Source organism: Gymnoscopelus microlampas (assembly GCF_963454915.1).
Source record: "Gymnoscopelus microlampas genome assembly, chromosome: 19".
Taxonomy (NCBI): Eukaryota; Metazoa; Chordata; class Actinopteri; order Myctophiformes; family Myctophidae; genus Gymnoscopelus; species Gymnoscopelus microlampas.
The window spans coordinates 26,138,164-26,253,163 of NC_139956.1; the positions used below are offsets into that span (position 1 = coordinate 26,138,164).

A 115,000-nucleotide genomic window follows, 5' to 3' on the forward strand; every position below is an offset into this window, starting at 1 on the left:
TTGTAGCCTACTTTCAGGCTGTGTACCCCCAAAATAATCATATTTGAACTGGGGACCCCAGTAATGTAAGAGTTGAGGCATTACATTTTGTTTAAATATTGTGAAAAATAAAAAAAGTATTACATTGTCACTTCAGTGTCATCTGGGGACGCCCCAAAATCATGTGGGGAGGTCCCGACCCACAGGTTGAGAGCCACTGGCCTACTGTACAATAAGTTTCAATTCATGATTCACGTTGTTTCATTGTCATAGACTGATATAACATTACGGAAAACACTTTGGATTATTCTGGCTTCTCAGCAAAAATATGATCACTATGGCTAAAACCTTTCTGTTATAATTTATCTACAATGTGATGTGACCTCAAATCAAAAGAGCTTTGCAACATGTGTAACCTCATTATATATTTATGTGCAACCGTACAACTTAACCCTATCACTACTCTTCTTTTGAGAGATTGAAAGGACATGTGATAGTACTTACAGTATTTCAAGCTACTAGAGAAGAGAAAATCTGAAATGTATTTTCTTTACTGTTCGTTCCCTTTGATGTTACAATCAGAAATTACTTTTCTTTACCGCACGTTTTCTGTGATGTTGACTGACATCATCCGTTCCTGCCTCGGCATCGCAGAAGAGATGCGTTCGTTCAGAATTTAAGCCAGATGTACCGTATGACTTGTGTAATGTTGAAGAACTTCCTTTTATCTCTGTCCATATTCCATATTTCACAGAAAATATAATTCCTTGTGTATGTTAATTTCATTTTCTCATAAGAGCCATGCTAATCAAATAAAACTAGATTGTATTTTAACGAACGTGTTTCTTCTTCTTCTTCTCATTGTAAAGACATTGTATATTATCTTTCTGATCCTTAAGCACATAACATGCTTTATGGGTTCCTGCCTCTCTCTCTCTCTCTACCTGATTAGCGATGATTTATTTTCGAAAAATCCAAATTACATCAAAAAATAACAAAATCTGTTATTACATCTGCTGCTATTTTAACTAAATCATCCCACTGCTATTTTTAGCCACACATCTTACAGTATGTATGTATATATATCATGCACCTTATTGTTGCTGTCCGGCAGAAACCTCTCCATATTTCAAATAGTTTTAGAGAGAGAGACAGAAAGAGAGAGCCAGAGACAGACAGACAGACAGACAGACAGACAAGAAGACAAAGTATTTCACTCGGACATAATACAATCTAGGGATGTGTCTATGAAATTAGAACTGAAATAATGGACTTTACGGTTTTACAAATTGTTATATTTAATTCAACTATACACACTAGCCTTTAGGAGACTAGATAAATCTAATAAAAGCAAATCACTGTTGGCAATAACGTCTTGTGACAGATATCTCAGAATTACAGTGAAAAGCATATCTCTTTGGATTAAATCAACTGCTTTAGTAAACTTTATTATCATCAATCTTATTAATCTTATTATTATTATTAGCAAACTATTTCAGCAGGGTCCAGATAAAAGACAGGTGATAACATTTAGAAAATAAATAAACAAAAGGTCATATATAAAACCTACAATTATTCACAAAAGCAATAGAAAAAACTACTGCTAGCATGCTGATCAATGTGAAATATGGAGCAGCTGTCATCACAATATATGTATCTCAAATTTGTTGTCCCACCACTTCCTCCTCCTCCTCCTCCTCCTGCCATCTCCTCTTGACCCAGATTCCACGTTTGCCTGCGGAGGAGCCATGTGATCCCGCCGGTGACCCATCAAGCATGCCTCAGAATGCACAAGGAATGGGCGCAGCCCTGGGACATGAAAGGTGCCAACCACCAAGAGCTAAAACTAGCTTCCAAGTAAATACCTCTCTTGTGTTATAAGGAGGGTTGGTTGTCTGGGGAATCATAAGGGCTTGTCACTCACAAGAGATTCACATCCAAGAGACACACGAAGGTGTGTAGAGGACTAAAGTTTAACAAGACCACACTACGGGTGTTTGCAGAGGGGTAGGAGCCGCATGCAACAACTGACCTCCATACAATGGACTGCTATTGGCCATACAGTACATGTATCGTTCAGCTTGATCATTCATCGTTCAGTCATCCACGTTACATGTGAGAGACGTGAGTGATCTGGATTCTTCTACCATTCCAGGCAGGAGGCATATACAGTATCTGTCGGCCTCTGCTCAGGGAGGGAACAAGAGAGTTAGATCCTTTTTTTGTGAGAGATTTTTTGTGCAGTAAAAGAAGCAGATATTATGGCTGCAACTGTAAACCGTTCCCAAAAGGAGTGGATTGAATGGAGGGAGAGGATGGAGATAGACAAGAGGAGGAAATCGAGACAGAAACTGAGACGGAAATACACAAAACCCTGGAATGAGAGGGATGTGATTGGGGATGCGAAGGAGGAGGAGGAAGGTGATGAGGAGGTGAAAGAGGAAGAGGAGAAATCAGGGAAAACAACGAGGGAAAAGGAGGACGGCAGAGGAAACCATGCAAGTCGTCAACCTACTCATCAGGAGCAATTAGGGGTTCAGTGTCTTGCTCAAGGACACTTTGACACTAACACAGGGGCAGCCTGGGGATCGAACCAGGAACCGTCCGTTTCCCAAGCGGCCGCTCTACCTCCTGAGCCACTGCCGCCCCCAGGGAAAAGGACGGAGGAAGAGGAGGATCTCAGAGGAGACCATGCAAGGCACCAACCTGCTCAGAGGGAGCAATTAGAGGTTAGAGGTCTTGCTGAAGGACACTTCGACACTGACACAGGGGCAACCCGGGGATCAAACTGGGAACCTTCCATTTCCCAAGCGCCTGCTCGACCTCCTGGGCCACTGCCATCCCCAAGGGAAAGGAAGGAGGAAGAGGAGGCTCAGGATGGAGGTCAGGAAGCGAAGGTGGAAGAGGAGGAATCACAGAATGAGAACAAGGAAGAAGAAGCTGAGGAAGAAGGCAATGAGAAGGCGAAAGAGGAAGATGAGGAATCAGGAACAAAGGAGGTAGAGGAGGAGGAGAAGAAGGGTGGAAGTGAGGAGGTGAAAGAGGAAGGTCAGGAAGCGAAAGAGGAAGATGAGGAATCAGGAAAAAAGGAGGTAGAGGAAGAGAAGAAGGGTGGAAGTGAGGAGGTGAATGTGGAAGATGAGGAATCAGGAAAAAAGGAGGTAGAGGAGGAGGAGAAGGAGGGTGGAGGTGAGGAGGCGAAAGAGGAAGAGAAAAGGGAAGATGTAAAGGAGGTGAAGGAGAAAGATGGAGGAAAGGAGGCGAACGACGAAGGGGAAGAGTTAGGGAAAAGGGAGAAGAAAGAGGAGGAGAAGGAGGGTGAAGGTGAGCAGGCAAGCGAGGAGGAGGAGAAATCAGGGAACGAGAACAAGCAAGAGGAAGGTGAGGAGGTGAAAGAGGAAAAGAAAATTATAACACATGACTATGAGGGACTACAGCATACCGAACATGGACGTGAGGAAGAGGCGGCTCCGCAAAAGCGAAACGACACTGAAGAAAACCCTTCCATGGGTTCTGATTATGCCGATGATTCGGAGGAACTGCAGCTTGAACAGCAGAGAGAAGTAACGATGGAAAAGGAAGAGCTAAATGTTGAAAAACGAAATGAAGACGCCCGAGTAATGAGTGATCTCAACGAGCCGGATCTATCCCAAGATGATCAAGAACAAGGAGCAAGGAGCCAAAGGGAATTAGGGAGTCAAATAGCCGTTGAAACACAATGCAGAGAGCTTCGGAGCAATGGAAATAGCACCACAGGATCTCTGGCACCTCAGCAGGTGGATCGAGAGAGATGTGAAGAAGAACTCAAAGACAAAGTGGATGAATTAACAGTCAATGAGAACATAGATTCGCACCCTTTGAGTTATGAAAATAGCATCCCAGGAGGTCAGAGAGTTGTATTATTAATATTATTATTATTATTCATTATTATTATTATTACATATTGTACATAGTGTGCTAATTATCTTGAGGGTTGACGTGGAGGGTGTGATTTGATGCACTCTCTGTGAGAATATGTTAATCTTTTTCTTTTTCTTTTTTAGAATATGTTAATCTTGAACAGAACACATTGCAGTCTTTGCAAGATCAGTTTTATCATGGTACACAATGAGCATACTGTTGGAAGTTCCTCTGACTTAGATTAAAAAACATGATACTGCTTAGATTTATTATTTTGTCTTTATTGTCATATAACTATTCATACATTCACCTGACATCATGGAAATCATGGAAAAAAGGTATACTGTATAACTTGATTGTACATTACATGGGTTGAGGTTATACAAGCATTATTACACAAGAAGACCAGGTGGACCAAAAATATGGAAAGAAATGGCTTAGACTAGACAGGGTTAATGTGTCTATCTATACAGGGAAGAGGAAAAAGGCGGTGTGTCCATTAAGGTTATAAACACTAGTGTTTTCCACAACTCCACGGACACTTGTCTTGCCGAAACGTGCAGCTGTTATGGATGGAATCCGCTGAAGGGTACTGTAATTAGTCATCGTTGAAACTGGAGACTGGAAACTGGTGGAAGCATTCTTCATCAGCATGGCTCCTGTAAGGGGAGAGTCCTTTTCTCGAGCCAGATTGTTCACTCACAATTTTCAAATTCTTCCGTCATACAGTCTGTGCAACGGAAACGCTGTAAATGATTCGGGAATGAAGTGGATGCCACCCCCCTTCCCACTTCCGTTTCGTCTTTACAGTCATGCAAATTTGTCCTAACGTACTGTAAATCAAATGAATAGAAGCATATATAGCTGGCTGCTTAGCCGAAATTAAAATTCGAAAATATTTTGTAACGATAATGTTAAAATGTGTTTTCGAGAACGGAAATGACAAACATGACAACTTCCTGTTATCAGCTTTCAGGAGGTGTAGTTCCAGACTATGTCATTCAGAAATTGTGGAATAGTTGTCTGGCTACGCGAGACTATAGGTGAGTGTCAGTGGTGGACAATGTACACAACCACACTAGCCTACTTGAGTCAAACTAATTTATTATAGTCCTAGACAAAAGAGTGGAAGGGATATAATAAAGGACTGTCATGACAGCATTATGGCTATATGGACAGAAACCTGTGGACAGTGAACACATGCTATCTGTCATTTGTCATCACAAACAGTACAAACATGACATTACAAGTTTATAGCTTAACCACCCGTCCTAAACCCTATACTTGGTTGACCGGAGTACCTCAGGGCTCTATATCTTTACAACGCAAACTTCTGTTATTTTTGCGAAAGTTGTGGTAAACACTTCAACCCCATATGGGTAACCAGAGTCCCTCAGTGTATTTTCTGTTTTCTGTCGATAGCAGATTGACAAGCTCAAAATGTGACGCGCCCTGTCGCATTGTGACAGGACATTGTGACAATACCGGTGCTGTGGTTTAAGTGGTTAAAGTCCAATTCATAGTCCAGGCGTACACGGACCGGCAGGGGCAGGCTGGAAACAAAAGCCTGTGAATTTAAACTACAGCCCTCATATATTTGTTATCCTACTATCCTACTATAATTCTAGTAACCTCTGTGCGTGCGTTTGTAGTGGTGGTGGTGAAGCTACCCGGTTCTCCTCACTGGCTGGACCAATTGCTCTGATTTTGCACACAGCCATTGACCATTACCATCTGAACACAACTGTGAAGCCCGTTTCTCAATTTAATCAAATCCCAGCTTCTTATTAGCGTTTTTGTGTCAAAGAATGTCGTCCCATAGCTGCGGCTGCCCAGCTATGGGACAAACTGCCTCCCGGGTTGCCAGATCATGTGCGCATATCCCCCCACGGATGCGCTGCGCCGACCGGGTATGGTCTAGTGTATATAAATATGATAAAGCCAAAGCACATCAACCATCACAGAAATACATTTAAAGGCCCAGTGTGCCAATCTAGGGACCAGAGCCCTACCTTCTTTTGGGCAGTCATACAGTACTGTATTACATTGTAATGTGACCTTACATCTAGTAACATTTACAGTACAACACATGTGTGCCGTTTTCTAGATACAGGGGGTGGGTCAACTCACCCACTGAGCCATCTTACCCTCTTTTTCCCTACTTTTTAAGAATAGGATCTAGGCCTGCTGTTGAAGCTAGCACATGAAAATAGGTCATGTAATCTAGTTGTGTTGGGATATACAGTACTGCACAGTGTACTGTATGTGTGATTTTTAAAATTGTAGTGTTTGTTAAAACTATGCTGAACAAGCTCAGTCTAGGGATATACTATATTATATCTAGTTTTCAATTCAACTTTGGTTCCACCCCCAGTCACCAGGTGGAGCCAATGACTAATTTGTGTGTACAGTCTAAATCACATTTGGTGAAGATGTTCTATGGGGATCAAAAGGTTTCAAATAAACCTTTTGCACAGAGCATTAAAAGTAAGAGTTTCAAGCAGGGGTCATCATCATGTCTGTACATGGACACACGTGTCTGTGTCCTTAGAACATGTTTTATTTAGAAAAAATGAAATAAAGAAAAAAAAATGTTTTCTTTCATTATAACGTAGAAACATCTTTCCTAAATACTCACAATCTAATCTTTTAAGAATTTGTTAGTGACTTGTAAAGTGTGGGGACTCGGGATGACATGGTAATTAATATTTCACACAACATTTATGGTATTGTGGTACCCATAGGCCTACATGATTGTATCAGGTGAGGACTGCAGGTGCAGGCTGGAAAAGAGCAACAACAGATGTCATGTTGAGATGGCGCTGTTTGCTACCAAGACAAAGGAGGGCAGAACTGCAAAAGTAAAGCTGAGTTTCATCAAGTGTTTCAAAGTGTCCAATATTAACTATAACAACTATAAATATAGCTGCAAACAGCAATACGGGGGCCAAGGAATTTGATAGGCAATATGCAAAACGCAATAGCCTACGCGCAATAAGCCATAAAAACAGAATAGATTGAACGTGAGGTTTGCAGTTATGGACTGTCAAGATGGAGAGTGCTTTTCTGCACTAGAGCATCATAATTTAGCGCTGCTTCAGACCACTGCAGTAAATGTGGGCACAGCATGATTATTATGGGTCCAAGCTGCAAAGCTGATGAAACCGTAGTATCTGTATGCTAAATGTAAATGGAACTCAGAAACCATAACCATAGCTACAGTTCCCAGACTTTGCATATACTGTAGGTTGGAAATCTATAACAAAAGGTACACAGATTGTTCAGATGGGGTGGTATAACACATTTAGACCTCTAACATTTGAACCGTGTGTCCCACCCTAGCTGTCAAAATCTGTCTTTTGTCTTGTTTTTTCAGTAATCCTCTCACAAATGTTGAGCAATGTTTGGGGTGGTGTAACCATTACCACATGCAATTGATCCCACAAAGAATGAAAATTTTATAATATTTTATTAAAACACCAATTACCCCTATATCCATCAGGGATGTGGATGTGACACTCTAGGCAGGCAAATGAGTATGTTCAGCATCAGACTCATCCTGCCTCTGTATAACAAGCCGTACAGGAGGTCCTACTTCCCTCAGCCATCCCTGGACTAACTATCAACAACACTGTGAAGTGAACATGTTTAAACTTCTAATTTGTCTATACTTAGATTTTCTGCAGTTGTATAATAGTCCAAGCGTTTCGGGCCATATTTTGAAGGAATCGTGCACTTTACGATACAAGCATGAAATTTGGCACACAGTTAGAGCATGCCATAAGGAACATTTTTGGCTATAGGGCCATCGCAGATTTGTCCTGTGGTAACCATGGCAGCCATTTTCCAAAATGGCCTCCATCTGCTGTTATTTTACCAATAACTCAGGTGCTAGACCACCTAGGATCTTGATTCTGGTGACTAATCCTACATTTTCAAGGATGAGGAATACAGTGGTACTATTTAGAATTGTCTTGTGGTAACCATGGCAGCCATCTTTCAAAATGGCCACCACCTGCTGTCATTTTACCAATGACTCAGGTGCTAGACCACCTAGGATCTTGATTCTGGTGACTAATCCTACATTTTCAAGGATGAGGAATACAGTGGTACTATTCACAACATGCTAGTAACTACCTAACTAACTACAGTACATGAGGAGGCTGATACTCGTGTCATATTACACCTAGAAGATGCTGTGAAGAAAGGGTATAGCAAGGTGACAATACGCACAGTAGACACGGATGTGCTAGTCCTGGCAGTAACGTCAGCCCAACGCCTCCACTTGACTGAGCTGTGGGTTGCTTTTGGAACTGGGAAAAGTTTCCGTAACTTAGCAGCTCATGAGATGGCAAGGGCATTAGGCCCAGATCGATGCTTAGCCTTACCCATGTTCGATGCCTTTACTGGATGTGACACAGTGTCATCTTTTGGAGGCAGAGGCAAGAAGACGGCATGGGAGACCTGGAAAACCTATGGTGACGTCACACGTGCCTTCAGTTCCTTAGCTGCCATCCCAGACAAAATAGATGACTGGATGGAGCCTCTGGAGCGTTTTGTGGTATTGCTCTATGACCGCACTAGCGGCCAGGCATCAGTGATTCAGGCACGGAAGCAGCTATTCACCCAGAAGGGCAGAACAATTGATGGACTCCCCCCAACACGAGCTGCACTGATTCAACATACAAAGAGGGCAGCCTACCAAGCTGGCCATTGTTGGGGACAGGCGATGGTTGCAGCCCCTGAACTCCCATCCCCAGGTGAATGGGGGTGGAAGAGGAAGGAGACAGGTGAATACAAATAATTTAATCCACTTCTTTACACTTGTAAACCTGTGATCTGACAATAAAGCTGATTCTAATTTTGACAGGAGGATGGGAAGTGCACTGGACCACACAGAAGCGAGCCTGGCCTTTCGGGAACTCCTCCGCTGTGGTTGCAAAAAGGGATGCAGTGGACAATGCAGATGTGTTAAGGCAGCACTTCAGTGTACTGCCCTTTGCTACTGTGGTGGACTGTGCAACTAACATTGTGTAGATTATCTGGCTTTATTGAATAGACCCCTTAACAGACGACGTCACACTGATAAGAACCAGTCTGCGCGGAACCAGTATGTGCGCAATGAAACCCATTCTATCAGGTCTCGCTAGGACGCGCCTCACTAGCCAACACACAAGAGGGGGTTGGGGTGTGCTGAAATCAGCGCACCCCAAAACAACAGGTTGAGAATTGATTGCGTGAAACAATCACCTGTGCGTCCAGTCTCAATGTTGGTAAACAAATAATTGGTCTATATGCCATTAGGCTATGACTCATGAGTACTCTGCCTTTGTTGTGTCTTATAGTCCATTGAAAATAATTATGCAATACTACTACTAATAAAATAAACAGTGAAGTACTGCATTCTTGACTCTCACGTGTCAGTTTGAAAACATCTACTGTACTACATCATTACATATTTTGATGGGTTTATTATTATTTAATTAACTGAATGCCAGATATATGCAGTTAGGTAGTAGAATGTTGTAAATAGTACCGCTGTATTCCTCATCCTTGAAAATGTACGATTAGTCACCAGAATCAAGATCCTAGGTGGTCTAGCACCTGAGTTATTGGTAAAATAACAGCAGGTGGAGGCCATTTGGGAAAATGGCTGCCATGGTTACCACAGGACAAATCTGCGATGGCCCTATAGCCAAAAATGTTCCTTATGGCATGCTCTAACTGTGTGCCAAATTTCATGCTTGTATCGTAAAGTGCACGATTCTGGCCCGAAACGCCTGGACTATAAAGCCGTTGTGTAAAAGCAAAGCTAACAAATAGATTAGATTATATATTTTTCTTTGATGGTAAACATGTCTTTGTTGCCTCGAATATGATTTTCCTGATTCCTCATCTCATATTTCGCCTCCTCACTTCCAACCTTCTTCTCCTCCTCCTCTACCTCCTTTGTTCCTGATTCCTCATCTTCCTCTCCATCATACTGTATCTACTGTATTTTTTCCCCTTGGCCTGTTCTTAACTGCTGGTCTTATCTTATCTTATCTTAGCTATCACTTCATCTTCACGCTCCGTTTAATACTCCAAATAAAAGTAAATAAGGAATCGGATAGACAAGGATTACCTGACAAAGGTTGGCGGAGAACAAAGAACAACAAGTCCAAATGTGTTAACTTTATTGAATTATTTATTGATTTAGATTAAAACAGAAGAGACAACACCTGGGCTATATGTTTAACACTGTATATTAAGGTTGGGTTTGTAATGCATTATATAAGCGCATGTATAATGCATTATAATGTTCTTATAAGGCATTATAACACTCACTATAAATGGTTATAATCATGTATGACTTTGTTTATGACTATATTGTGTATTATAAGTGCTGGTGATGATGCATTATAACACATTATAAATGTGATTGTAATGCCTTATAGAGCCTTGACCTTTAAGTAAAGTGTTACCTGGTCCACTGAGCTTATAATGCATTATGACCAGCACTTATAATGCTTCAAAAAACTTGTAAGTTGTTATGCATGATAATAACCTTTATAACGAGTGTGTTGTAGATCCGACATTAATATACAGTCTTACTGACAGGTTGTGATTAATTAATCTTCAATAAGCTGATAGATTGACAATCAAATAGATTGTCAGCTGTTAGAAGAAGAAGAGAATGGAGGTCTGCTGCACAGCTGACACCTCATGCAGTGCACTTCATGATGGCACCATCGGTGGACACACCATAAATAGTACCAAGATCATATGCGACTTGTCTCATGGTCTTGCACAAGGGAACCACTTGCCAACTGCTTCCATAGGGATTTCCTTCGGTAATGCCAATTCTGTTAGGATACAAGCTTTATTTATAAACCACCATTCATGAAATAGTTCAAAGTCCTTTACAACACAAAATAAACTGTCTTTTTTTTATGGTATACCACATATTAACATTAACACACAATATAAGGTAAGATGCTATAATAAATAGAAATGTGAAGAACTAAATAAACACAAAGTGAAGAAGGATAGAATAATTAAAACCCCATGCTGTTTTCCACAAATGAAATGTTGAGACTAAGAGTAAAACTATTTAGTTTTTGCTTACCTTTCGAGAACTTTACCGCTCGATACCCCGAAGACTCTGCCTTCGCTCCCCACATGAACCACTTGGAATGCTCCTCCTCCAATGATTCTCCAGCTTGTGAATGTGCACGTTGCAGACTTAAGCTATATAAAAACACCAATAACATTAGTAGGCATGATATTTCCTTTAATTGCTAATTTGTTAACCCAGAAATCTTACCCCATTGAAGATGACTTGGCCTCTTCTGGTTATTCCCCAGCATCCCAATGGGCCACAGCTGAGGTAGTACATAGTAGTAACTGACACACAGAGGGTACTTATTAGTTACCTTTACTCAGTTACATTTACTTCAGTCATTTTATGAATAAGTTGTACTTATAAGAGTAGTTCTGTTCAATCATTTGTGAAGAACAAAATGTTACTTTTACTTCTTTACATTTGGCCAAAATGTAAAAAAGTAAAAGTAAAAATGTTCTAATTATTTGGCTACATTTCACATTAAATGCACATTCTGTTTGTTTCATTTGCTCAAAGAGACAGCGAATTATGTTTATTTCTTTTGGACGAGCGTTTGTAATTTAAGACATTTTAATTTAGACATTTCAATTACATTCTGATTATTTAAACAATACATCAGGTCATATGAAGTCACTAAGTACTTGAGTAGTCTTTTCACTATACTTTTTCACACTTACTCAAGTAATTATTTGGATGACTACTTCTACTCGAGTAAAAGTAACAATAATTTTACTTGAGTACATTTTTTAGCTACTCCACCCACCTCTGCTCTGACCATACCCTTTTACGGTTAGGGTATTTGTGTATTCACTCCGAAAACAATAGACGTGGTTGGCTCCATGGCGAATTCCAACAATGAAACCGTCACCTCCAGCATCCACCCGGTCGAACATACCTAAAGGCAGGGACAAAAAAACATGAAGATATTGTAAGTACGGTATCGCAATAGTGGTGTCAATATGGAGGGTGAGGTCAGGTTCTGTGTGAGCTCCGCAACACGTGTTTGTGTCTGGATTTTGGTCCGCCAGTTCTTGGATTATGACAAATTGGATGTCAATGTACAGTATGCCTTTATATGGGCATGGACACCAGCCAATCCGACTTCAGGTCCCTCAGATCATCGGTGACACACACACACACACACACACACACACACACACACACACACACACACACACACACACACACACACACACACACACACACACACACACAATCAAGATGTAGAAAGAAGGAGCTGCAATATTCTAGTTTACCTGCAAATCCTACCCAGCTGCCACCTACGAATTTGTAGTAGTGTTTGTCTATAATATTAGTGCCCCATATCCCTTCTTTTCCCACTGAGATATGCTTCAGGTTTGGCAGTTTGGCAGTCCGGTCCAGGATGAGCCACTCAGAAAATAGGCTTGACCTCCTTTGTCTACAGCAACCACTTCTCCCAGGCCGGCATCAACCTGCACTGCGTTGTTCAGCTGTGGGCCCTCGGTGCATGTCCAACCTGGAGGAAGAATGTTCATCATCATCATAATCTTTATCATTAGATGAGAAATCCGAGCCCAACCTTTTAACTTTAGCATTATTCAAAAATCTAAGATTGAAAAGCATATTGACAGGAGATATAGAGTGGACTGGAGGTCAGTGACTTACCCTGACAGAGAGCAAGGTGAGTCAGCACCAGCAAGACGACAGCAATAGCCCTCATGATGTTTCAGTTGCTCTGCCTTCCTGCCTCTCTTCTCCAGGAACTGCTGTCTCTCCAGATTGATGTGGCCCTTTATATCATAGTCTTGAACCACCAAAATGAACACCCATCCAACCAGCTTGACAAGGGCTTTGACATAAGTTATATGATCTACTGTATGTTGAAAGATCAAATCGCACAAAGTTAAAAATATAATAATTAGCATATACTATTTTTACTTTGTTTCCTCATTTCGTACTTTGTCAAATCCCTTGTCAAACTGGTTGGATGGGTGTTAATTTTGATGTTGTACGGGTCCAAAATATTGGACTCGCTCCGAAAAGGATCTGAGGATAATTGGACCCGGTCTGAACGGACCTAAGGAAAATTGGACTTATCTGAAATAGACCTGAGGATGATTAGAATTTATTAGACGCATACTGGACCTGAAGCACATTTATGCTCATTTCACTGTGGCATTGAGACAAACTGTCTGTGGAAAATGTCTATGGGATTTTGAATTGGAAAATACTGTGAAAAAACAAATCATATGTTTTATGGTCATGAATCACCAGGACCCTGGATGGCTTGATTCTAGGCTTAAAATAATTGATATGAATATTTTTGGAAACCTCTATGGGAAAAATGCATTGACTTTTTTTCAGTGGAACCAGAAAATGGCTGCCACTGCTATGCCCTATATAGCTTAACCTAAGCCCTAACGATTCATGAGGGACAGCTGGGATAGGGGAGGAACAGCCAGATCAATCACAGGTGAGTGACAGCCATAGACCACAACAGCAAGGCAGTGTAGACCGCATACTGTAACAGCGACAATATGTGGTTAGCCTAAAATATCAAATAAGCTACATAACGCCACCATTTAGTTTTCACAGTTCAATATTGGAGGTCAGGGTGCTGTTTATAATATTATATTCATTGGCTCATGGGAGCTTCATGCTTTCACGTACAAACTTATCTTCAACCGGGATTTTTTATAATGGTCCATAGATTTTTAATTTAAAAACATTTCAGTATGATTTTCTTTCGATATTGTTCCAAGGTTTGTGTGTAGAAGGTTTCGTGCAGATTGCTCAAAAATCACAGGAGGAGATTTTAAATGTTTTTCATACAGTAATTCAAAATGGTGGGAGAGGTCATAGGTCAAAGTCACAAATTTGTTCCTCATAAGGAGACACATATGTGAATTGAAGTTTCATGACTAGGTCAAATGGTTCATGAGCTATGCCTGTTCAAAGTTAACATTTTTCAATTGATTGCTAAAGCGCCACCCTTTGGCCTCTTCCATATTGGTGAGTGTCGTAAAAAATGACTGCAAGGTTATGCCGGAACTGCAAAAAGTGGCGGAATAATAATAATAAAATCAACAGAAACAAAACGGTGCCTACGCACTGACGTGCTTGGCCCCTAACAATAGGGGGGTACAGCACTACGTGCTTGGCCCCCTAACAACACTCCACAGCTATGGAAACCCTTGATCCACAGCCTGGGATTCCGCAATCACTATCAGACCTCCAACCTAAAAGTTTTCTCACCTCTGATCAAAGTTAGGAGCCCTTGCACAAACTAGTGTGACACTGCATTCCTTTAAATCCTGTCATGCCCTTCATTAATCACTCATCATGTATCTTACATTACACCTACGCAAGGTCTAAGACTTTCTCATCAACACAGAATATCTGTTCACCATAATGGAAACCACAACTACAGACAACACACCCACACTCACCTTTGAAGCTAAGTGGCCCTTTTGCTCATGTAATGTTTGATGGAGGCACTGGCTGTACTGATAAGACCCAATTATTGAAATCCAAAACATACAATAAACTTAGACCATGCTGTGTTTATTGTCACCTGCCAGGATACAGTGGATGACTTTGCAGTCTCCAGGTTTTCTTCAGAATATGTAACCAAATTTTGGGCATGTCATTTTAGGCAAAAAACAAAAAAAAAACAAATTAGAACATTTCTAAACATTGTAGATCAACAAGCTCACAACAATGTGGTGTAATGCGTTGTGAGCTTGTAAGTCAGCTGCATTCCTTTAGATTCTGTCATGCCCTTCATTAATCACTCATCATGTATCTTACATTACACCTACGCATGGTCTAAGACTTTCTCATCAACACAGAACAACAACAATGTCGTGAGGTAATGCGTTGTGAGCTTGTAAGTCAGCTTTTTTCAAAATAATTTAGATTGTTTTGTGGTTCGATCAGTGTTTAAGCAGAAATACTATCATTTACAAAGCACATTGGCATAGACATTATGGCACATTAGGAGTCCATTAGTACACATTTTGGGCTAGGCCTATGTATTTCTGGTAATATTATTGACCACTTATTTGACCGGACCCCTTGTTGCAAGCCTTCCTTTCTTAACTCTTTCATTAGAAAAAAAGTCCAAGTCACTTGTCCCTGGTATAATCCACAGGTAGGTCCAAGGAAGAGACCAGCCTGACGACAGGTGAAAGCTGTTCAGGAACCTGGTGGTGCTGCCTCCTGATAGAACTGGCCTAAATTGGCCCAAATGATGTAATAAATAAGCTGAAACCAGGAAATAGAGAGATCAATCTGAAAGAAGCTATTGGCCAGCACAAGTTCACTGCCCACGTAAGTGCCCTCTGCAGTGAGTGGTGACCGGCTATGCACAGAAAAGATCAGCTCATGACCATACTCAAGAAACTGCCCAACCAGGAGAGGAGAGGACTGATGACTTTGGCAATGCTGATCAGCAACCACGTACTACTACCAGTGATGGTTATCCCCTGTAAACTAAGAAGGTAACTCTCGTGGATGGAATGGCAGTGGTACAGGGAATTGAAAAGCCATCATGGATCATGTGCCCAGTAGGCTGACCACTTCACAGCCACACTGGACAGCAAGTCCAAAGAGTATAGGGAGATCAATGTAGTGTATGACCTCTTCAATCTCCCATCTTTACTGAAGGACGTCACACGGAAGAGATTCCAGTGTGGCGACACACCATTAACTGTCTATAGAGGATATGCACATGCTTAAAGTGAATGGCACATCGAGTGGCAAAGCGAGTGGCAAAGCAACATGCAAAGTGAGTTTAACATTGTTTAATGTTGTTTAATGCAATCAGATATGACTTTTCTGTTTGGATGCATGGGCTGTCAAGGCCAGAAAGTATTTTTTTGACACTCAGTAGGCATTCCTGCATAACTTCCGGGTTTGATGATGATGTCACACGCATATCCTCTATCTCGCCAGAGGGCCACACGCAAGAGATTACAGGGTGGCAAGCTTCCCACCCTGTAATTATAAACTTAATCTCTGTAATGTACCATTATGGGAAACTTTCAGCAAAACAGTTCCTGTCTAACAGGATGATCAAAATGAGCTGACTGTCTATCTCGCCATGGAGGCCACACAGAAGAAATTCCAGAGTGGCAAGCCTACAACTACTTAGCATAACAAAGACGACACACCGTTGGGGAAAGTTTCATCAAAACAGTTCCTGTCAAACAGTATCGAAGATGTGTATCTCACCAAGAAAGACCTATACCCTTTCAAGGGAAAGCCACAGTTATCATAGTCACATCAAGGCAGGATATCCACTCAAACTACTGTATATGGATGTACAAAATCTTCATAGCTCTCACTAGTGGTAGTGCGCCTTGCCGAACTATGTGGCCCATAGGGCAGTAGCGTGAGTCAGCTTGATGTACAAGTACATCCTCCAGCCATGATGTACAAGTACAATTAACCCTGACCTCCCAATGTCCAGGTGGACACTCTATCCACAAGGCCACTGAGCTGGTAGCTCGCACGAAAAGGCTGGATAATCCTGACCTGCATAGCGTGGATGCTGTCTGAAGACTTGCTCGCTAATCTTGTTGTTTTAAAGTGTCACCGTTTTAATTAAGTCTTTATTATTGTGTTTATACTATTTATTTACACATTATTAACACAAATCATGGAAATGTAACCTTTAATTGTTTTCCAAAAATAGCAGATCTATCTATTTTTTGCATATATTGTAGGCAGGGCATAAAGATCAGTTTACGTGTATTTACTTGTGTGCTTGATCATAGCATAATCTATTTGTATATTGATAGATACTCTCCAAAATCAAGATCGGCATTGGACCCAAATATCTGGCTTTGGTCAGGCTCTAACATGTAGGCCTACTTGGAAAATACCCCCAACAAGTTGTTGTTGCGATTTGCCATTTATCTGTATTATTGTAACTCCATCCAAGCACAGATAGACACAAGTGGTTTCCTTGCTACTGATTTCTTGAAGGTGACTTCAAATCCCTCCAATCCACCATGAAAACTAGACAATAAACATAAAATAAGCATGTTACAAAAACATAAGTTCAAATCATGCACAGCATGTAAAATAGACATTTACCAGAGTAAAATACAGACAGTACAAACAAACAAACAAACAAATACCTCGTTGGCTGCATGCTACACATAATGGGAGTAGTCTTCAGGTCCTTATAACCCTTTCTTATACTTTAGACAGTACAGTAACCTTTCTTATAACTTTAAGTTTAGACAGTCTTTTTTGTGACCAACACAAACGGAGCCTCTGCAGTGGCTGCTTGTTGCTTGCTGCTTCTTAATTGCTTAATGCAGAAGTCCTGCGTGAACCCCATTCAGATGAGAGCGTACCAACGAGACACATAACGTGACTTTGACACTTCAAAATAAAAGTATTACAATAACTTCACAAAAGACATGAAATAATGTATACATACACATTAACTTAAATACAGCATTATAATGAACTTGGTCTTAGAGAAATGACAAATTATTGTATAACTTATAAATGATGACAGCAGTTACAATTATACTGTACTTCACAATGTTCAAATTAGTGCCACCAGTTCACTTTACTGTCACCACTGCAGACAGTTGACTGTGTAATTTATGCCAGCGCATAATCTAGGCAGCCTTGCAAAATAATTGTGTGAATAAAACAAATGCACCTGTGGGTGCAAACCCAGCTTGCACCAACATCTCTTGTTCTCAATTGTGACCTTGTCCTTTAACCTTTTTGAAAGTACTGGTGAAATAAAAAACAAAATAGATTACCTTGAGAACAATGGAAAGACAGCTGGATACAGAAAAATTCTAATGACTAAAAACCAAAACTAAAACTAATGGGGAGGATAACTGAACATCAAAAACTCCCGAGGAAAGGTAATCAAGTTGACAGGCAAAAGGTCAAAATTCACAAATTAAGTGACACCATTAAATGATTTTGTGAAGTAAGAGTCATATCAAACCAAGCAGTGAATCGAGAAAGAATTGTAGATGTCTCAAGAGTGGAAATGAGGCTAAGAACATTGCGAGATGGAACAAGACATTCTGCAGATGGAGCATTTTCTACAGTATCTGGTCTAAATTTGGCATAGCATTTTTTTTTACTTTACATATTGAGGGCACATTTGCATCCTCCCACCAGTCAGCTAAACTCAGCATCCCCAAAAGTAACCTTTTGATGTTATGTACAGGATTGTACTTTCCCTACCAACCTGTGAACCGCAGGAATTATGTGGATATGACAGAATTTTCATTGTTCACTATCGAAACATCATGGATCAGGATATAGTACTGTGAGGAAAGTAATGATGGATGGGAGGTTATTCTTCTCCAGTTACACTCTTCTATATGAATTCTACATTTATTAAACATGGTTTAATCCAGTGGTTCTCAAAGTGGAGTCCGGGGAACCCCAGGGTTCCTTGACGGGGTTCCAGGGGTCCCCAGCTAAATGATTGATAGTTAGGAACCAAATCAGGACCAAACTTTTCTATGCACACTGCCAGTAGGCCACAGAAGTACCGCCACAAATTGTCTTTTTTATATATGATACTTTTATACTTTATACTGAAATATTTAACGTAAATCTGATAATGGATTGTCAATGGGGCTTGATTGTGCTGAAACCTTGCCCAAATTTTGAGTCATTACGTCATAGATGACTGACATCACAGGCTGTTCACATCATGAAGTCCAGGATCCACAATGGAGCCAAGACATTTCTATGGGAATCATCCACATAATTTCAAGTTGTCCCGAGAGTACTGCTCAGTGGCTACTTTATAGCTCTGTCAGTGATTGCTCTTTAGGTTACCATGAAGATGTGTTTTGCAGGGGCAGATGGGATTATATGTGGACTAGTTGTATTCTTTGTATCTTGTACCTACTACCATTGTGTTCCGTTTATGTATAAAAACAAAAATAGTTATATATATTTTTTTCCCTCCTAAATGCATGTGAGAAACTGCTATTTAAACCACATTAAAAAGCACCTGTGAAGGGGGAAAAAGACATTCTTGAAAGGTTAAGTAAAACATCTATTCAGCGAAGTGCAAAAAAACTGGAGGGAAAAAAAATTACCATCTCTAATATGAGATCTCTGAGATTAGATTGAACGGTTCCAATCACCAGTTCCTCTGGGTAGGGGTGGAGAGTCTTCCCGAGCTGGGATTGTTTGGGGTGGTTACATTTGCCACTTTAGTCACCATATTCAATTTCTAACATTTTCAGTTTCATTTGATTTGTTGAATAAACTCTGGCCAAGGTAACCATCTCAAATAGCAGAAGGCACTTATTTTGAATGACTGGGCTGTACTGTTACATATACTGTAGGACTTAACAACAGGACATCACAAAAAAGAGCTACAGTATTTATTTACTTCTGATCGTGCTGATTTGAAACCTGTTTTTGTGTGTGTACTTCCTGTCCCTGAGGTCATACACACAAATTATTCTTCGCTGTTAGCAGCTGGTCTTGTCTGCTATCTTCCAGTCCTGTCATCTTCACTCATCCAAACAGCAATAGCAGTACGATACAGACAATGTTCACTGCCATCAAGGGTGCTCTCATGACTCGGACTGAGCGGATAAGGTTCATGAGTTGAACTCCGTTGCCTGGTTCATCACCAAATCCTCCAACACTTTGGTCCACACCCCAGCTAACTTTACTTAGAAACCTCTCTTCATGCAAAACAGCAACAGCGTTTACACACAAAATGAATGCCTGAATAAGTGCATACAACGTAAAAGCCATGATGTGCCTCGCCAACAGGAAAATGGATAATCTGACCTTGATCTCACTGCGTCCGGTTTTAAGCTGAGCAGTTGTGACACCCTTTTCATGACTATGATGTCACTATGAAACAGCCATGCCCAAATATGCAGTTCGGTCATGCCCAATAGCGAGGTCCATGATGTCAGACTGGCCTCTAATTACCTGGATTAGCAATGTCGACACCCATAGCAACCTGACATCAACCGATATATGGAGTCATTTGTTCCACCACTTTAGCCATGGTAACCATACAGATGATACAAGAATACAGAATTTTTAAAAAGTGCTCCTCGGAGCACAGGTCTCCGCCAGGTCAGGTAGGTTATTGTGGCCTCCTGGTGGCGCCGTGTTGATCACATGACTATAGAGATACTGTTTACCGATTTGCATGACGTTTGGCTAAAATCTGTAGGAGTAATGTAAAAAAATGGGTTTTGCAGAAATTGTCCTCCAGGTGGCCCATGTGAAAAATGTTGGGCAGAGGTTCTGCTGTGGCATCCAGGGAGTGTGTGTGTGCAGTTTCACAGTGACCGGGCCAACGGTGGCGGAGATTAGCTGGTAACAGACAGACAGACGGACGGACGGACGGACGGACGGACGGACGGACACGTGGACACGTGGACAGGGACGAAAACATACTCTCTCGCCATGCCTTTCGGCCTGGCGGAGACAATTAAGATAAACAGTGCTGGGCAGTGGGCAGGCTATTTTAAACATTTGAGCTAGCTAGGCAACTTGTTACCTTTTGGTAACAAGTTCATAGGACTAGGGGGAAGTGGCATATATCGTATAATCACTAAACAAGGTACTAGAAGAAAGGGCATGGGGTCATCAAAAACCTGCAGTGTTCATCTTGCAATCTGCCTAATGCTAATGGTTTATGAGATATCTTGGATGCAAAGTTGCCATTTTTGCCTGTGGTGGCACTAGAGGCAAGGACATGGAGAAAATGGTAAGGGTCCTGCATGGATGTAGGCACTAAGTTTCATAACGCATTGAATAAAGCGTTCTTCTATTGATTAATTTAATTCAAGAGTAGTCTATTTCCTTATTGCTAAATCCGATTGCAATGTATCATTTGATCAGACCCATTGCAAAGTGGAAGCGGTGATGGTAGGCTATGATCCAGTGAAAGTGAAAGGATCGATCGTGCCACCTTAAAATATACACACATTTCCGACTTTATAAACTCACAGATTTGCGAGATTATTCTCGCGAAACCATAGGACTGCCAGGTGGCTAAGATGGGTATTAAATGTGGCATAATGGAAGTATTCCGTATTTGGCATTTCAATAATTGAGTCTTATCAGTTAGTGCTTCCATCGCACATTACATGAGCAAAGGGCCATTTAGGTGCAGAGGTGAGTGGGTGTCATATGGTTATTGTAGAGATTGCTGGCTTTTCAGAAGACGGTGTTACTCGAGGTCAGGAGGAGATCAAGTTCTACCAGTTCTACCTTACCAATCCAAAACTATTTTTTTGGATTAGTATGGTACAGTAGCTTCGATAGTTGTGGTGTCTTTCCATTACGGTGATATCTTCATGAGAAATCTTCTATCATGATGAGAAAGTCTTAGACCTTCCATAGTTGTGATGTAAGATATGTGGAACAATGGAAAAAGGAAGGTCAGAGTAAAAACATCACACCTGTATGTACATGATGAGTGATTAGATGATGATAAAGGGCATGACAGGATTTAAAAGAATGCAGTGTCACAACTACTTTCGTGCAAGTTTGAATCAGAGGTGAGCAAATGTATAAGCTGGAGGTCTGATGTTGATTGTGGACCCCAGGCTGTGGATCCAAGGATTACGATTGTGGAGTGTTATTAGTTATATATTATTTTTGGACACTTTCTCTCAACTGTGAACATCTTTTTCAACAAGCCTTACTTGTCCAATTTTGCCCTCCTTTGCTTTTGTAGCAAATGGATCCTTCTGAACAGATCTGTTTTTGATCTTCTCCTACAGTATACTTTAATTGTCTGACCACACCACATATGAATCCATTGTCTTAAAAAAAGGAAAGGATTTAATCACATTTAGCTATTTTCATGGAATTAAGGTAGCAATTATCAAACATGATGCAATCATGTACTGTACAGTACCACAATACCACAAATCTTCTGCAACATATTAATGAGCATGTCATCCCGACACTTTACGAGTCACCAGAATTATTCAAACCAATTTGAATTCAAAGATTAGATTGTGATTGTATTTAATATGTTTTTACATTATCGTTATTATTATCATGAAAAGATATATATAGACTATATTTTCTATTCTTTCAAAATAAATCAAATTAAATAAAATAGGCCACGGACACGTTTGACCGTGTACAGACATGTTGTTGACCCCTGTACTGAATTAATGAGATGTTTTTGAGATTTTTTTTTTGTTTTTTTGTTAAAAAGGTTAAAGTACTATATTCTTTTTTTTTTAAATATATGTTCTAATCATTGCTACAGAGCGTTTGTTTGAATTAATTTCAATCCTGAAAAGTAACAGTTTTGGACATATGAGGTTCCCATCAGGAAATTATGCATTTCCTGATACACAGGGGATGCCCCATCATTCTCCCTGCAGGACTTTGTTGTCAGGTGACAGGTTTGGCTACCTATATATATAGGCCTACCCTTAATATGATACCTATTACATCCTCTGTCTTATTAGAGTAACCACTGCAACCAAACAGGTGCATAAAGGACATCCTGATGATGGCAAAGACATGCATCCCCATCCTGGTCCTCTTGAGCTGGACAACTCTGCTGTCTGTTGCAGACTCTTGCGACAATGCAAAAGAAATACAGGAACTGCGTGCTGAACTGAATTCACTGAAGGCGGCCGGTAAGTTAAGCGTTACGCCTTGATACAAATAATGAAATACATTCTATGAATAGACAAATGGCAAATCTAAACTAGAAAAAGTGCTCCTCGGAGCACAGGTCTCAGCCAGGTCCGTTATGTCAGGCACATTATTGTGGCCTCCTGGTGGCGCTATAATAGGCCAATGTGAAAAGGTGGCTTTTATTCTTAGGTCGTTCACGGCAATCGGACAGTGCATTCATGATTTGAGGTATTTTGTTCCAAAAATGTGTTTTGCTAAATTAGACCTGCTGGTTGCGCTATAACTGGCCAATGTGAAAAAGGGTGGCATTTCTTCCTTGGCCTAGTGGGAATGTGTTGTTTTTCACGGAAATCGCAAGCTGCGTTCATGATTTGAGGCATTTTGTTCAAAACGGACCAATCCTGCAAATTTTGGAAGCGAACCTTAGCCAATGAGGATCGAATATGGGGAATCGGACAGATCCATGTTGATCACATGACTATAGAGATACTGTGTACTGTACCGATTTGCATGACGTTTGGATAAAATCTGTAGGAGTAAAAAAAAATGGGGTTTGCACAAATGTGGCGCTATAACAGGCCCATGTGAAAAAAATGAGGCAGAGGTTCTGAATTGGCATCCAGGAAGTGTGTGTGCACAGTTTCGGAGCGACCGGGCCAACGGTGCCAGAGATTTGGTGGTAACACACAGACAGGACACACACACACACACACACACACACACACACACACACACACACACACACACACACACACACACACACACACACACACACACACACACACACACACACACACACACACACACACACACGGACGGCAAAAACATACTCTCTCGCCATGCCTTCGGCCTGGCGGAGACAATTATTTGGATTATTTAATCTCTGTTACAACTGATTAATGAATACCCAGTGGTGGACAAAGTACTTAACCCCAGCACTTGAGTCAAGTATAGTATATTCCTGGTCAAATATTACTCTACTACAAGTAAAAGTTGCTCAAAATTTTGTACTTAAGTTAAAGTACTGGATTACTTTCTAAAAAAAAACTCAAGTATTCAAAAGTAAAAACTTTAGATGTTCCAGAAATGTTCTAAACATATCAATAATAGTGCAAATAGCAGATCTACAAGCTATGGTAACAACGTGTTGCATCGCGACGTGTTGTGAGCTCGTAGATCTGCTATATTTCATTATATTTCAAATAAAGCATAAGTGGTTAATTAGTATTAATTAAAGCATAAGTGGTTAAAAGGATTTTTTCCCGTTCCTAGAAAGGGAGTCAAAAGTACAATATTTGTCTCTGAAATGTAGTGGAGTGAAAGTCATTCAAAAAAAGTATCCAAAAATTGAAATACTCAAGTATAGTACTCAAGTAAATGTACTTGTCTGACTACCACTGTGAAATAATGTCAAATGTCAAAGTAAATGGATTGAAATGATAAGAAATAATGCTTTCTCCTGTTCTCCCTCTCTTTTGTCCTCAGTTGGTTCAAAAGTGGGCTTTTCTGCATCGTTTGGAACAAAGGCTGGTGTACATAATGGACCTTCTGGATCCACAACCATTGTGTTCAAGAATGTCTTCATCAACACTGGCAATGCTTACAGCACTACCACAGGTACTGACACGATCATGACATTTTACCTGAGGATTAATTGTCTTACAAATAATGATGACGTTTTTAGACAATAAATGTGTGCTGCTGAGTGTGTGTAATAATTCAATTTTGCTGGTGTCTACAGGTATCTTCACTGCTCCACTGAAGGGAGCGTACCAGTTCACCTTCACCACGTTCGGCTACACCTCTTCTTTCACCTCTGGGGCCATCCTGGTGAAGAATGGGGTCCTTCAAGTCAGCACTTATGAATTCAAGAATAACGATAGCAACGACAGCACCAGTAACACAGTGATTCTGCCACTTATTGCTGGAGACAGGGTGAATATAATCCGTTGGTTACACGGTCGGGTGTATGACAACTCGAACCACCACACTACTTTCAGTGGCTTCCTTCTCTACCCGCTGTAGAGAACCACTGTACTATCGACCAGTGGTTCTCAAGTTGGGGGTCCTTCGTGGGGGGGTTTCAGGGGGTCTCCAGCTAAATTTATACAGCATCCAAATCAACAAGTTGTGTTGCAAAGCGTTGTGAGCTTTGAAAATGTTTTAAAATGAAAAATAATAATTAACGTGCAGTACCACACAAACAAACAAAACATTTGAGAGTCCTAGGGTTCCCAAGAAGGCCAATGAAAAAAATACATTTGAGGAGTGAGAGCAGTGTACAAAGCAAAATAATTGTAATGCCATCAACCGTCTATTTTTACAACGTTTGTTTAGGCAAACGAACATACAAATTAATTAAAATCGTACTACTACTTGGCAGAGATTTTTACGTTGAAAGCATTGAAACATTTTAACAACACAAATCTTGTATGGGGGTCCCGGCACAAAATATTTTGAGATGGGGGTCCGTGGCAAGGGGGTCCTTGAAATGAAAAGGTTTGAGAATCACTGCTATAGACAGTTTATCACAGTTGATGTGTAGTAGTAATAGTAGTAGTAGTAAGTAGTAAGTAGTAATTGCAGATAAAACACACGCAGTGGGTGAAATAATTATTTTGTTGGCGCTTCATTGTTTTGTAGTATTCCGTGAGAAGAGAGAGGACAGAGGTAGAGTGAAAGCAAAGGGAAAGGCATAGAAAACAGGTTAAATAGAACACATAAAGATATATATACACATAGCCTTTGTGAAAGAAGGTAGCCTATACATAATATTCAGAACATTTAACATCATACTGTATGTAAGTGTGCACGTTATTTTAGAAACATTAGCATCATATGCAGGTGTGTGCGTAATGTACCAAACTTTTGCCTTTCTTTTATAATTGGACTTTATTGACCTTGCCTACAGTATATTGAATGTATCCTGTAGTTTCTCTGTTGCCACCATATATGCAAATGTCTTGGTTGTTTGGGTCTTATCAAAGTACATATTCTGGTGCATTCTCCTTAAAATAAATAATCCACTGTGTGCATTTAAGTTGTGGCCTACCTTCCATCAAGTACACCACAGCACAATCACAGTACATAGAATGCAGCATTACGACATAAAAAAACATAAGAATAAGAGGGAAACCAGCAAATATAAACGAAAGAATATAGCCAGCTCAAGAGGAAGATGGTGAAGAAGACAAACATACTGTAAGTATACTTTCAGAAGATGGGGAGGTAACCGGAAAAAAAACTAAACAAAACATAATTTGGTTGTTCACACTGAGATAAGAATTTACAATACAAGTAATGAGGGAGTATCACTGTTTAATACAAAATGACTAAAGTACTATATTCTGATAGTAATCATTGCTACAGAGCGTTTGTTTGGTCACAGGGGTCGCTCCAGCTCTTAAGTAAACAAAATATAGTACATCTTCAGGTAGGTGACAACATTTAAGCCAATCAGGAGAGAGCACTGAAAATGCATTTTCTGTTTATTGACGAGCTGGAGAGACATGGGAGACTCCTTTTACTGAACAAACACTCTATAGCAATGAGTACTATCAGAATATAGAGCTATTGAACACTTATTTTAACGAAAGTAAATCACTTACCCTACCTTTAATTCGTGTCCAACATTGATGCAGGTTCCAAAATGACATGATCGCTGTCCATGGTGCTGATCATGCACTCTGCCCCTTGCCTGGCTTTAACTTGTTCCACCACTGTGGCCATGGTAACCATACAGATGATACAAGAATACAGAATTAAATTAAGATGAACAGTGCTAGGCAGGCTATTTTAAACATTTGAGCTAGCTAGGCAACTTGTTACCTTTTGGATCTAGTCTCCTCTCCTGTCCAGAGTGCAATGATGCATGTGGTTGTGTCCACATGGATCAACATATCTCTGATGTTCCTATACACTTGGAACGAATAAGTCAAGGTAGATCAGGACAAAAAAAAAAACTATTTTATTTGCAGGTAGTACATGCAAGAGTTGTTGATAACACCAGGGTGGGTCTTTTGAGCTTATCAAGGTCTTCAGGGTAACCCCTGTGGATAAACTGCTCACTTCCTTTTCAAAATTCTCCAATTTGCTGCACAACTGATACACGGACTTGACTGAAGGCCAAGATCTGTTTTAGTGAAGCTGGCATGCAAGAGGCTATTTTTAGGCTCGACATAGAGACAGAAGTGGGGCTACCGGTTTAGAATCTCAGGCCGCTTTGAAAACTAACCCCCTTTAATGTTGTTATGGAAAAAAGACAAGAAAAAAAACCTTTTGAATAACCAGTTTGCAATTTGTTGAACTCATCTGAACTTTCATGAACTCATGGTAGTATGCTTTCTAAGTTTGTCATAGTAAATAGATTTTTGACTGGATGTTTGTGTTTGCTCTGTCAAGTAAAACACCACAGTTACTAAGATACTCATAACAGGCAATTCAGTCTCTGTACAATTAAGTATTGTGCTTAGTTATGCTTTCAACAAAGTAATTATATATATTTGAATTGTGCCCCTGTCTTCAATTATTAAGCATACATAATAACATTAAATATGAACCTTTTTGTGTTAAAAATGTTTTTTAAAAACAATTAATAAAACAAAAATGTTTAGCGTGTTGTATTATCACACAATTTAATATAATTTAGTATTTCTAAAAATAGCTCTACAACATAGTGCACAGTGAAGATAAGTAAATAACAAGTCTTTAAAAGTAATGAAGGTATCAATAAAATGAACTGTGTTGGTACTGGAATCCATACTTAATTTAATGGTGTACATGTATGTATGTGTAATAATCTTGCAAGAGTTCTACTCTCTGTGCCCTTGAAAATACAAATAAAAAACATCATCAATGTGATGATTGTAGAAAGAGGATGTTAGAAATTGGATTGTTGTGAATGTATTACAGTTGACACAATCTGAGGCAAATAGCACGGTGACGTGACACCACGGATTTGCAAAAAGACATGCACTCTTTTAAATGTTGAAATCATTTTTAGAGAGCTCCAGGTTAGCCATCTCAGACAGAGTTTAGTAAGACCTGTTTTGTCTTCACTTCAAGGAAACATTCTTTAGTAGACTGGTGACATCTAGTGTTAATAACATATATTGTCTGCGCACAGGATAAATGGAAAACCAGGTTAAAATGTAGATGATTAATGGAGCATCAAAGTCAGACATGTGCTCAGTCAGAACCTACAGTATACAGTATATAAAATCCATAAACATGTATTTTATTCATACTTTACTGAAAAGAAAAGTCCCACTGAAAAAACATTATCTTTTCTACCAGGGAGTCCTAGACCAGACATCAAAAGGCAAAATGTTTCACTTAAAATGTCTCACACTTGCAAAAGTAAAATATATGCATTGAATGTTAGGGCTGTTAACATTTGCATGTTAAAGCGCATAATCTGGTGCATTGTTCTTTAAATAAATAATCCATTGTGAATTTATGTTGCTGATTGCTTTAGCAACAGTCGTATATACAGGCTGCAGCATTTAGACGGATACAAATGTAAAGATGAAAGAGTAAACATGCCTATTTTATTTTTTTTCCAAAAGGAGCAGAACTGATCAATTGTTTCAGCTGCATGCAGCTTTGTAGCAGCTAAGCTGCTACAATATAAAGCTGCTGCAGCTTTATATGCAAACTGCATCACATCTACAGTATATAGTTATGTTTGGTTGATAGACATTGTGTTATTTAAAATCCATGAAACTTTCATTGAACCACCACACTAGCCTGAATATTAAAACTAACCAGAATATGTGACTGCAGCGATTTAGACAAAATCACAATGTTTTATCAAATACCTCAATATTGATATTGTCACAATAATATCCTTTTATTTTTCAAAATGTTACAAAAATAGCTAAAATAGCTGATCTACAAGCTCACAATGCATCGCAATTATGACCAGGTAAAGATGCTATTTCACGATTTTACAATATCTAGTCTTATATCATGATCGATACAATATCGATAATAATGTAGTCATTGTCTGAGGTGCTTGGGCAAAGTAAGCAGGCAGGCCCGAATGTCAGTAATGGCTCCAGGCATCCTGCCCAAGATATCCCACCTTTGTGTACTGGCATCATACCGATGGACCAGTCCGGACTCAGAATAGTCTTCCTGGGAGTAACCTCCCAGTATGTAGATCCTCCCTTCCAGGACGGCTGATGCTGCACCGACATGGGGCACAGGCATAGATGTGAGAGAGGTCCATGTGTCGCTCACTGGGTCGTACACCTCGCAGGCCCGTTGGTCAGTATAAAACTCTCTCAGGTTACACGCGCCGCCTGCCACATACAGGCGTCCCTGCAGAGCCTCCATGCAATGTTGGGCACGGTTCTGGGCCATGTCCGCCAGGTAGGTGGTTCCTCTCTCTGGGTGGTAGAGGAACATGGAGACCAGACAGACGTACTTGCAGTTGAACCCCCCCGAGATGAAGATCTCTCCGTCTAGGACCGCCACAGCATGTCCACTCAGGGCCTGGTCCAGCGGTTTTACATAGCTGAAATCCAAAATCAGAACCAATGTATTTGTATTCCTGTACCATTAGCTGTGCAGGAGTTAATCTGGGTAGAATAGAATAGACTTTATTTTCCATTTGCATGAATGCATAGAAAATCTTGGAGCTCAGCTCCCAGAGTCAGCATTTAAACAAGGGTAACAGTTGCGAAGAAAGTTGCATGCTGGGACATCATATAAGCATTGTGCAGAGACAACACGACCCCACATTTGATGCAACAGTACAATGCAGAATGATACAATACTATACATATACATTCAGCGTCTATTTCAAAATTGCTCCCCAGCAGGTCACATTTTTGGTAAAAGAGAGCCAACAGAGTCTTAAAGTCCTTATGAAAACCACTGTGATATCTAAAGATTCAAACTCTGTCCAATTCCTATCACAACTAGACATACAGTATGTGAGACCAGTGTGTGATGTTTAGTTTAGATGTTTGTTGGTCTTACCTCCAGCTGTCAGAGTCAGGGTTGTAGACCTCCACACTGTCTAAGTTGGTGTTGATCTCCTTGTCTCCTCCGATAGCATAAAGACGCTCGCCTCGCACTACCACAGGAAAGTTACTTCTGAAGTCCTGCATGTCAGCCAGCCTCTTCCAGCTGTCCTGCATTGGATCGTATCTAAGCGTGTGTGTGCGTGTGCGTGTGCGTGTGCGTGTGTGTGTGTGTGTGAGGGGGGAAATGAAAAAGAATATTAGAAAAAGTATATTAGCCAACCTCTTCCAGCTCCATGCACACATTATCTAACATGTGTGAGCACACATTCAGGTGTGGCCTATTATGTTCATATACTGTGTGAAAAATAAGATGAAGGGGCCTATATTTTGGTGCTGGCATATTGGTGTGTGGTGTGCAGTGGATGAGTGAATCCAGCTGGGTTTTCAATTAATTTAGATAGGATCATAGGACTAGGGGGGAGTGGCATACATTAATCACTAAACAAGTTACTAGATGAAAGAGCATGGGGTCACCAAAAATCTGCAGTGTTCATCTTGCAAACTGCTAATGCTAATGGTTTATGAGATCTTGGATGCAAAATTGGCATTTTGGCCTGTGGGTGGCACTAGAGGCAAGTATATGGACACTCAAACATAATTGGGTTCTTCCTGCTTGGATCTGTGCACTAAGTTTCATCAATATATTGTATGCCAGTAGAAAGGGCCTAAGGGTGGCACCAGAGGAAAGGCCAATGGGTCACCAACATTACTAGAGATCATCTTCCACAGAACATAAATACAACTGACAAGTTTCATGGAAATAATTTTATTAGATTTGATTATTATCTTGTGGGTAAAGGTCATTTTGGCCTAAGGGTGGCACTACAGAAAAGGCCATGGGGTCACCAAAATGAACTGGCTTCATCCTCTGTGTGGAGCATGAAGGTGCAAAGCAAATTCATGACAAAACAGCCAATGTTTTTTTGGATATATTATTTTGTAACGGATATACGGACCAACCAATTGACCAACCAACGGACCAACATTGCCATCCTTGCAGCCTCTTAAAAAGTAGGAACAAAAGCAGGTAGAAATGTGTGACGGAAAAACATAGAATTTATATGACTTTATATGACGTATGTACAATGTTTTTCACCTGTAGGCAGATTTCATGATGTCATTCTTTGTGTAGAAGTGACAGCCGCCGACCACATACAGCTGTCCATTCATCACTCCCACCCCGTGCCTAAACCTTGGCTTGTCTGGCATCACTCCCAGCTTCCTCCATTCAACCTGTTTTACGAACCCTGTGCCGCTGCGCACAGAGTTGACATGCCACAGCTCCCCGTCCAGTATACGCTGGCCCACATCTGGGTTCAGTTGGTCTCCCCCGACCACAACCAGGGAGTCTTTAGGCCGTCGAACCCGGCCCCGGTCCAGGCCCTCGGTGAAGCCAAAATAGAACTCTTTCGTTGCTGAGCCGTAGAGTTCCACCTCTTCGTTCCCTTTGCACTCCATGCGCAGGTCGACGGCCCGGACCTCCTTGAACTCACGGAATGTCATGAGGGGGAATCGGACGCCGCTCATCAGTTCACCAGCCAGGCTGAGCCTCCCTTCTGGGTCGGCCTCAACCCAGGATACTATGGCCCGGAACACAGGCAGCTCCGAGGACACACACAGGCCGTCGTGGGAGACGAAGTGCAGAAGCTTCTCGGGAGGCAGGTCCTGGAACTTCGGCACGGCTGACACCTCGCGGAAGTTCCGTAGGACGAAGTCGTCTGCCTCCTCTAGGAGCTCGGTCATCCCGTAGGCCTTGGCAAACGACGCCACGTCCAGGCAGGATGTGGCGTCCATTTCTCTCCACAGAAAGTCGAGGCAGAGCGAGAGAGCCGACTGGAACTGGAGCTGCAGCGCGGTGCAGGTGATCTCGAAGACACAACCCCAGCTGAGCGGTAGGGTGCCGCTGTAGGAGCAGTCGATCAGAGCCCCAAGGTCTGAAGCTGGCAGGAAGGGGAGGTTCACACAGGGCTGATTGGACTCCCTCATCCCGCTGGTGAACATTCCTCTGAAGAAGTCACTGCTAGCAGCCAGGATAACTCTATGAACTGACAATAGACAAGAGTCAAACCAAATGTCAATTACCGTAACTGATATATTCTACAAAGGTCATGATGTCTCATCTGTGGGTCTGTCTGGACAATATGCATATACTATACACAGTATGGACTGGACATGCCCGATGACAGCGCAAATCTGCATTGCGCGCAAAAGAGAGGGAGGGAGGGATAGAGGTAGGGGGGGGGGGGGGGAGGGGGAGAAAGGCAGAGAGAGAGCCTATTTCAACCATGCAATAATACTGTTCTGAAACCTGAACATGCTGACATGCCACTTCGAGTCAAATTGAAGCAGTAGGATATGTGTTAAAATACCTGATTAAAAGTGATTTGTTATCGATATTATTGTCATGATGATAACAAATAATTATTGTTAGAACTACTTTGTATATACATTATTATTACATGGATAATCTAATAAAACTTCTGTATCTGCACACCTAAAAAGCTACATTGTGTCTGTCTGTGTCCGTACCAAGAAAGGACGCCTCATCTGCCTCCAAAATGACATCACAGGCCACCTTCTCCATCCACATGTCTCTGATACACAGCAGACTGATCCTCATCTGCTCCTCAGCGGAGATCTTCCTCTTCTCTTTCCTCTGTCCTCCGCTCTCCTCCGTCTTCCCCTCCTCGGTGCACAGGTCCAGAACTCTGGGAACACCCAGGCTGTCTGCGGCGGTCAGAGTGTTTGCGTGCAAGGCTGCTATGGCCCCGGTGTACGCAAACTCCAGAACCCCCGTCAGTCCCACAGAATCCACCTCAGGACCCAGAACCACAGCCCACCTCTGAGACTCAACGTCCACATCAACATATCTTCTTTCTGCACTTCTCTCCATCTGTGCAGCCCTCTCCTCCACTCTTTCCCTGACGAGGGAGCTGACTGCAGCCAGAACAGGGGAGTGCACATGGAAGCTCTTCCCGTCCGAGGTTCTCAGGGTCAGGTCCGTGAGGAGGGAGGCGTCCCTGAACTCCCTCAAAGCCTCAAACACCTCTTTGGGATAGGTTTGGCTGTTGTATGTGCGGACCTTTTCATCATGGTTACCATCAGATGTTTTCCATCTCTCCTTCATCATCAGTCCCATTTTGGTGTCATTGTAAGCCTTGATCCACCGCAGCTCGCAGTCCACCCGTGCCAAGCCCTCGCCCCCCTCTTTGATCACTCTTTTCCTCCTCTCCTTCTCTCTCCTCCAGGTCTCTTCAAATTCCTGCGGGAGCTGCTGTGTGAATTCCATGTCAGTGGCTAAACTTGCTTTTCTCTAATAATGATGACAAAAAATAAACAAGCTTTATCTTTTACTCAGCATTGTCTTATTTTTGTTGATCCACTGCCTGATTCCCGAAGGCTTTTCAACTCTTCTCTGCTCATTAATTCCAGAATCTCACTCTATCAGTCTGGTTCTTCTGCAGACTGTCAACTCTTCTGTACAGGGCTGCCTGTGTATGAAAACAACTCGTTATTTATAACTACTGGGGTCATGGGAGTTTCAGTTTCAAAACAGTCATGTGGGCCTTCTCCAACAGTCACAGGGACCCTCCCCACTCTGTTTGAAGCACCCTTCATTAACCACTTAAACCCCAGCATCCGTATTCTGGGGAAAACGTCAGCAGAAAATAGCAGATCTACAAGTGCACAACGCATCGATTGCAAAGATATTTAATGTAGAGCACAAGCATAAAAGTAACTAGTATAGAGCCCTGAGGGACTCCGGTCAACCAAGTATAGGATTTAAGTGGTTAAAGTATAGTACAAATAAAGTGGCAAGCTTCGGGACAAACATCCTTTTCTCTGGCAGAAACTCGTAACTTTTCGTACCATGGTTCCGTATCAGCATCTTTCAACATGCAGCATTTGTTGGCATGACCCTAATAGAATATGCAACTGCAATTTGTAACAGTTGTATATAGTCATACATAAATTGTCTTTGTCTAGATATTCTTCTTTAAGTTTTATTGATGATTAGTGTCCAGACTGGGAGGTTCAATCCCAGGCCAAGTCATATACCCAAGACTATGAAAATGATACCCAATGCCTCTGCTTGGCACTCAGTATTTCCCATTTTCAATACTTTTATTTCTACTCCATTACATCTCAGAGGCAAATATTGTACTTTGACTCCACTTGTCCACTACAAATATTTGATAGCTTTAGTTACTAGTTATTGCAATTTTTCCACCACTGATTGGGGGTTAATCCCTCCGAAATGCTAGCGTCATGTACAGGGGGAGAGAGGGGGGGGGGGTGTACTTGTACTTGTAGCCTACATCAAGCTGCCTCAGTCACGCTACAGAAATTGGAGATACAGTAGGCTCCTGACCTATGATCCACATGACTCGGGGACCGTTGAGGTAGATTTAGCCTACATTCCTTATAGTAATTTGACTTTGTAATGATAATAATGCAACAGGATAACATTGTTGAAGAATGTCCAAATTGCAACATGATTTAAATAGGCCTACATATCAACAGGATGAAATATCCAAGATGCCTTTAAGGTAGTAAAATAAAAATGGTTCTGTTATTCTGTTTCCCCGGAGGGCAGAGGTCAGGTAAACCAACCTAGTATGTCAAGGATTCTTGTGTAACAAGACAGCCTGTTGTCTATGAATAGAACGCATCAGTGATCATTCATTTCTGTACAAACATACATGAATTAATATTTTGCCCCTGACATTTTTTGTGTTTCCCTTTTGGCACCTAAGTTTGTGATCGGAAGTATAGTTTAGATAATGCTGGTCATGTCATGAATTGGTGTAAAACAAGCAGAGGTTGTGAACATCCTTGTCTCCGGAGATATGAAGATATGAATGATACACAAAGGGATAGCAAACTTTTTATTTCTCATTCTTTGCGTAGAAGCTATATATTTCTCCATTGAATATAATTATACAACTTCCGGAAGTTCCTCCGACCACACCCTCTTTCACAGAAGACATGATACAATTCTGCATACATAAATAATATCACACATTTTAAACGTAGACTTAAAGGGATATTTCACTTTCAAATAAAATAAACATAAAAAACATGTATGATAATTTGAATAATCACGGCCCCCTCACACATTAGAATGTCCTTCTAAAGGGGGCCGTGATTCTTCCATTACTTTTTTTTTAATGTTTATTTTATTTGAAAGTGAAATGTCCCTTTATAGGTTATTAATACTACTGTAATTTATTTAAATTAAATCAAATCAAACCAAAACAACGTCACATCTTGTCCACCATTTTTTTAAATAAGTTCAGAAGATTCTGTGTTTGTTTTGTAACTTGCTGTTGTTGCTCTTCTTCTTTCCCTAAAAATCCATCAGCCCTATGGCCAGCTGTCTTCTTTTTTATTTTATTGGCAGGCAGGGGCCGGGGCCCGGGGGGCATTTTATGTGAAGATGTTGAGGCTACTACTGAATGTGTTTGGGAGGGAAACAGGATCTGATGGGCGGTCATTGGGGCTAGAATCTGAAATTCCAGAAGGACCTGGCAGCACATTATGGAGGGGTTTGACATGCATGGGCCAACGAGGGTGTAAGCCATCTGTAACTCGTCCTCCTCCCCCTGCATGGTCGGTTCCAGGCCCAGTGAGAGAGCTTCTTAGTTCCTAGTACTGCAAATGCTAGACCAGTGGTTCTCAAACTTTTTCATGTCAAGGACCCCCACAAAATTATATGTATTTGGCCGCGGACCCCCATCTCAAAAGCATTGTTCCAGGGACGCCCAGAACCAAAGATTTGAGTAAAAAATGTTCGCTTTAAAAATCAATATATATATTCACATTTGCACACATTTTCAAGATTTTTCAAAAAAAAAAATATTTCGGCCATTCGAAAATAGCAGATCTACAAGCTCACAATCCTGCATAATGAGTACTTTTAGTTTTGGTACTTTAAGTACATTTTGATGCCAATTCTTTTGCACTTTTACTCAAGTAAATTTTTAATTCCGGACTTTCACGTGTAACAGAGTATTTCTACATTGCAGAATTGATACTTTTACTTAAGTAAGAAATGTTAGTACTTTTTCCACAAGCTGGTAGGGTGAGGGTATGGGTCTGCATGGGTCCTGGTCTCATAATAAATCCTCTTAAACACTATATTGTTGCTGTCGGACAGAAACCTTGTGCAGTATGTCACAACGACACACAATGAACACAAGGGCTAGTGTAGCTGATCTTAAACCACCAAACCTAAAAAACAAGGTAGGTAGAAGCTCATTCCAATACACAGGGGGGGAGGAGTGGAACAAAATCCCACATGAAATTAAATTTGCCCGGTCATTGAACAGTTTTAAAAAGCTGTTGAAAATTTGGCTGATGGGCAAGTTAGAATAGAGTCTAACTTGCAGACCAACCAGGCCCCTAGTTGGTCTGTTATCAGTTAGACACTATGTTGGTATTATTTATGTTGGGATCACAATGGAATTAAGTCATTTGACTTGTTGTGCCATCCTGATAACTCTGTACTATGCACCTCTGTGAATTGTATCATGAATTTATCAAATAAATTAAATCAAATAAAAAAACTCACATCGCTTCACAACATGCGTTGTGAGCTTGTAGATCTGCTGTGAAACCGAATATTCACCTATGGTCGCCTATATTGCTAGGGTTCATGTTGCTAACCGGCACATGAAATAGTGCTGAACTTTAATGACTGAATGAATGCAAGAGTGCCGGCCAAACCAATATACCTTATTGATTTATTAACAGTTGAATTAAAATAACTGTGACACATATTTGATACATTTCATAACACAAACTCAATAATCATATCATAATCAAAGGCACGAGATCAAGGTGTTCTTGTACAGAATGTCAGTTGTATAGCAATAAAAACACATTTGTGTACATTTTTTATCACATACTGAGCCTTTATTTGTCAGGGCTGATGAAGGGTGATAAAGTTGCATTGAGCAGTTGCCATACCTTCACTTGGGATGATACGGCCGCTGTCCAATCAGTTCAACCTAAAGACAGCCCTTGCTTGTAAGTAACTCAGTCTGATAATAATAAGAAAAGATACACCTTGTCCTTCATTGATCCCCAGAGGGAAATTCAGGTATCATAGCAGCAGCAGAAGTAAGATACGCCAACACCAGGCCAAAGGAGGCTAAACTTGTGCAACTGCAAAGACCGATGTCCAGGCTATTATCTATACACATTACTATGATAATGTATACTGTAATTTCTGGGATCAAGAGGTTATGGATAAAATATCTTTCAGCACATTAACCCAGAGTGAGAATCGATACACAGTACAGAGGTCATACATTAGAACAATTCTGAGCACCTGAAATGACCAAAAGTGAATCAAGATCAAATGCAGAAATATATCTATTTTTGTAAACATACCTTTTCTATGAATCTTTAAGACGAAAGAAGGAAAAGTGTAGTGTAGTATTAGATCTTAAATTTCAAAGTCTGAGACAATAACCTGCCAAATTAAAGAGGCCATAGATTGTTAATAGTGAAGACTTGTGCTGGTCTACTTCTGAATACTGTGAACTGGGGTAATCTTCTACTTGAAAGTGATGCAATATTCTGGGTAGGCCTGGTCATCATGGAAGATGACAAACATGGAGGGGTTCTGTAGCTGGTCTACCAGACTGTCAAAGCAGTCGGAGGGGTCAGAGGGCGAGCGGGGAGGCGGGGCCTTCATTGTGCTCTTCCCGGCGGTGTAGCGTCCCGTCAGGATGCGGGCCACGTACAACCGCTTCAGACCAGAGCTGTCGACCGGAGAAAATCTACCTGCTGAGTATTTGGCATTCACTGCAAAGTAAACGCCCTTTCCATACATTGCACCTATGAGAGAAGTACAGAAAAGCAATCGCATGAGAGAGCGGAAGGGGAGAGACAGAAAGAGAGAGAGAGAGAGAGAGAATGAAGAGAATGAGAGACAGAAGGTGGGGGAGGGAGAGATAGAGGGATGTTTGACAGTCAAAAGAACCACTGTGGCATCATGTTTTTCAAATCAAACATAATGAGCTCTGATAACAAACGCATACTGTACATACAGTAAATATTTAACCCATTAAAACCGTGTCATTTTAGCTATATAGCACATTGGTTGGCTATTCAAAAATAGCAGATATACAAGCTCATACCGTGCCGCGCTATGAGCTTGTATATCTGCTAATTTAGAAAGATTATGAACATTTGTGACAAATCTTTGAATTTATATATTTTTAAAGCAAACATTTTTTACTCAAATCTTTGCTTCTGGGGGTGCCTGGAACAAAATCTTTTGAGATGCGGGTCCAGGGCTAAATAAATACATCTACTTTTGTGGGTCTTTGACATGAAAACATTTGAGCACCACTGCTATAGCGACATACGTTTTTCAGAAAACTGTTAGGTTTTAGAAGACATTTGTAGAATCTCAGGTCTTAGTGGGTTAAAATCAAACATACAGTATGAGCTCTGATAACAAATGCCTACATACAGTAAATATCTAAAGGCTGCGGCAACAGCATTATTTACCGTGCTCTCCCGCAAGGCCCCTGTCAAATTTGTTTCTTTCGATACAGTCACATGCTTCAGCCGATGTTCCATGGTACAGCATTCTCTCCCTAACCTCTTTCTCGCCGTTCTTGGACAGGATTCGCTGCATGCACAACGCATAGGCCTGCCACTGGAAGAAGTTCTGCACGCGCTCAATCTGAGAACAGGACAACAACACAGATGTACAGAACTACCCTTGACTTGTCTTATCTTCATCTCTTCCTCTCCTTATTCACTTCTTCGGTGTGAGTGTGTTACAGAGAAGTGGCAGATAAGTTGGAGGGGGGGGGGTCAGACTCGTACTATTGATTAGTCTGTCCTTTAAAATCAGTTAAAAGGTCATGGTCAACAGTTTGCCTCAAGTTCTCCCCATGGCTTTCAGTGTGTGTGTGTGTGTGTGTGTGTGTGTGTGTGTGTGTGTGTGTGTGTGTGTGTGTGTGTGTGTGTGTGTGTGTGCGTGCGTGCGTGCGTGCGTGCGTGCGTGCGTGCGTGCGTGCGTGCGTGCGTGCGTGCGTGCGTGCGTGCGTGCGTGCGTGCGTGCGTGTGCAAGCATAGGCGGCGGGTAATGAAGGCTAGGGTAGGCTAAGCCTTCCCAAATGTTATCCTGGACATTTTTTGAAATTGAGCAAATTATATATAATAAATGTGCGCAGCATTATTTAGGCTACTATATATTGTGTGTGCTGTCGCTGCAGCCCCCTGGTCAATATCTAACCCTAACCCTAACCCTAAAACCGAAATAAAGTAACCAAAAAGTAACTTTATCCGCGGTAAACCCGAAAAAAATCGCGCGCGCGGGAGGAGGACACATGCACGCGTGTCCCGTATCAGCCTTCCCAAATGTCGGGCTCACCCGCCGCCTATGTGTGCAAGTATATATAACAATAAGTGGTAGATGCCAGCATATATTTACACATCGTCAATGATGTGACAAACTCTGGTCTGGTGTGTGTGTGTGTGTGTGTGTGTGTGTGTGTGTGTGTGTGTGTGTGTGTGTGTGTGTGTGTGTGTGTGTGTGTGCGTGCGTGCGTGCGTGCGTCATTTACTTTCTGAATGGTGTAATTAGCTGTCTTCAGGAAGCCCTGTGCCAAGTCTTGGTACTCTTGTGAGCTGGGTAGCAGCTCCACCTTAAAGGTCTGTCCTGCTGCCATAGGTTTCCAGTATGGTGGTAACTCTGCAAGATGATGATGACACATTTAGCACTAGTGGTACCAAATTCATCCTTAATCTTTAATGTTAATATTAAATAACTGATGTGGCTGTAATTGAAACCCTTGAGTCATTTGTAAAGGGTTAGGGTTAGCACAGTGAGTCTAAGAGATTTTGGTTTTGGTCAATCACTTTTTAACAACAAACGCATACAGTATACTGTAGAGAATCGTGTGTTTGTTTTGTTTGTTGTCTTTTTTGTCTCCGCCAGGAGACTATGTTTTCGTTCTCGTCCTTCCGTGTGTCAACCAAGCTAACATTGGTCAAGCTTCACGTGACACGTGATGAAATAGAGTCTATAAATAGGTGTGTCACTTCAAAAAATCATTTATATTTTTGGAAGTGACACACCTATCCATCAGCCAAGCTAACATTGGTCAAGTGACACGTGACAATATGTAATATTGACAGGATTAATGGAGAGTATCTTTTCCTCGCCGTCCGCCTCTGTATGTGTCCGTCTGAGAACACCCAACATTGGTCAAGCTTCACGTGACATCACAATATGTAATATAAATAGGTAAGACAGGATCAATCAGGAACAGTACTTTCCAGTACAAATTACCCGACCGTGCGTGTGTGTCCGTCTGAGAACCTAACCACCTAACATTGGTCAAGTTTCACGTGACATCACAATATGTAATATAAATAGCTTAGACAGGATTAATCAGGAACAGTACTGGCGGAGACCTGTGCTCCGAGGAGCACATTTTCTAGTTTCCTTTCTTTTTGAGCAAGGGGCTTAAGGGAACATGGTACAATCAGTCTATTTTAGGCACGTTTTTCATGAATCAATAGATGAATGAAGAAGATCAAACCAAAACAGCACCATACTGTACCTGAAGTCTCAGTTCTTTTCACTTTGTAGGTGAGGCCCGTAAGCAAGTCGGCGGCTTCCTTATTCCTTAGGTTTACTTTCACTGTGGTCCCATATGGTCCCTCTACGTCGACGAACATGTCTCTCTTCTCCTGGTAGCTATGTTCCAGTTGGTAGTTAGCCTGCAGGCTGAGCTCCTGCCAGACGCTGTTACTTCCCAGCATGGACCACTGAATCTTAAAGGCCACCATGGCCTCTTCCCTCTCCAGGACCTCTCCCTGCAGGGCTCTCTTCAGAGCTTTGTCCACCAGCTCGTTGACGCTCAACACGTCCTCTTTCAGGCCACTCAGCACGTAGACGCCCTCGCTCCCTGACCGAGCTCCAGCACCGGTCCCGCCCACGGCGCCCCCTCCATCCCCGGCTCTGCCGCTGTTCGCTCGTCTCAGTTCCAGGCTCACCCCAAGGTTTCTGGCTTTGGCCTGAACGGCCTCCAGCTCCATGCCGTTGAGCCGGGAGAATTCGCCGGCCGGCACCTCTCGCTCTGTGAGCTGCTGCAGCAGGACACCCTCCACGTCTCCTTGTACGGACGTCCCCAGGTTGCCGGACGAAGGGCCGACCACACACAGCACCGCCCGCTGCGGTTTCCAGGGGCCGACCGGGACCGGAGGAGTTGAAGGAGGGGAGTCAGGGCCTTGGATGGTGGCTGATCCACGCAGGTTTTTAAGTACTTTAAGTGCTTTTTCTACAGGTTAATAAAAGATTGATTAAGAAATAGAGAGAGAAAAAGAACACAGCTAATCAGGTGACATGTGGTGCCTCCTTCAGCACAGGTTTATTTGAAAAGACTAACCAAAAATAGCCCCTGGAGAAAACATTGATTTCCGACCAAAATTCAAACATCCAAGGTTTGTATACTGTAGGCCTACCACACAAATATGTTTACCCAACATCAACCCAGTTATTGAAATTGCTAACATTTTAATGACTTCCTAGAAAATGTTAACAAACGTGCAATCTAAAAGTAGACAATTACAGTAAAATGGTCTAGGTTTATGTATGATAATTATGTCCAACACTGTGAATAGATAATGGCATATATTGAACGCCAGTATGGTCCTTTAAGGTGAGCCAATGTCTGGCTCTGTTAACACACCTTTCAGGGTGAGGCTCGGGGCGATTTGTCCAAAGCGATTTTCCAGTTCTGATCTACAAGAACATACAGAAAAGGTTGTTGGAGTTATACTGTACTGTATATTATGTACATTTTCATTATGGATAAAAAGATGAGACTGTTAACTGAGGTTGCAGGAGTTATTGCTGCTATGATCATATCTAGAAACCTCTGATGAGGACATTATAAAAAACTTAACTAAATGAATGCCAAGCATCGTAAAAACAATGCTTGGCAGAACTTGTTCCAAACCACTGCATACAGTAACATGAAATACGATCTACTGGGTATACAGCCAGGTACTCAAATAATATTCACTGGTGGTCAGTGACTAATCCTGAACTCTGTTTGTTCTGTACTTCCATTTGTTTTTTATGGGAAAAAGATAATGTTCTGACCTAAAGGCCTGGAAGACAGGCTGCTGTAGTATGACGATGCGGATAAGTGACAGAACATTTGGGTTCAAGTTCCTCACAGCCGTGGCCATGCCATCTAGCATGGCTTTGCAAGCAGTAGCAAAGTCCATATTTGCTGCACCTGGCGTATGTAAAATGAAAAGACACATGAATACAGAAAACAGACAATATTATACACCTGCTATATGGCTATATTACTGTATGTACAGTAAGCTAAAACGGTTTCAAACTGACTAAATTGTGTTTTATAATGTTATGTCGCCCTCTGGTGGCTGTTTTCAGAGTTGACTACACTGAAAATTGTAATATAATTGAACAAGAGTCCATCTCTGTGAGTCTCCTTAAATAGACATGTTATTAATTAAAAATAAGGAAGGATTAATCTGAAGATTCTTTATTTTTGTATTAAGTACTACTCTATTTTGCAAAATACATTAAAATGTCCAGAATATTGCAAGCTGCACTGTTTTTCAACAGTGTCCTGTTATGGTAAGGTTTACCTATTGATACTATATTGATATTGTGATATAAGACTATGGGTGCTTTCGGAAATGCGCACCGGGAGCGCACTCGCCTATTAGTTTGTATTGGCCAGTGCTATATTTCAGAACGCACCCTAGATATATTCTGGGATTTTGGATATCATAATATTGTGATATGACATAAGTGTTGCCTTTTCCTGCTTTTGATCCCTATTTTATACTTTACTTTAACTAAAATAGTGAAAATAGTCGATCTACAAGCTGCAACAAATCAAATTGCGACACATTGTGAGCTTGTAGATCAGCAATTATTATTATTATTTTTTCAAAAATGTAAAAGAAAATTTTTATATTGTCACAATATGATATTATCGTCACAATATCGATATCGAGGTATTTGGTGAAAAGTATTGTGATTTGATTTCGTCTATATTGCCCAGGCCTACCATTATGGGTCAATTTTTATATTTTCAGGATTTTACTCTATACACAATCTCACAATAGTGCACAAGCAAGCACACACGCACACGCACACATACCAGTATTGATGGCCGGGAAGGACACTGAGCGGTAGCCTTTACTCTCACATGTCTTCAGTATCTTCCCACAAGTCTTGTGTATCCTCTGAGGCTCACACATGAAACTAGCATGAATGATGCTCTTACACCTCAGCAAACCAGGTCCAGTAGACCACATGTGGTCAGCTGGAACGCCCACTAACACAAATATAAAATGTAACATACATTTTTTTTTGTCTGGGGTGGACAGAAAAAGCATAAAAATGTCTACGATATACAAACTAATCAATCATCTATATAGCAATAAATCATCTCTCCTGCATTGTTACAAGTCCAATTTTCAGGCACACCTTGTGTCAGTTCAGCTTGGACGCTGGGCCCTGCAGCAGTCACAATGGCTTTGGCTACACCTGTGGAAAGAACCAGGGTTGCTCCATAAGATACAGCTAAAAATATATATGACCTGATGATTTTAGAATCAGGCCTTGACCAGATAGATATCACAGAACCAAACCCATACTGGCTTTTCATTGAGACTGATGTGAAGGAATTATGGTGGATTTACACTTTATATTATGCAATTATGTTGTTCACCTTTAGCCTTATGATATGTTCTAACCATATCAATATTATAGAGTCAGGATGTTATGGCACAGGCCTGGTATTTATTGTTCTGGGTACAGCTTATTCCTGTAACATAAGCAGCTACACTCTTCTCCCTCTCATGTATTAAACCAACACTTCAGCAAAGTGTCTCAGACTCAGTTTGGCTGAACTATTACTGACTAATACGGAATTTCTCCACTCTGATAACCAGGGATGTGCAAGCCTGGTCAATTTGTGAATTTGTTTCAGTCTCCAAATTACATTTTTATATTTCAAATTTGAAATATTCTTTTATTTCAACGACTACACATGTTGTACTGTATAAGTCAGGGATCTTGAAAGTTTTTCAGGCCAAGAACCTCTTAGCTGAGAGAGATGAAGCAGGGACCCCCACTGCATCATTGTATAAAATTGTGTTGCAGATTAAACTTTTTCATAGATTTCATAGATTCATAGACTTGTTTGACTGCACTATCATCAGTGTACTGTATGTTGGATTCATGTTAATGTTTATTTTTTAACATTTAACCACTTAAACCATCAATACTTAGTAAACTTTCACTCTGTACTTGGTCTGCTCTTTTTTCCCTCTACAACAAACCGATCTACAAGCTCACAACGCCTCCCAGCACGAGGCGTTGTGAGCTTGTTATTGTTATGCTTGCTATTTTTGGCTAAAGTTCTCCTCAGAATAGGGATGCTAGGGTGTTCGAGTGGTTAATGTAAAAAACAATTATCCTATCACACAAAGATTTGGCGGCCCCCCTGTAGTAACTCTGAGGGCCCCCTAGGGGTCCCGGATCCCATGATGAAGATCCCTGGTATAATTAATGTTCTGTCACACTGCATGTGTTAGTACCTGATTGAGGTGGGTTGGAGAAGTCAGTTGTGTTGATGATGACATCAGAGGTCTCATGAATGATGTCACCACAGACCAGCTGAAGTTTGACCACGCCCAGCATGGATGTGACCTCATGCTGGGTCAAGGAGACATGACGATAAAAGGAAGCTAAAAGAGAGATAGGATAGGAATCATGCCAACTGTTACATTACCTAGAACATATGTTTTACATTTAACATCAGCAATAAGATTAACTGTATTGTTCCCTGGAGGATAATTGTGTCATTGTAGCTATGGAATTCAGGAAGTAGATAAATATGGATAAATATTAAACGTGAACTAAAAGCTAGATAATTATCCCGGATAAATATCATATAAGTACAAATGTAGAAATCAAGGTGGTCCAGATTGTTATCAAATCAAGCTCTGCCAGTGTACAGACTAATTGACAGTATATTGTACTTAATGGTCACACAACTCTTTCCTCAGGTGTCACTTGAAAGATTTTTTTCCTACTGATTACATGATTGTACTGCTTTTGAATCCTTTTAGTCTCAGCTGTAAAACTGTACCTTTGTTTTTTGTCAAGTAACACTTGTTGAAAGGGTAATACGGCCAAATATCAATGAGCCGTAAGCGTATACCCACCCTTATCTGGTTGAGCATCGTTTGTGAAGCCTCTGAGATGCAGAGCCCCCTGAGCAGCCTGCAGAGCCTGAAGTCAATTCAAATCAAACAGAGGCAAGAATGTTATCCTACAGTAGCAGAAATACCACACTGTAACTGGTTAAATAAATAATAAAATAAAATTTACATTTTCTTTTATAGTGATAGTCCTACAACCAAGAGGGGGTTATTTGCCAGGTACAAACAGCGACAACCTCAATATAAAGTAGCACCCCATTTATTCCTAATTTATTACTCCCTCTTCCTGCATACCAAACACAGACTGTTTTTAACATCCAGAATATTGATAGTGTTATATTCGAGGCCCTTTTAAATGCAATCAGACAGCTTTACTGTGGCACTTTGGACTTTATACTTTCTGAGATACAATTTACAGTATCTCATGAAGTATGTTAATGGTTAGAACGTTTAATTACTGTGTGTGACAGATACTTCAGGGCTATTATTCGTATTTCTGTAATCTTTGCTAGAGTACTGTAAACTGCATTGATTTGCAATAATTTAATAATACGTTTCTATGTGCTTTTATGCATGTATCGATCATCTGGACATATTACTTTGCCAAATTTCCCATGGGGTTCTGCAGATAAACTAGTACTAATGTACAACCAAACCCCTTCCCCTAACCAAACCCCTACCACTAACCAAACCCCTACTGTTAACCAAAACCCTACTACTAGCCAAATGCCTACCGCTAACCAGATCCCAACTTAAATCTCAAGTAACATTACATTGCTATTACATGAATTTGCTCACCTTTGCAGATTCTTTGTCATGGGGGTGGATTACAATGCGGGCCAAACATGGTGTTCTACTGGCCCGGTTCTGTTCATGATTGCGGATTTCTTCTAAGACAACTTTGGCAGCCATGTGATGAGGGAAACGCAGGACAGCGCCTGTTCCCAACACAGGGAAAGCCACGGAGACGAAGCCTTTGCTCTCACAGGATGCCAGAATACTGCGGGTGCCCTGCCTCAGAGCCTGGTTTATGCAGGTTAGTTCAGAAGTGATATTGGGTCAAAGTTTGTTTATTGGAAATATTTAAGACTTCCAGAGACATGCATGTATTCACACACGTTCTTATCCCTGCCATCCACACGCAATGACGCACGCACGCATACACACACACACACACACACACACACACACACACACACACACACACACACACACACACACACACACACACACACACACACACACACACACACACACACACACACACATGCAAATCCCACACTCTGACCTGAATTGCTGTTCCGTGTGGGTTGTTATCCCATGGACATAGATTGAGGAAGTACACCCCCTTACAGGGAAGCCCAGGCAACCCCTCCACCAAAACCATGTCACCAGGAAGCGTAGCTCCCCCAGCCTCTCTGTGGAACTGTGCAGTCAGCTGAGGTCCGACAACACGGGACAACGCGTTCCCCACGCGGGTGGAGACAGGATCATGGCTGACCATGGGTGAGACCATAGCATCCACCTAGAAAAATAGTACAGAAGTCAAAAAGGGGGGGGGGGGGGGGGGTGATCCATCCACCTATTTTTATTCAATGCAATATTAGAGTACTGAGAATGCTTTGTGATAAACGGTTGTGGCTTACAGTTGTGCTGCACTGGCCCAACTTCAGGCAGAAATATTGTATCTCTCAATGCAACAAGTTCAATCTCACAATATGAACTTCAACTATCTGCTATTTGTAGATCTACTATATGCGCTATTTTTGAAAAAATAAGGGATGCCCAAAATAGGGATGCCAGGCTGAGTGGTCAAGTCTTTCTGTTGGTTTTATAAATATTTAATTAAATAATAACTCCACTGTCTACATTAGAACAAGTTTTATTTTCCATTTCCAGAAAAGTAACAGTTTTGGATAAACAAGTTTTATGTTGCAAAACACGAATATGTTGCATGTACAGTATCTTTCTATGCATTTCTCAGTGAAGCACATTGAGTTTACCTGTGTGACTTGACTCTCACCTGCTGTGTTTCGATGATTCCCTGAATGATCTCCACCTGGACACAGCTGACATCACCACCCATTGTGGCCCTGCTTGCTTCGTTTGGGGCAGTAGCATCAGTGAGACCCCTCTGGAACCCATGAGCACCTTGTCCCACATCCCGCCGACGGAGAAGCCTGTCACAGGCATCCCGGAAGACCCTGGCTACCTCCCCTCTGTTATCAATCAGGATGACTTTATTCAGGGAATGCTTCTGACACGCAAAGTCTCGCACGGCAGTCACAATGGCCTCTGCACACACCTTAATAGGGACCCCAAATATATTGGAGCTGATACAGGGTAAAGCTATCGACTCGAGCTCCATTGTTACTGCTAAATTCAGAGCTGCCGTGACAGTTTTTTCCAATAAGACCTTCTCCATTCCATCTACTCTTCCTGCTCTAGGTCCGACAGCATGAAACAGGACCTTACAATGCAGGTTTCCTCCTTCGGTCACCACCACATTGCCAGTAGCAATTTGACCATACTGCTTTACTAGATTTCTGCTTTCTTTCTGGACTTGGGGACCTCCTGCACGGCTGAGTGCTGCAGCAACACCCCCACCATGGTCCAGGTCCTCATTGGCAGCGTTAACCAGGGCATCAGCCCGCACTTTGGTGATGTCGCCCTGGCAGACCAGTATCTGCAGCCCCCCAAGTTGGTAACTTGCAAGTGCTGTGCCTCCTTGTCCTGCATCTGAAACCAAGTCCTTCTGAAGCTGTATAAGGCAACAGTGAGAGCAGCCAACATTTTGCAGCGTCTCTCTCCCTGGAGGGCTTTGTAAGTAACGCAGTGCCCCCGGAAGGTCAATGTTAACCATCTCTCGAGCCAGGGAGTCCAGAAGTGGACCCAGCCTATTCCTAACATGGGTTACTTGACTGGATGGACCTGCCAGCACTACGCTGGGGCTGAATGATGAGGGTAAAGGGTGGATTGTCACACCTGAATGGTCAAAGCCATTCAGCTGCAGCAATTTAGGTAAGCAGTCGGCTATTTCTGTGAACGGGAGAACAACGCTTCCCTCTACACTGGACAGGTCCAGAATGAACTGTCCGATCACTTCATTCAGCTCGTCAACCTCTTTGGCGTGACCTAGAAGGTAAACAATACTGCCTGAGCCAAACCTGTGCGCAACCCTGCATCTTCCATGGTTCAACTCATTGAGCCTGTACTCAAGTTTTGCCCTGAGCTCAGAAGGCACAGCAGAGCAGTTCGGAACTTCAACTTTTACCTCCTTGAACTCGCTTTGCAATGCCCTCTCTATGTCATCCAGTTTACCAGAAGACAGGCTAAAAAGTCGTAGTTCTGTGTCACCTAACTCAATTTCCACCTCACCACCGACCCCTAACAAGTCTCTAAGCTCCCCAGGACCTCCATATGCTTTTCTGAGAAGGTTCAAGAGATGAAGGCTCACCTCAGCCACCACCTTCTCCAGTACCCGATCCTCCTTCTTGGAGATCAACTCTACAGCTTTGCGAACCTCCCCTACAGAGCCTTCCAAAACTAACTGTCCCTCACCTCCCGGTTTGACCGTCACACCAGGAACAAACCCTTTCAGGCCACATTCTATTTCATCCCAGAGGAGTCTGAGTTTGGCTACACCCAGTCGGCAGGTGGAGGTCTGCTTCTGACTGACCGCTGACCCTTGACGTCTGACCTGCGAGTCCTCAAGGTCCCTAAGCCTGGCTTGAACCTCGGAACACTCCCCGACAACAACAGCCACTCCAACCTGGCTGTACACCCTGACGTTATCTGTTGTTGGCTGACTACAAGACTGAAGGAGAAGCTTGACTTTGTGTGTGTCCATCTCAAAGTGACAGACGTAATGTTCTTTAACCCGGTCAAAGACTCTCTCCAACTCAGCCCTCCAGTGTTTGACCTCCTCCACGCCCAGGCTGGTCTGGGATGACCTCCTGACCGAAACACTACCTGGTTCTGTTTGGAGCTGTGCACAACACCCTATAGAGGAGAGTTCATCTTCTAGCTTTTTCAAGGGCCTGGGGCAGTCCTTGAGGTACCGGACAAGGTATGGCTCAAGGTGTATTTCATGAGAGAGGTGGGGACTCTGTGGTAAAGAAAACACATGGTTATTATTATTATTATTATTATTATTATTATTATTATTATTATTATTATTATTATTTTACAAATAGTGGTTAACACTTTCAGTGTTTGTGAAGTCAATTGGACCAGTGGTTCTCCAGAACCAACCTCATCTGATTGACTTCACGCTTGGAAGGTGTATTGCTGAGGCCCCAAAGAAGTGCCTTGTTGAGTGTGAAGTTGATCAAATGAGCAGACCTGTCCACTATGAACGGCTGTGCAAACAGTGATCATGCCCAGAGCGGGAAAATGCCTGAAGCTTGCACAGCCATTGAATGCCTCACCTCTACTGAAGTAGCAAACAGTCTAAGGGTCGGGCTGGAGGCAGTGGATGTGGTGGGTGACAGGGTGGAAGGACCAGGGCTGGAGGCAGTGGATGTGGTGGGCGACAGAGTGGAGGGAACGGGGCTGCTTTGGACAGTGAATGCCAGAGGCCCGTCAGGTAAGTCCACTACATGCTGAGGCTTTTGCAAAACCCTCTCTTGATCTGAGAAGAGATGAGGGGAGAGGTATTAGCTACCATCTGCAACAGTGGTTCTCAAAACCCTTTCATGTCAAGGACCCTCGAATTGATATGTATTAGGCAGAGGACCCCCATCGGAAAAGATTTTGTGCAAGGGACACCAAGATTTGTGTAAAAGAATATACAGTATATACATTTATATATATATATATATATATATATATATATATATATATATATATATATATATATATATATATATATATATATATATATATACCACTTGTTTGTACTGTCTTTCTCTCTCAAAAAGAGAAAGAGAAACAGACTTAAACTGCTATGTCATCTTCAAATGTGAAAGTGAAACTATTGCTAGACAACGTTTAAATTATCTGAAAATATCTACTATATTTTGTAGGACACCATCTACGTTTATTCATCATTTTTGTGACATCGTTCATAAACACACAGGACTAACAAGCTGCTATTGCAGTAGCTTAGCCCTGAGACATACTGTCATATTTTATAAGACAGTCATGGATGATCTTCAAAATAGTGCTTGCACTTTCTCCTTTTTGGCCCATACATCTACATAAGCGTTCAAATTTCAAATATAAATTGCTGACCCCATGGCTACAGATGTTACAATACTGTACGTGCCCTCAGAAGTACCAGTATTGTTCAATAAAAAGCATTTTAATCTGATCGGTGGCCATTTTCTTCGTATTTTCTCATTATGCTTTCAACTACGTGACCCTATCGGCTGGGAGGAGTACTGCATTCTGATACATTATAACTCTATGAGAAAATGGCCACCAATCGGATTAAAATGCTTTTTATTGAACAATACGGAGGATACGGGTACTTCTGAGGGCCCGAACATAAGTGTAAAATCCGTGACCATGGGGTAAGCACTTTATATTTGAAATCTGAACGTTTATGTAGGTGTACGGACCAAAAAGGGAGAAAGTACAAACACTACGTTGAAGTTCATCCATGACTGTCATATCATATGATATATGATAGTCATGTATTCAGGGCTACAATTATAGTAATTGCACAGATTTACTTTCACTTTCTCTTATTACACAACAGCCAACGATCCAGACAAATTCAACAACTGAATCTGTCTGTATTACGTCGTGTTGTTCTATACGAGCATTTGGTTCTGTTTTGTTCCATTTAACTCACCTGTTTTATCTCTAAACTCAATCTTATAAAGTGTATCAGAGACGGTCCGTAGCTGTCCGCAATCCCCTCCGCCGGATCTGCGGCGGATTTGGAAGTACTTTTCTATTCTCTTCTTCTGTTCTGTGTCCAGGCTGCGACACTCGAAGAACACCGCATGTGTGTGTGGGTCGCCCATGGTCTATAGACCGTAGATTAAAATATTTTTATTACTCAATATTACTCTATTAAGTTTGCGGCCAGAAGGACGCAGGTTCTAGACACTGTAGCCTTCAGCTCCCTCACTGTATTTAGCGACGCCTCTCTCCAGTCCTCGATTCCACTGGTTCTCAACCTGTGGGTCGGGATCCCCACATGATTGGAGGAGGGGGTTCCCAGAATGACAGTGAATTGACAATTGAAGGACTTTTGAGACCTTTTTAATACTCCTCCAAACAAACAAAAAAGAAAGAAAAGAAAAAGACCATTACATCAAAAGTAGGCCTAATCAACAACTATTAAAAAAACTGATTGGCAAAATTGTCTAATAATATAAGACAGAGGCAAAACTTGTGAAAATAGCCGATCTACAACGCCTCGCTTTAGCTTGTAGATCGGCTATTATCACAATATGTATCTGTGGAACCGAGTCAAACTAAATTTAACAACTCAACTCCTACAGTGCTTGTCAGGGTGGGGGGGTCCCTCCCACTCCTCTCCTCCTCCTCTGGCATGGATGGATGGATGGATGGATGGATGATTTTATTTTGTACATAGTTTTCAGTTATGTATTTGTATAAGAAGAAAGATTATAGCCACATTTATAGGGAGTGTTTCTGAGTTGGAAATAGGCTAGCCTATATGTCTTTTAATTTTGTGTATTGTGTTTGTTTGTTTCAGGACAATGGACCCATTTCACAGAGGTATAGGGCCTACTCTGTATCACAGGATAAAGACAGAATACAATTTCATTACAGATTTTCTGAATTGCTAGAATGTTAAACGCCATTCTCTGAACAAAATGCTCAGTGGCCTAAACCATGGTTCTTAAAGTGGGGTCTGGGGACCCCCATGGGTCCTTGAGGTGTTCATCAGGGTCCCCAGAAAAATGAGGAACAGTTTACACATTTTAAGCCCTTTCATATTTGGGCAATTTTCCCAAATAAATTAAAACTCTAGACAAATCTTATTTGGTGGGGGCCCCTGGTATAAACACCCATATAGAATGGGGACATTTGGATGTAATTCCTTTCCATTGAATGGGGTGATTCATACATCGGCTGAATATTGTCATTTGGGGGTCCGCGGCCAAATAGGCTACATATGAATTTGGGGTTCCTTGACATGAAAATGTTTGAGAAACTTGGCCTAACCAATTTGGTCAATCAATCACTCGATTGCTAAAACCTTAAACAAGTTAAGGTAGCCAGCCTGTTAGTCACAGCAGAGAAAACATAGTGCAGCGGCTAACTGCAGAATATAGCAAGAATCGTTCACTTTGTGATGCAAGCATGACATTTGGTACATCTACTCTTCAAATCCCACTCTTTTCAAAAATACCGCTGGCCACGCAAAATTCCAAAATGGCGGCCCACAAATCCAAGATGTCCGTCCAAAAGCTAGGTTTTTCCTTTATAACTCGAAATGTATTGATTTTAAGTACCATAAATGTATTAAAGGTGAATATAAATGTGGGCATTGCGGATATTTTGGTACCAAGTACATGTCTGTATCTATTACGGTTCTTGAGATACAGCATATAGGTACTTTTACAGACTCGGGAGAGCAATACATTTGTAACACTGATTGTTGTTAAGTGAATATGGCAAAATGAAAATGTTATTTTCATAACCTGTTTTTAGTAGGGCTGTAACATAAAATTCTAAATCAAAAACTAAAAAACTTAACAACTCTTAACAACTATGAAACTTTCTTTTTGGCGTGCACATGTTTTTGGTCTATGTGTTCAAATGGGGCCATTGCAGTACAGAATTTAGACATTGATAAAATCTTACAAATGCAATAGAGTGAATGTCAGCACACAACCAGGGCACACTGGTGACATCACTGCTGTGTAACTCAGCATGGGGTTCAGTGTCGGCTGATCTAGATATACTAATGTTTTATTAGCCTTGTAGTTGTAGTATAGTTTAGTTTAGTGTCCCAAATGCTGTCTGACTGCCCCATATCCATTAGCTAGTAAACCATAGTTGGTAGTTAGTAGATATAGTTAGATAGCCGCACCTGAATCGAAAGGGTGTGCCAGCGCGGGAGAGCCGAGCCAAGGGTAACGGGGCTTAAGTTACCCGGATGGTGTACAGATCACACGGGACTTAAATGGCATTGGAAGAATGATCGGGCTAGGTGTAGGTTAACCGATAATAACTGAACCTAGTTGTAAGGCACTGGAAGACAATCCATCCTTCTTCTATGAGCCAATCAAGAAAAACAAAGCTGACTTCTTCAGACAGGATTCCTCTTCTGCTGAACCCTCAAAGCAGAAGCTTCTCAAGGAGGACTGTCAGCTGTTCTCAAAGCTTTTCATCTCCTGTCAGAGCCGAGTGTGTGACCTGCATGAGTTCTTTCAGCATGAGAACCAGTCCTTTCCTGCTGCGTTGAGCAAAGGTGGAAGACTGTACTCTTGCCAGAAGTCTCAGCTGACTTCTATCCTTGAGACTTATGTCCCACCAGTTGACAAAGAACCTGAGGCAGATGTTCTCATTGTAGATGGGTCAGCTTTGGTCCATGCCCTGCCACCAAAAATATCCAAGACATTTGAGGACTATGCAGCTCTTGACTTCCTACCAGTGATATACATGTACAGCAGCAAGTACACAATGACACATGCCATCTAACTGGCATAACTTCCTGAGGCACAAGTTGTATCACTTTCTTGCCGACAAGGTTGCACAAATGTTCGTTCCAAATATTGTGATTGTGACCTGCTGTCCTCAGCACTCATGAAACTGGTCTTGATGGACTGGATAAATGCTCTCATGAGGAAGCTGATAGCTGCATCTTTGTGCACGCCAAACATGCTGCAGAACATGGTAGCCAATCCATCCTGATCAAGGCAAATGACACAGATGTTCTCATCTTAGCACTAAGTGTCTTCGCTGCTCTTCAAGAGGCTGGACTACAGCAGATGTGGGTTGCATTTGGACAAGGTCAGAGCCTGCGCTGGATCAGTGTGCATGACCTATTTCATTTTGTTGGCCAGGAGAAGGTCAAAGGCATGCTATTCTTTCATGCCTTTACAGGATGTGACACTGTGTCAGCCTTCCGCAACAAAGGCAAGAAAACTGCTTGGCAGACATGGGACATATGCCCAGAGGTCTCGCCTGTATTCTCCAAACTGGGTATTTACCCTCCCACAGTGGAGGATTGTGACCTACAGATTCTGGAGAGGTTTGTCATCCTAATGTATGACAGATCCAGCACAGCTGCTACTGTGGATGAGGCCAGGTTTGACATGTTTGCCAGAAAGCAGAGGCCTTATGAGTCAATCCCACCAACCAGAGCAGCTTTGCTCCAACACACCAGGCGTGCTGCCTACCAGGCTGGTTGTGTGTGGGCCCAGGCAACCCAGTGTCAGCCACGAGCAGAGGACCCTGCACACTGGGGATGGCAGAAGGTTGGTGAGGAATGGCAGGTCTTCTGGACAGCCAACTCTCCAATAGCCAAGACGTGCAAACAGCTTACCAAATGTGGCTGTAAATGTGGCTGTCGTGGCAGGTGCAAGTGCTATAAACTGGGTCTCATGTGTACAGCTCTGTGCAGTTGCAACTGTGAGGTGTAACTCAAACCTCTTTTTTATGCTCTCCCGATTCCGTAAAAGAACCTTCAAGCTGTATCTCAAGAACCGCAATAATATAGACATGCACTAGGTACCAAAATATCCACTTTTATCAACGTCTAAATTCTGTACTGCAATGGCCCCATTGGATTCATAGACCAAAAAACATATGCACGCCAAAAAAAAGTATCATAGTTGCTAAGATATGATTACTTCAAGTTAACGGCAGCCATCTTGGACGCCATCTTGGATTTAGAATTGTATGTTATAACCCTACTGAAAATAACAGGTTATGAAAATAACACCAAATATCACCATATTCACTTATTAACAATCAATGTTACACATTTCTTACTCTCCTGAGTCTGTAAAAGTACCTATATGCTGTATCTCAAGAACCGTAATAGATACAGACATGTACTTAGTACCAAAATATCCGCAATGCCCACATTTATATTCAACTTTAATACATTTATGGTGCTTAAAATCAATACATTTCGAGTTATAAAGGAAAAACCTAACTTTTGGACAGACATCTTGGATTTGTGGGCCGCCATTTTGGAATTTTGCGTGGCCAGCGGTATTTTTGAAAAGAGTGGGGTTTGAAGAGTAAATGTACCAAATTTCATGCTTGCATCACAAAGTGAACGATTTTTCTCTTAGCAGCTCCACTAACAGGCTTAGCTGCTGAAAAAACAGCTTCAGTTCATCAGCTGAGGCTGAGCTGCAACCTGTTAAAGTTTAACACAGACATCTTTTGAAAAATCCCTCTAGGTGTCAGTGTTTGCTCAATTAATATTGCACATTGCAGCTTTGCACATAACTGCACCAGCCCACTGTACTACTATAAACACAAATTAATCATTGCATTTAGGTCACTTTGTCTTGTTTTGTTTTTAACACTTAACTACTGAACAGTTTTTCATTGTTGACACTAAAGTTTACACCTGAGAATCTCATCCATTCTTTTAGCAAAAATCTAAACACATTCTAACTCTAAATATAAACAAACAATTGACATTGTGGGAGTCCCTGGCCGGCATGGAAGCAATTCTGTAACCCTTTGTGCAGACAAGTAGCTTATTCAAGGGCTGTCAACACTGAACAGAATTTCAGGATTTTTGTTTGTTTGAGCATGTGCAATGTAAGATCATGCTGGAAATTTAAATTGAGCACATCATGTGATTGAAATGAAAATGTGAGTGTTGTTTGTAATGTTTCTGTGGAAAACAATTAAAACTTACAATTTGTTTAGCAAAATGTTTAGATGGCTGTGTTTGAGATTTATATACAATATTTACAGTGTCAGCCGGCCTTCAACAGTGGGTATTTGGACAATATATGTAGTCTATCCACAGTGATTATATAAATTAATATATTTTATTTGTATTTATTTTTAACAAATTTAGAACAGATTAACTTATTACAAAAGGCAAGGTCTCTATTAGGAAAGGGGAGATAGGGCAAAAAAGAAAACTGATAGACCAGTTGTAAAGTAACTTTATATACTGTATCATGATAATAGACAGACCTTAATTATAGCTTTTAGAAATCGTTAGCCTCATAGCATAATTGCCTAACTCATATTTTTAAGGTTTTCAGGAGAGACAAAACCAAACATAAATCACTTTCTGCCTAAGTCACCTGATGACTTAAGGCAATTTTGGAATGTAACAAGCAATCTGATAGGCTGAGGACATAGGCAATAAGGCACAATGATGGAGCAGTGTAAGGACATTAGAGCTAGCCAAAAATGGCAATTTGACCAAAAAGTGAGTTTTGGAAATTATGGCAATTATGCTATGAGGCTAACGAAATCAATATTGTGGCTACAAATTAGGATTTTGCATATGAAAACAATTTTCTGATCTTAAAGGTAGGGTAAGTGGTTTTCTTTGGTTAAAATAAGTGTTAGATAGCTCTATATTCTGATAGTACTCATTGCTATAGAGTGTTTGTTCAGTAAAAGGAGTCTCCAGCTCTTTATAAAACACAAAATAATTTTTTGTTTCAGTTTCAGTTTCATTTCCAATTTTATCCAATCAGGATTAGAGAACTCAATCAGGATATAGATTAACAAGTGAAATTGGAAGTGATGACACTAAGAAATGAGCAGGCAAAATTGGAACTGGAACACTATAAAAATTAAGCTTAAAAATGGGTACTTTCTCCTGATTGGCTGCGATTTTGACACCTACCGGAAAATGTATTTTCTGTTTATTAAAGAGCTGGAGAGACGGGGAGACTCCTGTTACTGAACAAACACTCTATAGCAATGATTACTATCAGAATATAGTGCTTTAACCTTTTAACAAAATACTTTTTGTTTTAACCAAAAAATATCACTTACCCTACCTTTAATAGAAAAAGAATGTTATCCCAGAATTATTATTATTATTATTATTATTATTATTATTACCCTTATTATTATTATTATTATTATCCGTAATAATGATGATAATGATAATGATAATGATGATAATAATAATACACTTGTGTAGCAGGGAGGATACAATATACTGTAAGAACATGAAAACATGTCAAAACAAAAGCAAACAGAAAATAAATATATAAAATCATACCCTCTGACATCCATCCCTCAAAGCTCTTGTGACTGTGGGTTTATACCCAACATTCCCACAGCACAACAATGAATCATTTACTGTATATAACTACTTTCTCACACAGATGAAATTGAGTTTCTCGTCGTGATGCAGGCTGACCCAGGACTGGTTCCCCCCACGCTCCACAGCTGTAGCCATCCCACACGACCCCGTCCCATTCCCCGGGGCCCAGTTTCGGTAGCAGGAGTCCTGGTTGCTGAGCCAGAACCAGAAGTCCAGAGGGCAGGAGTAGTGCATGCCCAGCCACACGTAGGGGGTGCCGGCCATCTTGGCTCGTTGCCGGACCCAGTCCTGTTCGTTAGCATTGTGGACGGAGACAAGGTCATGATGCTCCTCTCTGCAGTAATTCATGGCATTGAACCAGGTCATATTCTTTTTGATTAGGATCAGGTTATCTGCAGGGAAAGACAACAAGATGTACACAATTTAGCTATTAAATGTGTTTTGGTCCCATTTTGTGTATATGCCTCTAGGTAAAAAAAAAGGTCTCATAATTGATGAATGTGTCCCTATGCCCATATAGAGCGTGCCAATTCCTGAAAGGGGCGTCAACAAGTGCCTTTTGGTAGCAGCGGACATCTTTGAGGGGTAAAAACCAGGTTGACTTAACATTGCCCAATGCCACGCCCAATGCCAACGCCCCCCGTGGTGACGACGCGTTGGCACGCTCTATATGGTATATATCGCTCAGATCAGCGGTTCACAACGCACAACTGCCTATCCGACAGACTTCATGCCGGGCACCGAACTCCCTCCGTAATGCATGTGCCCCGTTTGAAGTCAATCAATCGGACGGTTCTCGAGATATGCAAAGGGAAGATACACACACGCATGTAGCCCTGAAACATGACTGTCATAAGCGTCATGTGAACCATGGCTAGCACGCATGCAGATATTTGTGGAATTTATAGAAGGCTATAGTATATAGCGAATAGGACACATGCCCACATCTCCTTACACTTCAAAGTGCTTTATAATCTAGCTTTTTTTTTTATCTACTTTCTTCTGTTGTTATTCCATAATTGTGTTGTTGTTGTTGTTGTTGTTGTTGTTGTTGTTGTTGTTGTTGTTGTTGTTGTTGTTGTTGTTGTTGTTGTTATTGTTGCAACAATGTTGTGCAGCCAAATCCCAAAAATGTGACTTTTGAATGACATGAACCAAATGGACCTGTAAGAGTCCATTTGGTTCCACTTGTAATCTCTTGGGAGTTAAATCAACACTGAGGATTCTACTGTGTTGAAAAAACGTTTGCTTCTCATGTACATGTGCGTATCCATCTTGCCGCCTACCAGGTCTGCTCTTGCAGGTGAAGGGTAGAGTTTTGTCGCAGCCCTCGTCATGCCACTCGCCACTCGCCGCGATCATCACACAGTTCTCATCATTAGGCCCCTGCTGCGGCTGATTGGCTTCCCAGTTGTTATAGACCTCAAGACAACATAAATGTTTTAAGAATGTATGTTGTTGTTGTTTTTTTTCCCAATGCTAATTACCAGTTCCCCCCATGTGTATATAGTCCCTTGTCACTGCTGACCCCTGTAGTTGGTCATAACATATTTTTATAAAACAGTAGACAATCATGTGTCCTCCTCTGATACACATGCAGTCACCAGCCACTTCTTTTCACGCATGCAGAGGTACACATTTCACTCCCAGTTCCACGCTCTGCTTAACAGGCGCCCTGACCAACCTGTGACCTGTCGCTAGTGCAGCGTCATAGAACACCCTCCCCACCTGGCTTCCCATCCGCAAACACGGCAATTGTGTTAGTTGGAACGAACCCCAGTTAACATGGTGATTCGTAGGAACTTTACCCCCTGCCCCTAGAATTAGCCTACTGTATGGGCTTTTTTGTGTTTTTTTGTTGCATATACTGTATGTTTCAGTTGAGATCATGCAGGAAACAGAGATAAAGAAACACAAAGTGTGTTACAGTTGCATTTTCGATATATTGCGCAGCCCTAGAGTGTGATAGAAACCAAGAGAGAAAGAGAGAGAAAGAAGATGACATGAAGGTCATGATCCTGTCACAATAGCACAACACAGGAAGCCCTGTCCTGAAACTTTATGAAGTCATGGAGACAACTGCAAGGCCATAATAACTCACCAGAGAGCTTCCATCTGTCCAGTTGAACTGGCTCTCTTCATCATTGTCATTCAGTCCTATCCACTGATAGGTCGGATCATTGGCTAGCACACACACGCACGCACGCACGCACGCACGCACGCACACACACACACACACACACACACACACACACACACACACACACACACACACACACACACACACACACACACACACACACACACACACGCATGCATGAACACCCGCACGCACACAGCAGATGTTTAGCATATGTCTCAGTGATTATGACAGATAAATTGGTACTGGGCTGCTCTAAAAGGTCTAATGTGAGCCGTACATGCCTGCCTCTCTTGGCTTAAAAATTGATAATAGGTTGGCTTTTAATACACTTACAGTAAAACAGTAAAACTCCTGTTTTTATACATAAACAGATTGTTTATAGTAATACTATGCATGATCATTACATATACACTAGATGTTCCAGTAATGGGCAGCTTGAATTACCTGGTCCAAAAACCAACGCTTTAGGGAGATCTTTTATTTTTAGATCATTGACTCTTTGGAATAACCTGCCTTGAAACCTCTGCTGCATTTACAGTAAATAAACTTTTAAAAATAATCTTAAATGTATTTAACACCGTAAAGTATTTTACAGGTGAGACAGGTGAGACACGCACGCACGCACACACGCACGCACGCGCAGGCAGGCAGGCAGGCAGGCAGGCAGCCAGGCAGGCAGGCAGGCACACACACACACACACACACACACACACACACACACAAACACACACACACACACACACACACACAGGTGTACTTACATTTTTTCCACAAAAGTTCGACCAAATTCTGTTCCTCCTGTGAGTTGATGCTGACCAGGTGAGCGTTGAGATCCTGGCAGTGTTGTTCAGCATCAGACCAGTTCTGTTTATCAGCAAAGTGGCGAAAGCAACTACCATTGAACTGCAGCCAGCCATCAAGACAGCCGTGTAGCTCTACACACACAGGCGTGCGCACACACGCATGGACACACACGCACGCACGCACGCACGCACGCACGCACGCACGCACGCACACACACACACACACACACACACACACACACACACACACACACACACACATGCATAGGGCTTAAGTGGACATAATTCATGATGTAGCGTACTTTTTTCTCTTCTTCTACTTCAGTACAGTACTCAAGTAAATATACTTTACTGTCCACCACTGCTCATTTGGGACTGTTACAGTACTATGAAAAATCTGATGAATAACTTTATGTTATTTTTGTTGTGTAAACTCACCACTGTAGCAGAAGAATGGTAGCTTCTCACTGCAGTTCCTAGTGTTCCATTTGCCCTCATCGGTCAAATTTGTCACAGCACAGATTCTTTTCTGTCCTGAATGTTCCTTGAATTTTGTCTGCCAGTGTTTGAATGAAGTATTACTGCCATCAGACCACTCCCATGGGTCACTGAAGACAGTGAGACCGATTGTAGCTCCACCTGGTAGCCCTTCAAGCTTATCCTTTAACGTTGTTCTAATTTCTTCGTTCTCTGCTTCATTTTTTGGACTGGCCAGGAGGCCTTTGGTTTTTTTTTTGCAGTGGTTCTGAGCAAATGTCCAATTTCTTTCCTGCTCAATAAGAACGAATCCTGTGTGGTGAAGAATAAAATAGTTTTACTGTTTCATGTGCAGCCAGCCTGTGTAACTTGTATGATAAGAATTCTTACTAGCAATAGCTTGTAGACTAATGATCTGTACCCAAATCATTCATATTGATGAAGCTATTTAGGATCAAATTTGCTGGTTTTGAATGAAACAAAGTATTGGCTTTCACATTTGTACATTTGTTACCCAGTTCAGATGAGATACAGAGTTCTTTATCTTATGGTGTCATGACAGTGGAGAACAGATTTGAACCGCACCGGATAGATACCGTATGGACTACTATGTGTACATTTGTAGATATATTGTTTTTTTTATTGATCGATTTTTCTCTCTTCCCCTTGCTCCCCCTGCCCTGATGTATTACTCTTACCAGTTTGGGTTTGGCAGATGAAAAAATAATTAGCATTGCAACTGACATCGACCCAGGTGCCGTCTTTCATCACCACGCAATTTTCATTTCCACCAAAATTGTTTGGTTCACCATTGCTCCATTGTGCCTCAGTTTCATTCAATAAAGTACCATTAAGCATTGGCCAGTGCCACAGACGTTTTTCTCTCTTCTCCAGCCCAATCCAGGCGTGTCCATTATCAACACTGTCTACAAACAGAAGAAGCAACAGCTTCACATCCTCCATGTCGTTTATGGTGGCCAGGTCGGTGCCAGCTCTCTCTCTGCAGTAGCTCTGGGCGTCAGACCAGTTCTTTCTCTGATCAACAAAATCGTATACACGTGGTTGACATGTGGAGGAGTTACACTGCCCTGGAAAGAGAGGACCATAGGCAGAGAGAGAGAGAGAGAGAGAGAGAGAGAGAGAGATGTGTATGTGAGTAGGGTTGGGATCCGGAACCGGATCCAATATTTGGAACCGTTTCTGGAACCGTTTTTTATCACACTGTCAGAGCTGGTATGTGGACTTCATGTCTGCTATACAATAACAATACCAGTGGTATTTTCAAGGACCACCATAACTCTGAGAGTGTATAAATGGAACCAAACGGACCCATAAGGGTCCGTTTGGTTCCATTTGTACACTCTCATAGTTACAGACATGTAAGGTTTCATTTGGAACCCCCTATAGGAATCGTTCAAGGGAACCGTTAAGGAATCAGACCGTTAGTAAGAGGGAATCGTTAAGGAACCGGAATCGTTAAAATCCTAACCCTATTATGTGACAGGGTGTTTATTCCTTTTGTTTGTTTTGGCACACAATAGAATAGAACAGATAAGAATTGTATGGTAAGACACTTACCCATCAGAATGATAAGAAATAGACACCGATGCATATTGGCTGTGTCAAATGAAACTCTGAATATACTGTATATACGGACACCAGTATGCAGCAATGACTTGTGGAAATGTTCTGTGTAAGAAAGAAGTGTTAATTAAAAGTAATCACCCCTTCTCACGTACGCATATACTGCACGGGCGCGTGGACACACACGCATGCACGCACGCACACACACGTACACATGTACACACACGTACACATAAAGACACATATACATGCGTGTTTTTAAGCAGGGCTGGACAGGTGTGTGCTGAAGATAGACATTAAACAGTAATTAATGTTAAACGTCATTAATAAGTGTCATTATTATGTTATCATTTTTAAGGGGAAGTAATGCATCTTTCAAAATGTGTTTTCACAAGTGTGTTATACTGTACTGTACACAACACATCCTCAAAAAACATCTCCTTTCCAAATGTACACTGTATCTGTTATAGACAGCAATAACTAACACTATACTGTACATACTATCTGTTATAGATGGCAAACACTAGCCATTAACTGTAGATGAATAATGAACATAAACGTCTCATACCTTTTACTGTATATAGATAGCAATACCAATGTCAAATATTGTACATACCTGTTATAGATACATAATTAACACTATACTCAACTGTACATACCTGTTATACAGTGTAGATACATAACAACAGCTATAATATACATACATACCTGTTATAGATACATAATTAACACAATACTGTACATACTTGTTGTAGATAGCAATAACTAACACTATACTGTACATATACCTGTTATAGATGAATGATTAACGGTAACGGTACACTGTACATACATACCTGTTATAGATAACTATAACTACTCAAGTAGATACAACTGTAGAACTTGTTTCCAAAACCCTATGTACATACTGTATGCTATTATAGACAATAACTTCCCAAGTAGATTGTTCAACTCTAAACCAAAGAGGAGGCAGTCTGCAAAACAGTTACGTTTTTGTCAATTGTCATATATATATATATATATATATATATATATATATATATATATATATATATATATATATATATATATATATATATATATATATATAAAACATATATAGTAATAAATACAGTGTATTGATCATGAGTGCCATATATTGTAATGTCATTAAATTATATAAACAACAACTCACTGCTCTACGGTATGTGATTCTCCCTCTGTCCTCGGTCCTACTAGAACTGGCGATGTAGACCTGTCCTATATAATGTGCACTGTGCATAAACAGTGTCATTTTACAGCCATGCAAATGTGAACATTTCAACATTCAAATGCAGTGCAATATTAGCCTGCTTTTCAGATGTTTATCTTCCCAATGAGTGCCTTTATTGTGACACATTTTCTTTTATCTTTCATAAACAATTATGGCAGAGTCTGATCCTTGTACTGTGCCTTTTAAGCCAAGGATATCCCTGCACACAATACCTAAGCATAAGCAATTGCAATGTCCATCTTTGTCTAAAGCAACTATCCAGTTTGAAAAACTCAAACCATGTTGCATGTGTGAGAATCACTTAACTGTTGATTGTTTACTTTCATAGGCAGAAATGTGTCTATCAATCCAAAATTCTGTCCACAAATGAATAGAGAATATAACCCTATAGTCTCAGTATTTAGTCTAGTAGTCTAAAATACACTGCTCAAAAAAATAAAGGGAACACTTTGATCCCTTAATTCTTTTGAGTTTTTTCGTTAGCAGTATGTACACAGTTCATGAAAAAAACTCAAAAGAATTAAGGGATCAAAGTGTTCCCTTTATTTTTGGAGCAGTATATTAACTCCAAAGGCAAATCATGTTAATTTAAATGGCAAATACAGTATATTTCAGTTGTATTGGAGGGTAGTGTGTGTTGGCTGTATTTTCAGCTGACATGCTGATATTCCGTTAGGTGGTGCTGAAGTTGTGACTTCATCACCACTAGTTTCTTGTGATCCTTCACCTGAAGTTCTTGACGTGATCCTCCACCCCTGAGAGTGAGACAGAATACGACAGAGCCATGTTGTATGTACCCGCCTGGACTGACGTACCCCAGTTCACCTCTGTGGGGTCAAACACATAAAGAGACATAGATGTTTTTTTCCCCAGATACATTACATTACATTACAGTCATTTAGCAGACGCTTTTATCCAAAGCGACTTACAATAAGTGTATTCAACATAGGTAGGGAACGAAAACTACCAATCACCAGAAGTCTTAAGTGCATTTCCTGCAAAAAACAAGCAACCAAGAGTATACCTAGCACTAAGGTAAAAGTGCAATATATCAGCTACCTACTTTCTTAAACAGATGAGACAAAATAGCAAAATCAAATGAGCACGAGCTCAGACAAATAAGTGTATCGACTAAACAAGATCCAGTAAAACAATACAAAACTAAAACAAGAGTTCGTACAACTAGTTAACAACAAGTAGGCCAGGCAAAGAGGAAGGGTAGTGTTTCCTGAAGAGGTGGGTTTTCAGCCTGCGGCGAAAGATGGGCAGTGACTCTGCAGATAGTATCAGTAATTTCACACACAAAGGTCAGAACGTTCAGAGTTTCTATAATTATTTACACCTTGAAAAACAACTATGCCACTTTGGCACCTAGAACTGTCATATTCTGTTGATGCTTCTGACTGATACTGACAGTTTTTTCATACAAACTACCAGTTTCTACAATCCTTAAATTGCTGTGCATCCCATTCTTACAGAGGTTATCGACTTATTTCTCTATTGCTATGTGGACACTTTGGGTTGGCCATAGCTGAGTGGTTAGTGAGCCCGCCTAGGGAGCCAGAGGCCCTAATTGCCCCAGGTTCGATTCCAGGCCAGGCCAGCATATGTGTCAATGAAATGAAATTTGTCCCCGAGCAAGACTCTTAACCCCTACATGCTCACAGGTTCTCATTGGAAACAAGACCGCAAGGACTTTCATGAACGACCTGTTAAAAGGAATTATCCTTATACTCCTTCCAGACCCCAGTGCCTGGTTTTAACTTGGCCCCCGAACCAACGCCCAGCCCTGGTGGATTGTGTTGGCTCCTTCACCAAGAACTTAAGCCTGATGATCTGTGGACACATACTCACGGGCAGGTGTGTGATAGTCTGTCTCTCTTCAAAAACATAAAGAAATCCAAAAAGGCGAAATATTGTTCAAAGATGGTGGTGGACCAATCAAATGCAATGCAAGCAGATGTATGGTTGTTTTGCCGCTGGTACGCACTCATAGAAGCGCCCATATTTACAAGATGGTTGTTTCTTGTGTGTTGTGTTGTTTATTAATTGGAAGATAGATGGATATGTCCAAGTCTATATAGAATTACTTAATTATTTAGTAGAACCATTAAAGTCACTGTACCATATTGTTTTTCCTTGGATGGTATGCAGACAGCCAGGCACTTGAGCTCAGACACCCTGTGAATGGCTGAGATGGGGAAGGGAGCGCTCGTTTTGTGATAACCAACTCCATCCACTATAGCTTGCCTACTCGGCGGTGCGCTTGTCGACATGCATGCTCATTTGCTACTCAACGTGGGCACCTGGTTTGTTGTTAAACCTTGCACATACAGTTTGCAGGACTTTGAGTGAACCAAAACAGGACATCAAGTGAACCAAAATGAGCCCTCTTTTCTGAATGCCATCCTAGGAAAAAGTCTGTAGAAATATTACTGCATGAAGAAATCTCTGTTGATTGATATGTCTCTGCTCCCCCTCCCCTCGTTTAGGATCAGGAAGGACAGATTCTGTCCTAAACAAGAGGAAGGTACGCTCGTTTTACACACCCTTCGCTAGCGACTGTCTCAGGAGCGGAGCTCGACATTTGCTTCAGGTATTAGCCCAGTAAGAAGAGGGGTCATGATGCATGATATCTGTGCTCTATGTTTTGTGTTTTTAGATTCCTTGTGTCTGATGATGTGTGTAATGTCCATTATTCTGTCATTTGTTATTTATTCTAGGCTTCTGGTCTTGGAAAGCTGAGGCCCAACACTCTGGTTCTGGGCTTTAAGACCAACTGGAGAGAATGTTCTCCTGAGAGCCTGGATGACTACATCAAGACCATATAGTGAGTACATAGATACAGTTATTAATGCTAAAATGACAAAAACAACCACAATGACCAGATTCATCACAGGTGATAGTTATGGTACTCACCATTGTATTTTATATTACAAGGTTGGATGGCTCTCCTTGGCAGAGAGACGAGAACTGCATTGGCATCTGTTCTTATATAAAGCCATACTTGGAGATTGTCCTAGCTACATCTCATCATTTTTGGAATGGGCCCCCGCTGGACCCTATCACACCCGTTCAAGTAGTTTTCTCACATTTAAGGTGCCCAAGGTCAACTCTGAATTTGGTAGATCTGCTTTTAGCTTCTGTGGTCCTACCACATGGAATGACCTGCAGACTACATTGAAATTAACCACTCTAGTACCCTTCAGTCGTTTTAGAACTCTGGTGACCAAACAGGTCACCACAATGTGTAATTGTTTTTAGAACTCTGAAAAATGCTGTCTTGATTTATTTTTGTAACTTTTTATATCTCACATGTACTGGATGCCTTTTTCTTTTCCAATTCCCAGATGTAATGTATTTTTAAACTGTGATGTTGTTGAATTTGCACTGTATTGTATTACTCGACGACACTGCAAATGAGTTTAATTACTCAGTGTAATTTCGAGAATAAATAAATCTTGAATGAATGAAATTTAAACCAGTGGTTCTCAAATATTTTCATGTCATGGACCATGAATTATGAATTAATTTGTATTTGTCCCTAAAGCCCATCTGAAGATGTTTTGTGCCATGGAGCCCCGTACGTACCAGATTTGTAAAGAATGTTTTAAAAACTGGCTGCTTATTTCTCTCACAACATCTGGTAACACTGCCTTAATAGTGAAAATAGCAGATCTACTGTACAAGCGGGACAACGTGTCACATTGCACTGCATTGCAGAGGTTGTAGATCAGCTGTTTTCTCTGTCTGGCACTATCGTACAACAAAGTATAAAATAGGGCTTAAGCCTGAAGTTCTTAAGTTCCTTCCATCTCAATGTAAAGCATCCTTGGGTCTCTTGAAAGGAGCTATATAAAGCGTTGCTGTTATTTTTATTATTACGATCATTATCATTATTAAGTGGTTAAATGTCTCTGTGTTAGATCCATTTGCAGTACAGTATGCAAACAATTCTACTGTCTATGCAAAGTACTGTTGTAGGCTACATCAACATACCCTGCCTTCCGTGTCATAAGTCACTCCTAAAGTAGACATGGCCTGAAAATAGCCTTTAAAGAATACAATCCATAGTATAATAATGCAGACATCGTAGAGTTCCAGTATGACAGTGTCTGACATTTGAGGAGCGTGGGATAGCTTTTGTCTTATAGAGTACAGAAGTCCTGACGTCACTTGTTCATCCCTTGGTTCGTAAAGTAATTTCTCTATGGAGAATAACATTGGGTCATCTTAGAATCGTCTCTAAGAATTGTGGTCCAAAAATAAACAAACTGTCTCTGCGATATTGTCAGGGAGGAGGTTCTGTATCGTTTATGATAGTCAGTCACTTATATTTGATACAGTCTGTTTCTGGCGAAAATTTAACTAATTCGGCGGAAGTAACATTATCGTTTTCTCACCGTCAGTTGATGCTTCATCTTGCTACCATAATTGACGGCCACAGTCATGGAGTGTACACGAGTGTATGTGCTCAATTGCCAAGCAGACACATGGCCCAACTAACTCCACATTTTCCCCCAAAATTCCTCAATATTCTGCCTGTGACACCAGCTGCTTCGCATCCCATCACTGTACTTGCAGGATGTACAATTAATATCAAACGCATTATGCTCCAATACTTATGCAAATCACTTCGCCAACACAAAATTCACGTCCGGGTGTTTCTTTTCACCAGCCAATCACCTTTCACGTTGCCACGTCCGTTGCCACGTCGCGCTGACGTACGCTAAACAAGCGCTGCCGTGCGCACAATGCAAACGAGCCCAAAGGCGCGCAAAAATAAGCCGACCATTGCTTACACACAAAGTCAGACCTGGCAACGCAGCCTACGCCAATCATGTGTGAGAGATCTACAAGCTATGGGGCAGAGACGCCACCGTATCTTAGCAACAACTACAGCGCTCACTCTCATTGGTCGTGTCACGCTAAGAGCAGTCTCCAGACAATGGCATCGCAGACAGCTTGCTGTTACTGCTGTAGCCATCACAGGCAGTTGCAGCACGACGGACAGGGCGCTGTGATAGCTGCCATGTCGCTAACGCTAACGTGGTTGTCATGCCTGCAGCGGCTGTGCAATCACTTTGTCAACAATGCACGTTCATGTGGTGAATGTCAATATTGCTGCTCAGTTCGTCCATTGTAGATGGTGTATGTTTGTGTGTGTCTTCTGGAGAACTATGTAGCTCCACAGCAACTACATTAACTAACGTAATGGCAGGACCGCCCCGTGCAACGCATGTTAGGCTGCGTTATGGTCATGTAGTAATTTCAGATAATTTCGCTCCGATTAGAGCAGTGCTTATCAACCCTTTCACGCCGCCCCCCCCCCCCCCAAATACATGTACTTGATCTGGGACCCCCCCATTCTGTTTGACTCCGTTCCACAAGTAAATATTGTGAAAATAGCCGATCTACAAGCTCGAAACGCCTCACGTTGAGAGGCTTTGTAAGCTGAGTGTTTGTGTTGGAGCGCCTCAGTGCGGCTGCAGAGTTCATGTGCAACCTCTTCCAGAGAGACACAGAGACACTAGAAACTCTGCTGGGGAAAAAAAACACTGCTGGGCATTGACTTTCATATGGACATTGATCTACACACTGCAGGTATATCTGCTACACACACAACATCCAACTACACACTGCAGGTATGATGCAGCGTTTGCATTACAGCCAGCATGCCAGCGTAGTTCCCATATGGTTTCAAGGTGGGCTAAACCATATGGACCCCATGTCAGCAATGTCAGCGGCATCCACTTCAGTCCCAACTGCGATGCCCATGCAGGCTATACGTAGCTTCTACCTGGCCCTTAGGTGGGCCCCAACTAGCCATGTTTATGTGGGACCAAGGCGGGTCCTAACTGGGTTTGCCCATGCAGGCTTTAACTGGGTTCTACCTGGGCCCTAGGTGTACCCTAACCAACCACAGTGCAGTGCCCATCGCTCCAATTGTTGTGACGTCAGGGCTCTCAATACTGCACATTGGTGGAGGAGGAGGGGCCGCAGGGCGACCGCACACATCGCTGAACCAATGGTAGCCCACGGATGTTTCCTCTGGGGATTTACAATCTGCCCCTCTATGCCACATATCATCCGCACTACAGGGTCTTCACTGACCCTCATGACGCTACGGCACTTATATGAGTTGCCAAGTGGCCGCGGGCGCAACGTGGGCGTGGCCGCGGGCTAGACGCGAGCCCCCGCGTAGCGGGGGCGAGCTTCTAGTATCCATAAGAGTCAAACCGCCGGGATAATTTGTTTATTTTTGGAACACAGTTCTTATTTGACGCGATATTAAAGACGTCTATGGGGATTAATATGGGGATAAAAGAGTGTTGGCTACGCCTTGTTCTATTACCCTGCCTGGATCTAGTTTAGAGATATCAGATAGAGATATTTGGATTTTCGGTTCTGACAACAACCACTGGACCGACCAAATTCTTACTTTGTAGCCTACAAACACCATCGGGTCCCCAGCAATACACACCAAGTTTGAATTAGATCGGTCAGACACACACGCACGCACGCACGCACGCACGCACGCACGCACACACACACACACACACACACACACACACACACACACACACAGAAGCAGGTTGATCCTTGTGTATAATTTCCCTACTTTGTTATTCAAATATGTATTTGCATAAAGCACAGTTGAGTTCAGTACCCCTACAAACCTTGTAGGCCATCAACTAACACCTTTAGGGTTAATCAATAACCCCTTATAATATAACACGTCATTGCATTCCCCATATGTGGAATAAAATGACATGTTCAGTTTTTAAATGAAACTTGAAATATGTATTGCAAAAATGGTTGTTTTTATTTTTTTAGTGGTGATGGGCCTCTTCATTTCTTAATTTTCGTTTCAAATCTTTTTATTGTGAAGCACAGGGTAATATTATACATTTCTGTTCATACATATGGATTGCTAAAAAAACAAAAACCAACAGATATACACAAAATAGACGGGTAACATGAAAAGAATACTGTTGGTTCCAATTCTTAAGTTCAGTGAAAGCCCAAAAAACAAGTAAGCTTGACTCCAAAAAAATCACACCTTGATGGCTTTTAACTTTTTAGTGATAGTAGTAGTTAGTAGCAATTGCAGTAATGTCATGTATCTCTTTCTTCAAGCCTTGCTGCTTTCCATACTTTGAGGTCCCCAGAGATGTTGGCCCCAGACAGGATACCGATAGCAGAGGGGAAGAAGACGGCAAACACCTGGAAGAAGCTGCCTTCATCTCCTCTCCAGTCTGGCAACAGATTAGACATGAAGATCTCACCTGTAGAAGTCCATGACAATCTACCGAGTTATGTTAATACAGTATTTAAAGCATGACACTGTATGACACTGTATAAAATATATAATATAGACTAAGCTGCTGTTTGAAAATCCACTACAGCAAGTGGACTTGGGGTAGTGTGTGCAATACGCCCAAAGTTTGTTTATCGTATGCTATGTAATTAATGTATTACTCTTACGTGGTTAGTTTTTATAGTATTTCTTCGATTGCATTCATGAGCTGGATGTAACATACGTTATTTAATGGAACAAAGCCTAAACCTAAATAATCTCTTACAAGGCCATCAGTAAAAGCCACTTGTCTCTGTAGCTACAATCCACCTTCAAGACTCACTCATCAAAACATTCATTCACTTTCTGTAAATGAGTGTGTTGTATCTCATACAGTATGTGATATTTGTCACAGTGACTGAGCATTGATCAGAGAGAGGTCATTAGGTCACAATGCAGTCACTAGCCTGGCTGGGACGGGATTCAGGAGGTCACATACACAGTGACACAGACTCGGTTCACACTACAGAAGGCGCTCTCCTCCCCAACCTATTCCTGTATCCTAGGAATTTAATGCCACTAAAAGACTGCCTTCCAGTATATTCGACAACAGCAACACACAGCTCACTTCTGACACTGTGCTGTTGTTGGTTAGAGTAGAAGTCATGATTTAGAACAGAACAACCCTAAAATATATACTTAGTTGACCGGGATCCACCAGGGGTCTATAGGTCCAGTAATTTCCCTCTACACCTATCTCTTTTCCAAAATTAGCCGATCTACAAGCTCACAGCGCGTCACGTTGTGAGCTTTTAGATCTGCTATTTTTGCTGAATGTTCGCCCTGCAATAGGAAGTTGACCGTTATAGGGTTTAAGTCGTTAGAACAGAAAACTTGCAGTAGCCTGAGTTCCCAGGAAGTAGAATTGAGACCAACTGGGCTCTGTGCTGATTTGGCTATGGCATACAAGAAATACTAATACTTATTTGTGTGCAGTGCAGTTAAAGGAGTTACAGAGAGATTACATTTTCATATGCAAATATGTTGCTCGAGAAAAAAAGCGGGATGAATGCTGCCTTTCAGTGCATGCTAATACAGATAGAAGTGTACAGGTACTGTAGGTTACAGGTGAACCGTCATAAGGTTGTGTGAGACAGAGTGAGACAGAACACAATAAGACACCTAACTTTCTGGCGGAAGGTAAGGATTCTAGGCAATGAACATGACATATAGTCTATCAAAACATTATTAAAATAGATTTTATATTTTTTCTTTAACTTTTTTGTTTTCAATCACAGGAAGCCATGCATCCCAACTTAAGTGCCATAGGATATATTACTTTTGGGACAAATGGAATTAAATTTTTTCTGTGTTGATAAAAAACATATTGAGATTTACATTGAGTTCACTTTGGTAAAAGTGATTTGCACTTTCATGCCAATGTTCACTTAAGCACTTAAGAGTAGCTGCCAAAGTTTTACATGGGTCGATATTTTATTTCCATGTGTGGCTAGATATTTAATGATCTGTAGATATTAATTTGTTTTTCTTTATTTGGTTTGATTTATCTTTTTTGTATTCACACTACTGCAGATTATTTTTATTTAATGTGGTATACAGTGCGAGCCTGTCAATTGAGCCTTTCTGTTATTTACTTAAAGGTAGGGTAAGTGATATTTTCTGGTATATCATTTTTTTTTTGTGTTTTTGTTAAAAAGGTACTATATTCTGATAGTAATCATTGAGTGTTTGTTCGGTCACAGGGGTCTCTCCAGCTCTTTAGTAAACAGAATATGGATAGTACATTTTCAGGTATAGGTGACACAATTTAAGCCAATCAGGAGAGAGCACTGAAAATGCATTTTCTGTTATAAAGAGCTGGAGAGACATGAGAGACTCCTTTTACTGAACAAACACTCTATAGCAATGAGTACTATCAGAATATAGAGCTATTTAGTCCTTGGGCCAGACGAGATATCGCTACCACTAAGTTGGCAAAACCTTACCTATACTAAATTGTTTTTTGGGCCAATATAAGTAAATAAAAATATGATAGACTTTCCATAGGAGCAGCTTTTTATATTTTTTGACATGTTGTTATTTTTCTCTATAGGCGGATTTTCATTCATAGCCAACAACATATTAAAAGTTATATAACACACTTTTTGGACATCACACTGCTCCTTTTTTTATAAATTAAACAAACCTGTGTCCAATTAAAGTAGTTGATGAAGTGGGTGTGGCCTATTTGGTGGTGGAGCAGTTTTTTCAGGAATCAAAGCTGAAGTAGTAGAGGCCCTAGGAGGGGTCCACGCGCGACTGCTTATTCTTTTTTCTAGTTTTGATTTTTGGCATCCATAGGACCTCTAATATTGGGATTTTGATGATCCCAAGAAAAAAAGTGGTCCCAAGTGTGTTTTTTTCAATGTTTTATTAACCCTATGAGACCTGCGGGATGGCTGGCTGGAACGCCGGCGAGACTGTCTTTCGGAGACTGTGGAACACTCAAATTTAGACGTAGCCCAAAGATAGAGATACCATTTGATTCCAGACAACCTCAGGTTTCCAATGGGACCAACCTTGTCATGCTACCTTGTCGGGAAGGGGGCTAAATACCTAATGATTCAAAGTTAAGACAACATTTTGGCGAGGGAAAAACGACCATCACCATTTTCCAAATGGTCCCTTGAGCTGTCAACTCAATATATGTGAATGAAAATGAGTTACATGGATACCTACAAGCCTCTCCTGTACAGACATGCCAAATGTATGCCTATCTCATGCAGTTCTGGGCAAGAACCATGCAGTGTTTTGCATGCAGTACAAATATGTAATTTCTGCCTATTGTAAAAAGGAGACCACTTCTAGGAGAGGAGACTGCATCTATAGCTGTATGAGACCACTGCACTGTATCTAGAAACCACTGTACTGTATCTAGACCACCACACTGTATCTATTGCGATATGAGACCACTTTAATGTATCTAGAGACCACTGTATTGTATATATATATTGTATATATACCACCGCACTGTATCTATTGCTATATGAGACCACTTTACTGTATCTAGAGACCACTGTATTGTATATATACCACTGTACTGCATCTATTGCTACATGAGACCACTGTACACTACTGCATATATATGAGACCACTGTATTGCATCTAGACCACTGTGCTGCATCCAATCCCACTGTACTGAATCTATAAAATACTGTACTGCATGTATAGACCATTGTACTGCATCTATAGACCACATACATTGACCACTGTACTGTATCTATAGACCACTATACTGCATCTCAACTCAACACAGCTTTAAACATGTATATATAAAGCACATTTAACATGACTATGTCGCCACAAAGGCTTGGTAGTAGTATGCAGTACAGTGATCTACAGATGCACTAGAGTGATCTACAGATGCACTAGAGTGATCTACAGATGCAGTAGAGTGGTCTACAGATGCAGTAGAGTGGTCTACAGATGCACTACAGTGGTCTACAGATGCAGTAGAGTGGTCTACAGATGCAGTAGAGGGGTCTACAGATGCAGTAGAGTGGTCTACAGATGCAGTAGAGGGGTCTACAGATGAAGTAGAGTGGTCTACAGATGCAGTAGAGTGGTCTACAGATGCACTACAGTGGTCTACAGATGCACTAGAGTGGTCTACAGATGCAGTAGAGTGGTCTACAGATGCAGTATAGGGGTCTACAGATGCAGTATAGGGGTCTAAAGATGCAGTATAGGGGTCTACAGATGCACTAGAGTGGTCTACAGATGCAGTAGAGTGGTCTATAGATGCACTAGAGTGGTCTACAGATGCACTAGAGTGGTCTACAGATGCACTAGAGGGGTCTACAGATGCACTAGAGTGGTCTACAGATGCACTAGAGGGGTCTACAGATGCAGTAGAGTGGTCTACAGATGCAGTATAGGGGTCTACAGATGCAGTATAGGGGTCTAAAGATGCAGTATAGGGGTCTACAGATGCACTAGAGTGGTCTACAGATGCAGTAGAGTGGTCTACAGATGCACTAGAGTGGTCTACAGATGCACTAGAGTGGTCTACAGATGCACTACAGTGGTCTACAGATGCACTAGAGTAGTCTACAGATGCACTAGAGGGGTCTACAGATGCAGTAGAGGGGTCTACAGATGCAGTATCAGTGTCCAGAGATGTCTACAGATCACGACAGTAGTCTACAGACACACTAGAGGGGTCTACAGATCACGACAGGGGTCTACAGATGCACTACATGGTATACAGATGCACTACAGTGGTCTATCGATACAGTACAGCAGTCTATAGATACAGTAGCTAGTCTATAGATGCAGTACAGTGGTCTTTAGATGCAGTACAATGGTCTATATATGCAGTACAGTGGTATATATACACAATACAGTGGTCTCTAGATACAGTAAAGTGGTCTCAGATAGCAATAGATACAGTGTGGTGGTCTAGAAACAGTACAGTGGTTTCTAGATACAGTACAGTGGTCTCATACAGCTATAGATGCAGTCTCCTCTCCTAGAAGTGGTCTCCTTTTTACAATAGGCAGAAATTACATATTTGTACTGAATGCAAAACACTGCATGGTTCTTGCCCAGAACTGCATGACCATCTTGGATGGCATCTTGAAAATTATGCCTTTCTGCTAAGTATATTTTCCTGGATATTTGGGATGTTCTCAAGCATGCCTAAAGGTACCAGAATCAATTGAAAACCCTTTTGTATCAATGTTTAGGGAGGTTTAGTGGTACTCTTTCTTATATGCCTATTGACCGGTCTATTTCTCATAAAAAGTGCTTGTTTAAGATAAGGCTGAAAATTACCACCCCAGAATGAAATACTATGGGTAAATTATACATTTCCTGAATCCTTAGGGTCATGTCAGTATTCCAGTTGTTGTGTTTTGTGTCTCTGATGTTTCTTGATGCCACAGAACTAAAAGAAAATATATGGTTTAGGCAGAAATTGTGAGAAAAAAAAGGTTATTAAAGGTTTGAAGAGCTCCAGTGACCACTGTACTTATCATACATAGTCACCAAAGGGCTCGAATGAAAGCTCAAAGTGTCCCCTTAAAAATGATACCAAACATAAAATATAAAACATTGTAATATGCCCTGAACGTGAGCCAATACCAAGATATGCACATGTGTCTAAAATGCCATTTTTCAATGGGGGGTGGTAACTTTAGCAGCTGATAACCCCAATTTAGCTGGGCCTCAGGAATGTCTATCATACAAAAATAATATCTAGGGATGTATAGGAATAAAAAAATCCCAACTAGAATTTGCCATCCCAGGTGGTAGCGATATGTGAGATTTTGGGGTTTGGCCCAAGGACTAATTTAACACTTATTTTAACCAAAGTAAATCACTTACCGTACCTTTAATTGTGATTATGAACACAGTATAGTAAATGTAACAGTTCAATACTATATAGTAAAGCATTATTGGACATCAGGAAAACACAGCAACAAAAACACCTGCAAAAAAATGTCTTGTCAGAAAAAAAATATTTATTGTATGTGAATTCAACAGCAATGAAACACCTTGTTTATTTAGTTTATTTACATAGTATATTGAGTATATTGAGTGAGTATATTAATTTATTTTAATTTGGTTTGATGTATCGTTTTTGCGTTCACATTTGATGTGGTATACAAGCCTGTGAATTGAGCCTCTCTGTTATTTTTGATTATAAAAACACAGTAAACGTAACAGTTCAATCACTCGGTAAAGAATTGGACAGAAGGAAAAGACAGCAAAAGAAATCAAATAAGTGCAAAATAGTCATCAGTAAAAATGCCTTCTCTATTCATTGTATGTGAATTCAACAGCAATGAAATACCTTGTTGGCCTACTCCTGCTGGTCTCAGGTCAGTATCTTCGTTTGGTTATCGGGCAACCATTTATATTGTGACAACATTTTGTACATTCATATCAGACAGGGTTGCATTGTTGTTATTGTCTCCGCCAGGCCGAAAGGCATGGCGAGAGAGTATGTTTTTCATCTTGTCCGTCCGTCCGTGTGTCCGTGTGTCCGTGTATCCATCTGTCTGTGAACAGCTAATCTCCGGCACTGTTGGCCCGGTCACTGTGAAACTGTGCACATACACTCCCTGGATCCCAATTCAGAACCTCTGCCCCAAATTTCTCACACGGGCCTGTTATAGCGCCACCAGGAGGCCGATTTGTGCTAAACACATTTTCTGATATTACTCCCAACGATTTTGTCCAAACATCACGCAAATTGTTACACAGTATCTCGTCATGTGATCAAGATGGAAGTGTCCGATATTTCATATTCCATCCTGATTGGCTAATATTGGCTTCCAAAGTTTGCAGGATAGGTCCGTTTGAACAAAATGCCTCAAATCATGAGCGCAATGTACGATTTCCATGACATTTCGCATGCACATTCCCACTAGGCCGAGGAAGAAATGCCACCCTTTTCACATTGGCCTATTATAGCGCCACCAGGAGGCCACAATAACCTACCTGACCTGGCGGAGACCTGTGCTCCGAGGAGCACTTTTTCTAGTTGTTGTTGTTGTTGTTAATATTATTATTTCATATTATCATTATTATTGTATGTATGAATATTATTAGCCGACTGTTATTTCACAGGGCTGCGTTATGTTAGATGAAAATAAGAATAATATCCACAACTGGACTGTAAACTTTTTGCTTGTTTGTCTATCTTGCTTGTTGAAAACAGGTATCAGTGGTGCACTGTGTAAAGACAGAATTCGTGAGTACCATCTTGTTAATGAGAAAAAGAACTGGACTGATGCCCAGTGCTACTGCAGAGAAATGTTTGACGACTTGGCCACAGTTGAAGATGAGGAAGAAAACGAAGATATTATTAGGATGTTAACATCTGATAAATACAATGAACTGGGTTTGTCATGGATCTGGATAGGTTTACAAAGGAATGATAGTCTGAACTGGATCTGGTCTGATGGGAGTGATTTCCATTTTAAAAAGTGGGGGAATAATGAGGGGAATAATGTAAAAGAGAAATGTGTAGAAGCCAGATTCAACGATGGATTCAATGGAGAGTGGAATGACAACGATTGTAATATGAATCCGAGACCATTTCTGTGCCAGAATAAAACTGGTAGGTTCCAGCAACATTACATTGTGAATTACATTTCTATTGTTCTGCTCTAATTTGCGTCTTCTAATATGCACCTGCAAACTAACTATGCTTTAATGCCATAAAAAAAAAGTATTCACTCATTAAGGCTTAATTGATAGTCTGTCGTATGACCACTCAACAACAAATGTATAATATTTTCAACATAAATAAGTATTGACAGTAGTGTGTGTGTGTGTGTGTGTGTGTGTGTGTGTGTGTGTGTGTGTGTGTGTGTGTGTGTGTGTGTGCGTGCGTGTGTGTGTGTGCGTGCGTGCGTGCGTGCCCGTGTGTGTGTGTGTGTGTCCTTCTGTCTTCTATAGTTGACTGTCCACCATTAGTCTTGGTCAAAGAAAACAAGACCTGGGCAGAGGCAGTCAACTACTGCAGGGAACACCACTATGAGCTGGTCTCCATCAACGATGAGGACATGCTGAGATGTGTGCAGAAGAAAGCCCAGAGGGCAACCACTCCCCATGTGTGGCTGGGCCTGCACTACACCTGCACTCTGGACTTCTGGTACTGGCTCAGTGGCGTGTCCTACAGCTGCCAAGACGGGCCCTGGGGCAATGAGCCCCCGGCCCCGATGGAAAGTTGTGGGACGAGTGCAGCGATGGAGAAAGGATGTCCCTATGGTTGGCTCAACGTGAACACCAGTGACACACTCAACTTCATCTGTGAGGGTGGCGGTGAGTTAAAGTTCATGGATCCTCCTCTACGTGTGCTGTGTGTCTGCCTATTGCAGAACTACACGTCTACACAACTGTACAATATTATGACAATCCATGTTGGTTTTGTAGACGACATAGAAGATTTGTTTTGTTAAAAAGTTCCAAAATTATTCCAAATTGTTCAACATTTTTCATGATTTGTCTAAACCTTTTCTAAAACAGCCATTCTATTCTACAATTTCTCAACGCGTTGTGAGCTTGTAGATCGGCTATTTTTGAATAGACAAAGAATAAAATATGGTTAAAGTGGTTAAACTGGTGAGGGTGGGGACAGCTCTGATGTGAGCTGGAAGTGAGTTCCACAGTGAGGGGGTGGCCGCCGAGAAGGCCCTGTCAGTCACCCCAGGTTCGCTTGGTTGTCTTGCGGGTCTTGCAGGAGGGGACCCCCTGGAACTCCCTCAAGGACCTGGGTGTCCCCTGACCCCATTATGAGAATCATTGGCCTACAGTATGTGACATGAAAGCACAGACAGAACTTGTGGTGCTTCCCCCTAAGCAACACTTGCTGTAACAGGGTTATGTGCACCTCTGCCCCAATACATAACCCAGTGTAATATGCAGTAACACAAGGCAAATCATAACATACAGTATACATAGTATGACTCTGGCAGGAGGTGATGCTGCTTTTTATACACACACTACAGTATAGGTTCCCCTATGATTACATGCCAAAGACATGCCATTTATTTTTAGTTATGTAGAATCATCATACTGTAGCTATTGAATTGAAGAGTTTGGTCCCAAAACGAATTTCAACAAACTGAAAACATTGACCAATTGCTCGATGACGAAATGGGCAACCACAAACTACAATTAAATGTTTTGCTTTTGAACAAATTTGAAGGTGACACAAGCCTTGTATAAGCTATACTGTACTAGTTAGCGTAAGACTATACATGATGAGGTTACAGAATTAACAAACTGGATGTTCTTTTTTCTTTCCATTTTTTGACAGATTGAGAACCATGGTGATGACTGCTGCAGCCAAAATTGCAGCTTCAAATTAATATTCACATTAATATACTTGTTACATTCATTATCTTTCATCAATTACTTTCAGCCTCCCATTAATGTTTGACATAATCACTCTTTGTACACTTTGTGTACACTTTAAAAACATAACTTTTTGTTTTGTACTGTACTATTTACTATCATTTACATTCAGTGTTCCAAAAAGGAAAATAAAGACAGATTGTGTGCACCAATTGCATGTTTTATGTTCCTGTTTGAGGTAAACCCCAATCTTGAACAGAGATTTAGTACAGAGATGAGATCTGCTTTGACGTTTTGTCTACCTATCACCATGGTGATTGTTACCAAACAGGGGAAGGGAGGATTCCTTTGTGAAATTGTGTTAATGCAATGTCCCCTGCTACGTCGGTGTCACTGTTAAATATATATGATGGTTTGAGCATTGCATTAACGTGTGTTTTAGTTATCCTCTTAGCTAATACACATTCTATTCAAATGTGGGGCTTTACCCACTTATTGTAGTTCATTCACTGAGGTCCCCCAGGGATCTGTACTTTGCTCACTCCTTTTGTCTGTCTTCCTAAAATCTCTTCACCGAAAATAGCGGACCTACAACCTGACAACGCCCCAAGATGGGGAGCTTGTAGAACTGTTATTTTTGTCGAATGTTCACCTATTTTCGCACAATGTTTGTTCGTCTATAGAGAGTATGCACATGCGTCACTTTTCCACCAGGACACGCCCCCCTCATCTAGACTGAGTGGCAAAACATTGAGCTGCATGGAGCATTGGAGTTTGGAAGCGCTCGTTGGAAATCACTCAGCGGTCCCGCGTACCACATAATGCAGGAGGCAGCAGGACGTTGTGTTATTGAAAACGAGCGCTTCCAAACTCTGACACTTAGACAAATAATCATCTGCAAGGAATTAATTGACAGAAAGTAGCTCATAACATGTCTATGGTGGATTTTTATGAAACAAAAACTTTGCAGATAGAAAGAGGATAATTCAAGCTTTCCGTACAGCTGCCAATGTTGGTGAGTTTAACGTTGTTTAATACAATCAGATAGGACTTTTCTGTTTGGATGTATGGGCTGTCAAGGCCAGAAAGTAGTTTTTTGCCACTCAGTAGGCGTTCCCGCATAACTTCTGGGTACGATGATGTCACTTGCATAGCCTCTATTATGACATGCCCAGAATTAAGGGACAGTAGGGTCCATGTTGTCAACAGCATTGCATTCATGTGTATGTGCCAAACTGTTTTCACAACTGAGGAAACTCTCGAACAAAAAACAACAGGCTTAAAAACATTACACCCTATACACAGCTATACACAAGCTGACTTCCTTGTGAGCTTGTGCAACCCAAACCGCATCCTTTTACACACTGCACATTTCCATGAAACACTGATAACTGATATGGCTTTTACAGAACATTTACATACATTTAAATACAGCAGTTGCCTGCAGTTATGTATTGCAGAAATGTGGCATTATGTAAGTCCTGTAGCATATTTTCACTACTCTACATACATAGCCTTGTGCTGCAGCATATGTTTGGTAGTTTAAACACTCTTTAAAAACACAATCACCATTAGCATCGCTCATCGATGCAAGCAATGGTCATTAGTTCTGAACCAGCCTTGTTGGCCTCGGCGCCCTGACAGTCAGCGTTGCTGCGTCCTACTTCTTTGTGTTTGGGCCTGAACGGCTTCCCCAGCATGGTGGACAGCGAGCGAAGTGCTGATCCTTCGTCTGGCACAGAAGCGCTACGGCTGGTGGTGCGTGTTCCACGCGAAGCCATCGACGCGTTCCTAGATTCTGAGTAGGTCACCTCGAAAAGCCGGCCCATGAAGCTAAGGCCTGCCTGGCGGATGTGCGAGCTGCCAGCGAACACGTAGAGCACGGGGTTGATGGCACTGCTGAAGTAGGCGAAGGCTGTTACGTTGGGCCGGGCCATCTCAGCAGCACCGACCAACGTGGTACTGCCATGCAGAAGGCCTACCATCTGGAGACGAGATGACAGCACACAATATCAGCTTTGTTGTCCACCTATGGAAACTTAATTACCTTTGGCTTCACTGTGGTGGAATAAAAATAAGTAAAAAATAAGTAAAACCCTGAAAAGATTTTGTGAATACACAATCAAACATCAGAAGACTGAGGCAGTATAGTTTCACACTTTAACCTAATTTTTTTTAAATAAAAGTAGGCTATTGAGCTCCACATGAGGTCCACATAATAAATAATATGTTGAATAGAATTTGCTAAAATAAAAACGGGGGTGCAAAAAGAGTGGGCTCCTCACCAAGTACATTTTGAGAGAAAAAGACACATTCTTGAAAAAACTATAATTATAAAACAAACTGTGGGAACTATATTTAATACGGTAACCGGAACAGTCGGCACCAATACAGTACCTACTAAAGCCTTCTTATACTTTGTTCCAGTGCGACGTGTTATATGAACTTGTGGATCTGCTATATTTGCACGACGTGAATGACCTTAGGTGAGGTGGCTGTATTTTTCTAAAGACAAATGCACACGATACCTCTATGGTGTTGATGATGTGGTAAGGCAGCCAGAACAGGGCAAAGGTACCGATGATGAGGAGGATGAGACGGTTGCCCCGCCCTTTGCGCTGGAACATGGCACTGCGGAGACGGTAGATGACGAAGGAGTAGCAGACAGTGATGATGGTGAAGGGCAGCAGGAAAGCCATGAGCGTCTCAAACAGGTACTGAAAAATACGATGACCCGTGCTGGTCCAGGACTGATAACAGAGGTTCAAGGTGATGTTTTTGTGTATATAGGGTTGCACCAGGCTGTGAATAAAACAAAAAACAATAACACACACACACACACACACACACACACACACACACACACACACACACACACACACACACATATTTTCAGGATAAGGATAAGATGCACTTATTGAAATCAAACAGCCACATGTTTCAAATAGTATTAATAAACGTTATTTGTATAGCACCTTTCATGACAATACATCTAGCTCAAAGTGCTTTACAGAGCAAGAATACAATTACAATTTCAACTAATTTAACAATAAAGCAAAAAAGAAAAGCAAAAGGCAGTGAATCAGGCAAAACAGTGAGGACATGAATAACACAGAGAACCAAAAAATTAACTAAAAGCAAGAGTGAAGAAGTAGGTCTTGAGCTGTGCTTTAAAGGAGAATTCCGGTCATTTTAAGTGTTATGTTTGATGTGTGTCAAATCACTTACCAACGTAGGAATGAAAATCGCGTAACTCCACAGAGCCCCCTATCGACCCCCACCGTTGTCATTATAGGAGGATATAGGATAGCCCAAATTCGCCTATTTTAACCAATGCAAAGTCTGTTTTTTTGCTTCTAGTACTCATTGTTGAGTCCCATGATAATGTAACAGGCGCTAAAACTCCCGACAAGCTAACGGCTAATAACAAACGAGCTAACGCTGGGGCTGCTTATCTCTCTGCATGGCAGCCCCAGGTTGCCAGGTCGGGAGAGAAACCAGCAACCAGCATTAGCTCGTTCTGTTATTAGCCGTTAGCTTGTCGGGAGTTTTAGCGCCTGTTACATTATCATGGGACTCAACAATGAGTACTAGAAGCAAAAAAACAGACTTTGCATTGGTTAAAATAGGCGAATTTGGGCTATCCTATATCCTCCTATAATGACAACGGTGGGGGTCGATAGGGGGCTCTGTGGAGTTACGCGATTTTCATTCCTACGTTGGTAAGTGATTTGACACACATCAAACATAACACTTAAAATGACAGGAATTCTCCTTTAAAGCTATCCACAGAGGCTGCCTGTTTTAGGTGTAATGGGAGTTTATTCCACGCTGTTGGCCCGTAGAAGCAGAACGGTGCTTCACCGTGTTTTTCATATGTCATTATACGACAGGTAGTTCCGACCAAGCAATCTGATTGGTTGAAATAGCTTTCTAGCCGTGCTTCAAACCAGCATCATAGCACGGGCCGAATCACATTAATAAATCACTCCGCGCCTGCTTAGACAATATATTGCACAGCTGTGCTGTGACGTCACGCTGTCCCACGGTATGAAAACAAACAGAGAGTATCCTGACCCACCGCCGCCACCGGAGAACAAACAGCTACGCAAAATGGACTATGTTGTTAATTTTTATTTATTTGGTGGACATTACGGTTGATCAATGGTTAGAAGAGGATGAGAAGGAGAACGCGAAACCGATCTACAAGTTCACAACGCGACGCATTGTGAGCTTGTAGATCGGCTATTTTCGCCGCCCGCGCGATACCTTCGTACGACGGAGCATATAGCCTACTGGAATCAGCTGTGTTGTGCCTCAGCTGTGCTGCTGCTACAGGGACTATTTTGTCTCAGTCAAATAAACTCTTCTCTTTACAGGGAAACATAATAGCGAAACATTTTTATTATGAATTGCCCCACAATATGAATACATTTGGATGTGTTTTGTTGGTAACTGTTGTATAATCGCAATATTACACTCGATGGTGTGCTTTACCTTACATTATTGGCACTTCAGCGATGCTGGCGGAACTCGGCTGCGCCTCGTTCCTGACCGCATCACTGGCGTGCCAATAATGACGGTAAAGCACACCCTCTCGTGTAATATTGCTTAATTGTAGGCACCTCGAGCAGGACAGCACTTGAAGACATGAGCGGGGGGGGGGGGGGCGGTTTGGAACATATCTAGGCAGGCAGTCATAGAGGTACTGTAGGAAGGTGCCAGACCATTTAGAGCTTTATAAACTAGTAAAATAATTTTAAAATCAATCCTAAAAACAACCGGTAGCCAGTGTAGTGAAGCTAGAACTGGAGTAATATGTTCTCTCATCTTGGTTTTAGTAAAACTCTGGCTGCCACATTTTGAACAAGTTGTAATCTGTCAGTTGTGTTCTTTGGCAGGCAAGAGAACAGTGCAGTGCATTGCAATAATCAAGTCGAGAGAAAACAAAAGCGTGGCCAGCGGTTTTGCATCGTCCAACGACAGATAGGCTCTAATTCGCGCAATATTTCTAAGATGAAAGAAGGCAATCTTGGTAACATGATTAATGTGTGTATTAAAATTCCATAGAAAGTAAAGTAAAAGTATCACCACATTCTCTCTCTCTCTCTCTCTCTCTCTCTCTCTCACTCTCTCTCTCTCTCTCTCTCTCCCTCCCTCTCTCTCTCTCTCTCTTTCTCTCCTCCAGCACGCACGCACGCACGCACACACACACACACACACACACACACACACACACACACACACACACACACACACACACACACACACACACACACACACCCATCCATCCACCCACCTGCTGACCTGCTTGCAGAAAGTCAAAGGTGTGCATGACCAAATTTATGAGTAAAGATTTGTCAATTTACCCCCCCCCCCCCCCACAAACAAACAAGCTTGCGCGATACCTCACCTGCGGTAGAAGGGCATGGGCAGTGACAGGATGAAGGCCATCAACCAAACTATCAGTAAGATAATCATCAGTGAACGTTTCGTGCGCATCCTCTGGGACATATACGGCCGTGTGACAGCCAGACAGCGGTCTGCACTCATCAGGCAGATCAGGTAGATGGACACATACATGTTCACACTGGACAGGTAGTGGACCAGCTTGCACACGGCCGAACCAAACTCCCAGCCTCGTAACGGTAACCCCGACAGGTAGCGTATAAACAGCGGGGCACTGAGCAGAACCAAAGCGTCCGCTGCAGCCAGGTTGAGGACCAACAGACAGGTGACTGACTTCTTCTTCACCCGACACCACACCGACCACACCACGAACAGGTTACCGGGAAAACCAAGGACGAATGCCAGGGTCAGGATGCCGATGCCAACCTGCGCTGAAAGTGGTCGGACTGTGCTTGGAAAGAGTGAACTGGAGCCATCTGGGAAACTGGTGTTTGCCATCAGGAAGGTTACGGTGCGAATCTGAAGGGGATGTGATTTGTGAACAGGCTTATGATTGCCTTTTTATGATAATAGCTCAGACCAGAGGTGGGGACTTGGACTCGAGACTCGAGACTCGACTTGACTTGAAGTCCCGATTTTGATGACTTGAGACTTGCTTGACCAAATCAAAAATAGACTTGGACTTGCTTGGGACTTGAATGCCAAAGACTTGAGACTTGACTTGACTTGAACACTAAAGACTTGAGACTTGACTTGACTTGAGCCCTCGTGACTTGAAAATTCAAGTCTTTTCAAGTCACCTTCAAGTCACTTTCAAGTCACTTAAGCAAGCCAAAAATGTTTAAAAAAGTGTGCATCAACTATAATGTTATTAGTCAGAAATCCCGGCCGTCAGTGACACCTAGTGTAGTGTTGCCAAAGCTGCTTATTTACCCTAACCTTTGGACAAAATTTGGTTTGTTTTTGGCTTATTTTTGGAAGTCGGTTCGCTTGTTTCTCTCCCGATACTTGGCAACACTGGCCCACATGTTGCACGTTACCAAACAAACAACACACCGGCTTCACTCCTGCCGTCACTGCTGGAACTGAAGCCAGGTGGAATAAAATGTCAACTCCAGCAGTTATAGCTTTCGGTTTTAAAGATAGACAAGACGAGAAAAGCAGTATGCAAGGCAAGACCTATACTTCACATTAACATTACTGCGTGCTAAGTGCAAACTATAACCAGTGGTGGAAAGTAACTAAGTACATTTATTCAAGTACTTTACTTAAGTACAATTTTGACTTATTTTTTACTTTACTGAAGTATTTGCAATTTTCAGTACTTTTACTTCTACATTATTTAGCAGACGCTTTTATCCAAAGCGACTGTAAGTGCATTCAACATAGGTAGTGCATTCAACATAGGTAGGGAACGAAACTACTAATCACCAGAAGTCTTAAGTGCATTTTCTGCAAAAACAAGCAACCAAGAGTATACCTAGCGCTAAGGTAAAAGTGCAATATATCAGCTACCTACTTCTACTCAACTACATATGAGAGGCAGATATTAGCCTACTTTTACTCCACTACAATTATTTGAAAATTTGAGGTACCAATTACTTTGTAGATTTTGGTTATTAATACAAAACATACATTGACCACTTCAGCGCTATATACATTTCCTCTTCTACCCCGGATTTGAACGCGGTTTCCAGTGCAAGTGCTGAAATTTCACCATCGTGATAATAGAGCCTGCCTGCTTGCTTGATCAGAGGATACACTGAATTTGTGTCAGATCCTGTGTCTAGGTGAGACATGGCCTTTGACATTATCTAAATGTCTCAATAGAAGAGCAGGGAGACAAAATACAACCACCCTGATTGTATAAGTTATATTGTAGTAACATACTCTACCATACAGATTGTACAAAATTACATTATATTCATTAAAAATGGCCCTTTTAAACCCTGTCCTCAAGGAGGATATTAAAAGTACAGTATCTGCGTTCTGTTGGCCTGGAAGAACCCATGTTTTAAAACAAATGCAAATTGTGAAAAATGCTCATGATTTATGTAAATCTTTACATATCTTGAATTAACATTTTGACTTGTTTGGGACTCGAAACAAAAGGTTAGGACTTGTTTGGGACTCGAAACAAAAGGTTAGGACTTGTTTGGGACTCGAAACAAAAGGTTAGGACTTGTTTGGGACTTGAAACAAAAGGTTAGGACTTGTGTGGGACTCGAACCAAAATGCTAAGGACTTGTGTGGGACTCGAAACAAAAAGCTGAGGACTTGGACTTGACTTGGGACTTGGCTGTGTTGACTTGGACTTGACTCGGGACTTGAGAGCAAAGACTTGAGACTCGACTTGGACTTGCAACATAGGGACTTGGTCCCACCTCTGGCTCAGACTTTGGGAGGGAAAAACACAGAGTTGATCAAACAGGATATGCAGTTTGTGTTGTGCCATCATGACGAGTTGCATCATGTGTTTTCTACACATTTATCAGTGGTTCTTCTCACTTGTTTAACTAGAATCAGAATTTTGTCCTACCATAACTTATACGAAACTACTACCACATCTGAAGTAGTTAAGGTTAGGGCTTTGGAACACCATAATGTAGGGTTATCATTTGATTATTCAATGCAACAATCGTTTAGACATAAATAAATACATAGGCTACATAAATAAATAATAATAAATAAAACTACAGACCAGAAAGCATGAATTAATGTCCTATTCTGAATGTAGCTGCCATCATGTTTAAAAGTTCATATTATTATAAATAAGTGAATAAGTGAATAAGTTAAAGGGTCTACACCATGAATTTTAACTTTTTCTTCATTTTTGTGTGTTTTTGGTCTCCCCCACCTCTCTTCTGTTCCAACAAATACCCGACTTCGAGCATGCAGGCTTTCATAGGCTATCTGTGGTTTTCATGTAAATTGGTCTGAAAACAGTCCGTCAGATTTGTTCCCCCACCCTACGTCACGTCTGGGAACAATTCCTCCCGTTTTTCAGTTCTAACCAAAAAAAAAAAAACAATTTTTTTTTTTTTTAAATTTTTTCTTATTTTTTTTTTGTACTTTTTCCACACAGAACCAGGACATGACATGCATACAAACTGGCTCAATAGCGCCCCGTGCCAAACAGGACAATGTGGTATTGCAGGTGAAAGTGCTTTATAAGCCAGAGAGAAGTTAGTTGGAATGAGTATATCTGAGGCTTGATTTAGGCTCAAACCTTTTGAAAAACGTTTGAGGGACATAAACAATATGATATCAAATATTATTATTATTTTTTAAATTCATGGTGTAGCTCCTTTAAGAAGTGAATAAGTTAAGAATTCATAATGATTTTGTTTTTGGTCAATTCATGTTTGGATTGTTCTCTTTGCTTTTGCTGTGTATTTGAGTTGCTCTGAAGTCTAGGGTCACAGTGACCTGGCAGCTGAATTAGATCAGTCAATCAAGCAATCAGCAAGGGTGGTTTAGATTTTGGTTAATTACCAGAGCAGAGACAGAGTCATGGAGCATGCAGCAAGCAACAAACAGAGAATGTCAAGTGTTGTTGGTGGTGCTGTTTAAAGAAGACATTTGATTTAAGTGAAAGGTTTAAAAGAAGAACTGTTTAAGTTAAGATAAAAGAAGAAGACCTCAAGATTGTTTCCCCTATATAGTTTGATGCGGCCAATGAGGTAATCATTGTTTCCAGTGTATTTGTTTGTATGGTTTTGTATGTTTTGTTTGTTTGAGAAAATGTGATACCAAATTAATGTATTCTGTATTTATGTTTATTTATTCAGTTCTCACGGCGTTTAGCAATAAATGTCTGTAAAAGAAAAGAACACCTTGTGATCGTATCTGTCGACCGGAGGGAAGCTACACTGAATGTGTTTCAAATGGGGTTCAACTCTTAAAAACATAAGAAATGTTAATATAAAGTCAAAATGTTATGAAATATATTTATCACATTTTGGCAAGAAATTGTTAAATTCATCTATAAAATTCTTTGAGAGACGGAGAGGCTAAGGCTTGAATTATGTCCCCCCCAAAAATCTCTTAAAAATGCATAAAATCATGAAATCCCATATCATATAAATCAATTTATATGATCAACTGAAATGGACAACATATGAAATAGCCTACAAAGTCACAAAACAAAATTTAACAACTGGACTAAGCATAATGAGAAATCCATACTCTGACTATAAAAATGTACCTCTTCTCATTGGCACTTTATACTGACCTTCTGTCGCTGACCTCCCTTGTAAAATGACAGGAAATGCAGTAAATTCACCCAAGATTCAGGTTCTTGTTAGATTCTTGCTAAAGCCATACTTGAACAGAGGGGAAACAAGATGACCTAGTCTAAGCTTTGTATTGAATAAGAGCAACAGAAATAAGAAGGGCACTTTCTCCTATGAGGACAATTGTGCAAGTGAATGTGGTTTGCTTTGCTTTGCTTTTGCTTTTGCTTTTTGCAAGTGCACGGGCACACTTACTTTATGTGTGCACGTGCCTGATGAATGAATTTTATGAATGAATTTTATTTGTATAGCGCTTTTCCAAACAAAGTTACAAAATACTTTACATACATGTTAAAAACCGCAAACATCAGCAAGAGAAAAAATAAGAAAACATAAACAAAAACATAAAAACATAAAAAAAACAGCATTTAAAGTCAGTCCATAAAAAAATCCTTAGGACTTTATATACAGATGTGTTTTAAAAAGTGATTTAAAAGAGGACACTGACTCTGCTAACCTAAGATCCAAGGGTAGGGCATTCCAGAGCAACAGTGCCCGGGCCGAAAAAGCCCGCTCCCCCCGTGTGACAAAGTGTGTTGTGGGAGGATCCAGGAGGGCCCAATCTAAGCTGGCGAACTGGCTCATGAGGTTTTTAGCATGTCCACAATGTAACTGATGGTAACCTTCAAAAACAAGTGCAAGAAAAATTGCTTACATACAGAGTAAGTACAAATCAAGATAAAATATTTTTAGAAGTTTTTAAAAAAGTACATAGGTCTGATCAAAATACATGATAATCAAACAGAAATCAGTTGGTTTCTACATAGTGTAGTTTGTTGGCATCTAGATGGTAAACTAGGAGGTAGTTTCTGATACATCATTATGACATAGCTCTTTCAAATTCACTACCGCTGCATCCTTTTCTATGCAGAGATTGCTGGGGCTAAAAGCACTGCTAGTGACACCTTGATGCCATGCTGCTCTTAACACCCAACCAGATCAAAGTGATTTGAACAGACCTCAAGGCCCTTGCACACACATTCTGTTTTATTTGGAAGGGGAAATAACAGACAAACATTTAAAATGAACCCACACTTCTCTATGAGCTCTTCCGCACCTACTAAATTGCCATCCAATGAGTGGCTGTGATGGTGCATGATTTTTATCAAACAAACCCAGTTCGATTCCTGTGTTTTTTTCGGATGCGATAAAACAGATTGACCAATAAAAAATTGCCTCACACTCAATATGCAAAGACCCTTAGAGCCCCAAAAGATTTCAAGAGAAGCAAAAGGAATTGCCATAATTGAAAAGCTACAAAGTGTCTTTCCAAAGTGTCTTTAAATCAGAAAACAAATGACCATCATGCAACAGGCACAGAGCAAGTTCAGTCAAGAAACTGAGAATAACAAGTGGTTGTTACGCCTGCAGTGTGTCACAGTCACGTCAATATAACAACCTCCTTAGCGCTGGTCGTCGATGCTAGCCAATGTCATTAGCTCAGAACCGGCCTTATCAGCCCCGGTGCCCTTACTGTCAGCAATGCTGTGCCCTATTTCCGTATGTTTGGCTCGGAACGGCTTCGCCAGCTTAACGGACAACGAGCGAAGTGCTGAGCCCTCGTCCACAACGGAACCACTGCGGCTGGTGGTGCGTGTCCCACGCGAGGACATCGAAGCATTCCTAGATTCTGAGTTGGTCCCCTCGAAGAGCCGGCCCATGAAGCTGAGGCCCGCCTGGCGGATGTGCGAGCTGCCAGCGAACACGTAGAGCACGGGGTTGATGGCACTGCTGAAGTAGGCGAAGGCCGTGACGTTGGGCCGGGCCGTCTTAGCAGCACCGACCAACGTGGTACTGCCATGCAGCAGACCCACCACCTGGAGACGAGAGGACAGCACACAAAATGAAGTTTGTTGTCCACGTACGGAAACTTTCTCACATGACAAATACTTAGTAAATAGGGTTAAAAGTGGTATCTTTGGCTTCACTGTGGCAGATATATAGCATATAATAGATATGAAGAAGATATGAATAATTTGTTGTTTGCCGATATACAAGCTATTTTCTGAAGGCATATTTTTCCAAAGACAAATACACACAATACCTCTATGATGTTGGTGATGTGGTAAGGCAGCCAGAACAGGGCAAAGGTACCGAGGATGAGGAGGATGAGACGGTTGCCCCGCCCTTTGCGCTGGAACATGGCACTGCGGAGACGGCAGATGACGATGGAGTAGCAGACAGTGATGATGGTGAAGGGCAGCAGGAAAGACATGACCGTCTCAAACAGGTACTGGAAAACACGATGACCATCACTAGCCCAGTGTGGATTGCAGAGTCTCAAAGTGACGTTTTTACGTATGAAGGGTTGCACCACGCTGTAAACAAAACAATTAACAGTAACAATTAAGTACAAATTCAGGATACTGATACGATGCACTTATTTATTAACATACACACAAACACACAATGCCTCACCTGCGGTAGAAGGGCATGGGCAGTGACAGGATGAAGGCCATCAACCAAACTATCAGTAAGATAATCCTCAGTGAGCGTTTTGTGCGCATCCTCTGGGACACGAACGGCCGTGTGACAGCCAGACAGCGGTCTGCACTCATCAGGCAGATCAAGTAGATGGACACATACATGTTCACACTGGACAGGTAGTGGACCAGCTTGCACACGGCCGGACCAAACTCCCAGCCTCGTAACGGTAACCCCGACAGGTAGCGTATAAACAGCGGGGCACTGAGCAGAACCAAAGCGTCCGCTGCAGCCAGGTTGAGGACCAACAGACAGGTGACCGACTTCTTCTTCACCCGACACCACACCGACCACACCACGAACAGGTTACCGGGGAAACCAAGGATGAATGCCAGGCTCAGGATGCCGATGCCAACCTGCGCTGTTAGTGGGATGGATGGAGGTGAGGCAGCAGGTCGGACTGCGCTTGGAAGGAGTGAACTGGAGACATCTGGGAAACTAGTGTTCGCCATCAGGAAGGTTACGGTGCGGATCTGAAGGGGATGTGATTCGTGAACAGGTCTTTTTATGATAGGGCCTAATAGCTCAGACCTTGGGAGGGAAAAAGACAGAGTTGATCAAACAGGATAAGCAGCTTGTGTTATGTCATCATGATGAGTTGCGCCATGTGTTTTCTTCACATTTATCAGTGGTTCTTCTCACTTGTTTAACTAGAATCTGAATTTTGTCCTACCATGATTTACGAAAGTACCACCACATCTGTTGTTAGTTGCTAAAGTTAGGACTTTGGAACACCATAATGTAGGGTTATTTTTGGTTATTCAATGCAACAATCGTTTAGACAGTCAAGAAATAAATACATAAATAAATAAATCATTATAATAAATAAAACTACAGACCAGAAAGCTGTTATGAATTAATCCCCTATTCTGAATGTGTTTCAAATGGGGTTCAACTCTTAAAAATGTAAAAAATGTTAATGTAAAGTCAAAATGTTCTGAAACATATGTATCCCATTTTGGCAAGACAAATGCATAAAATGCTTCATGTAGAGGCTAAGGCTTGAATTATGTAAAAACAAGGTTTTTTCTCTTCAAAATAAATTTAACAATAATTAAATCACATCTGGATTTTTTTCACAAATGTATAGAATCAACTGAAATGGACAAACATTATTTTCAGGCCAATGTGCAGAAATAATAAATAGCCTACATAGTCACAAAACAAAGTTAAACAACAACTGAACTAAGCATAACTGAGAGATCCAAACTCTGACTATCAAAATTGACCTCTTCTCATTAGAACTTAATACTGACCTTCTGTTTCTGACCTCCCTGGTAAAATGACGGGAAATACAGTAAATTCACCCAAGAAGTGTCTTTCAGGTTCTTATAGCTGATTTGTCTAGAGTCCCTACGTATGTGGCTACTCTATTGTACAGTATGTCCCTGCTTGTTTCTGTTTCTCTGAGAAATGCATCATCATTTTGTCATAAAGATCACCACAAAAAGGAAATCTGTTGCAACTCGTATAGCCTACTTATGATGGGGCCACTATTTCCGTTCACATCCATGCTATGTTTCAACCACGAGTGGATAGCAGGATTGCACAGATTTGTTTGTGCCCTATAATGTAGACAACAATGCATATAGCAAGCAGCACACCCATAAAGGCTGGGCTACACATAACCTTGGCGCACTAATATGTACGTGTGTGGTCAATAAAGTGCAGAGTCTTTCATTTCAAAACATTTTCAACTGTGTCAGCAGCAACCCACTGTAGCACTCAAGTGTGCTGCAGTGACACAACGAGCAATCTGCTGTATTTTATAGAAATACATGGCTGTATTTCTCGATCTGAAATAGATTGAAGCTGATTTTGAACTTTTCCCAAATTTAAGCTGTTCAGATTTTGCCAGTGCCAGTTGCGGTCCCAAATCTCAAGTCTGCAGATAGTTTGGGTTTGCACATCCCCAGGTGTGGACTAGTGTTACTAGATTAGACTAGATATATTACGCTAGTTAATTTACACCGCCTTGGGTAAGCCACCTGGCGGAGATGCGGTACATGGAGCACCCCTAGTTTGCTATTTTTGTGTCTTTTGGGTCGGCACCTTTAATACTCTTAAAATGTTTTATTTGAGCATGGCAGTTCCCTTGATTCTTGCTAAAGCCAGACTTACTACGGAAGGGAAACAAGATGACCTAGCCTAGCCTTTGTATTGAATGAGAGCAACAGAAATAAGAAGAGCACGTTCTCCTATGAAGGCAATCGTCCAAGTGCTCGGACACAATTACTGTATGTGTGCACGTGCCAGATGGGAACCTTTAAAAACAATGCAAGAAAAATTGCTTACATACAGAGTAAGTACAAATCAAGATAAAAATATTTTTTTTAAGTTTTTAAAAGGTACATGCGTCTGATCAAAATACATGATAATCAAACAGAAATCAGTCGGTTTCTACATAGTGTGGTTTGTTGGCATCTAGATCGTAAACTAGGGGGTAGAGTTATGATGCATCATTATGAAGTAGCTCTATCAAATTCACTCCTAGGGCTGGATCCATTTCTGTGCTGTGATGGCTGTGGCTAAAAGCACCGCTAGTGACCCCTTGATGCCATGCTGCTCTTTACACCCAACCAGATCAAAGTGATTTGAATCGATTTGGAAGAGGAAAGAACAGACAAACATTTTAAATGAACCCACACTTCTCTATGAGCTATTCGGCACCGCATGATTTTTTCAAACAAACCCAGTTCGATTCCTGTTTTTTTTCCAGATGCGATAAAACAGATTGACCAATAAAAAATTGCATCACACTCAATATGCAAAGACCCTTAGAGCCCCAAAAGGTTTCAAGAGACATACAAGGAAGTGCATAATTAAAATGCTACAAAGTGTCTTTCCAAAGTGTCTTTAAATCAGAAAACAAATGACCATCATGCAACAGACACACAGAGCAAGTTCAGTCAAGAAACATTGCAGTTACTGGCGGCCTATCGTCAGCTTCAGCTCCACACTTCCATTTTCAGCCAATCACATATACACAACTGATGGAGTGCCCCACGGACTTATTTATTTGCTTGCTTGTTGTGTTGTGCTGCTGCTGCTGCCCTTATAGCAGGTACTGCTCATCCTCTACCACCCCAGCTAGCACCTGTTGTTACGGATCTGCTTTTACGTACTACTATGAGGGGATTTGGAAGGCCTCCTAATTGGTAGGGTAGATGTACAGTAATATGCTCCCTAAGAGTACCTCTAAAACCATTCATTGCCAAATCAAATAAATGTATTGCTAATTTATTGTTAATTGAAAACGTCTTAATTAAATTTGTGAGTTGTCCCAACTGAAGTGGACATTTTGGTCTACAGGTGGGACCAGAGTCACCAAAATCACTAGGGTTTTCCCTGCACAGTTAAGTTTATAAGATATTTTGTGAAGTTGACATTTTGCCCTGAGGGTGGCACAAGAGGAAAGGGTTTGGGGTCAGGGTTCCGGGGAGCATGACTACACTCATGATCCCACGCTATCATGGCACTCTACCCTTTAGATTTGAGATGTGTATGGACATTTTGACCTAATGGTTTGTGCTAGACGAAAGGTCATGGGTCACCAAGTCAGTATGGGTTCATCCTCTGGGAAGCTTGAAGATGCACATAAAATGACATTAATTTCAGAAATATGCCGCTTGGGACCAAAGTTGTCCGACGTACAGATCGACTGACCGATAACGGCATCTTTAGAGCCTCGCCACTAGCAGAACTAAAAACTGAACTCTTACTGTAGCGGAGCAGCTAAGTGCTACGATCTTTCAATTTATGATAAAAGTGTGAAAATTGGCGTGAGCAGTCTCCATGGGTCACTTGACAAGAATATTGTCTGAGCCATTTGTAATTTCAAGATGGCGGCCATTTTTCAAGATGGCCGACACCTTAGTGGGCAGTTAAGTGATATGATGGTTTATTTGGTGATACAAGCATGAAAATTGCCATGAGCAGTCTCTGTGGGTCACTTGACAATAGGCCACCCACAGCTATTTGAAATTTCAAGATGGCGGCCATTTTTCAAGATGGCAAACACTTTAGTGGAGCAATTAAGTTATATAATGGTTTATTTGGTGATACAAGCATGAACATTGGCATGAGCAGTCTCTCTGGGTCACTTGACAATAGGCCACCCACAGCTACTTCAAATTTCAAGATGGCGGCCATTTTTCAAGATGGCCAACACTTTAGGGGAGCAATTAAGTTATATAATGGTTTATTTGGTGATACAAGCATTACATTTGGCATGAGCAGTCTCTAAGGGTTGCTTGACAAGAAAACACTCCCAGCCACTTGAAATTTCTATTTTCAAGATGGTCACCCCCTGGATCCTCAAAAGACATTTTCTCATAGAAATGTACGTTTTTTTTTTCATTAAGGACGATTATTATTATTATTATTATGCTGAAGAGTGAATATCTGCACTACCAGGGCACACTGGTGATATATCACTGCTGTTAAACCTCAGAGTGGGGTTCAATGTCAGCTAATTGAAAGTTAGTTATCCCAAATGCTGTCTAATTTACCCCAAAACAGTTAGATAGCCGCACCTGAATTGACAGGTTGTGCCAGCGCGGGAGAGCCTAGCCAAGGTTAATGGGGTTTTAATTAACCGGATGGTGTACAGATCGCATGGGATTTAAATGGCATTGGATGAACGATCGGACTAAGTGTTGGGTTAAGGCACAAACTTAGTTGTATCCCATACATCAAAGTGCTTGGTAAAAGGTGGTAAAAGGATAAACCCTCTGCCTCTGCCTATGCTGCAGACATGGCAGAAGCCATCATAACAGTTGTGAAAACTAACTGGGACAGATGTTTCATTTGTCAGCAGGTCACCAAGGAAAAACTCATTCAGCCAAGTTTATTCAACAGAGAGCACGATCGTACTGGTCATGATACCATTGCAAGAAATGTTCCATTATTTCATAAGATCAATGCTCTGCCTATCTTACTTAGTCCAACCCGACTAGATGAAGGTGATGGCATAGAAAGCACATTGACAAGAAACAGAGCAACATATCATTCAAGCTGTTCAACAACACAGAGCTGGAAAGGGCCCAAAAGAGAGCATCTACATCTGCTGAAGACACTGAAGATACCAAAGATATCCATGTCAAGAGACTAAGAAGATCTAATGTATGACCGGTCCAGTGATGTCACAACTGTGAACGAGGCCAGGCTTGATCTCTTTGCCAGAAAGCAAAGACGATATGACTTGATCCTGCCAACTCAAGCAGCACTCAAAGAGCATGCCAAACGTGCTTCTTATGAGGCTGGATACGTGTGGGGACAGGCATTGAAGCGACCTCCACAAATGCCGAGCCCATCTGACTGGGGATGGGTGGAACAGGACGAGAAGTGGAAAGTCTTCTGGACTCCACTTCCACCTATTGCGGAGAGTTGTTGGGAGTTGACCAATTGTGGGTGCACCAAGGCATGTACTGGAAGGTGTAAGTGCTTCAGATATGGACCCAGTTTCACATGCCTATGTAATTGCCCCTGCTAGAACCTATATTTGCATGTTTATTTTGCCAGAGTTATTCCCCGTTGTCCTCTGTGTTTTCAAGGGTAGGCCTATGGCTCGGCTTCCCCTCGCCACATCGGCGCATCATGTTTTACTTTGTATCTAGTCTATTACTGTGTAATTTTCAGTTGTTACTTTGTAACATTGCTTCCACTACCTTCCACTGCCATATCTAACAGTGAAGCACATTTTCAGTTTAGTTCCTTAGTATAGTTTGTCATGGTTCCGTGGCTATTGCCATTCAGTGTTAGCCATTGCTCATAATTTTGGAGCACTGTCCGTTCAGCACCACAACTGTGCTTATCAGCACCACAACTGTGTTAATTTATTCATCTTATTTTTTGTTTCCCCACCCCTTAGTATCTATTTGACACATGTAATGGCTGTTAGTTTAAAAAAAAAAAGATATATATTATCCTCCCTTGTGACTGTTACCTTGTCGTGGTAAGGGAGCTTGTGTAAGCCTACCTCAGTGAACACTGAGAGCTATGCCGGTGGGAGGCAACTCCTGACAGGTTTTACCAAACTGGACAGCTTGTGGGCGAGGAGTCAGACAAAACACAGTCAAACAACCTCTCTTGACAGAGCTTTTTGAGGAACCCAATACATTTCTATGAGAAAAGGTATCATTTAAGGATCCACATGGCGCACGGCAGACATCTTGAAATTTCAAGTGGCTGTGGGCGGTTTCTTGTCAAATGACCTTTTGAGACGGCTCATGGCAATTTTCATGCTTGTATCACCAACTAAATGATTTCTTAAGCTTAACTGCTCCACTAAGGTGGTGGCCATCTTGAAAAATGGCCGCCATTTTTAAATTTCAAGTAGCTGTGGGTGACTTATTGTCAAATGACCCACAGAGACTGCTCATGCCAATTTTCATACTTGTATCACCAAATGAACCATTATATAACTTAAATGCTCCACTAAAGTGTCGGCCATCTTGAAAAATGGCCACCATCTTGAAATTTCAAGTAGCTGTGGGTGGCTTATTGTCAAGTGACCCACAGAGACTGCTCATGCCAATTTTCATGCTTGTATCACCAAATAAACCATCATATCACTTAACTGCCCACTAAGGTATCGGCCATCTTGAAAAATGGCCGCCATCTTGAAATTACAAATGGCTCAGACAATATTCTTATCAAGTGACCCATGGAGACTGCTCATGCCAATTTTCACGCTTTTATCATCAACTGAAAGATTCTGCCAGAAAAAAGCATTTAGCCGCTCCACTACTGAAAGAGGTTGGAGGAGAAGCCCAGGTGTTGTGGAGAGGTGGAAAATGAATGATGCATGGGTTGTGAGTGATGTAATTTTAAAGGGGAAAGGATCTGCTGCTGGATAGTTTTTTTTTATATATTTTTTTTTGGGGGGGGGGCTTTTATGCCTTTATTTGGACAGGACAGTAGGCTGACAAGAAACAGGGAGAGAGATGGGGGGAGACATACAGCAAAGGTCGCCGGGAACGGGCTGGATTACCAGCCTATGTGGCATGCGCCTGGACCGCCAGGCCAGCGGACACCCTGGATAGAGTACCTTGAGGGGAAGTGTTTGTAGAGTGCTGTTGCTTAAGCCCTGAATCATGGTTTCCTCATAAACAGTCTAATTCCTTGCCGCAGGCCTTTGTGTAACTGTCTGACAAATTAGCTATGGTTTTCCTGTTGCAACACAAAGGACCCGCCTCATCTCACTATAGAACAGTATGTTTCTAAGTGCCAGATTGCATAAACTACCTTTGTCATCTGTCCTGATTAGCGGAGGTTGTGCTAATATACCGTACTTCATTTTACAGTTATTTCCCCCCATTTGTTCAGTCTAGTTTTCGCCGCCGTCATCTGTATGCGTGTCTTGTCTGTGTGTGTCCGTGGCTAAACTACACTGGTGATAAGCATAACATTTATTGCGCACACTACCAGCTGGCCAAGGATCTCAGATCCACCGCCCTGCCACTCCAGGCTGGCCACTATGTAGTGACTTTTTATTTTTTCATATTAACATCCAAATATGGAGTTCCACTTGGATTCATATTTGAGTGCCGTACGCCACTCAAATGCAAACCTTACAAGCTCACAATGCATTGATTGCGGATGTGACGCGTTGAGAGCTTGTAGGACGTCTATTTTCGGCGTGCAACACCGGTGTGCAATGGTGCATGAATTAGGCTGAAGACTGACGTCATAGTGATGAAGAGAGATTCTTTGGCGGAGATGTGCCCATCACTGAGTGCCCCCTTCTACTTTCTGATCTCCCTGCTCCATAAAGGCATGCATAACACACGCACACGCACACACAGTCTGTGGTGGAACATAAGCTATGCTGAATCCATTATTTTATGTTTATTTTTTTTACCTGGATGGATCCCAGGATGTAATCCATTGTCGAAAAACTAATAAATTATACTTTAAAATGAATTAAAAGACAAACATTGCACTAAATTAAAGTATCAATGTACTATATTCCCATTTGATAAGTATAATTTGGCATTTTCACTATTTTGGATCATGTCATCAAGTGAAGCTAAAGGGGTTACATTTATTGTTGATATATATCCTTTTTTGCAGTTCCAGTGTTAAAACAAATGTTTATTCACAAACATTATGTTGTTGTTTCTTTTCTCTCTGTTTTGGCAGTTCACGAAAAAACGAAACAAAAAACAGCAGGTATATTTTAAAGAACCGCGCTGAAGTATACAGAACTTGACAGAAAAAACATTCTGTGGTCACCAGCTCTGATCATGTATGAAATTCATTGTTCACTTAAAGTCTGTTCAGACAGTTAAACATGTACAAAATGTAGAAAAATACTAACAAAATGACTGTAGGAAAGTGGCAAATATACACGTCGACCAGTTTACAATTTCCCACAACATATGCACTGTAAACAGGACTTGAATTTTGACCAGGCAATGAAATGAGTACATCCTGATTCCTGATTGTGACACTCCTTTAGACAGTTGTGGTCAGAAGGTCATATTATCTCCAGAAGTGTCCAACAGTTTCTGTGTTTCTCCACATAAGTTCAAGCTAGTGCTGGACAATGTATCACGTTTTCCAATACAATGTATGAAAAGGATCTAGTCATTCAAATAATTCAAATTTTCTATATATCTTACCCACAGAGTAAAGAGAAAATATTTCAACAGAATCATCAGAGGCCTCAGAGGTAAATGAAGACATATAACATGAAGTTGCATTGTTGAATTTTGTGGTGAAGTAAGTTTGGAGAAACCGTGAGAAACCATATTGAGACATATTGAACAATATGAACATATTGTACGTTTTGTGATGTCACTTTAAAATCCTATTGCCCAGCACCCTGATGCCAAGTCAGAGTCAAGGACGTGTACTTCCCTCTAGTGGTCAAATGGGGAACTGCACAGCATGAAGCTTCCATTGGCGTAAGGTTCAGGTTCAAGGTGCAGCAATCAGTAGTTCCATAAGCTTTGCTTTGTACACCCATCATTTGCGCACAAAGCTTGGTTACATGCATCTGCACGTTGCACAAAGCACACAGCCTTACAGAAAGTCCACGGTGCAATCTGCATTTCTGATATAGCAACCCTTTATTTACCATTCTTCAAGGGTTTCACGTTGGAATTGGCGTTGGCGCTGGCGCTTGTCGTCGAGTCTGGATCTCTGTCCTTCATCATTACAGCGTCCGCGTCCTTGTCTCGGCTGTTCTGGCTGTTCTGTCGGCCCTTGCGGGTCCCTGAGTCCAGGCCCGTGCCCTCGAACAGACGGGCCATGAACGCGAACCCATCCCGGCGGATGTACGACTTCCCAGCGAAGGTGTACAGCACAGGGTTAGCACAACTGCTGATGAAAGCCACGGAGGAAGTGACGGCGCGGTACTTCTTCCAGATGTGATCCAAACTGGTGGATGGAGATGTTGAGGAGAGGGGCAGACAAGTGACATTGAAGATTAATGTATGCATTGCATTACTTTATACATTGCATTATATTATGACATTATAAATTGCTATGGAGTCCATAGCACAAGGGTGTCGCTTGCCAAAAAGACACACGTGTTAGCTCTGGTCCATAGCGTTAGAAGGAGTTCTCGCTATGGGACTTTCGAGCCTTTGCACACGCACTACACTACAGGCTGGCAGCCTCTCGTCTGTAGTCAAAATAAAAATTACACTTTCACTACTCACCAAAACAAAGACGGTTTTAGGGAGTTGAAAGCCTATTCTACTTAATAATTTTGGTGACATTACTTGCTAGGCTTGTGTAGGCTGAATGTAGCCATTTCACATACTTTCAACAGTGATTCACAACGTTTTTCATTTCAAGGACCCCCAGGTTGTTATGCATTGGGCCACGGACCCTCATTAGATACAATTTTATTTTTTATCTCTGGGTTAGGGTTAGGGAGGATCTCAGACTTCATGTGGCCATCATGTGACTCAGTACACATGACAAAAACGTTGCGTTTTTTACCACTTAAATAAATACATATTTTGGGAGCATTTAGACGGTGTGCGCCGTGCAGACCTTCTCCTTCTCTACAGTGTTTTACCTATTTGATTCAGCACCCATCGAAATAGCCTTGTGGATGTGCGTTCACCTTTTGGACTGCATCATGTCACTTCTACCAGGCCAGCTATGAGGTCAGTCATCTCTGACATTAGTCATATATGACATGATTGACATCAGTCATCTATTCTATGACATATCTATGACGCAACTTTGAGGCAAGGATTCAGCCTGATCTGAGCCCCATTGACTTCCATTATGAAATAAAAGTCCAATATTTTAAAAAGTATAAAACATACGCAAAAAAAAGATTTTGTGAAGCTACTAAGTTAGCCTACTGGCACGTTGTACATACCTTTCCTTTACCTTTCCCTCGTTACATAGCGCTGCTGCAATCTGCAAAGACAAGAATGAATTGAATGCTTTAAAAAAATAATCTTAATCTTTCTATTACTATACATGTAGCAACTGAGAGCCTTGGAAATCTTTCTGTAACTTCTCATCCCTATTTAGCACCCCCAGCATACCTGCACCATGTTGATTATATGGTAGGGTAACCAGAACACACAGAAGGTCACCACAATGGCCAAGATGAGCTTCTCACTGCGGATCCGCCGGCGAAACTTGGTCTGTCGGATCCTGCGGTAGATGCAGATGTAGCTGCCAACAATCACTGCATAGGGGAAGAATCCTAGCACAAGTTCTAATCCGTACTGGAGAATGGTCTGTTGAGAAAGTGCAGAGAAGTTTGTCAGTCGGGGCTGTCAACACCACCGATGCATGGTCGGTTACAATATGTGTTAGATCATTTTTACATTGACACTTAAAGATGGAGTGCCATGATATTTTTCAACCCTAAAACCTGATCATAAGGTATTATTATTATGTAAGGATCTTTTTCAAAAAAAAAAAGTGTACAGAAATTGGTAAAAAAAATGTTTTATGTGGACACGCCTCCAGTTCATTAAGTATGCCTGGTTCTTGAGGGGGAGGGTATGTTTTTTGGGGGCTCTGTGATGTCACTAAAGTGCTGTTTCTCTATTGGCACGTTTGACCCTCAAGATTTCAGCCTCCAGGAAGAAACTCCAAATAATCAGAGAAGACATAAAACAACATAAAACCACCACCAGGGGGCTTAATAAAGCTCTATCAACCTCATAGACACATGAAAAACAGAAAAAGTGCAAAAGCATGGCACCAGCTCTTTAAGCTTTTCACAAAAAACTTTTATTTTAACAAAAAGAAATCACTTACACTAACTTTAATTTTAAAATAATAATATATCAAAAAGGGTTTTGTGTTTATTTGTATTGATTTGTTTGCTTATACGTTAAATGTTCTCAAATAAAATATCGGTCAAAACATCGGTAATCCGTGGTCTTGGCGAGGATTGGCATCGGACCTAAAAATCTGGGAATGATCGAGGGCCGGCGTAACTAGATTATGAGTCTGATTTCGAGTAAAAGCTACAGTATGCATATTTGATAAACTAACCTATAAATTATTGCTCTGCATTTGTCATTACCACTGGCAACTACGGACAATGATGAATGCTCAAGTTATAATCTATATTTTACAGGAATTAATGGTTTACAATTGGTATTTTAAAAATGTAACTTTCCTCTTCTACCCTGGATTTAACTCTGCTTTACTACGCAAGTGCATACGTTTTTTACCATTGAGCTAATAAAGCCTGCCTGCTTGCTCAAGGGATACATTTATTTTTGACCATTAGGTCAAAATTCATGTCAGATCCTGTGTCTAGATGACCTTTGACCCGATCTCAATAGAAGAGCACTGAGACAAAATACAACCACCCCAATTGTATAAGTTATATATAACATACTCACCATACAGATTGACCAAAATTAAAATGTATTCACTAAAGAAAAGGTTACATAGTGCCGCTTTAAGGGCTTTTTATTTTCAAATTAGCTAAAGCAAAATTGAGACACATATTGTATTATCAATGTACTGTGAAGTGTTTTTAGTCCGAATGCTCTTGTTACTATGTATATTAGTTAACACAGTATTCCTCTAAAAATGTTTTGTCAGCCCTGTCAAAACCATTCCATGAGTCATGACCCACTACAGGTTCCAAAAACTTACATATTGAGAAACACAGCTCTGGGCTCTTGCCTATACCCTTCCCTCGTTCACTCACTTCTTGCCACTCGTCATGGAATGAAGCGCACTCCAGCTGCTCCTTGTCCTGAAGCTTGTTCCTCTGCTCCCTGTAGATGATAGCTGGAACAGAGGTGGCCAGCACTAGGATCCACAGCCCCACCAGCACCCGCAACACCGTCTTCCGGCGAGCGATGGCGCCGACGCGCTGGGGCCACACCACCGCCACAAGGCGGTGGAGGCTCATCAGCATGATGAGGTGTATGGAGGCGTACATGTTGGCCAGACAGAGGTAGAAGAGGACCTTGCACATCACGTTCCCGAACACCCACGACTTCCGCACCAAGTAGACGATGAAGAACGGGGTGAGGGCCATCAGGGAGCCGTCGGCGCAGGCCAGGTTGAGGATGAGGAGGGTGGTGACCGAGCGCTTACGGGCCCGCGCCAGGATGCTCCAGATGATGAAGAGGTTGCCGGGCACTCCCAGGAGGAAGACGAGGCTGAGGATGAGGGCACCCACTGTGGTGGAGGATGTGTCATTCACTATGCCTCTGCCGTCCACAAAGCCTGGTGTGGTAGCGTTGACAGGCACGGCCAAGGGGAAAGAGGTGACCAGAGCTCGTTGTGAGTGGTTAACAAGGGACCCAGTCACCTGAAGGAAGGCAGCGCCTTTGTTGTTTTGGGACATTGTAGGTAGCTGCCAAAGAGAGAATGTTGGTCATTAGGTTTGATGAGCAATGTACCTAAGCAACATGTATGATTGCATGTTTGCCTGGCATTGCCAGACTAATATCACTGCGTAGATATTAGTCTGGAACTTCGGTGTGGAAGATTCATTTCCAAGGGGCGGTTACAAACAGATTCAAACGTCACAGTAAACATTTTCCCGCTCTGATTCGTCACCCACAACTCTGGGGTGAGCGAAATGTAATTCAAACCGAGGAGTGCCAGACCAAACTGCCCAGGGCAATTTGTTTTACGTAGCTGTGGCAGATTCGTCTGGTTTCCAGGCCAATTGCGTGTCTGCATGTGTGTGATAATGAGTGTTCTTCAATGGTCAGCAAAGGATGGTAGATCGGTGTACTTGTGTGTGATTTGGTAGGCAGCAAAGAGACCAAATGAGAGACTATAGTGGCCACAGGCAAGCCACTACCGATCAGAACAATAACATCTTCTGTAGGTGAGGATTTTAGAAGCTTCCCTGTTTGACCTTGTGCTTCTAATCATCTTTTGAAAATGTCCCACACGTGCCCAACTTCCCCTCAAGATTAATAACAGTTCATATTATAATGTCTTATCTTATGTTATGCTATATCTGCTACTTTATTTTACAGTATGTCATTTGGGCTTATCTGATCTTATTCATAATGAGGGCTGCAACTTTTGATTATCTTCTTTTGATTATTCTATCGATTACTTTTCTGTGTTTATTGGACAATTTCTCAAATTGAAATGAATCAACATGAAAATGTTGAATAAATGTTTTAGAATCGACTAAATCAATCGATGTAGTCGATTAACCACTTAACCCCTATTTTATACTTTGACATAATGTCACACAAACATAGCGGATCTACAAGCTTGTAGATCTGCAATTTTTGCAATTCTTTTAAAATAGCAAAAATGTATTATTTGTTTTATAGTTGATAAACATCAATTAGTTTGATTAACCATTGCACCCAATTAATCGTCTCTTATGAAGGAGCTGGACATTGTGGCCATTCATACATCGCCCCCCGACGTAATTTCTCGGCAATATCAATCCACGCTGTAACACGTCAAGTATTTAGAATCCAAACACATGTACTATGTGCTGACTAACCGAGGGCCCATCTGTAAAGCCTGCAGCATTCTACTTTTTGAGAGAAGACACTTCAGGAAAACGTGGGAGTGTGTCGTAAGGGTGGCAGGTTGTAACGGAGAATCTGTAGCTCTTCGACAACGAGACCAGACACGAGTTCAGCAGTTCCTTAAGCCACGCCAGTGGTTGAGAAATGATTTAGTGTCAAGACACATTCTTTTTCACACTTAAATACGTGTTAGTCCGCTCTATCTTTTGCTATGTACAGTATAGATATATACAGTAGGCTACATCTCTATCTCTCTTTGTTTCTGCCTCTCCATATTATTTAACCGTATATATTATATACTATGTAACTTGTTCTATGTCCCCCCCCCCCACCACCAAAAAAATAATATGCAAACATGAAATTTTATTAAATGTCTAGACTGCATCCTAGAGGACGTTGTCAACTATCATCAAGTGAAAACAAATGGCAAAATGCAGGTATGAGTATTGTATTTTTTAACTAGTTTCTGTTTGCAGGTTAGAAGCCCTTGCACGTGTCATGTACTGTCAATCACCCTATTAGCTTTCAACTGTATCATTATTGGCATGTACTTTCTTTTAAGTAATACAGAATGCATGTCATTGCTTGTCCAACATATCTTAACTCTTACTCAGTGAACCGACACACCTTCGGGTCCACTCATGCACAGACTGCACTGTGTACACTGCTAGTGCACGCCCACATACACACAAGCATGGAAAACTCTCTCCGTTTAAATCACACAAAAAAACAACGCTCCAACTGTATACACCAACCAAGCCAGTTTGACAAAGAAACATCGAAACTTGTGTTTGTGCTATGAATTGTTATAGGGTTAAGAGAGCCTGTTAACAGGTGTTGTGTTGCAATGCAGAATTGAAAACCACAATTGTATGAATGAATGATTAATTGTCATGGAGATGGGTAAATAGAAATATGAACACATGGTCAGTGTTTACAGAAAGCATGGTCATACTGCATTCATTGACAATGTCACTATCGACCTGACACCAGGTGAGTGCTGTGATGTCATTAGTTGAGTCATGGCCTCACACACTACAACAAGAACGGCTCTGTAGTCGAGATGTTCATTGGAACATAATGGACTCTGGCTTAAAAAAAAAGGTTGTAGTATATTTATGTCAGTTGGGCTACCTTTTGTTGTCTTGTCTCTTTTTTCTTTTCTTTTCTTTAAGCATTTGTACAAATGAACTGAATTAAACTGAAGCCGAACTCTTAGTTAACCTGTACAACCTGTACAACTGACTTGAAGATATAATTGTCTACCAATAAACGTCACACAGATTATAAAACTGGTTTTAAAAAGAAGGTAAAGAAATATTTAATGGCATAGTACCTCTCTCCCATCTGCATCTGATTACAGTTAGTGTATACAGTACCTATTGTGTCCGGTGGATGTATAATGTATAATGTTGTATTTGTGTGTGTCAGTAACTCTGTGCTGCTTTTCTTGGCCACATCGCTCTTGCAAAAGAGACTTTGTTTTGTATTATCTCAACAATGAGACTAACCTGGTTATATAAAGGTTAAATACATAAAAGAAACAAAGAATGGAGTGGCAGCAAGGAATGTTGATGTTGTGATTTTGTGGTCAAGTTCTGTAAACTAGTAGTCTGAGCTTACTTTGGTTGACTGTATGTAATTACCTTTCCTATTATAATGTATTTTTTATGATAAATAATGATGATGTTTCTGGTATATTACTGTTATTTGATGTAGCCTACTGTGAAATGTTGTGGATCTCAGGATGAGTAGTTATTACAAGAGTAGTAGCTAATTGGGATGCTAATGAACAATAAACTGTGTAAATGTGTGATTCACTTCCAGAGGATAACAAGCCTCTTCGCAATAACTACTGTAAAATGACGGCTTAACCACTTAATCCCTAGTTTATACTTTGGCTATTCAAAAATGGCAGATAGGCTATTCAAGCAGACAATCCATTGCATTATGTCGTATTAGGAAAAATTGCTGACAAGAAATAAATTGGGACGCCAGGATGAAACTGGTTAAAAGCTTGACACAAACAAATAGTAAAAGCATGAAAATGTAGATTTTTATGTGGCACAAAGTTGTGCCTATTTTGCTTAATCATATATATTAGAGCTATGCCTTATGCTTTAAGACCAATTAAACCAATTGAAGTCACTAAAATATACACTGGCTTGCCAATAGATAATACAGGTATACCACAAATTAAACCACTGAATCTTTGGCATGGAAAAGCAAGTGTCAAGCAAGAGAGAGCCGGTATACTCACCAAATAATCACCACAGAGAAAAAGAACGCGTCACCAAGTCCTGGCAAGAATGAATGAAAATATTTTACAACTGTTGCAGTGTCTTGCCTTTTGCTCTTTCTTGCCTTAACATCCTCACCCACGCTGTTAGTGTGTTTCTCTCTGTCTTAATTACTCTCCACTGACAGCATAAGCTTGCTGTAACGTGCTGTGGACAGGAGGGTGTGTCCCTGGCTGCTATGTGGCCCGCCTCTGTCTCTTCAAACATTGTCCATAGAATTACTCACATACACACCCACCACACGCACGCACACGCACACACACACACACACACACACACACACACACACACACACACACACACACACACACCTGTAGGCCTACCTGTAAAGGTATGAGTGAGTGACGAAAAGAAAAACCTCTTGAACACAATAAAAATGTATAAAATAGATAATCCAGTTAGATAATTCAGATAAGAGGTGCGTGTGTGTGTGTGTGTGTGTGTGTGTGTGTGTGTGTGTGTGTGTGGGGGGGGGGGGGGGGGGGGTGCATGCCTGCATGTGTGCATCTACTGACCAATGTGAGTTGTTGACCCAGTAGGCTGAGGTCGGGGGTGAGCTGACACTAGGTCACAGATGTACGCTCTTTCCTGTCAAGTCTGTGTCAGTCTTCTCGGGTAGGCTACACCAGTGGTTCTCAACCTTTTCAGGCCGCGACCCCCCAAAATAATCACATATGAACTAGGGACCCCCCACTCTGACAAACACTTGGAACTGTTGGAGTTGAGGCATCATATTTAATTTGACTTGGTTCCACAGATAAATATTGTGAAAATAGAAGATCTACAAGCTCACAATGCCTTGCGTTGCGAGGCATTGTGAGCTTGTAGATAGGCTATTTTTTTTTAAATGCTTTATTATATTATTAGACAATTTGGCCAATGGTTGACCAGTTGCTATACAGTAGTATAGTTTGTTGATTACTTTCGATGCAGTAATGGTCTTATTTTCTTTCTTTCTTTCTTTTTGAGGTATTAAAAGGTCTTAAAGGTCACTTCACTGTTGTCTGGGGACACCCCCAAAAAAATCATGTGAGGACCTCCCCCCCTGGGGGTCCCGACCCACAGGTTGAGAACCACTGGGCTACACCTCTGGCTCTGGATGCACTGAAACACACAAACATACACATATTTATAGTGTAATGACCGATGGAATGCAAGCATTCTGGCAACTTCTCTCATAGGAATACTCTTCATCAGGGGCGGTGCTCACTGCAATTAACCCTAATGTCTCATTGTTTCGCCAAAACATTACACACAGAATAGAACATGAAACATGTAGAGGCGGGCGTACCTCAAGGCATGCTGGGAATTCTCTCCTCAGACAGCCACTAACTGCCTGAAGCTTCAGAAAATAACTTGATATGATGATTGAACACCTTGGGAACCTGGGATTCATCCTTTATAAAACAATATGCCTATTATGTCAACATCAAGTTGACTTAATGACTATCTGATGACGTGCTGGAGAGATAGCCTGGCATGGCCACACTAATATCACTGCACTGGCAGATTCGTCTGGTTTCCAGGCTACTGGGGAGATTTCTTGAACATTACTGTGATTTCTCTGGAAAAGCACAACTCACTAAATGACTCTGAGTCTGTAGTTATGAATACCAGTACCGGTAGTAGCCGTGTCAGTTTTCTTGAATTCCTCTAATAGCACTTTCAAAATTAATTGGATCAAACACTTTCTGGCCAACTCTAAATCTACATGGAACTTTATCCTAAACTACATATTCTCTCATTTAGGTGGCCTCCCTTTTGTATTAATGTATAATTACAGTGCCTCTACGAAAACATAAACACATGTTTGGTCCTTATACAAAGAATTTCTTTCCCCACTATTATTTTATTTGGAATATGCTAACCAAAATATCCTATATTAGAACGGTATTGTATTCGTGAGTCTAGAATTTTACTTACGTGTGCTTTATTTCTTAATAAATATGGCAATCCTGTGACTCCTAATAATTTTCTATTGTCATGAAAGCTATCCCCAAGGGGTTATTATGTTGTTGAACCGGGAGATGCCGTTGACGACACCGGCAATGGACCCTACTGAAACGCCTGCGCACTGGAGACGGCTGCTTCAAATCAGGTATGAAGAAGTGGGGCTTGGCCCTATACCTCTATGGGCTTGGCAGACTGCCGAACACATAACCAGAGACAAGGGCGTGGCTACACGATGCTGAGTTGGACATTTGAGGATGATACAGGAAAGAAGACAACCTTGACTTTAAGTAAGTCAAGTTTTGATGTCAATATGTTCAAGTAAATGTGCTTTATATTCAATATAAGTTGTAGCACTCAAGTGTTTGATTTAATTTAGTTTAGCAAGGAGAAGAAAGAAAGGTCAGACATGTAGTGCATGAACATAGCAGCAGGTATACTGTACTGTACATAGACATTATTTAGACATTAAGGTGCAAAAGAGAACACATTTTGAGAAGCACTGCTGTTATAAGACCCCACAGCCATCATTGTCCTATAGAGTGGAAGCCTTGTGATAAACTGGTAGATAAGGGAAGATATGTACAGTTTTATGTCCAGACCCTCTATCAGCACAGCAACAGAACTATGTCATGGCTTTTTCAAACAGAGATTTCAAGTCCTCATGTCCTCATTTATAAGGCCATAATAATTCCATACTGGAACGTCTTTATTGAAATCAATTGGGGGGGAAAGGATGGAGTGTATATACAATTACCATCATAATTGACCAAATAAGGGACATGGGAATTGAAACAAAATTGCTAATTTTGTGATGCCTGTAATGAAACCACCCACCTGTTTTGGACATGCCTATATTAGGGATGTCCATCTTTTTTATTGGAATAAGAAAAACAAATTGGCAACTGCTGTTTGATACGGAGTGCACACTGCAGTTTAAAAAAGAGCCACTAGGTGGCAGCAGGGTGCCTTACAGCTTCAGCTTGAGTTTGATCACCTGTAAAAAGCTTTGACAGTGTGATTTAAAAAGTTAACATCTAAAATCCAACAATGACCTTAAAATGTAGTCAATTTGAACGATGTATTTGGAGAATTGTGACGCCCCATATGTGTGTAAACTTATTTGGCAACATTTATGTTTTATATTAATTGTCCTTGTTATATAATACTGTATATTGCTTATAACATGATAACCCATCTAAAACTATAATCATACTGTCCAATTAACCTCATTCTCTTCGATCTCATTCTCTTACGAGGTAAATTTCACATTCGCAAGTAACCAAAAACGTAATTGTATTATATTTGAATATGAAGTCAACCATTGGTAAAACTATTTCAACCTCCAATAACACCAAAGCTGTTAAAGAAATGTTTAACATGTCTGCGTATTTTGTAACACAAGATATTTGTTTTCCGTTAGCAAACTAGGTAACATCTTCAATCCAATGTAAATCCAACAAATTCAAACAAAATCTATGGTACAATGAACGCATCAATATATATTTATTATTTTATTTTATTATATAAAATGGCCACGAAACATTCCAATATTCAATATTGTATTCATTCAAGAGGCTCCAATAAAAAAAAAAATATGATTCCCAAACTGGTGCGGTTTAAAGAACATATACATGTGTACTACCTGTTCACTACAGTATGTCACCTGATACCTGAAAGTACTCACCCCCTCACTCAGTATGTAAGACCCAGTAATTGCATGCTAAAGTGGGGCCTGGGGGGAAAAAGTGTATTCCTTCTCCAGCTGTCTGCTTTGGTTTCAGTAAATTCGCAACTTGCCTAAAGGTGCTGTAAGTAAGTGATATTAATTGGTGGGGAAAGAATATTGTGATTGTAATCATTGTATTATTGGTGACTCCCCATCTTTTTAATAAACAGAAAATACATTTTCAGGCGGGTCACCACTTCATCCAGTCAGGAGAGAATACCCATTTATCAGCTTCAATTTAGCGTTCCAGTTCCAATTGTGTCTGCTTTTGTTTCATCAATTTCAATTTCACTTGTTTATCCTGGGTTAGGTACACGTCACATTGGTCCCAATAAGCATTACAGAGTGATAATTGAACACAACCTTTATATAAATATGTATTAATAAGATTACTTTATAGGTCATTCTATTTAACCAAAACTGGACCAGATCAACCTAAACTGGACCAGGTCCAAAGTTCACATTCAAGGTACAGACATTACGGTATTTGAATATGCATGAAGCTTTCATAGAACTCATATGTAAGTTTGTCATAAACCTGAAGCTTCCATATAGAACTTCTATGTGGATGTTCTCATAAATCTCTTGTTCATGACACCCAGACGCCATATGTCTACATTTGGCCTCTGGGTGTCATAAACGAGAGGGGAAGACACTCGCCCGCCATTGAGGAGACCCATGTTCATTACCCAACAACATCGATGCCTACGGGTTTGCCCTGGCCCACAGGTTGAGAACTAGTGCTTTAAGGAACCCAAACGGATCACGAAAGGGAAGCAGGTAGGGGATTCTGTCCTTGTCACTGTATTAGTGACAATTACTGGTTGGTCATTTATTTATTTTTTAAAGCACTTCATGCGTATTGTAAAACGCATGACTTAGTTGGGGTGAAAATGAAAAATAATAAAGTTGTTGAAAAGAATGCTGGCAAAAGTTGAAGTTCCTCAAATTATTCTCTGTGATCGCACCCATTTCTAAAAGTCTTTACCTCGTTGTACAGTCATTGATCAAAGCAAGATCCTCTACATTGTGTTTTGCACTGAATTTAGCATACGGGTAAATGTGTTATTTACACACACTTAAGTTATAGGTATACCTTTTCCAAAGACCTTAACAAAGTACCCGCAGAGGTATGAAATGGTCTCACTGCAGAAATCTGGGCTTCTGTTTACACAAGCACATACACAAGTCAGCTTTTTCCCCCTTAATGTTCTTTCTGGGTTTCCCTCTCTCAGTGGTTCATCTCATCGCTCAGAATTTCAAATCCGTGACAGAAAATTAAATAATAAAACGCTTAGCGATCTATTTCAGTACTGTAACATCAGCTGAACAAAACCACGCTAGGCTTCCTTTTCTCTGTGGCATAACTCATTTGCATAAATAAAGATGGTGCGTTTCATATTATTTCTATTACTCCACACTCCTTCTTTCCCTGTTCCGTCAAATGCTGACAAACACCAGTCTGGCAGAGTACGCGAGGTCCGCCAGGTAAAACAGGAAGTTGATTCCAGTGAGCACTGCCGTGGCGATCACCTTATTAGGCTGCCTCTGGGAGCGACCATTGTATTGCTTGTCGAACTGGAACACGGGCCAGATGATGGTGGCGGTTAGGTACATGATGACCGCCAGGAGGCCGTACGCCGACAGGAACTTGGAGAAGGGGACGGGGAGGTATCCTGTGCACTCGCCCACGCACAGCACCACTATGACCATGGACAGGATGAAGCAGATGCAGTACACCGCCATGCACCACTCCAGCGCTGGGTACCGGTCGTACGTCACGGGGTCGCTCACCAGGATGAAGATGACGCAGGCCACAAAGGTCTGGCACACCTTCAGCAGGCCCGGGGCCGTGGCCATGTAGCCCGCCACTTCTCCGGGCCTGGCCTTAGAGAGGCTCACCTCCCCCACGTAGGCCACGGCCGCCAGGCAGGAGAAGACCGTGGAGGCGATGCGGTAGCTCCGCATCTCGCCGTAGTTCCAGCCCTGGTCCTTGATGAACCAGAGAGGGAAAAGGACCGAGGCAGAGAGGCAAAGCAGGGCGGCATAGCAGGCAATGGTGATGGGGAAGTTGGACCAGGACACAGGGGCTCGGGCCTGGAGGCCAAATTGCTCCACCAGGAGAACCAGCAGGGTGCCGGCGAAGCTGAAGGCCCAGCAGAAGATGCTCCAGTCAGCCATACCTCCATGAGGAAGCATGGCCCCGTGGGCTGCCACGCTGAAGGCCACACAGGTAAACACCAGGGCTGCCAAGCGAACCCATAGCAGTTGTGAAGTGGTCGTGGACAGCACAATCAATGGCATGATGGAGAGGTCAATGTCAGAGGGTCAGTGGGTGGTGTCCAGAGAAGCCTTTAAACTGATATCTGAGAGACGGTTCTGTGTTGTGTCCTTTATCACATGCCTTGTCGACACTTGGCAAATGTTCTGCAAGGAGACAAAGGAAACAGAGCATGATTAGAAGAAATTGAATGCTGGTGCCAACTTAAAGCCAATACCATTCAATTCAATTCAATGGAGCTTTATTGGCATGAGAAAACATACATTTACATTGTCAAAGCAAGTGTCAAAATATAATAAAAACAATTTAAGAAAATGGGGAAGTATATACAGTTGGAAGGGATACAGAGCTATGTCACCTTGCGTCATTGTATACTGTATATACTTTTTGATACCATTAATATGTGTTTCTTAGTTGCTATATTTTGTATCATATATTTTATATTATTGTGGCTCAGCTCTGGCAACTGAGATTTTAACGTATGTCCTGCTAAATAAGTAAAAAGATTCTTAAAATAGAAGATCCAGTTAGTGTAGATATTTCAGATAAGAGATATACACACATAAGTGTGTGTATGTGTGTGCGTGTGTGCGTGCGTGCGTGCGTGCGTGCGTGCGTGCGTGCGTGCGTGCATGTGTGTGTGTGTGTGTGTGTGTGTGTGTAATAGGTTCCTATCATCAAAGTAAGCGTACATACTGTACACCGGTCACAAGGGGCCTGGAAAGTCCCTGAGACAGAGGGGAGTCAATAATAATAGCACCATCTACTGTCCAAACTATGGCGTTTTGTCAGTCTACATGATATTAAAATGAGTTTCCTTTCCTGCATCTAAACCTCAAACAAATAGACCTTTTCTTGTTTGTTTTGACCTTCATGGCACATATACAACTTTCATTATCATATTTTGAAATGTATAGAGCATAAATAACTGAACACAGTCTTTGTCTGATCATGTTTTTGATTGATTGACTGGATACTTTATTAACAAGTTTGTTAGCAGTACATGTTCCACTGTGGTCCATTGCACGCAAATTCATCAGTAATACATACACTAC

The 115,000-nt window shown here is 41.4% G+C and overlaps 11 protein-coding genes and 1 long non-coding RNA gene across 19 annotated transcripts in view; 3 read left to right on the forward strand and 9 right to left on the reverse strand.

Moving 5' to 3' along the window:
- LOC311034743 (uncharacterized protein) overlaps positions 1-804 on the forward strand; it is a 9,670-nt gene extending 8,866 nt beyond the window's left edge. For all 4 annotated transcript variants that reach the window (XM_084042714.1, XM_084042716.1, XM_084042713.1 and 1 more), the window contains one exon: positions 1-804. This exon is cut by the window's left edge and continues 2,146 nt beyond it. The gene's annotated coding sequence lies outside the window, so the exon portion shown is untranslated.
- Positions 805-10,098: 9,294 nt separating this feature from the next.
- Positions 10,099-12,837, reverse strand: LOC311034906. Its single transcript, XR_014599644.1, has 6 exons — positions 12,632-12,837; positions 12,241-12,482; positions 11,748-11,879; positions 11,186-11,265; positions 10,988-11,109; positions 10,099-10,724 (listed from the first exon to the last, which is right to left on the reverse strand). It is a non-coding gene; the product is annotated as an uncharacterized lncRNA (long non-coding RNA).
- A 6,658-nt stretch (positions 12,838-19,495) lies between these two features.
- On the reverse strand, positions 19,496-19,741 carry LOC311035087 (immediate early response 3-interacting protein 1-like; the record flags this gene model as incomplete). Its single annotated transcript, XM_084043167.1, has 1 exon — positions 19,496-19,741. One exon carries the CDS (start codon positions 19,739-19,741, stop codon positions 19,496-19,498), a length of 246 nt encoding a protein of 81 aa, XP_083899293.1.
- A 2,690-nt stretch (positions 19,742-22,431) lies between these two features.
- cbln11 (cerebellin 11) lies at positions 22,432-25,650 on the forward strand. The gene is made up of 3 exons (XM_084042937.1): positions 22,432-22,614; positions 24,101-24,232; positions 24,357-25,650. The coding sequence occupies exons 1-3, from the start codon at positions 22,482-22,484 to the stop codon at positions 24,638-24,640; spliced, it is 549 nt and encodes a 182-aa protein (XP_083899063.1). The 5' UTR covers positions 22,432-22,481; the 3' UTR covers positions 24,641-25,650.
- Positions 25,651-27,911: 2,261 nt separating this feature from the next.
- LOC311034739 (kelch-like protein 33) lies at positions 27,912-33,003 on the reverse strand. The gene is made up of 4 exons (XM_084042708.1): positions 32,179-33,003; positions 30,746-31,694; positions 29,603-29,773; positions 27,912-29,135 (listed from the first exon to the last, which is right to left on the reverse strand). Exons 1-4 carry the CDS (start codon positions 32,936-32,938, stop codon positions 28,616-28,618), a joined length of 2,400 nt encoding a protein of 799 aa, XP_083898834.1. The 5' UTR covers positions 32,939-33,003; the 3' UTR covers positions 27,912-28,615.
- A 3,370-nt stretch (positions 33,004-36,373) lies between these two features.
- On the reverse strand, positions 36,374-50,988 carry LOC311035452 (protein mono-ADP-ribosyltransferase PARP14-like). Its single transcript, XM_084043665.1, has 15 exons — positions 50,702-50,988; positions 49,332-49,534; positions 46,925-49,009; positions 46,190-46,426; positions 45,700-45,924; positions 44,905-44,971; positions 44,275-44,424; positions 43,160-43,219; positions 42,831-43,007; positions 41,792-41,930; positions 41,376-41,428; positions 40,245-40,964; positions 39,243-39,370; positions 38,176-38,353; positions 36,374-37,497 (listed from the first exon to the last, which is right to left on the reverse strand). Exons 1-15 carry the CDS (start codon positions 50,874-50,876, stop codon positions 37,214-37,216), a joined length of 4,881 nt encoding a protein of 1,626 aa, XP_083899791.1. The 5' UTR covers positions 50,877-50,988; the 3' UTR covers positions 36,374-37,213.
- A 6,028-nt stretch (positions 50,989-57,016) lies between these two features.
- Positions 57,017-63,307, reverse strand: LOC311034750 (macrophage mannose receptor 1-like). 2 transcript variants are annotated; one of them, XM_084042726.1, is made up of 8 exons: positions 63,282-63,307; positions 62,102-62,212; positions 61,222-61,611; positions 60,485-60,835; positions 59,993-60,178; positions 59,202-59,284; positions 58,387-58,522; positions 57,017-57,492 (listed from the first exon to the last, which is right to left on the reverse strand). In XM_084042726.1, exons 2-8 carry the CDS (start codon positions 62,133-62,135, stop codon positions 57,146-57,148), a joined length of 1,527 nt encoding a protein of 508 aa, XP_083898852.1. In that variant the 5' UTR covers positions 62,136-62,212; positions 63,282-63,307; the 3' UTR covers positions 57,017-57,145. The 2 variants fall into 2 exon arrangements, with proteins under 2 accessions (XP_083898852.1, XP_083898853.1); XM_084042727.1 differs by lacking the exon at positions 63,282-63,307 and adding an exon at positions 62,944-62,976.
- Positions 63,308-71,802: 8,495 nt separating this feature from the next.
- Positions 71,803-79,734, forward strand: LOC311035131 (macrophage mannose receptor 1-like). The gene is made up of 5 exons (XM_084043213.1): positions 71,803-71,859; positions 76,506-76,544; positions 77,387-77,788; positions 78,130-78,495; positions 79,493-79,734. Exons 2-5 carry the CDS (start codon positions 76,508-76,510, stop codon positions 79,495-79,497), a joined length of 810 nt encoding a protein of 269 aa, XP_083899339.1. The 5' UTR covers positions 71,803-71,859; positions 76,506-76,507; the 3' UTR covers positions 79,498-79,734.
- A 736-nt stretch (positions 79,735-80,470) lies between these two features.
- LOC311034441 (leukotriene B4 receptor 1-like) lies at positions 80,471-85,437 on the reverse strand (the record flags this gene model as incomplete). Its single annotated transcript, XM_084042321.1, has 3 exons — positions 80,471-81,515; positions 82,059-82,332; positions 84,944-85,437. 3 exons carry the CDS (start codon positions 85,435-85,437, stop codon positions 81,102-81,104), a joined length of 1,182 nt encoding a protein of 393 aa, XP_083898447.1. The 3' UTR covers positions 80,471-81,101.
- A 4,017-nt stretch (positions 85,438-89,454) lies between these two features.
- LOC311035223 (leukotriene B4 receptor 1-like) lies at positions 89,455-93,110 on the reverse strand. The gene is made up of 4 exons (XM_084043308.1): positions 92,975-93,110; positions 91,653-92,249; positions 91,279-91,552; positions 89,455-91,051 (listed from the first exon to the last, which is right to left on the reverse strand). Exons 2-4 carry the CDS (start codon positions 92,168-92,170, stop codon positions 90,638-90,640), a joined length of 1,206 nt encoding a protein of 401 aa, XP_083899434.1. The 5' UTR covers positions 92,171-92,249; positions 92,975-93,110; the 3' UTR covers positions 89,455-90,637.
- Positions 93,111-99,745: 6,635 nt separating this feature from the next.
- ltb4r2a (leukotriene B4 receptor 2a) lies at positions 99,746-108,095 on the reverse strand. The gene is made up of 5 exons (XM_084042564.1): positions 107,946-108,095; positions 103,876-104,532; positions 102,239-102,436; positions 102,067-102,107; positions 99,746-101,105 (listed from the first exon to the last, which is right to left on the reverse strand). The coding sequence occupies exons 2-5, from the start codon at positions 104,521-104,523 to the stop codon at positions 100,796-100,798; spliced, it is 1,197 nt and encodes a 398-aa protein (XP_083898690.1). The 5' UTR covers positions 104,524-104,532; positions 107,946-108,095; the 3' UTR covers positions 99,746-100,795.
- A 3,329-nt stretch (positions 108,096-111,424) lies between these two features.
- Positions 111,425-115,000, reverse strand: part of LOC311035040 (myeloid-associated differentiation marker homolog) — a 6,606-nt gene continuing 3,030 nt past the window's right edge. For all 4 annotated transcript variants that reach the window (XM_084043118.1, XM_084043117.1, XM_084043116.1 and 1 more), the window contains one exon: positions 111,425-114,091. In XM_084043118.1, the coding sequence (XP_083899244.1) occupies positions 113,105-113,968 (864 nt within the window). In that variant the 5' untranslated portion in view covers positions 113,969-114,091 and the 3' untranslated portion in view covers positions 111,425-113,104. The remainder of the gene's footprint in view (positions 114,092-115,000) is intronic.

Excerpts from the sequence above, each read along its gene's own strand:
- cbln11 (XM_084042937.1), top strand. The coding sequence starts at position 22,482 with ATGATGGCAAAGACATGCATCCCCATCCTGGTCCTCTTGAGCTGGACA. Across the intron at positions 22,615-24,100 it reads GAATTCACTGAAGGCGGCCG|TTGGTTCAAAAGTGGGCTTT; the intron begins GTAAGTTAAGCG and ends TTTTGTCCTCAG. Across the intron at positions 24,233-24,356 it reads TGCTTACAGCACTACCACAG|GTATCTTCACTGCTCCACTG; the intron begins GTACTGACACGA and ends TGGTGTCTACAG.
- LOC311034739 (XM_084042708.1), bottom strand. The coding sequence starts at position 32,938 with ATGGAATTCACACAGCAGCTCCCGCAGGAATTTGAAGAGACCTGGAGG. Across the intron at positions 29,774-30,745 it reads ATCATGAAATCTGCCTACAG|ATACGATCCAATGCAGGACA; the intron begins GTGAAAAACATT and ends ACACACGCTTAG. Across the intron at positions 29,136-29,602 it reads CCTGACTCTGACAGCTGGAG|CTATGTAAAACCGCTGGACC; the intron begins GTAAGACCAACA and ends TTTGGATTTCAG.
- LOC311035452 (XM_084043665.1), bottom strand. The coding sequence starts at position 50,876 with ATGGGCGACCCACACACACATGCGGTGTTCTTCGAGTGTCGCAGCCTG. Across the intron at positions 43,220-44,274 it reads CTCCAACCCACCTCAATCAG|GTGTAGCCAAAGCCATTGTG; the intron begins GTACTAACACAT and ends TTCTTTCCACAG. Across the intron at positions 40,965-41,375 it reads CCCGAGCCTCACCCTGAAAG|AAAAAGCACTTAAAGTACTT; the intron begins GTGTGTTAACAG and ends ATTAACCTGTAG.
- LOC311034750 (XM_084042726.1), bottom strand. The coding sequence starts at position 62,135 with ATGCATCGGTGTCTATTTCTTATCATTCTGATGG. Across the intron at positions 60,836-61,221 it reads CATCTGCCAAACCCAAACTG|GATTCGTTCTTATTGAGCAG; the intron begins GTAAGAGTAATA and ends TTCACCACACAG. Across the intron at positions 57,493-58,386 it reads CACCTGCAAGAGCAGACCTG|ATAACCTGATCCTAATCAAA; the intron begins GTAGGCGGCAAG and ends CTTTCCCTGCAG.
- LOC311035131 (XM_084043213.1), top strand. The coding sequence starts at position 76,508 with ATGAAATACCTTGTTGGCCTACTCCTGCTGGTCTCAG. Across the intron at positions 76,545-77,386 it reads CCTACTCCTGCTGGTCTCAG|GTATCAGTGGTGCACTGTGT; the intron begins GTCAGTATCTTC and ends TGTTGAAAACAG. Across the intron at positions 77,789-78,129 it reads TCTGTGCCAGAATAAAACTG|TTGACTGTCCACCATTAGTC; the intron begins GTAGGTTCCAGC and ends TGTCTTCTATAG.
- LOC311035223 (XM_084043308.1), bottom strand. The coding sequence starts at position 92,170 with ATGGCGAACACTAGTTTCCCAGATGTCTCCAGTTCACTCCTTCCAAGC. Across the intron at positions 91,553-91,652 it reads CCCATGCCCTTCTACCGCAG|CGTGGTGCAACCCTTCATAC; the intron begins GTGAGGCATTGT and ends TTTTGTTTACAG. Across the intron at positions 91,052-91,278 it reads ACATCACCAACATCATAGAG|GTGGTGGGTCTGCTGCATGG; the intron begins GTATTGTGTGTA and ends TCTCGTCTCCAG.
- ltb4r2a (XM_084042564.1), bottom strand. The coding sequence starts at position 104,523 with ATGTCCCAAAACAACAAAGGCGCTGCCTTCCTTCAGGTGACTGGGTCC. Across the intron at positions 102,437-103,875 it reads TCCATGACGAGTGGCAAGAA|ACCATTCTCCAGTACGGATT; the intron begins GTGAGTGAACGA and ends CTTTCTCAACAG. Across the intron at positions 101,106-102,066 it reads GAGGGAAAGGTAAAGGAAAG|TTTGGATCACATCTGGAAGA; the intron begins GTATGTACAACG and ends TCCATCCACCAG.